We start from the raw sequence: 144,179 nt of genomic DNA on the forward strand, positions 1-144,179 counted from the left end.
AGGGTAATTAGGTGTTTACATTGGTGAAACATCACCCGTGCCTCTTTGAGGAGGTGACGCACTTGGGTATCTAATTGCTAATTGGTCAGTTTAGACCTTGCACTGGGGTTTTGGATCGTGATGATTAAAATTATATTTAATCTGACCATGAATAAAATCAATAATTTGTTTAGACGTGAGAACGAGAGAGTAAGTTTTATACATAATTTAGAGATCTATCGACTGTTAAATTTCTCGAGTTTGTTCTTTATGTAAAGTTACTCTAAAACATCGTTTTACTCATTCGTTAGATTTTTTGCTTTGGGTAAAGCGACATAACATTCTGCTCTGTTTAGTTTGCGATAGTAAATTAAAGCTTCGTCGGAACTTGGTTTTGTATGCCTATCTTCGCATGATTAAAGAACAAATAAATACATAAACTTTGAAATATTTCTTTTCATCCAAAAAATCCAAAAATAAAATTATTTTTTGTTATTGATATTTGAAGATCTTATGTTCAAAACAAACTTCAAATTCTCTTAAGAAATGCTGAACACTATCACATTCCCAAAACAAATGTTCATTTTTTTCTTCTTCTATCTGACAGAATGTAGAATTCTTATCATTTCTAATTTTGATTTTGAATAAGTATGAGTTTGAAGCTAAAATTTTTTTCAGAATTCTGTATTGAAACCATTGCAGTTTACAATTACTTGTAACTTTAAAGGACAATATGAAGATCATTTTCCATTCTGTGTCATTTAATTTAAATATTTCATTTCACTTTCTTTTACCAGTAGGTTCTGTGCAGTTTTGATTGAGAAGAGTATAAAATTGTCTTGATTTTTTGCATCGTAGAAGAGTGTATATACTCGACATAATCAGAGGGTTTGTTAATTTAATTTTTTTTTTTTTTTTTTTTTATCAAACTTGACTTTTAGAAAACTATACAAAATGATCTTGTTCTTTGGTTGGAATATTATATCTATACTATGAGATGTAAAGGGAAGACACTGAATGTAAATGTTGCGATATCGCTAATGAATACATTTTATGAAACTCAAAGACATATTGCATATAAAAATGGTGAAAAAGATTTGTTTGACACCTGCTGGAACCGCTGGAATCAATTATTTCATTGAGTGGTTTTTTTTTTAAATAATATAAATTTCAATATGTATGTACCTTTTTTAAAATATATTAGATAATGACTGAATGCATCTCTCTCTCTCTCTCTCTCTCTCTCTCTCTCTCTCTCTCTCTCTCTCTCAGAAAAGAATATATACATATACCTTTGATAGCTTCTTATAAACATTTTCTACAAGTTTGCAGAATGTATGTATATACCGTATATACTGTATGTATGTTTAAAAAAATATCTTTAAAAAAAACTTTGAAATATTTTTGTCAATGCAAAATAAGGTTTTTTATTAACTACCTGACAAATATGAAGGAAAACATGTAAAATCTTAACCATACCGGCGGACCTTCAATTTCCGAATTTCGATCTCGAGAACTCTCGATCTCCGTAAGTTTTAAACAGGTCCCTTGAACTTCGAGTTATCGAGAGTCACCTGTATTTGTATTTTTATTTTTTTTTTTATTTTTTATTTTTTTTTTTGGTGTGTATTCTATGATATTTCTGTGTGCTTTGTCCAAAAATATACAATATAAATGAAACATTGTGAAATATGAATCATAAATGGACAATTTTAGAATACAAATGAAAAAGACTGTTATAGTGAAATATAAAATGGCAATGAAAAAGCCTGTTGTAATGAATTTGAAATAATGAAAAAAAAAAACCCATACACATATTCAACACTGACTAATGCTTCCCACAATCAGAAGACCCATCTTGATCAATGACTTTTATAGCATTGTCCAGGTAAATGAAACGCACATCTTGCACAGTCTTTCAGACAGACAGTTAATTTTATGACATGCTTTTAGCGAAAATTGACATTATCAGCATCAAACCATTAAGTATTAGTTTTAGAAAATAATTACACAGATTTTATGATAAGCTGGATTCTTGTGGTCAATTATTGACATAGTTAGCCATTTATTTGGGATTGTACGTTGTATATGATTTTATTTCATTAGTATTGCGAATATGTTTGTTACCTTTATTTTGCTTTGTTCATTTCAAGGTAAGTTCGTCATGTTGAGAAATGTATTGTTTGTTATAGTTATATAGTAAAAGAAATTACATTTAAAAGCTCATCTTGATTCAGATTTAGGTAATGACTGTTCATTTACTCATAATAAATGCACGCAATTTAATCAAAGACACGATAGTGATTGCATAATGCAGCATTAGCGTTAATATTTTTGAAGGATAAACTGAAACTTTTACAGATTTTACAACTCCTGTCGTTGCGTTTTGAATCTTTCTTAAACGGTCCCTTTTTTCCAGGAATTATTGTATGTGAAGATGTCCTAATCGTGTCCTTAGCGCCAGATAGGACAGATAATGGCTATTTAGTGTACTTCCGGGTACCGAATCTGATACCAACGTCCAAAGATGACCCTTTGACCTTCAGTTTCACAAACACAACAAGCGTTAAGGAGCTGGACTACGATCCACTTGTCAAAACACTTTTTATGATCGACATTTTATCTAATTTGTACATAACGGAAAACTTTACCGACAATATTCAAGCAAGCAGACTCACAGATAATGTAATTAATACATCTTCATCACAATCGTCAAAAATAGCCATAGACTGGATATCAAAAAACATCTACCACATTGATCCATCGTACAACTGGATCATCTTAAAGCCCCTCAACGCTGTCCATAGTTCAAACAGAAAAACCTTGATTGATGGACTTGTACTGCCCAAAGCCATTGCTGTGGATCCATTAAATGGGTAAGAACTTTAGAAATTATAGCTATTAATTTCTCCATAATCAATATCTAATAAGATAGGAACATGCATCCTAATCCATTGTATCACAAACACACATCCATTGTGTCATCACAATTATCTTCTCATATCAGAATTACAGTATGCACGTCATGTCATCACTATAACAACATCCTATCTGTATTACAGTATGCACGTCATATCATCACTATCAACATCCTATCTGTATTACAGTATGCACGTCATATCATCACTATCAACATCCTATCTGTATTACAGTATGCACGTCATATCATCACTATCACATCATCCTATCTGTATTACAGTATGCACGTCATATCATCACTATCAACATCCTATCTGTATTACAGTATGCACGTCATATCATCACTATCAACATCCTATCTGTATTACAGTATGCACGTCATATCATCACTATCACATCATCCTATCTGTATTACAGTATGCACGTCATGTCATCACTATAACAACATCCTATCTGTATTACAGTATGCACGTCATGTCATCACTATAACAACATCCTATCTGTATTACAGTATGCACATCATATCATCACTATCAACATCCTATCTGTATTACAGTATGTATGTCATGTCATCACTATCACAACATCCTATCTGTATTACAGTATGCACATCATATCATCACTATCAACATCCTATCTGTATTACAGTATGCATGTCATATCATCACTATCAACATCATCCTATCTGTATTACAGTATGCACGTCATGTCATCACTATAACAACATCCTATCTGTATTACAGTATGCACGTCATGTCATCACTATAACAACATCCTATCTGTATTACAGTATGCACGCCATGTCATCACCATAACAACATCCTATCTGTATTACAGTATGCACGTCATGTCATCACTATAACAACATCCTATCTGTATTACAGTATGCACGTCATGTCATCACTATAACAACATCCTATCTGTATTACAGTATGCACATCATATCATCACTATCAACATCCTATCTGTATTACAGTATGCATGTCATGTCATCACTATAACAACATCCTATCTGTATTACAGTATGCACGTCATGTCATCACTATAACAACATCCTATCTGTATTACAGTATGCACGTCATGTCATCACTATCAACATCCTATCTGTATTACAGTATGCACGTCATGTCATCACCATAACAACATCCTATCTGTATTACAGTATGCACGTCATGTCATCACTATCAACATCCTATCTGTATTACAGTATGCACGTCATATCATCACTATCAACATCATCCTATCTGTATTACAGTATGCACGTCATGTCATCACTATCAACATCATCCTATCTGTATTACAGTATGCACGTCATGTCATCACTATAACAACATCCTATCTGTATTACAGTATGCATGTCATATCATCACTATCAACATCATCCTATCTGTATTACAGTATGCATGTCATGTCATCACTATAACAACATCCTATCTGTATTACAGTATGCACGTCTTGTCATCACTATATAACATCATCATATCGTATCATCGCATTATCGTAATCGTATCATCACTCTGTCTTTATCATATCATCACATAATCCTATTGTATCTTCATTTTATTACCTCACCATCTTTATCATATCACTTCATATGATATAGTGCTCACGGTGGATGTGACCGGTCGACAGGCGATGTTTACTCCTACTCCTAGGCACCTGATCCCACCTCTGGTATGTCCAAAGGTTCGGGTTTGCTAACTCTTTATTTTGTGTTCCTTGTGGGAGTTACGAGATTGATCACTGTTCGTTATCTTCACCTTTTCATCATTCCCATCGTATTGTCACACCATCCTTTGTATCACAGCCTATCCCTCATCGTAGCATCCCTTTATCTCAATCGCATCATCCCACCATTTTCGATCAATCATACCTGACACTTTCTCCATCTAAATCATATCACTGCTATCACGCCATCTTCACCGTATCACACATTCCCCATCGCCTCGTCATACTACCTCCACCAGACCATCACTATCACACAATCTCCATCGCCTCGCCATACTACCTCCACCAGACCCTCACTATCACACAATCTCCACCATCTCGTCATACTACCTCCACCAGACCATCACTATCACACAATCTCCATCATCTCTTCATACTATCTCCACCAGACCATCACTATCACACAATCTCCATCATCTCGTCATACTACCTCCACCAGACCATCACTATCACACAATCTCCATCATCTCGTCATACTATCTCCACCAGACCATCACTATCACACAATCTCCATCATCTCGTAATACTACCTCCACCAGACCATCACTATCACACAATCTCCATCATCTCTTCATACTATCTCCACCAGACCATCATCATACTACCTCCACCAGACCATCACTATCACACAATCTCCATCATCTCGTCATACTACCTCCACCAGACCATCACTATCACACAATCTCCATCATCTCGTCATACTACCTCCACCAGACCATCATTATCACACAATCTCCATCATCTCGTCATACTACCTCCACCAGACCATCACTATAACACAATCTCCATCATCTCGTCATACTACCTCCACCAGACCATCACTATCACACAATCTCCATCATCTCGTCATACTACCTCCACCAGACCATCACTATCACACAATCTCCATCATCCCGTCATACTACCTCCACCAGACCATCACTATCACACAATCTCCATCATCTCCATTGTCCTATGTCTGTCGTATGAAAGCGTCAACAACAAGATGAAACAGATAATATAAAGGAAAACAAACTTACAATCATCTACGAGGCTTGTTCAGAAGTTGTTGTGCCATCTAATGATTTCACTTTTTATTCAGTATTATTTGTTGTTGTTGGGGGGTTTTTTGGGGGGGGGGTGGAAATTTGTGTACACATGCAAACATGTCTTATATTAATCAAGAAAATTATTAGAAATTTTTGTCAGTTAATTTGTATCATAGGCAGAGATACCCAGAGCGAGATGTAAATATCAGCATATGCATATGAAATCAGTTGTTGCTAATGAAATCAATTCTTGCTAAGAAACGTCCGGACAAATAAGAAATACAGAGAACAGGGAGAAACATTGCCCCATCTGTATGTTGGGATGAATAATGACCTCATTCTGTAAAAATTTGGTAGAAAACAAAATCATGAACCAAAATCCGTCACCGTTATGTATTATAATGTAAAGGCGGAGCAGCGGGGATATATACAACCCTTTTTAATAAACGAAACAGCCGTGTGTCCAGTATCCTCGTGTTTTAACGGTTTGTTAACTTAGTGAAAGACACACGTACAGAGCATGAATACAGACAGCAATACAGAAATCTTTCCGCCACGTGTTCAGGTTTTTTTAAATCACGCACGTAAAGTTATTGTTATCAGAGGCGTAGCTTCCATTGAGGCAACCGAGGCAGCTGCCTCGGTAAAAAAAAAAAAACAACAACAACACCTTTTACGTTGTTAAAATGTCGATAGCTTCTGGGGGGCTGCGCCCCCCAGACCCTCTGCCTCGGTAATATTCGAACCCAAGCTACGCCTATGGTTATGGGTCAGAATAAACAACACTATTCAAAGATTTGACAATTCATTTACAGTAGAATATAGCAATGAAAAAATAGTAACTGATATTTACAGTTATCAAAGTTCACAAAGCACTGTCCGTTGTTTGTTTAGCGCACACACAAGAATAAGCCTGTTTATAAGCTGTCGAAATTGGCCGTGAAGTTCGGTCCCAAGTAATGTAATATCCAATGTAAATCTACATAGTGTTTATATTTTTAACAGTCTATCTATGCTATAATAAGATTCTAGAGAATTCTATTTATAGAAAGTATGCAGTGCGAGTGAACAGATTTATTACGTCACCTTTCCAGAGGCTTAAAAGTGGTTCACATTTGTCTATATGAACATGTGCTACATCACATCATGAATGCTATGTTGCAAAATGTCACCGGCTTCACTACAGTGCTCAAAATAGCGATAAAAGGGATGATGACGGTTGTACTGTATTCTTCAAAACGGAGATGTTGAGTGCCTTAACTTTATACACTCACTAACCTAAGCATGACGTTAGGATGGTCCAATAATCTGAAATACATGTATTTGATTTTAAATATACCAGCGAAAACAACAATGTCACACTAATTTTTCAACGAGTCATTTTGAAAAATTATACAAGGGTATTAAGAAGATGTGGTAATTGCCTTTAATACTTTACAACTTATATTGAAAGGTACTTATTCTGGTCGTCAGAACATAGCGGAAGATCTGCCATATGGACGTCGACACTCTCTGGCAGTAACCAGACGCTGCTGATGCCTGATCTTCTGTTGGTCACTGATATTGTTTTAATTGACACGGAGAGACGAATCTACTGGCTAGATATCGGGAGGGGGACGCTGGAAACGTGTGGATACGATGGATCGAATAGAAGGGTTCTGAGAAGGTCACCCTCTTTACTGATGTCTATGAGTGGCCTCACGTTACACAAGGTAAGTCACCAACGAAAGACAACGGAAACAGCACCTGGGGCCATGATTGGGATTTATTTTGACAATAAAACTATATCATTTAGATGTAGTAAATCGTCTTCTGTGTCACTAAATGGACAATGCTACAAAACACTAGACTAATAAATTTGGGATATTATGATTCATTGCGGGAAGAATCATTAAATGCCAGAGAGAGAGAGAGAGAGAGAGAGAGAGAGAGAGAGAGAGAGAGAGAGAGAGGAGCTATCATAAAGAAGATATTTTTATACCTGTACTTTCTTTTTCAGGATGTCATTTGTTTCACTGTACAGTTAGCCTACTTTGTGGAATGTATCGACAAGCATACTGGACAATCTGTGTGGGAACACTTGTTTCAATGGCCAAAGGATGGCAAATACGAATACAAGATACCCCAGGCATTGAGATTTCTTGAGGGCACTAAACAAGACAACAGATCATGTAAAGGCTTAGTGTTTGTGTATACAACATAAATAAATTTCTAGTTAGAAAGGTGAAGATCACGAACAATGATCAATCTCATAATTCCTATAAGGAGTTAGGCAAACACGGACCCCCAGGCATACCAAAGATAGGGTCAGATGCCTAGGAAGAGTAGGCATACCTTGTCGACCGGTCATACCCGCCGTGAACCCTATATCTCGATCAGGCAAACAGAGCAATCCGCAGTTAAAATCAGATTGACATGAAAGACGTCATACAACATTTGACCCAATGACAGTTGTATTGACGAACTAGATTGTTATAACTACCGTAGAATTTGCGAAATGCTGACTTTAAACGAGACCGTTGAAACCCCTATAACATCAACGTGTTTGTCAGTAGCCTAGATATGATTTAACGATGTGTATGAAGTGTCTTCGACCTTCATCTGCAACACAACATGTGTCATGCAGACTGCACCATCATTACTATTTTTCTTTGTCTCTCTACTTGTGGTCGTCGAAAATTTATTCCCTATTACAATTTTCTGTCTGTCATCTGTTAAGTTTTCAACGTTTGAACTGTAGTACCATTGATTTATTTTCAACCAAATTTATCACAACATATCCTTTGCTGAAGAGAATCCAGGATAGTGAAAATAAGGTGTGTAGTTAAAAGGAACAACTTGACCAGGAAGCCCAAACTTATATGAAAACTTTTGTATATACCCAGAAAACCATGCCCCGGGTCTGGTTGCATGATCATGTAGAAGGAGATCTTTTCAGTATTGTATCTTCTTCTCAAGATCTGCATGTCTATACCTTGTCAAGTTGATTAGCAAGTACCACCATATAGTGTTGATTCAAGTTAATTCAAGTCATGACCCTCGATGTTTATTGTTTTGCAGAGGTAGATGAAGGAGAAATGGTGTTTTCTATAAATCTTTCCGAGATTCCGTCAGTTGCCAAATTCATATGCTAATATTCTCTTGTGGCATTGATTCAGGTTTTATCAACCATGATTCCTGCATCAAAGCTAGGTCACAATATTGACTTCAAGATTTAAGAAAATCTTTTGAAAAACCACAAGGGTACACTCTGTCATATGAATCCGTAAGGATGAATTCAAAGAACAATCCATGTCTGATCTATGGATAAAGGGCTGAATTACAATAGGGATTTCAAATTAACTGCCTGTCGATGTTCCACGTTGTGAGTATGAATATGTATAATCAAGGTGACGCGGGTATGCACTATGGCCCATGGGCCTCTTATCACTCACATCTAATGGTCGCTAAAAATGTAAGCTAATGTTAAGGATTATGTATTTCAGAATACATGAATTTCTCACAAGAATAATAGACGATCTTTAATCATTAAATAGTATTTAATATTTTTAGCATTCTGTGAAGACAAGGATTGCGAGTATTTGTGCATTGCTTCTAAAGAGGGCGGGGCCACATGCATGTGTCCGGACGGATTCACTTTGGATGAAAGTGGAATAAACTGTACACGTAAGAATATAAGGAGCCGTTTTGGTTCTTGTTACCTTGTATGGTGACGTCACTCACACGATTAGAATGAAAAAGTGATATCACTTTTAATAATCTCATTTTTGTTTTTGAGATGCATTTTTATGATATTCATGTAATGGTGTTTCTGGAAATTTTCCCTTCTTAGTAACCGACTGTATCATATGTGCAGTGTGTTATTTTGACGTGCATCATTATACAAATAAATGTCACGTGATCCAGTGAAGAGGAAAGTTCAGAAAACGCATTACTGATAATAAGTGATATTCTCTATTCGTTGACATTGAACATGATATCACTTCAAAGCTGAACAGGTGATACTACTTATTGATTAAGTGTATATGTTTCAATTCATGAATAGGTGAGATGTTATCACTCAGTCAATAAATGATACCATAAAAGGGTAATAGATATCAAAACGGCACCTTCATTAAGAATCCTCAATACAAGGGATTGTGGAACCAAAACCTTCTCAGTGACGTAAATGATATTTATTAGCAGAAAATATTTTGATATACATGAATGTATTTGTAGATTGTTTTACGTCCCATTCGAGAATTCTTCACTCATATAGTGCCACAAATGTTGATCTATTCATGACATTTACGGATCTAGCAGTTCTCTATCGTGCCAATGACTACCCTGACAAGAAAACTCTGTTCTTAATTAAGGTTATGTTTAAAAGATCCGCAACTTCTTCTTTATATGCCTGGCGCTTGGCGAAGGAGCAGTCACTACTCGCGTTAAGTTAGACGCAGCGCCAAGATTGAGAATCGAACCCGGGCCGGTTACGAATCAGTCGCCTCACCTACTAAGCCACCGTAATCGGATATACATCTATGTAGAATTTTTCATCAAAACACAAATACATTTCACTCTTTTATCGCCACGGTGTTGGGACCCAGCGTAAAATGTCACAAAGGTGCCAATATATTTATCTAACTTCCGGTACCGGATACCAAATGACGTAAACAGTGTAACATTCCATTGCGGCCATTCCAAAGGGCTTCCTGACTGAAAATTATTATAAAATGGGTCCCTCACTTTCTGAATGTTTCTGTGTCGCCTATTAGAAATGATACACATATTCTATAGTTCCCATGCATTCTCATTCTTATCTGCTTTCTCTGTCGGCACATCGCAGGAGTTTTAAAATAAAAACTTTTTTAAAAAAACGTTAAACGTGTTGCCCTCCGCTATCATCTCTAACTCTAATATTCCTCATCCTTTTCAGACAAAGTACCAAAGAATCTTGTAGAACATTAAAAATGATAAATGTGAAATTTTCTAAAAACTATAGAACAATTGGGGAATATCATATAAGAATTGATAAAGAGCAATTTGAAAATTAAATGCATACTCTAGAATTGTTTCAGTAAGTTTAGCAAAGTAAAACCTCATAGTTTCCGGTTTCTCTAGATGTGGATGGCATTGATCAACCAATCGTTAAAATTTCATCAAATAACATAAAGATTACTCAAGATTATGCCAGGAGTACATGTATCCGTATCTGTTCCACGTGTATTATATTAGGGACTAACGATCCCACGATCGTCATGATTACCCCTTCGTAGTGTAGGTGACATTTGTTTTTCCTGTTTTATTTTACTGTCATCCCCGTCAAATGATTCAAATGTAACAATTCTACGTTTAAGTTCATTGACATGAAAAGCCCCTTCTCTCAGTGTAATGACATTTAGTAACTCGGTCATTTATTGACATAATATCCCATGCTAATTTCAGAAAACACAATTTTACATCAGAAATCTCTTCTGCTTTTGAACTCATCATCAATCTGTTTTGTGGACGTCCTTGCGCTAACCGGATTGCCGATACACGTGGAGTGTATATTGCATTGGAACAGATCCATATCGCACTTCGTGGTCGATGCCCATCAAGATAAGATTTGTTTTGAGGACAATGACGACAAGAAGTTAATGATGTTGGACATGAAGTCGGGAGTAACGACAGATCTGATGTCTGTGTCCGGGGTATCGGGTAGGTGGCATTGCTAATTGGAGTCAACTCTTTAAAAAGTATACAAGAAGAGAGACCCTTTACAGTTTACAAGTATGAAAATCCCATTCCCTGTCTCTTACCGATACTCTCAGTCAACATTATGGTTGGTATATATTTCATACATAAAAGTAGGGTGAGTTCAACGGTACTCTGTCTCACTGTTGAGTCAAAATCTGAGACTATTGATATCAAAGTTGGGTTCACTTCAGTCGGTCCACGAAACTTAGGATACATGTTACATGATGCTTCATAGCGACATATTCTAACACATGAATTGATACGATCTTTTTTATTTGATTTGTTTGCATTTATCAAGATCGATTGTTTTCATGCTTAGAGAAGAATATGGGATTTTTGTATAGGTACGCGCTGTACTTGTTCTTTTAATGACTAGGCATGACAAGATATTTGGTTAATATCAACAGTGCTTAAAATATAAATTTTTATAATGTGTATCAACCTTAATTTTTGTAACACATCTAGGATATATCTTTTAAGGTTTATGTGTTGATTGGGTAAATGGCAACATTTATTGGTCGGAGAAGAATTCAGGACTGATCATGTTCATTAACGAAAGATTCCCAATGGAGATGCCGATTTTTCAAAACGTTGATCATCCATTTTCACTAACGATAGATCCACTGAACAGGTAAGCGTTCCATCAAAGATATCGCGATGGAGGACACTACCCTGTATTGATGAAACCATTCAACATAAAAGACATCTAAATACTGAGTCACTCCCGTGATCCATTCATTTCATCTACGTTTAACCCATCTTCACAAGTTTAAGGTCACGATGCCCTACATCGTTGGTTTGCAAAGATACAAGAACCATTTTACCGGTCGCGGTAGCTCAGTGGTAACCTGGAGGTCATGAGTGCCGAGGCTGCACCAAACCGAAGACGTTAAAATTCATGTAGGTAGTGATTGCTCCTTCGCCAAACGCTCGGCATTTAAAAGGGAAAATCACGGATCTTTAAAAACGGAGGTCCCGTATCGCAGAAGGCGTTGGTACATTAACGAACCCTCACTGCTACGGCCCTAATTGCTAAGCATAGGTCTAAATTTGTGGTACTTCACCTACAGCTGGTGACGTCTCAATATAAGTGAAAAATTCTCGACGGACGTAAAATAACCAAACAAACTTTTATAAAACTGAGATATGTATAGCATCCTTAAGCTTGGGAAACATCAATGTCGCTGCTGCTACGGGTCTGACCAATAACGCCAAACAGTTTTGTACTTATAAACATATTGTCTTTATCATATAATCCCGCTTTTTTAACCTTTTCACGGACAAACAACTAGGTCCAATTGGAATATCTGAACACCAGTATAGTTTTATTTATTTCGTCCATAAATAAATTCGAAATGGAGAAATTTACAAAAATGAAACCAGCCTGATTATTAACATTGTAATAAACAAAGATAAAGGATTTGTTGAGAATAAATTGTACTTTCACCAAATTCAGAGAATTCTAAAACTTTATAGATAAATGACTAGATCTAGAATCACAGGCTCTCTTCCAAATCAATCAATGCTGATAGTCCTGGTAATGTTTACATTCATATATGATATCTTGAATCGTAAAGGAATCTTGCAATCTCTCCCATATACTTTCCTTTTATAATTACTGAAAAAGCATCCGAAATGAGATTTTATTCTTAATTCTATCATTTCTTTTTTCAAAATCGTGAACTTCAATTCACGTCTTTTTGTTTTGGGTATGTTCAGAACAATGCATGAAAATCTTGAAAATCTTCTTGCCTCTGCGACAGGCAATTTCATCGCTTGGGTTCGAATGTTTTATTACTTTTTACTCTTTAATAGTAAATTCAAATCCAGGCGACATAATTGCACGTGACCTCTACAAATATAACGAAGTAGATGTGCGTATGATCATAACCGTCTTAAATAGCAGAGATTTTTCGTTCTACTTAGTTGATTATGGAGAGCAGAGTGGACCGAAAACTCTTGGTTAGTGAAGATAGATCATAGCAGTATCTTCATCTATTCATTCAAATGTACAATAAATATGATTGAAAACATTGAACATATCCATAAAGTAGATGAACTGTCTTATTTTCTTAAAATGTTCCCTGGTTCTTTGGGCGTTGTATCAACAGAACCTTGTACTGGATTAGCGGGACCGTGGGAACTTTTCAAATCGAGGCTGGAACTTCTGACGGAAACGAAAAGTGGACAGCTGTAAACACCATCCACCTGAAATACCCTGACGAATTGTTCGTCGATGTTACAAGTAACAGGTAAGGCACACCTGAAATACCCTGACGGATTGTTCGTCGATGTTACAGATAACAGGTAAGGCACACCTGAAATACCCTGACGAATTGTTCGTCGATGTTACAGATAACAGGTAAGGCACACCTGAAATACCCTGACGGATTGTTCGTCGATGTTACAGATAACAGGTAAGGCACACCTGAAATACCCTGACGGATTGTTCGTCGATGTTACAGATAACAGGTAAGGCACACCTGAAATACCCTGACGGATTGTTCGTTGATGTTACAGATAACAGGTAAGGCACACCTGAAATACCCTGACGGATTGTTCGTCGATGTTACAGATAACAGGTAAGGCACACCTGAAATACCCTGACGGATTGTTCGTCGATGTTACAGATAACAGGTAAGGCACACCTGAAATACCCTGACGGATTGTTCGTCGATGTTACAGATAACAGGTAAGGCACACCTGAAATACCCTGACGGATTGTTCGTCGATGTTACAGATAACAGGTAAGGCACACCTGAAATACCCTGACGGATTGTACGTCGATGTTACAGGTACATGAAACAGGTAAGTCAAGATTCAGTTTATGACTCTCTGCACATGTAACTGAAAAGATCTGTTAAATGTCGCAATAATATGCTATGTGTCTCTGATTATCATTCATAGGTTATTTTGGAAAGACATTGATGGTGTATACTCGATGAATTTGGAAAACTGCGAGTTACAGTCTTTTCCTTCAAACAGCATCAGATCGTTTACAAAATACAAGGTAACCCCGATGCATTACATATACTATCAGTACAAGGTAACCCCGATACATTACGTATACTATCAGTACAAGGTAACCCTGATATATTACGTATACTATCAGTACAAGGTAACCCCGATATATTACGTATACTATCAGTACAAGGTAACCCCGATATATTACGTATACTATCAGTACAAGGTAACCCTGATATATTACGTATACTATCAGTACAAGGTAACCCCGATATATTACGTATACTATCAGTACAAGGTAACCCCGATATATTACGTATACTATCAGTACAAGGTAACCCTGATATATTACATATACTATCAGTACAAGGTAACCCTGATATATTACGTATACTATCAGTACAAATTAAACCCGATATATTACGTATACTATCAGTACAAGGTAACCCCGATATATTACGTATACTATCAGTACAAGGTAACCCCGATATATTACGTATACTATCAGTACAAGGTAACCCCGATATATTACGTATACTATCAGTACAAGGTAACCCCGATATATTACGTATACTATCAGTACAAGGTAACCCCGATATATTACGTATACTATCAGTACAAGGTAACCCCGATATATTACGTATACTATCAGTACAAGGTAACCCCGATATATTACGTATACCGTCAGTATTCGCTGGTTATCGGTTGTTGTGGTTAAGCAAGACAATAAATGAAGTGATTTTATTATTATTTTCAGTTAAAAGAAGAAAACAAACAATGGTAATTTGTCCATGATATTAGCGAAAATGTAGTTTGGACAAAATTGCCTAATTTGATACCAATGACAATTGATGAATTCACGTTAACTTTCAGTCCTCAAACCGTCTTATAAAACACAATGAGGAGTCTGTAAAGGAAAACATATTAGCATTAGTTATTGGATTTTTTAGGTCACCTGAGTGACTCAGGTGACCTATTGCAATTGGTTTGCGTCCGCCGTCGTGCGTCTTGCGATAACAATTGAGCATTTTAAAAAACTTTTTCTTGATAACTACCATTCCAATTCTATTCAACAAGGTACGATTGTGTATATAAAAAGGCCCAAAAAAATTCTCTGTTTTAAATGTGTCTTGAATTAAGCTTGATCGGTGTTTAAAGTAAATTAAATATATGCCAAGTATACTATCTCAACTTAAAAAGTTATTGCTTATTTGATAGCATTATTACGTCATGAATTGTTTGTTTTCTTTTTCCCGCCTTTTAAAAAAAAAAAAGTTTAATAACTGTTAAATTTCATCCAGATTATTGCCTAGGAAAAGGTGTGCCCATCTGTCGAGTAAAATGAAATTAATATATATTCTTTATTAATGGACGATAAAAATATATTTGAATATGAATTTGCTCGATGCATGGGCTGCATGCTTTCTGAAAGGAAAATCCCCTGAATTTATGGATTTTTTCATTGATTTTGTCTTTTTGGCAATTTTATGCCAACTTCATGCTCTTGTCATTACAGCACGAAGCAATTTTGGATCAAATCAAATGTAGTTTGGGTTTTCTTATATATTCTCTTTTGCAATGGCAGATTTTGGGACTCCTATTGAAATCGTCAATTTTCTGGGCTAGATGACTGAAGAAACTGTAGGACAAGAGCAACATAATTTGTAAATTTCAGGACTCCTGTACCCCTGGGCCTTCGGATGGGACAACAACTGCCATAAATTGACCAATTTTCAAAAATCTTCTTTACAACCATACATGTGTAAGAAAAACTAAATGCATATAGTCATGTAGAGCATGAAGGTCTTTACCAAATTTGTAAATTTCATGATTCCCGGGTTAGAGGTTCTGACGCCATGGCGGGGCCAAACTTGGTATATAGTGTTTATGTGTAAAACATTTAAATAAATATCTTCTTTAGTGCTATTGATACTAAATTGAAACTCAATGGATATTTAGAAAGAACAGGTAGTCCTTTACCAAAATTGTAAATTTCATAATCCCGGGGTAGAGGTTCTGGCTCCAGGGCGGGGCCAAACTTGGTGTATATAGTATACATGTAGATTTGCAAAACATGTAAATAATATCTGCTTTAATGCTATTGATACTTAATCGACACTAAATAGATATTTATAAGGAGTAAGTAGCGATCCTTTACCAAAATTGTAAATTTCGTTATCCTAGGGGGTAAGGGTTTGGTTTCTGAGTGAAGCCAAATTATTATAGAGATTATTGTCTTTATTAATTGCATGTCTTCTTTAAGTTTACTGATACAGTATAAAAAAACTAAATGCATATTTAGGAAAAGAAGAAAATAATGTACCCAAAATATCTAAAAAACATTTATAGTGATTATTGTCTTTATCATTTGAATTACTTCATTAAGTTTACCGATACGGTATAAAAACTTAATGCATATTTAAGAAAAGCTATGAAAAAAAGGGGATGTACCAAAAGTGTGAATTTCACAACTCCAGGGTTTTGACTCTAGAACGGGTCAAAATTATTCATTTCACATAATTATTACATATATTACATGCTGTAAAGCCTTTCATCAGCATAGGCACTGTTGAGAGCATTTAAGTTGTAAGAACACATCGTGATTTATACTTTTGTTGAATATTAGAATTTAGCTGAGATATTCAGAACAGGATTTTTTTTTCTAGATGTCTTGGCCCTTATGTCTAGTAATCCTTTTAACTAGTACTCAGGTGACCGATAAGGTCTGTAGACCTCTTGTTTTTATTGTAGAACTATCTATTACTATTGAAAAACGAAGGAGAAGTTCGCGTTTCAGACATCAAAGCCCCAGGAATTCACAGACAGCTAAATATGCCTGTCTTTACAAATGCCATTGTTTACGATAAATCTGAACAACCATTGGCTAAAGGTAAATTTTAACTTATGTAAATACAGTTTTGGAAAGATTTGTCGGAACACTTCTTATAGATATATTTTATATCAGGAAGAGTGCATGAATTACATTTGAGTGCTTTCCACATTTCTCGTTAGATCACTGTAGTGTGAGAAATGGTGATTGTGAACATACATGTATTCCAAATCCAGACGGGACACGAGATTGTAAATGCCGCCTGGGGTTTAAAATGAAGACGGACCAGAAATCCTGCGAGTCTTGTAAGTTCGTTTGGCGAATTTGTTACTCTTTTTAAAAGCAGGAGATGCTTACTCTTCCTAGGCACCTGATCCCACCTCTGGTATATCTAGGGGTCCGCGTTTGCCCAACTCTCTATTTTGTATTGCTTATAGGAGTTATGAGATTGATCACTGTTCGTTATCTTCGCCTTTATAGGAGTTATGAGATTGATCACTGTTCGTTATCTTCGCCTTTATAGGAGTTATGAGATTGATCACTGTTCGTTATCATCACCTTTATAGGAGTTATAAGATCGATCACTATTCGTTATCTTCACCTTTATAGGAGTTGAGATTGATCACTGTTCGTTATCTTCAACTTTATAGGAGTTATGAGATTGATCACTGTTCGTTATCTTCACCTTTATAGGAGTTATGAGATTGATCACTGTTGGTTATCTTCACCTTTATAGGAGTTATGAGATTGATCACTGTTTGTTATTTTCGCATTTATAGGAGTTATTAGATTGATCACTGTTCGTTATCTTCACCTTTATAGGAGTTATGAGATTGATCACTGTTCGTTATCTTCACCTTTATAGGAGTTATGAGATTGATCACTGTTCGTTATCTTCACCTTTATAGGAGTTATAAGATCGATCACTATTCGTTATCTTCACCTTTATAGGAGTTGAGATTGATCACTGTTCGTTATCTTCACCTTTATAGGAGTGGAGATTGATCACTGTTCGTTATCTTCACCTTTATAGGAGTGTATGAGATTGATCACTGTTCGTTATCTTCACCTTTATAGGAGTGTATGAGATTGATCACTGTTCGATATCTTCACCTTTATAGGAGTTATGAGATTGATCATTGTTCGTTATCTTCACCTTTATAGGAGTTATGAGACTGATCACTGTTCGTTATCTTCACCTTTATAGGAGTTGAGATTGATCACTGTTCGTTATCTTCACCTTTATAGGAGTTATGAGATTGATCACTGTTCGTTATCTTCACCTTTATAGGAGTTATGAGACTGATCACTGTTCGTTATCTTCACCTTTATAGGAGTTATGAGATTGATCACTGTTCATTATTTTCACCTTTATAGGAGTTGAGATTGATCACTGTTCGTTATCTTTACCTTTATAGGAGTTGTGAGATTGATCACTGTTCGTTATCTTCACCTTTATAGGAGTTATGAGACTGATCACTGTTCGTTATCTTCACCTTTATAGGAGTTGAGATTGATCACTGTTCGTTATCTTCACCTTTATAGGAGTGTATGAAATTGATCACTGTTCGTTATCTTCACCTTTATAGGAGTTATGAGATTGATCACTGTTCGTTATCATCACCTTTATAGGAGTTATGAGATTGATCACTGTTCGTTATCTTCACCTTTATAGGAGTTGAGATTGATCACTGTTCGTTATCTTCAACTTTATAGGAGTTATGAGATTGATCACTGTTCGTTATCTTCACCTTTATAGGAGTTATGAGATTGATCACTGTTCGTTATCTTCACCTTTATAGGAGTTATGAGACTGATCACTGTTCGTTATCTTCACCTTTATAGTAGTTGAGATTGATCACTGTTCGTTATCTTCACCTTTATAGGAGTTGAGATTGATCACTGTTCGTTATCTTCACCTTTATAGGAGTTATGAGATTGATCACTGTTCGTTATCTTCACCTTTATAGGAGTTATGAGACTGATCACTGTTCGTTATCTTCACCTTTATAGGAGTTGAGATTGATCACTGTTCGTTATCTTCACCTTTATAGGAGTTATGAGACTGATCACTGTTCGTTATCTTCACCTTTATAGGAGTTGAGATTGATCACTGTTCGTTATCTTCACCTTTATAGGAATGGAGATTGATCACTGTTCGTTATCTTCACCTTTATAGGAGTGTATGAGATTGATCACTGTTCGTTATCTTCACCTTTATAGGAGTGTATGAGATTGATCACTGTTCGATATCTTCACCTTTATAGGAGTTATGAGATTGATCACTGTTCGTTATCTTCACCTTTATAGGAGTTATGAGATTGATCACTGTTCGTTATCTTCACCTTTATAGGAGTTATGAGACTGATCACTGTTCGTTATCTTCACCTTTATAGGAGTTGAGATTGATCACTGTTCGTTATCTTCACCTTTATAGGAGTTATGAGACTGATCACTGTTCGTTATCTTCACCTTTATAGGAGTTGAGATTGATCACTGTTCGTTATCTTCACCTTTATAGGAGTGGAGATTGATCACTGTTCGTTATCTTCACCTTTATAGGAGTGTATGAGATTGATCACTGTTCGATATCTTCACCTTTATAGGAGTTATGAGATTGATCATTGTTCGTTATCTTCACCTTTATAGGAGTTATGAGATTGATCACTGTTCGTTATCTTCACCTTTGTCGGAGTTGAGATTGATCACTGTTCGTTATCTTCACCTTTATAGGAGTTATGAGATTGATCACTGTTCGTTATCTTCACCTTTATAGGAGTTATGAGACTGATCGCTGTTCGTTATCTTCACCTTTATAGGAGTTGAGATTGATCACTGTTCGTTATCTTCACCTTTATAGGAGTTGAGATTGATCACTGTTCGTTATCTTCACCTTTATAGGAGTTATGAGATTGATCACTGTTCGTTATCTTCACCTTTATAGGAGTTGAGATTGATCACTGTTCGTTATCTTCACCTTTATAGGAGTTATGAGATTGATCACTGTTCGTTATCTTCACCTTTATAGGAGTGGAGATTGATCACTGTTCGTTATCTTCACCTTTATAGGAGTGTATGAGATTGATCACTGTTCGTTATCTTCACCTTTATAGGAGTGTATGAGATTGATCACTGTTCGATATCTTCACCTTTATAGGAGTTATGAGATTGATCATTGTTCGTTATCTTCACCTTTATAGGAGTTATGAGACTGATCACTGTTCGTTATCTTCACCTTTATAGGAGTTGAGATTGATCACTGTTCGTTATCTTCACCTTTATAGGAGTTATGAGATTGATCACTGTTCGTTATCTTCACCTTTATAGGAGTTATGAGACTGATCACTGTTCGTTATCTTCACCTTTATAGGAGTTATGAGATTGATCACTGTTCATTATTTTCACCTTTATAGGAGTTGAGATTGATCACTGTTCGTTATCTTTACCTTTATAGGAGTTGTGAGATTGATCACTGTTCGTTATCTTCACCTTTATAGGAGTTATGAGACTGATCACTGTTCGTTATCTTCACCTTTATAGGAGTTGAGATTGATCACTGTTCGTTATCTTCACCTTTATAGGAGTGTATGAAATTGATCACTGTTCGTTATCTTCACCTTTATAGGAGTTATGAGATTGATCACTGTTCGTTATCATCACCTTTATAGGAGTTATGAGATTGATCACTGTTCGTTATCTTCACCTTTATAGGAGTTGAGATTGATCACTGTTCGTTATCTTCAACTTTATAGGAGTTATGAGATTGATCACTGTTCGTTATCTTCACCTTTATAGGAGTTATGAGATTGATCACTGTTCGTTATCTTCACCTTTATAGGAGTTATGAGACTGATCACTGTTCGTTATCTTCACCTTTATAGTAGTTGAGATTGATCACTGTTCGTTATCTTCACCTTTATAGGAGTTGAGATTGATCACTGTTCGTTATCTTCACCTTTATAGGAGTTATGAGATTGATCACTGTTCGTTATCTTCACCTTTATAGGAGTTATGAGACTGATCACTGTTCGTTATCTTCACCTTTATAGGAGTTGAGATTGATCACTGTTCGTTATCTTCACCTTTATAGGAGTTATGAGACTGATCACTGTTCGTTATCTTCACCTTTATAGGAGTTGAGATTGATCACTGTTCGTTATCTTCACCTTTATAGGAATGGAGATTGATCACTGTTCGTTATCTTCACCTTTATAGGAGTGTATGAGATTGATCACTGTTCGTTATCTTCACCTTTATAGGAGTGTATGAGATTGATCACTGTTCGATATCTTCACCTTTATAGGAGTTATGAGATTGATCACTGTTCGTTATCTTCACCTTTATAGGAGTTATGAGATTGATCACTGTTCGTTATCTTCACCTTTATAGGAGTTATGAGACTGATCACTGTTCGTTATCTTCACCTTTATAGGAGTTGAGATTGATCACTGTTCGTTATCTTCACCTTTATAGGAGTTATGAGACTGATCACTGTTCGTTATCTTCACCTTTATAGGAGTTGAGATTGATCACTGTTCGTTATCTTCACCTTTATAGGAGTGGAGATTGATCACTGTTCGTTATCTTCACCTTTATAGGAGTGTATGAGATTGATCACTGTTCGATATCTTCACCTTTATAGGAGTTATGAGATTGATCATTGTTCGTTATCTTCACCTTTATAGGAGTTATGAGATTGATCACTGTTCGTTATCTTCACCTTTGTCGGAGTTGAGATTGATCACTGTTCGTTATCTTCACCTTTATAGGAGTTATGAGATTGATCACTGTTCGTTATCTTCACCTTTATAGGAGTTATGAGACTGATCGCTGTTCGTTATCTTCACCTTTATAGGAGTTGAGATTGATCACTGTTCGTTATCTTCACCTTTATAGGAGTTGAGATTGATCACTGTTCGTTATCTTCACCTTTATAGGAGTTATGAGATTGATCACTGTTCGTTATCTTCACCTTTATAGGAGTTGAGATTGATCACTGTTCGTTATCTTCACCTTTATAGGAGTTATGAGATTGATCACTGTTCGTTATCTTCTCTTTTTCATCCAACGTGTCTAAAGCATCTAACATAACGTAGTTCTATATTTTCATTTGATCATAATTTGGTAACATAGAAAAACATTTTCGGCTACTTCCTATAAACGACAGCACGTTAATATACAAGCGCTGAGCAAAGGCTTAAATTTTGCAGCTCTTCTTCGGCAATGGTGACGTCTCCATATGAGTGCAAAATCCCCAAGTGGGACGTCAAACAATATACCATCAATCAACCGCTAAACCGACGTCAATGGAAAAAGAATGTTTTAAATGTTTTTGAAACAAATGTAATCTTTTTACATTTCACACGTATTGCTAATCTCCGCCTTGTTTCCATCTTGTCATGTACGTGTACTTTAATCATCTGTCAAGTAAGCATGTGAATATGTCTATTCCTATTATTTTGTGAGACTAAGGACGGCCTCATAGTTTGAATTAAGCTCCCTTTGTTTTAATATGTCGCCTTTGAATATAGGATTATATGGTTTAAAGATTGTTTTCTGGCAATTGCGTTACAAGGATGTGATGGGGCCTACACCAGAGTCCTTTATAATACATTCATTCGCGCAGTATGTGATGACTTAGGGAAGTTGAATAAAATTCAAAACCTCAGCATCGTTGTATCCTCGAATTGACGTTATATAACGGGAGAGATTTTCAAAGAAAATATTATCTTTGTAAATATTGAAGTATTTTATGTCACAATTTAACAGTATTAATCACATAATTTTACTTGGAAGTGGTATAAGAAATTGTCACGTTTTCCTGACATGATCTGATGATACTCGTAACATCACGGGAACACAATCCAGTGCTTAAGCTTACTGACAATGTTTGACGTAGCAGATATCACAAAGTCTTTTTACATTTTTTCTAATTTTATTCTTTTTTATCATTTTTAAAAATTCATTTAATTGTAGGAGGTATTCGTGCCAAAGTTAGTAATCTTACGAAAGAAAAGGGAAACATTGACATTTTTTCGTGGTTTTTTTTTTAACGCTGTTTGTTCATACTTAGTAGATTACGTCGTATGTGAAAAGTCATCAATCTCATAATTCCAATAAAGAATACAAAATCAAGCGTTGGACAAACATGGACCACTGGACACACCAGAGGTGAGATCAGGTACCTAGGAGGAGTAAGCATATCCTATTGACCTGTCACAACCGCCATAAGCCCTTTATCTTGATCAGGTAAAATGAGTAATCCATAGTCAAAATCAGCATGTAAAGAACAGCCTAACAATAAAAATAAAACTCACCAGACAGCATTCGACTTAACGACGGGTTGTACTTGCAAATAAGATCATAATTACCATAGAATTTGTGAAATGCTGACTTTAAACGAGACTGTTGAAACCCCTTTAATATCAACTGATTTGTCAGTAGGGAACCCCGATTTAAAAATTTACCATATATAGAACATGCTCTCGCGTATCGAATCGGTTGGGATACATTAACACCATATGCAAATGATAATGGAATATTGATTTATGAATATGGGAAGTGACCACGGAAAGTTGAAGTCATCCCGTTTGTCATAAAGTTCTGTTGTCCGTTTGCCGTTAACATTTATGTTCTATGATAGGTGAAGATAACGAACAGTGATCAATCTCATAACTCCTATAAGCAACACAAAATAGATAATTGGGCAAACACGGACCCCTGGACAAACCAGATGTGGGATTAGGTGCCTAGGAGAAGTAAGCATCCCCTGTTGACCGGTCACACCCGCCGTTAGCCCTATATCCTGATCAGGTAAACACAGTTATCCGTAGTCAAAATTAGTGTGCCAAGAACGGCCTAACAATCGGTATGAAACACGTCAGACAGCATTTAACCCAATGATAGGTTGTATTGACGAACTAGATCGTTATAACGACCATAGAATTTGAGAAATGCTGACTTCAATCAAGACTGTTGAAACCCCGGTACCATCAACTTGTTTGTCCGTACATATTGTAGCTTGCTTCGATTTAAAAACTGACCATCAAGCAGAACAAGCTCTTGCATATCGAATCAGTTGAGAGATATAAACACCATATGCAGGTGATAATGGAATATTGCTACATAAATATGGGAAGTTGACGATGGAGTAGCTGAAATCATCCCGTTTGTCATACAGTTGAGTTGTCAGTTTGCCGTGAATGTGTACTTTCAATAAAATATTCGAAGATGAAGCAGATATGGAAGACTCTGTGGTGTCTTATATTTCGAGATAACTGGGACATATTAAATCAACATATGAATGAGTTGAGTTGAAGGCCACAGCAAGATATTTTTTTCTTTTCATGTTTTGAATAAATACTGCCTCGTAAAAATATAAAAACAGAACGACTAATAAAGGAGCACAATTTTAACCCATGGGAATTCCAACAGATTGTTGAAAGACTTTATCTCTAAAGACCACGTAGATATCGTCAATGAGGAATTCCAGCATCTTTTTAATATCAATTTCAGAGAGCTTGTGCGTAGAATCAGAGTGATGTGTAACAAAGTATTTTTTTTTAAAAATGACCAATCAAAATATACATATTTCCATGTTCCATTTTTATTGAAGAAGAGCTAGCTATGATGTCAAAAAGCCTAGTCTTTGATTTATCGTAGGGAATTGTCGTGTAAAGTGTTGAACAGTTTCACGTTTTGATGCTGTTGATTTGGGAAAAGTTTTGTGATTTCAAATTTACTAGAAATTTGATAAATATCCCTCCCTGCTTAATGACCAAAAGCTCCAAGCACAGGCCGCCTAGATTTTGCAGCCCTTCACCGGCAATGGCGACGTCTCCATATGAGTGAAAAATTCTCGAGCGGGGCATTAAACGGTAGACAACCAACCAACCAACCCAATATCCTTATCACATTATATATTACAAGTATATATGTAAATTGTATCGGATTTTCTTTTTGAACCATGAATTTTATATCGTAGTGGGATCACCTAACAAACCTATTTAGTCGTATTAAATTTGTTTTTATTGACCGTGAATTTCATCGTAGTGCTATTAACAAAGCGGCCTATCTGTGTTTAACTGGCTTTTATTTACGGTGATATCAATCGTAATGGGATCACCAACACTGTAACAAACCTATTATCTATTTAGTAGTACAAGTTGTATTAAATTTGCTTTTATTGACTATGATTACTATCGTATTAGAATCACCCAACAAACCTATTTAGTAGTACAAGTTCTATTGAATTATATTGACTGTGATTACTATCGTAATAGAATCAACCAACAAATCTATTTAGTAGGCCTAGCACTCACTAACTTTAATTTACAAGTTTGTACTTTAGTTCCATTACAGAGCAGCTTTGTCTTGACTGTTGACTTTACTCACGCAACCATTTTCCAAGTGTCAATGGTCGATGCTAATGTTGTTGCAATTGATGTCAACGAGACAATCCGCCCAGTGAATGCGATCTTCCACCCCCGTAAACACGACCTGATCTACTCTGATGCGATGTTCAGAGAGATACGGCAGCTGTCAATGTCAGGCCACGAGTCTATAACACTGACTCATACAGGTAGGTAAGGTCATGTGACCACCTATACACTGAGGGCATCAGGGGGACTCAATAAATCCAATCAATAAAACAGTTCCCGACTACCACTAATAATGCTTTGCTGTTTCGGTTAATATGTCAGTAGGTGTTTTGTAGAGTTGACTTGGTATTTAAAAAACGGATGGGGTAAATTCTATTATTTGCTAATATCAATGAGTTTAAAATAGACAGTTAGACTTTCATATTTGACTTTTTAATTGAGAGATAATATCTGTACATCTCAATAAGATTTCAATGGAATGGCAATCGAAGGGTCGTCATTCCACCCTCCGAGCAAGAACAATACAATAATTGAACGTTTCCACTTAAAATCCACAGGTCAATTCGAACCTCACGCCCTGGTGATTGAACCATCTACTGGACATCTTATATACTCCGCCGTCAGCACCAAGTCTTATATCGGAATACTAAACATAGAAACAAAGGAACGGAAAACGGTAGTTCCCGGATTGACGTCGGTTTACAACATTGCTATACATCCAAAGAAGGGGTACAATCATAGGACCTAAATTAAGATAGTGTTTGTCTCCCCTTTCTATTAAATCCACCATTTTGACCTATATCGGTTATATTCGTTCGCAAAAGTACAATGAAAATATTCAATCAGAGACCCACTTCTAGCAATTTCATGATAGGAGTTACACAAAAAGTTGCTCAAATAAAAAAGTTCTTACTTAGATATAGTTCAAATTGGGAAAGAAATAGTTGGAGATATTTTAGAGATGGGGTAATTTTTTGCGAAGTCAATCGAAAAGGAGACACAAACTCTGATTTAGGTCCAAGTCATAAATAAATATACTACTGTCAAACAAATCGATGTATAGCAGCTTTAACAAATATAGCAGCTTACATTAAAATGAAGAGTACCGCGAGTACATTGTATACTAGTGGATTTCACATCACTGTTCCAGATATCTGTTTTGGTCCGACCTCGTCTACTCGGCTTCCTACATCGGGCGTTCCTATCTGGATGGCTCTGCAATGATCAACCTTATTTTCAACGACATATCGCAGCCCAACAGCCTGACTCTGGATTATAGAAGTGAATTTACATCTTTCATATTGTATAGTACCATTTACGTTTATTGCTATAATCGAATCTTTAATTATTGTCTCAGAGAAACTGTGAACTTCCAAATGAAGTCAAATTTTGTAATCTTGGCTTTTGATGAGATCGATTTCAAGAAAACTTCCCACTACCATGTAGCATTCTTGACTGGTATCATTTCATTAACGTTGTACTAACCCCTAGGGGATTTGCTGTACTGGACGGATGGAGAACTGAGCACGATTAACTACTGCGATCTGGACGGAGGAAGCCGTGGGGTTTTACTACAGGGCAACAGACAGAAGTTCATGCAGTTTGATATCAGTGGAGATTATTTTTATTACACTTCCTTAGACGATCAGTAAGTCACGTCAATGAAACATAGAATTAAAACAGATAAAGAATAGCATGTTGTTTAAGACAGTGGCGGATCTAATGGGGGCACGTAGGTTGCAACCCTCATCCACCCTTTGGTTGAAAATTCACACAAAAAATGTCTTTGTAGCGTTCGCTTTATGACCGGAAGAAATAAACCATCTAAAGATCGAACCCCTTTTTAAACATTTCGTGTTATAGAATTATTGTAACGCAGAGAAAAAAAAATCTCTTATCTCTTTTCAGGAAAATAACAAAAGCCTCTTTATCAAATGCAAAAGAGGTCACGTGGATGAGTTATTTAGCAAATTTTGGAAAACTTCAATCGCTGAAAGCGTATGGAGAAAATATTATACCAGGTAAAGAAATTGATCACGTGATTGACATCAGGTGTTTACCTGTCACCCTTTTAAGGACTGTGTATAATACATTCATTCTCCCTGCAGTCAATGACGTGTGCTCCGTAGCTAATGGCCGGTGCAGCACATTCTGTCTGCCTTCCTTCAGATATCGCAAATGCGCATGTCCAGATGGAGTGAAGCTTCTAGCTGATAAAAGGACCTGCAGTGGAGGTAACCCTATAAATAAAAACTGCAAAAATGTTATCAAAAGGAAATGAAAAACGAAAACTAATTGCTCGTATTTGTTAATATCTAAGTTCTCTTCTTCCAAGGGGAGACTTACTGTTTTTGTACTTTTTGTCCGTCTGATAGTCACAAAATCTTGTGAACGCTTCTCCTCCTATATTGCTATCGGAAAGACTTGAAACTTGTACAATACTTTGTTGAGATATTTTCCTAAACGTTATAGCGGATCTAAGAGGGGTGAAGGAGGTCAAATGAATTGTGAACGCTTATTATCCTATATGGCTTATCTAACAAAACGTGAAACTTTAAAATGTTTCATTGCCAATTGCAGATGTGCATATTGTTGGGACATAATCCTTAAAGTTATACTGGATTTAAGAGAGATGGAGGGTGTAAAATAGCTTGTAATTCTTCTTGCAATGGTTGGTTGGTTGTATATTGTTAAACGCCCCACACGAGAATTTTTTACTGATATAGAGACGTCACCATTGCCGGTGAAGTTCTACAAAATTTAGACCTATGCTCAGCGCTTACGGCCTCTGAGCAGGGAAGAATCTCTATTGTGCCACACCTGTTGTGACACGGGGTATTGGTTTTTGCGGTCTCATCCGAAGGACCACCCCATTTAGTCGCCTCTTACAAAAAGCATGGGTACTGAGGACCAATTCTAACCCGGATCCCCGGGGATGGGGTACTGAGGACCAATTCTAACCCGGATCCCCGGGGTGGGGTACTGAGGACCTATTCTAACCCGGATCTACACGGGTTGTGGTGTATTGGATGACCCTGAAACGTTGTACAGTGCTCATTTAATGTTATGAATATTATTGGGACCTTAGGATCCAATTATTATGTGTTCTCTCTTCCAGGGGGAGACTTTGTTTTTGTACTTTCTGTCCGTCTGTCTGTCACAAAATCTTGTGAACGTTTCTTCTCCTGTATGGCTCCATCGCCATTTGTAGACGTACATATCATCGGGACGTGAGGGTCCAATTATTTTCCTAAAAGTTATAGTGGATCTAAGAAGGGTGGAGGGTATAAGATAGCTTGTGAACGCTTCTCCTCGTATATGTCTTATCGGATAGACTTGAAATTTTGAACAATACTTCATTATCATTTAATAATGTTCACATTATTCTGACCCAGGGATGTGATATTTTCCTACAATTTACAGTAGCTCAAACAGGAGTGATTTACAGCTTTTTTTTTCGTGTACAAGGATATGTTCAATGTCCTACAGGTGCTTCAGCATAACAGTCATTATTTTTGTATGCAACAATGACATTGGTCACATCAATGTTGAATCTCTTCTGCATCTTTTTCCTCAGTGCACAAAGTGCAGTTCACAGTGTCTGTTTCTGCACATGATTTCTCCTCCATACCATGTAATTTGAAGCACTTTCAATTTGGGGAGCTGGGGAGACATTTGTTTTCAACAAAAACAAATTCTATTTTTTTCATCTAGAACTGTCCTAACGGGGCAGGTATTACTTTTTTCAGACAGCAATTGGATGCATACAGACATGGACAAACCAGTAATTACGTCAATGTTGTTCGCAGGGCATATTTCTCATTTTGAAATCTGGTATCTACATGTATCAATACAATTTTATCTTCTTTTAAGTTGTGAAATGTCCAGAGGATATTCCAAATGGCCAGTTGAAATCCGAATGTGCACCTTATATCGGTAATACCTGCACTTACACGTGCAATCCGGGCTTCACGGCGCGAGGCTCCAGCCAGAGGATTTCGTGTCTGGGAACCTGGAACGTGTCGTCCTTGGATACACTATGTAAGATTCGTAATTTGAACAATATCCGCTTTCGTTGGAAGTGAGATGTACCGATTCACGATTACATGCACATTACACGCACCTTATGTCCTGCACCATTTAAAAGATCCGTTAAAGGTGAATAAAAAGTGGAGATGATGAAAAATGATCAATCTCATAAATCCCATAAAGAAAACGAAATTAAGGGCAAGGCAAACACGGACTCCTGGAAAACCTAAGGTGAGATAAAGTGTCTAGGAGGAGTAAGCATCCCTTGTTGACCGGTCACACCCGTCGTGAGCCCGTTGGTTTGATCAGGTACGGCAACACGTCCGGCAGCATTCGACCTAATGACGTGATGTATTTGCAAGTTGAATCATTATAAAGACCATACAATATGCGAAATGCTGACTTGAAACGAAACTGTTGAAACCCATGAATCAAAGTTTACTATTAAAGAGAGGAACACCCTTAATCAGTTCGATTTGTTTAGTTTTTATGACCACCTTCACGGAAGAGGAGCATATTGCTTTGTACCTCTCGGTCGGTAGACCACATGTCCGCTCAATATCTTGAGAACCATTCACTTGATCGTTATATTTCATACATGGATTAATGAGTAGAAGAGGAACCCTGTTGATTTTCAGGTCAAAAGCTCAAGTTTCAATCCACTCTAGACATCGGAATATACTGTCCGTTCAATATCTTGAGAACCCTTTGCTAGACAGACATCAAACTTGGTACAATGGTTCATCTTAGGAATTGACTTTGAGGTCATATATAAGGTCAATGGTCAAACTGAACATAGGAATATACTCTCTGCTCAATATCTTGAGGAGACTTTGCTTGACAGACATGAAACTTGGTACACTGGTACATCCTAAGGAGTAGATGACCCCTATTGGTTTTGGGGTCACATGGTCAAATTGAACATAGGATGATACTGTCCGCTCGATATCTTGATAACTCTTTGCTTGACAGACATCAAAGTTCGTACACTGGTATATCCTAAGGAGTAGATGACCCCTAATTGATTTTGATGTCACATGGTTATGGGTAAATCCACTCTGGACACAGAAATATATATTGTCCGCTCAATATCTTAAGAACCCTTTCCTTGACAGACATCAAACTTGGTACACTGGTACATCCTCAGAATTGATTATGGTGTCACATCATAAGAAGTAGATGACCCCTATTGATTTTGAAGTTGCATGGTCAAAGACCAGTGGTCAAATTGGACATAGGAATATACTATCCACTCAATATCTTGAGAACCCTTTGCTTGACAGTCATCAAACTTGGTACACTGGTACATCATAAGGAGTAGATGACCTCTATTGATTTTTAGGTCACATGGTCTACGTTCAATCTATTCTGAACATAGAAAGATATTGTCTTCTTGATAACTTGAATTGTTTTGGCACTATCAATTAAATGATGCATGTTTATAACCCTTTTTAATTTTGAACAATGGTGACATACATGTTTTACAAACATTTCTTGTTTTGTTTTAAGGTGTAAAAGTGCCAACCCAGCGTCAGAACACAGACCCGACCAATGACGGTGCCATTGCGGGGGGCATTGTGGCCGCCAGTTTAGCGGTCACTCTTGTGTTGGTCCTCATTATTATTTTCCTGTGTCGCAGGTAGACAATAGACAAATCCCTGTGTCGCAGGTAGACAATAGACAAATTCAGGCCCCATAAACTGAAAATTTCTAAATTACAAACTTTTCCATATTTCTAATTAAAGTCAATCATTGATGCATTACATTTCAAGCACGAATTTCAAATGTTCTGATAAATCTTGCATAGAATTCCCGAAAGTACAGTAAAACATGGTTATAGCAAAACAAAGTTCGTTATAACTAAACTTCGGTATATCCAATAACACTTTTATAATTTCCTCTCATAGGGGAATAAATGTTATTTTGCTATACGCGTGAATTCATGCTCGTTATGAGTTTGGAATGGAGTTTGGTTTTGGTTTTTTTTGGGGTTTTTTTTTGTGTTTTTTTTTGTTTATGGTTAAACTAGATGTGTCGGCATGACACGAATGCTCCTGCTTGCAGTAAAGTGGAAAAAAAGGAAATCCATCGAAGTATAGCATTCAGATGGTATGTTAAACGCATTTAGTACAATGAAAAACTCAACAACAATCCTTTATGTGTTTTAACAGCCATAAAATTATGGAGCGCCAAATTTACATAAACTCAAATAATTGAAGATATCTTCAAATAATTGAAGATATCATCAATTCAATTATTGCTCTCTTTAATTGAATTAATGCGCGCAATAAATCAATAATTGCTCTCATCAAATGAATTAATGCGCGCATAAAATCTATTATTGCTCTCATTAATTCAATTGATGCTCTCATCAATTAAATTGAAGAGAGCAATAATTGAATTAATGCGCGCATCAAATCTAGTATTGCTCTCTTCAATTCAATTGATGAGAGCATCAATTGAATTAATGAGAACAATAATAGATTTGATGCGCGCATTAATTCAAGTATTGCTCTCTTCAATTCAATTGATGAGAGCATCAATTTCGTAGAAATATTGCTCGCAATAATTAATTTAGAGCTCGGTATAAATAATTTGATGATCTCTTTAATTCAATTGAAGATATCTTTAATTATTTACAATGCTTTTGTATAAGGAATTAATGCGCGCATCAATTCTTTTAAAGAGAGCAACAATTCAATTAAAGAGATCATTAATTCAATTGTGGATATGTTGATTTGAAGATATTTTTAAATATATTGTTGCTCTCTCTAAAAGAATTATTGCTCTCTTCAAATGAATTAAAGATATCATTAATTCAATTGAAGAGAGCAATAATTGAATTAAAATGAATTAATGCGCGCATCAATTCAATTATTGCTCTCATCAAATGAATTAATGCGCGCATCAATTCAATTATTGCTCTCATCAATTGATTTAATGCGCACATTATATCAATTATTGCTCTCTTCAATTGAATTGTAGCGCGCATCAATTGAATTGTTGATATCATTAATTCATTTGAAGAGATCATTAATTCAATTAAAGAGAGCATCAATTCAGCTGAAGAATTAATGCTATCATCAATTCAATTAATGCGCGCAATAATTCAGAATTAAAGATATCATTAATTATTTGAAGAGATCTTTAATTAAATTGTTGCGTGCATCAAATGAATTGATGATATCTTTAAATAATTGAAGATATCTTCAATTATTTGAGTTTATGTTAATTTGGCGCTCCATATAAAATAAATAGAAGTTTCTTCTGTATCATTAACATCATGTGATTAGAACAGTAATTTTTCTACGTTAAAGGGGCACAACTGTATAAAAAATCAACGAACTGGAACAAAACTCGCACTCGATCTGAAACTCATCAATATACACCTGAGCGCAAAAAATCAAATCAATATTTCGAGGCATTTATAAAAAAAAAAAAAAAAAAAAAAAAAAAAGTTCGGAAAACTGGGTGTCACGGAAGGACAGTCATGGATAAAACAATATACCCCAACCACTTTGTGGTGGGGGCATAAAAAACTAATTAAAAGAAAACAAGAGTTTGGCCACGATACTGAATCTTCGCAAACCTCCGATTTCAGTGTACTCTCACCTTCCATGAGGATCAGACAATTGTCTTGCTAGAATGAACATACTCTCTATGGATGCTGAACAGTCGTCTTTTAATATTTCGTTCTATTTACAGAGCTAGTGATTCTCCTTCCCCAGACTCGGGTGCCATTCACTACACCTATGGAACTCACGTAAACGGGAACCTCAGCGGGACTAGGAAAGTGTCAAGGGTCACCATTGAGGAAGTGGCTTCTAATAGTCGATCCAGTTCATGACAACTTATTGTTTATTTTTGCAGAAAATGTTAATGAATTAAAAAGAGTTCAGATACAACTATCTCTTGTGCTCTTTCCAAAGCAGAGACAACAAATGGTGCAAATTCAATGTACAGCAGGAGTGTCACCATTGCAGACCTGTTTACCCCTTCTGACTGACGTCAGTATTCTAGAACCAAGTTGTCAGTATTTTGAGCACTTTATCAGTATAAAAGTTGAATATAACAAAGTGTTACTCAGGTTGTTAAACCCTTTTTTGTATGAAAAACTCCTTGTTGTCAATAAATCAATATCAATGGTGCACTTTAAACAATGGTAACTTCGACTGACTAAACTAGTTTCCTATTCACCTCTTGGTTTCGCTTCTCGGTGCAGAACCAATCAGCAAGGAACCAGTTTAATTCAATTGACAAGCTTCTTTATCATACCGATCGACAAATTTCGGAAACTGATTTTTTCCCCCAGATTTGTGGAAAATCATAGATTTTCAACGTGAATCCATAGAGCACATTTTGACTTAAAAATCCATGGAAAATATGGACGGTTCGTACAAGTAAACAGCTCTGTCATTGACTTTGTTTGTATACTGTTTATATTCATAAAAGCAATATGTCACAACCAGAAAATTTGCATTCATTATATGTACAACTGTACCAGTTAATATCTTGTGACCAAGCATTAAAAAAGCAATAAACTACTATATTTAACCTTTTATTACATAAAATGGAACAGGAGCATTAAGTTTCTTGCAACAGTACATCATATATTTTCTCTATAAAATACAAGAGAAGTGTAAACAAAAACAAGTGTATAAAATTAAGTGTACCACTTCATTGTAGAGATCTATATAATGTTTATTCTAACACGCATGGTTCAACTTGATGCAATGATATATGTGAACAGTCACTCTGTTTAGTTGCAACAACAAAACATGATCACAGTTGAAAGAAAACACAATTTTGAAAACGGAATATGAATGACTAAAACCTATAATTGCAATTTTTCTACAGAAATCTTATCAACTGCTTTTTCAATTCTGTTTCGTAACAAATACGCAATATCGTCTGCTAGTTCATCAACAGTTGTGTACCGGACATATTCAAAACTAAACATGTCTCTCAAGAACTGCAACACAGACTCCTGTAAAGTAAAGAGAGAGAAAAATCCGTAACATCTTATAAATCACTTGCACTATATATAAACACACAAACAACATTCCATGGCATGTTTCTACCGTCCTGTATTGTCAATATGTACATGAATGACCTTAATCATTAAATTCCTAAGGTTTTTGTCATGTATTTCACCAGAAGTTTTGATAATAATTTTGCGTTTTTTTCCAGTATTGATCTAACTTTTACTGACCTTGAAAAACATGCACAATCCCTTGAGTTCTGATTCTGGTCCCATAAACCCCCACGCTAATACTGGACTGGTGTGTTCCGAAATCGAATAAAACTTGGATATAAAACCATCTGAAAACTGAATACCACACACAATGTCAGACATACCTAGCAAACAAAGATATTGCTCTAATCAGATTTCTTTTAACATTTTGATGTCATCCCTCCTACCTTCAGCAGACGTCTTTTGGCCTTTAATACCGACCACACAGCTGTCGACAGAGCCTATTTTCAGAAATATTAATTGATTACTTCCAAACTCAACATGTGTAAATAAGAAACACAGTGTATTGGAAATAGAAAATGCAGGTACATGTAATGTAAATCTATTGCATGTATGCTAATAAAAATGAACTCACAGTTTCTTTAAAGCTGTTTGACAGCCATCTGTTCTGAATAACTGCAATGACGGAAGATGGTGGATTTTCCAAATCATCAAATGCATCCATCAATATAAAATCCAGCATTATGTCATAAAACGACATATATTTCACCTAAAATTAATATTCGTTATGTCATAAAACGACATATATTTCACCTAAAATTAACACCAATCATGTCATAAAACGACAAATATTTCACCTAAAATTAATATTCGTTATGTCATAAAACGACATATATTTCACCTAAAATTAACACCAATCATGTCATAAAACGACATATATTTCACCTATAATTAATATTCGTTATGTCATAAAACGACATATACTTCACCTAAAATTAACACCAATCATGTCATAAAACAACATATATTTCACCTAAAATTAATATTCGTTATGTTATAAAATAACATATTTCACCTAAAATTAATATTCATTATGTTATAAAACGACATATATTTCACCTAAAATTAATATTCGTTATGTTATAAAACGACATATATTTCACCTACAACTAATATTCGTTAGGTTATAAAACGACATATATTTCACCTAAAACTAATATTCGTTATGTTATAAAACGACATATATTTCACCTAAAACTAATATTCGTTATGTTATAAAACGACATATATTTCACCTAAAACTAATATTCGTTATGTTATAAAACGACATATATTTCACCTAAAATTAACACCAATCATGTCATAAAACGACATATATTTCACCTAAAACTAATATTCGTTATGTTATAAAACGACATATATTTCACCTAATATTAACATCCCTCATGTCATAACTTCTTTACTTACTCACTATGATAACAGTTAACCTTAACTTGTTTTCATTTTACTCATCAAGACAATAAATAACTTGATTTCTTTACTTACTCCTCATAATAACCTTATCATGTTCAAAATAACCTTAACATGTTTACAATAACCTTAACATGTTCACTATAACCTTATCATGTTTACAATAACCTTATCATGTTTAAAATAACCTTAACATGTTCAACCTTAACATGTTTACAATAACCTGAACATGTTTACAATAACCTTAACATGTTCACAATAACCTTAACATGTTCACAATAACCTTAACATATTCACTATAACCTTATTATGTTTACAATAACCTTATCATGTTTAAAATAACCTTAACATGTTCAACCTTAACATGTTTACAATAACTTTAACATGTTCACAATAACCTGAACATGTTTACAATAACCTTAACATGTTCACAATAACCTTATCATGTTCACAATAACCTTAACATGTTCACAATAACCTGAACATGTTTACAATAACCTTAACATGTTCACAATAACCTTATCATGTTCACAATAACCTTAACATGTTCACAATAACCTTAACATGTTCAGAATAACCTTAACATGTTCACAATAACTTAAACATGTTCACAATAACCTTAACATGTTTACAATAACCTTATCATGTTCACAATAACATTAACATGTTTACAATAACCTTATCATGTTCACAATAACATTAACATGTTTACAATAACCTTAACATGTTCACAATAACATTAACATGCTTACAATAACCTTAACATGTTCACAATAACCTTAACATGTTCAGAATAACCTTAACATGTTCACAATAACTTTAACATGTTCACAATAACCTGAACATGTTTACAATAACCTTATCATGTTCACAATAACCTTATCATGTTCACAATAACATTAACATGCTTACAATAACATTAACATGCTCACAATAAACTTATCATGTTCACAATAACATTAACATGCTTACAATAACCTTAACATGTTCACAATAACATTAACATGCTTACAATAACCTTAACATGTTCACAATAACTTTAAAATGTTCACAATAACCTTATCATGTTCACAATAACCTTAACATGTTCACAATAACCTGAACATGTTTACAATAACCTTATCATGTTCACAATAACCTTAACATGTTCACAATAACATTATCATGTTCACAATAACATTAACATGCTTACAATAACCTTAACATGTTCACAATAACATTAACATGCTTACAATAACCTTAACATGTTCACAATAACATTAACATGCTTACAATAACCTGAACATGTTTACAATAACTTTAAAATGTTCACAATAACCTTATCATGTTCACAATAACCTTAACATGTTCACAATATCCTGAACATGTTTACAATAACCTTATCATGTTCACAATAACCTTATCATGTTCACAATAACCTTAACATGTTCACAATATCCTGAACATGTTTACAATAACCTTAACATGTTCACAATAACTTTAAAATGTTCACAATAACCTTAACATGTTCACAATAACCTTAACATGTTCACAATAACCTTAACATGTATACTTACTCCTCGCCCTTTCAGTTCTTCTTCAATTTTGAGCCAGTTTTCCCCCACCTCAATAAAATCTGTCATTGCATTATATGCTGTGAAGAATTCATCTGGGTCCTTAAAAGCAAAATGAAAATAATGGACATACAATTCTCCTAATTCTCTATAACAAAGACACTGTTATTGTACAAGGTGAGGAAAATCCCCCCACATACATGTGATTAGGTTCTGAACGACATCAGATTGACCTCCAAAATCTGAAAGATTGAAGGTCAAAATCAAAGATTTTCTATTAAATTTAATGTGAAACCCACCCCCACCCCTTTCAAAATTAATTTTACTTGCATTTGTTAGTATTGCATCATGTTTTGTTTTCAACAGGTTTTAGTTAAATGTTGAACACGTTTACTCAGTTCTAGTGTTTGTATATACAATACTGAACCTTAATCTGCCTATTCCCTTGTAACTGAGTGATAATGTGTTCGATCCTATTCTTACAATGCCTTGACTATCCTCTGTAATACCTACCGTATATTCTCGCCTATAAGTCGGATTTTTGGGAGTGAATTTTTGGTCCAAAACTCTATGTCCGACTTATAGGCGCGTCCTAAGAAGATTGGTATTTTTCTGGGCGGCGTAATGTAGTGGTTTTTTTTAAAAAACAACTCCGACGATTATCATGGACTACCACACAAATGATTATTGTTCACAAATACTAGACATATTGTATTGTTTATGTATTTTAAAATTATGAATAAAGTACAAGTATTTACATATTTTTATCTAGTTAAAAATTATTTACATACGGATACCGGTAACTACATGTAATACTTTCAATTCAACTAATCTATCGTTTATCGGTAAAATTGAATTACGAACCTGATTTAATATTGAAATTTTCATATGTATACCGGTTGAAATATATTTCATAAAAGATTGAATATTGTTAACATATAATTCATATCATCATTCTTGACTCTTAAAAACTCTATTGTTGATACCATGAATTATACCGGAATCCCACAAAAACGGTTTTCGCGAGGCGCATGCCACTAAGTAAACACGGTGTCAGGTACTGGTAATTAGGAGACCATAATTGCTTAGGTAAACAAGGGATCATTACCCATAATAGATCAAGGGTTGCGTTTAAACCCCAAACAGTTATGGCTTGGATATCGAGCACCTCATAATTATTAATTTCTTAAAATATTTTTTGAAACATAGGTAAAAACACTAAAGCATTGACTTGAAATTGTCAACTGATTCTGACAAAAAATTGTACCGACTTATAAGCGGGTCAATGGCAAATTCCTTCAAAATAACCTTAAAAAATACAACCGACTTATAGGCGCACCGACTTATAGGTGAGTATATACGGTAGTCTGTTCTTACCCTCTCAGCTCTGATCATCAGGTCACCAATCAATTGTTTACCCATGGTTTTGAAGTATTCCCTTTGATTTGATTGTTGAAAGATTATCTGAAAGAAAACATGGATCAAGTTTACCTTTCGTAAACTCGGGAATTTCCAGTTTTATAAGAGGTCTAAATGAGAAGAATCCTTCTGCGATACATACATTGAAAGCTAGCCGGATACAGTGCAACTTTGCCAAGAATTCAGTATCCGAAATGCAATGTGTCATCTCTGTCCTAAAATTTATAAACACAGCATAAGACATAGATTGTTGTATCTGAAAAAAAAGTATTGCTTGATATGTACTGATCTCCTCTTATCAAATGATGAGATTATACAGTAAAACCTCTGTAAAATCAGCCACCTGCAGAACTGTCTGATAAAAAACCAGCTCAGTTCTGAGCGGCAACTATTTTATTATTCCATTTTAAACTGATGCACAATTTACATCAAATTCGTTTTCATTTCTAGGCATTTATCCTCCCATTCTGACTTTGTATGACATTCATGTTACCTACTGAACAGCATATAAATAATCTAAGTTCAGCTTCACTAGCAAGTGTTGCATCATATCTATTTAAAACTCTGGAAATCTAGAGGAGACTGGTTTGAGAATATCTGTGTAAGGAACATATTTATAACAGATTCTGGTTTGGACTTTGAAATAGGCTGAATTTGAGGGGGAATCAGTTTTCAAGGGACTGGTTTAGAGAAGTTTTACTGAAATATAATTACATGCCTTAGAGTTCTGCAAGGCACGTGACCATGTTTTAATTCTAGGAGACCTGCCTCATATAACGGAAGGTGCTGGAACATTTCTCTGTGGTTATCTAAATCTGACAAGTTTGCCATCTGGAATAAAAAAATTCTAATTTCTATCAAAACTTTTAAAAGCACATTTGTAAACTGTATATTTTACAAAACTACTTTGATTCACACGACGATTGTTCTCCACGTTAGAACGGGTGCATAATACTGGTATACGTGTAATTTTATGTACTTACCAGCATATAATACTAATAAGAAATCAAAAGTTCTTACATCAGTAGCAGATACAAAGGAATCTTGGTCACTCAATGACCCGGCATCAAAGCTGCGTGTCCTCTCAGATTGAAGGTCGGCCTCGGTGTATGCTGCCAGGGCTGTTTCTAGGGCTATGTGATCAGCCTGCCTCTCTGCTCGTCGCTCGTATGTATCAATCATTCTGTATGCTGCATCCAGCAGCTGATCCATCTGGTGCTGCATCTCTGCTGTCTCAGGATCCTGGAAGAAATAACTCAAATCTAACATCAATTCACTAATCCTGGAAGAAATAACTCAAATCTAACATCAAATCACTAATCCTGGAAGAAATAACTCAAATCTAACATCAACTCATGCTGTCTCAGGATCCTGGAAGAAATAACTCAAATCTAACATCAAATCACTAATCCTGGAAGAAATAACTCAAATCTATGATCAATGATCAAATTACTTCTTTTCCTTCTGGGTGTTTAGGAAAATATTCTAAACATGGAGAAAAATTATTCTTTTTTTTTTTAAACAAGCATTGATAATTTCTTTCATCAACTTTTGATCAAATTGCAATGTGCAGCAATATCAATCTGTCATGTTACCCATTTACTAACCAATAGAGATGGTTTTGACCTTTGTACTAACCTGTAAAGATGGTTTTGACCTATCTTCATTGAAGGATAACTTCATTAAACCATCTTCCCAATATATCACAGCTTGCTGCAGTGTTTCAAATCCTACAGAGAAAATGAAAAGATTACAATGGATCCATTCCATTAAAAACAGAAAATTGGCCAATTTCCTGATTTTTATCATAATTCAAAACTTCTGCTTTATGACTCTACCTAGCTTGCACAGTTGTGTTGGAGACAGGTGACTTGTGTCCAGAAGCTGGTGGGTGATTGTTGAAGCAGAGGAGGCTCCACCAATACTAGATACAGAACCGGACAGAGACTTCTGTCGCAGGGAATTCAAAAGCGAAGATGGACTCTCTGTATATCTACCATGTGGGTGTGTATGGATATCTAAACAAGTTGATTAAATCACTATTGTGTCATAAAGCATAACAAGTCATTTTTGTGGGAATTTTGGAGTTGAAAAATCCCAATGTTTAATGATTAATTCTATCACGGAAAGTGTTACAAAACATGGATGTTAATTTCACGACTATGATTTTGAGATGTAAAAACAAGACAAAAATTTGAGAAGATAAATAACAGAAGTGTCAATTTTAACTATCATCATAATGATCATGAATTATGAATTTACTTGATTTTTCCCAATGACAGTATAGCAATCATCGCTCAACAACTTCACACAAACACCCAGTAGCTATACTGAGCAATCTGTTAGTATAAGAGTTGAAAGATATCAGTTGAATTGTTGATTTTCAGATTTAGCCATCTCTTTTTTTAAACACAAACTCTTAATCTCGAGAAGTTTTTTGGTGGTCCTGTGGACTTAAGAGTTACCTCAAGTCATTTGAATGATCACTTACCACCATTTGGCAGTTGTAAATTATTTCTTCTGGAAGTTTCCCCTGTGGATGATTTCAATTCTTTCTTTTTCACCTTCCTTTGGTAGCGGAAGTAAAATGCCAACATGCCCATTATTGCCATCCCCAACGTCACGCTAAGTGATGTTATTCGTGAGGGCCATGCCACTTTCATCCTTGTTAGTTGTACTGGTAATTTCCAATCTGTGTACGGCATTTTAGCTGTAAATTATTACCTGCAAATCATGAGGAAATCTTTATGAAACAAAAAGGAAAATAAAACGAAAATGAAATACCACCCGAGTCCATGGAATTCAACAGGTCCAGTCTAAAGACTATTTCTACAGGTCTACGAAGCTATTTATGATTAATAGCTACCTAGGTATTTAAACCTACTTAAAGTAGCTACTTCTACCTACTTTTACCTATTTTTGAAAATATAAATAAATAATAATTAAGGTATTCAATGTATAATGACCATATTTCATATCTAATAAATGGATGGTGGAATTTTTGTAATCATGGTATCATTTTGAAGGGTTCATCAACTAAAAATAATCCACCATAGGAATTTTCAAAATTTTGTTTACTGCTTGATTTATTTCACCTAGAATTTAACATTGAGGTATATGGGAAAGGCATGTTTTATTACAATATTTTAAGAAGAAATTATATTTTCATACAAATCTCTTGGTAGAAAGTTACATACACTTTCTCTTAATGAAAATATGAAATAAAATTAATCATTGACCACACACATTTTTAGAAAATTAGATTTTTCTTATTTTTACAAAGGGCAGACAACTCTTCCAAAAAGTCTTAAGTGCAAAAAGGTCAGCTTCTAATTATGTACCAGTCATGAGAATTTCATCTGCTTCACTTTCATCATTATTTAACAATAAACATTTATGTTGATCTAAATCCTTCAAAATTGTTCATTATCCTTTCATTATACATGGAATACCTTAAGGCGCATCTTTTAAACAGGTTAGTTGTTTTATGCATCATGTTGTGCATAGCAAAATTCGGAGTGTAAATTCAAATACTTTATGAGGGTGGAGAATGTAAAGGAAATGCATGAAAAATCACCCCAAAAACATTTCATGTAAAAATGCATGAAGGCAAACTTTAAAATTAATACAGATTTGTAAGACATTCTAGACTTCTTATCACATAGCTTGATCCTAAGCTCCTAAAATATGGAACTGGGTGTAGTTATTGATGCAAATTTGAAAGGTTAGAAAGTAATCATTTTTGTCCAATATTTTTGTGGTATTCATCGTCAGTGTAAGTGAATCAAGAAATTTGGTACACACCATATTGTGCCGTTCCTGTGTTTGGCCACGAAATGCAAGTAAAGGAAAAAAGTAGGTAAAAATAGCTACTTTAAGTAAGTTTCAATACCTAGGTAGCTATAAGTAGCTACGTAGGTAATCTCAGCGAGATTCGTCGAGGCTGGATATTTGGACTGACGCCTCTTCCGGAAGAGGCATCAGTCCAAATATCCAGCCTCGACGAATCTCGCTGAGATTACTACGTAGGTAGAAATAGTCTTTGGACTGGACCTGTTCTAATCCGAGATTCCTCTGACTCTTAACCCCGCTTTTATTTTGTGACTTCTGCGGGGCAGAGTCAGAGCGAACTCCATATTGAAAAGTGGGAATTCAGCGACACCAGCTGGTGTCGCTGCTTTACCTACCTCTTACAACTTTATTTCGCGGATCTATCTTCCAAGACGTGAGAATTCAGTTATCGGAAGATTATTCTACAAATACATCGTGATTAATACGATGCTATCGCCGTTTAAACGATGGAATTTTGTGTTTACATGTGCTGACGTCATGCGCAAAGAAATCAAATGGCGAGGCGGCGACCTAATTCAAGTGATGCTCCATTTGTCGGTGTTAGGGCCGTTTAAACGGCGATAGCATCGTATTAATCATGATATATTTATAGATTTATCTTCCGTTAACTGAATTCTCACGTCTTGGAAGATAGATCCGCGAAATAAAGTTGTAAGAGGTAGGTAAAGCAGCGACACCAGCTGGTGTCGCTGAATTCCCACTTTTCAATATGGAGTCCGCTCTGACTCTCCCCCGCACATGTCAAATATAAAAGCGGGGGTAAGAGTCAGAGGAATCTCGGATTAGACCTGTTCAAGAGACGAATAATCAGCACAAGCCAAAAAACAGGATATATATAGAGAAGTCTGTAAAATCCTTATATTCAACTTACAACCCTGATTCACATTTACCTTTGTATCCGTGTTGATCAAATCTTGTTACCATGTAAACAGGTAAAAGTAATTTGATAGACCAATAAATATTTAGGCCTATTTTCGTTTTTTACACATTGCTCAATTTGCGGTTCACTAAGGATAGATCATCTTATCTAGAAATGTGCAAATTAAGATCAAATTTTCAAATAGGTCTCATGCTTCATGTCACACAGTAATCTTAAAATATGCAAATATACAGTCATACAAAGTCATGAACGCCGATAAACAAATCTCAAAGTCAAAAACTCGTAACCGGAACTTGTCCTGCTTCAAAATACAAAGAAGTGTAACGGTGTGCAATTTTTTTCCCGAATAAAAATACCATTTAGTCTACAGTATCAAATAGTGACAAATAGCAAGTAAATAGTATGTGAATTTGAAATTCATGATTTGTAATCTAAAATTATTACATCCTAATAACAAATTGATAATTTACAATCACAAACAATTGTATTCTGTATTTTACATTGAAAATTACAAGATTACTTCTGTCTGTACATTTTCTCTCCGGCTGTTAAAAAAAAAAAACGGGGGGGGGGGGGGATTCCAATCGACCAGCGAGGGATTAACTGTTGTCTCTGCTAGTGCTCTACTGGTTGGGTATTTGAATCGGCATGGTAAGTATCAACACTTCGCCGCGAGTTACGTCCCTTCGCGGGGTCAGCCAAAGGTCAATCGGTGAAAAACCAAGTTTTCCTTCTTTACCTTACCAAATGTAAGATGTTATTACTTTGAATTTTAGCCAATTACCAAGTTTTCATACAAGTTAATGGGTTGCCCCAATCTGGGGCATATTGTAGTTGACTGCAGTTGATGGAAAAATAACAGATGTCAAAGCTACAGATAGGAAAATTACAAAGGCCAACGTAGGGAAATGCGATTTTTATCCGGGAGATGGCGGACAAGGGACGTAACTTTCGCGAAGTTATTACCTTAACTGATTCTTTTATTTATTCATCTTTTTTTTTATCATGGAGAGAGAGAGAGAGAGAGACAGGCTTTCCCCATGCTGGAATTTCCATGTGTAGATCACAACATTGAATGTAAAGGAGAAAACACAACTGACAATATCGATGAAACTCTTGAATCCCCGGACACAGGTGTGTATCGGACGGGTCCCATCGCCGGTGGCCAGATAGACCATGATCAGTTGGTAGAGCACCTGACTAGAGATTCAGGAGGCCCGGGTTCGAATCCCGATCTGGTCTGCTGCATTTTCTCTTTTCCTGTTACAGGTGTTTTACAACTCGTATCCCGTCACCGCCAAACAAACCGGACTGACCATGCTACAACTCGTGTCCCGTCACCGCCAAACAAACCGGACTGACCATGCTACAACTCGTGTCCCGTCACCGCCAAACAAACCGGACTGACCATGCTATAACTCGTATCCCGTCACCGCCAAACAAACCGGACTGACCATGCTACAACTCGTGTCCCGTCACCGCCAAACAAACCGGACTGACCATGCTACAACTCGTATCCCGTCACCGCCAAACAAACCGGACTGACCATGCTACAACTCGTATCCCGTCACCGCCAAACAAACCGGACTGACCATGCTACAACTCGTGTCCCGTCACCGCCAAACAAACCGGACTGACCATGCTACAACTCGTATCCCGTCACCGCCAAACAAACCGGACTGACCATGCTACGTTTTCGTGATCAGATCTGGATTCATATCAACCTCATCAAAATTCGATGTTTTAATGGATTTGCTATTGTCAGCGGTATGTACAGCCAGGCTTGATTCGCTGAGGACATTGCTCTGCTGTCGCACGCCCCAAACAAACATCAAGAGTGAACCAAAAAGCCAGCAATACGATCTGAACTGGCTTGCCCAACACGGAGGGAGGGAGTTTGTTGGCGACTTGTGTCCTGAGATGCGAGCTGAAGAGTAGGTCTTCCTGACCTACATAGACATTGTACATACACATAACTGTAGATGTTTATCTATTTATCAATACACATTTGTCCTCGTACTCTTTGTTTATTGGTGTGCCGTATCATTTAGTGTGTGCGATGTACCTAGTTACAGCAATACTATACAGGTTTACAGAATGTAATAACAGCGTTTAAATGCGTATATACTGAAAAAATACATAACCAAGAAAATCATTAACATTTTAATTAGTTATTTATATCTAAAAACACACACACCGTATTTTTCCATTTTTAAAAATGTTTTTCATGTATTTCTTGTAATTAACGTAAGATATGTGAAAAATGATATTGATATATATATACAGATATATACTCGCTTCTCACTGTATCATGCGCCCCATTGTATCGCCGGTGTTATTATTATTATGTACAACGCTTCCTTAAAGTAGAGGCGGCTAATTTTGGAATCAAATCACTTTGTTTAGTTAGGCAATATATTTGAATCCAAGTCTATGTTATTGGTAAGTTTTAGTACAATAAATTCAAATACTGCAGAATTTGAATTTAAAAAAAAAAATAGACGAAGAAAGCATTTAGAATGATATACATTATATTGTTAATTCCACGTCCAATCCCTCTGAATCGTTTTCAAAATCTCGTCTCGTTGTTTTTGTTTCCTAGATTACGTCATGAGCGCCAAATTGCTAAAGACTATATGGAAAGCCACAAACGTAAATATGAAATAGATATTTTCATGAAAAGTTTTATTCCAATCGCAAAGTCATATAAAATAAACCATTTAGGTACAATTTAAACATTTCAAACATTTATCATTCTTTTATTCAAATTATCCCGTGGGGATCCGGGTCCTCAGTACCTCCTTGCTTGTCGTAAGAGGCGACTAAATGGGGCGGTCCTTCGGATGAGACCGAAAAAACCGAGGTCCCGTGTCACAGCAGGTGTGGCACGATAAAGATCCCACCCTGCTCAATGGCGATAAGCGCCGAGCATAGGCCTAAATTTTGCAGCCCTTCACAGGTAGTGGTGACGTCTCCATATGAGTGAAATATTCTCGAGAGGGACGTTAAACAATATTCAATCAATCAATTATTCAAATTAAGCAATTTCAGTGTTTGAATGAAAGGTGAAGATAACGAACAGTGATCAATATCATAACTCCTACAAGCAATACAAAATAGATAGTTGGGCAAACACGGACCCCTGGATACACCAGAGGTGGGATCAGGTGCCTAGGAGGAGTAAGCATCCCCTGTCGACCGGTCACACCCGCCGTGAGCCCCATATCCTGTTCAGGTAAACGGAGTTATCCGCAGTCAAAATCAGTGTGCCAAGAACGGCTTAACAATCGATATGAAACACGTCAGACAACATTTGACCCAATGATAGGTTGTATTGACGAACTAGATCGTTATAACGACCATAGCATTTGCGAAATGCTGACTTCAATCGAGACTGTTGAAACCCCTGTATCATCAACTTGTTTGTCAGTAGCTTACCTCGATTTAAAAACTGACTATACACAGAACAAGCTCTTGCATATCGAATCAGTTGAGAGATATAAACACCATATGCAGGTGATAATGGAATATTGCTACATAAATATGGGAAGTTGACGATGGAGAAGCTGAAATCATCCCGTTTGTCATACAGTTGAGTTGTCAGTTTGCCGTTAATGTCTACTTTCAATAAAATATCTAAGTATGAAGCAGAAGTGGACGACTCTGTGGTGTCCTGAACCCAAGCACCTGTGAGATCATCAAAGTTGTGCATGTGGTAGATTTTATGAATAAACAGGTTCATGCCTTCCTGACAAGCATTTATTTACACTAATGCGAAGGGGAGATGTGAATAAAGGGATTTTCTCTCCGAAATTCCCTACTCAACCAAGTCATTTGAAAAGAAAAGACTACGTATAAACTGTGGATCCACCATTTGCGTAATGACAAGTTCAAGACATTTGTATAAAGAACGTTTATCGTCTGCCTTGTCTACGACTCGACCGAACGTCTTCTTTTCTCAATTTATTCTTGCGAAAGAACGGACTCAAATCTATACGGCTCCAAACTTAACTGTTCGTGACTTGCCATGTTTACAGTGCTGCTGATGAAATAAACCGGAGTAGACGGTGTGACGTCATAAATTAAACTTCAATGGCCACTCTCTTAGCGGCGGGTAATTTAAAATACATGATAGATTAATATTGATTTAATTGTTAATCAAGGATTTTTGTTGTTAAAGACTGTCAATTACGATATCAGTAAGTAATAATTTATTCGTAAAAGCAAATATGTGGTTAGGGTTGCCTTTCCCTTTAAATTTGTTACTACTCTCATATTTGCTATTTCAGGGTATTTATCGAAAATGAAAGTGGGTTTTTAATTAATTTTACGATATTTACTAATCAAGTAAGATTCTATTATAGCTTACAGACTTCACCTCACATGTGAAAAATGTTAGAGGAATGGATTATACAGAACATGACATGGTGGTACCCTGTGGCTTTCCATATAATGGTGCAAGCAGCAACTCTGGAGCAAGCGTTTCGGACTTTATTGGCACAATTTGTTAATATATAAGTATATATACTTATAAATATTCGAAGTTTCATTTTGATCAATGGAGGAACGTCTTGGACGGTGCTAAATAATTCCGAAAACTTATTGGATGGTGACAGGTAAACAAAAACAAAACAAAGAAAAAAAAGGTTTATTTTTTCAGAAGCTTTAATTTTGAATAACTTAACACTAGTATAGTTGAAAATCACGAAAACGCTGATAAATCAAGAATCTCTTTTTACAGCTTTTTTTACTATTGGATTCACAAATCACAGTTTTAGAGTTCCCTTGGTCGCACTTTTAACATCAGAACAAAGTTCCATGCTCCATAAGAGTTTCATTTGATTTAGAACCATTATCAGAAGAGACATCTTCACGCGATGTGATTTTTTAAAAAACATTTTTATTATTTCTAGCTCTTAATTCCGAATCAATATTTTCACTTCCCTAGATATCACTCTCTCACAAGCTAGATACATGTACTTTTGATTCAAATGTTTAAGGAGGCTCGTCATGCCTTTTACATCTTATCTGGCATAATTCCTCGTCAAATATATCCGTATGCTTCTTAGCATTCTCATCCTCTATATCCCGAATATCACTAAGCACGTGATCAGTATTGGGCTTTCATTATCATCCTTAAATCTTTTTTTAATAAGAAAACTGCTCTCCACACACCAGAGTAAGACATTTTGATATGGTTTAATTAAGGTGTCACTTAAACTGTCCAATATGTGAACAAAGGAAACAGCTGCGCAAAAATTATTTTAAAACAATATCTATACCTGGGAGAGTGTATTATGAAGGAAAGGTCAAAAGTATAAAAAAAAAAAAAAAAAAAAACCAAAAAAAAAAAAAAAAAAAAAAAAAAAACCATCATTATTGTCAACAAGTTAACTTATACCATCCTCTCTTAACACAATATAATTATGTATTAAGTAGGATATAGGTCTCAAACTGCCCTTAACTAATCGCGGTCCTACGGGCCTCGGTCAGATCATAGTCTCATAGAATGGGCAGTTTGTTGAGCTTATCCTTTATATTATTATTTTTTTAAGCGTACACTGTCTGCATGACTTTGTATTTGTAAGACGCTGTCATCACTGGCGGACCGGACGCCATGAAATCTCAGGCCTTGTTAGTATGCAGAACCTAATCTTACGGAACTCGGCACCATAGCACAACATCCATTTTGCATGACTGTTGTCGTAACGTGAATATTGAACTCGGAAGTTTAAGGGTTCCCCCGCGAATGGTTTTGAAGTGCATAATCGATAAATGACCAAGTTCATTGACAGTATAATTTGATTTTGATTCTGCCGGCAATTTACATGTAAAACTACATAAACGAAGAGGTTTTCATAATAAATTCAACTTTGAATAGGTTATATGTATATGTTTAAAACATAATTACAGATTTATGTAGCAATATTCCATTATCACCTGCATATGGTGTTTACATCTCTCAACTGATTCAATATGCAAGAGATTGTTCTGTGTATGATATGTTCTTTAAATCGAGGTAAGCTACTGACAAACAAGTTGATGGTACAGGGGTTTTAACAATCTCGTTTAAAGTCAGCATTTCGCAAATTCTATGAACGTTATAATGATCTAGTTTACCAATAAAACCTATAATTGGTTCAAGTGTTGTCTGGCTTATTTCATACCGATTGTTTTACCGTTCTTGGCACACTGATTTTGACTACGGATTGCTCCTTTTACCAAATCAAGATATTATATGGCTCATGGCGGGTGTGATCGGTCGACAGGGGATGCTTACTCCACCTAGGCACCTGAACCCAATCTCTGGTATATCCAGGGTTCCGTGTTTGCCCGGCTCCCTATTTTGTAATGCTTATAGCAGTTATGAGATTGTTTGTTATCTTCACCTTTCATGTATGATTTTAGCACTAGAATCTGAATTTACTACGTTAATTGATTGATTTGATATTGTTTCACGTCCCTCTCAATAATTTTTCACTTACTTTTACGTTTAATATGTTAAAGGTGCTCCAATTTTTATGCAGCTACTACGTCAAATATGCTCCAACTTATATGGTAGATTTTTAATAAAGAGAACAATACTATGATATAAATATATGTAAAATGGGAAAAAAATCTATTGAATATGTATACAAAAAATACGGTTGTAGAGACATAAATGAAAATTTTAAAAGACAACCTGCTTTCTTTCCGAAACGAGCCGAGTGATAACCACGTGACTGTCTTATTAGCATACCACGTGCTATTTTCCTCGCAATTCTTGGATCTGTGCATATCTAGCAATTCTTTAGTGTCTTACATATGATCTAGCATAATGAATGTGATAGGTCTTAGATACTTTACTCCATTGTATACAGTCGATCAATCAATGTCAAAACTTACCGACACCATTGTTTTCTTTCCGACAACATGTGATGCACACATTTTACAAATAGGCCAACTAAAGATGTCCAAGTGTTGAATTAGTCAGAATGAACAAAAACTTCGACCTATTCCCTTCATCTGGGATGAAATCAAATAGGTTACGTAGCACAACTTTTCATATATCGCCAATATATATATATATTAACCATGAGTTTGAAACATAAAATATTTTATTGTTCCTTTAAACGTCGCAAACATGTGAAAATACCGTCATTTTTCCTCCACAAAACCAAGAAAGCAACCACACCAGGAAGTGTGGGCGCCCCACGTGAACCAAGATTTAATTTAGACATTCTAAACATTTGATGTAGTTTATATGAAATTAGACTTGTAATTCCACTCCTTCAGCTACCATACACGCTAAACTCAGGGAGTGTGCCCTAGAGGAGCGGAATCAACCAGTCTGATTTTAATACGATTGTAATTCTGATGTAACAAATGCATACATAGGATTATTACAGCATGACGTCCTTGGTTTCTGAGTATAAAAACTAGCTCATTTATTATTAATTTTTCAATTATCTTTTACATAATTTTCACAGAGATTGTTATGAAAAATCATCAACTATGTGACATTAATATCCCTATATATCAGTATTAGAAACGAGGATTTTTATTTTTCAATATTTCTATATGGTTTAGTTTGGTTTTATACTGTTTAACGTCCCTCTCGAGATTTTCCCCCTCATATGGAGACGTCACCACTGTCAGTAAAGGGTTGCAAAATTTAAATCTATGCTCGGCGCTTACGGCCTTTGGGCAGGGAAGGGTCATTCTTTATTGTGCCATACCTGCTGTGACACGAGTCCTCGGTTTTTACGGTCTCATCCGAAGGGCCGCCCTATTTAGTCGCCTCTTACGACAAGCAAGGTGTACTGAGGACCTATTCTAACCTGGAATAGTTTTACATTGGATCATCATGACAATTCAGCACGTCATAGACAATAGACAATGGATAAATGTTTGCTGCAGACCAGTTCGATCCGATTATTTAGTACCACCTGTCCGCGTAATCATTACCAAATAAGGAGCGTCATCCTGCAGGTAAGGGAGCCTCCGTGGCCGAGTGGTTAGAGCATCGTGCTCCAAATCGCACGGCCTCTCACCTCTGTCAGCGCGGGTTCGAATCCCGCTCGCGCCGGTAAGTGAGAAAGTTTCCCAGTTTACTTTCGTAAGGTCGGTGGTCTCTTCCCAGGTACATTGTATATGGGTTCTCTCTTCCACCAATAAAAACTGGGCGCCACCAGATAACTGAAAAATTGTTGAGTGTGGGGGGAAACATCAATCAATCAATCAATCCTGCAGGTAAGATGCAGTTGGATCACACACGCCCTTTTCCGTAACCGAGTAGTTACGATTGGATAAAAGAGTTAATTGGCTGTTCCTTTTTATGCCCCTTCAAAGAAGAAAGACATTGCTATGCACCTGTCGGTTGTTCGGTAGATTACATGTTGTCCGCTCAATATCTTGAGAATTATTCACTTGATGATAATGATATTTCATATGTGGGTTGGTTTAAAATAGGAACCCTATTGATTTTCAGCTCAAAGGTCGAGGGTCAATCCACTCTGGACATAGGAAGATACTGTCCGCTCATTGTCTCGAGAACCATTTCCTTTACAGACACCAAACCTGGTACACTGGTACATCCTAAGGTGTAGATGACCCCTATTGATTTTGACGTCACGTGGTCAAGGGTCAAACTGGATATAGGAATATATTGTCGGCTCAATATCTTGAGAATTCATTTCCTTTACAAACTTCAAATTTGGTACACTGGCACATCCTAAGGAGTAGTTGACCTCCATTGATCTTGAGTTCACGTGGTCAAGGGTCAAACTGGACACAGGAATACATCAAACATGGTATACTGGTACATCATAAGGAGTACATTGTAGATTACCCCTTTTTCATTTTGGGTTCACATAGTCAAAGGTCAAAGATCAAACTGGACATAGTCACATATTGTCAATCTAATTAAAATCAAATCTCCAGTGTAACGGTTAGAGAAGATCTGATTTTAATTAGATTGAATATATTGTCTCCTACATTTTAAGAATCATTTGCTTGGTTGACACCAAACTTGGTACACTGGTACATCCTGAGCAGTAGATGACCCCTATTGAATTTTAAGTCACATGCAATGGTCAAATCCACTCTGGACATGGGAAAATATTGTCCATTAGATATCTCGAATTTTTTAGGGCTACTATTCATTTAATAATGCATGTGTTTAACCCTTTATCAATTTTGCACCACGGGGGTAGGGACATGTTTTACAAATATTTCTTGTTGAATAAAGTAACGAATGAGACAACGATATGATAATTTAGTACTTAAATCTAGTTTATATTTTTTAAAAATGCATAAAAACATAAAGAATTTAAAGTGGGTTATGAATTCTTTGAATTCTACGATGCTTGCTGTCTCGTATATCACCCGATAAAACAACAAAGAAAGCATTTTATTCTTCCATAAGTCAACCAATGTGGGTGTGTGATGCGAATCCAGTGACCAGATTAAGTCAAATGTACCTGTAGATTTGTAGTAAGTCTTATTCTATTAAGTCTTCTACACGAAGTTTGGAGATTTATTGTTTTTGCTCTGTTCTTCTTCCTCTTCTTCTCTTCTTCTTCCGCTTCTTTCTCGCGCCTAAAACTGTCCGACACCGCTCCGTAATCAGTTGATGAAAGTAATAGATAGTCAAGGACATGATAGACCAATGTATCTAGATGTACAGAAATGTTTTTGATATTACACTGAAGGGGTTAGGGTACATGGGGGGGGGGTTAACATAGAACTCTTTGGGGGAAAATGATTCCAAAATTCAGCAGATATAACTTGACAAATATGATAGATTAGAGTTTTGGGGCCTTCAGAAATGAATAGAAAATGACAGGGCCTACAAATTAGTATCAAGGTCAAGTAACTCCAGTGACCTTGACCTCTGACAATGAACATAAAAACTGGTATAACTATAAAACCGGGACTGATAGTGTCATGGTATCTTCAGAAATGAGGATGACAGGACCTCCAAACTAGTATTAAGGTCAAGTGACTTCCGTAACCTTGACCTTAGAACATAAAATTGGTATTTCTTAAGAACCAGGTCTGATAGAGACATGGGGTCTTCAGAAATGATGTGTCCGGGTAGCTGACTGCTATGCCCTATCACACTGTTAATCACGAGGATCGAACCGTGTCGCAGAAAAGAAGAAGCAGGAAGTGGGCTACCTGAACATGTACCAGGTAGTCCCAAGTTTGTTTATTGTCATTTGAATTCGGGACGTAGATAGTGTCAACGATAGCTAAGTAGATACAAAAAAAAGAAAGAATGGAATTAAATTGTGTTTTCACCGACCCGTAGGAACAAGGGGAAGGGGCCGACTTTTTGTATTTTTTCCCTTCAATTTCAAGTAGAATAATTGTCTAAGAGTAGTACCTCCCATTTTGCATGTGCTTTCCGTGTTCAATCATTAGTAACAAATATGACTTGTAGATCAATAACTTTAAAATTCAGGATTTCTTCAATATTCATTGTAAAGAAATTACCCGGATGAGCAAATAAAGGATGTCCACGTATGAACGTCAGAAAATCATTTTATTTAACTAAAGACAAAACGTTTAGAGAGAAGAAAATATCAGATGTTTTCTGATAAAGGTCGCTCGTTATTCATTACACCATTAATGTTTCTGCAAGTGTGAGAGAACGACTTGCAGTCGTGGTGTATATTTCAGAAATAAATTTCGCTCTTGAAATTGCATGAGGGCATGAATTGCGATGCTTTGCATTAGCTGGCATGAAGCATTGCAGTCCATACCCACCCGTTAAAATAGACGTACTATATTTACCGAGATTCATTCACACATGGTTCTTTATCCAATTCCAATAGTACATGTACTTTAAAATTCTGACAATTTAAGGGCTGATTTCAAAATTTTATATCCCCCTAATAAAAACATATGTTAATTTATTAACTTTGGAATTTATTGATTAGTTATATAAAATTTACTCTGCATTCAATAAAAGTTCAATAACATATGTGCAAACATTCCGAAATACGCGTGTATAAAAGTGCAGTCTTTGTTCATTGTACTTATTACGGTAACTATATATCTATAAATATAGAATATCTCGCGCACCAGCAAACCACGCCTATTGTCTCCGTTCACACTACGTCATAGCCGTGTTTGTATGCTTAAAAAAGCCGTCGACTTTATGAATATTTCGTATTATGTATTATACTCATCATATATTAACCAATCAGGGAACTCCCTTGATTTTGTTTAAATGGGGGGGGGGGGGGGAATACTGGAACGTAGCGGAATAATCTGAGGATTGCCGATTTAGAAAAACTGCAACATTCAGTAGCCAATCAAAATAAGCATACAACCTCTGTTGTTAAGGTGGGTTTCATTTACTGTATTATGTAGCTATTTGCTTTTATTAATTCTATACAAAGCATATATATTACTTATCTGTAGCTATTACTTGCTTCTAAATGGGTGATCTTTTAGGATATTACATGTATTTGTAGACAAAAGCAACACGTTTTAAATATCTGCTGCAAGCCGTTAAAATACCGAAATCCGTTATCGTGACTGTGATTGGTCAATAAATGAGTGTGTCATTTCATAAATATTCATGACAATTGGGGGTTGCGCTGATCATACAGCCATGGTTTGAGGTTTGGTAAGTATTACCAGACTCAATAAGCGTGGCTAGCAACGATGTTCACATACTTAGCATATTTAATTCTGATAAAATCCGGCCAAATCGAACTAAGCCGGGTATACCCGGCGACGCTCCAAGAATCAAGTGATCCGGCTACTGTAAAGTAATGAAAATGTTGACCTTCTATTGTATAAACATTATTCGGTATAGAAATGACCAACATCATTACAAATTATGTTTATCTCACCAGCTGCAAAATTTAGGCCTATATACTCGGTGCTTATGGCCTTTGAACAGGGAAGGATCTTTCTCGTGTCACACCTGCTGTGACACAGGGCCTCGGTTTTTGCGGTCTCATCTGAAGGACCGCCCCTTACGACAAACAAGGGGTACTGAGGACTTATTCTAACCCGGGTGAAAAGAAAAAAAGAGATGCGGACAAATTTTGTTCCTTCAAAGTACTTATTGCTCAAAATATAATAGATAAACCCTCTCTCGTACTTACAGGTTTTTCAAAATTCAAACAATCTGCAAATGATTATAATCCTTGAAATAGTTTTACTAGGAATGGCATCTTGAGTTTTCCCTCATCATTATAACACAGCTACATAAACCTTTGATTTGGAAACCAAATAGGTTTGATAATTAGGGAACTTTTAAAACCCTGGATAAAGTCATACAGGAGACAAACACAAGCACGTGCAGGTTTTTGATATGCTATTTGTCATCAAAGATTCAACTCTTTACACGTATACCTGCAATTAGTTATGAGTTAAAAAGCGAAAGTTTCGCGTCTATTCGCGAACATTGCGCGTTTAAACGTAAACGTTATTCGTTAATTTCGCGTTATACCGCGAAAGTTACGCGTTTATTCGCGAATATTACGCGTTATAACGCGAAAATTACTCGTTAATTCCCCAAAGCTTCTCACGGTATAATATAACGCAATTATTTTTAAGATACGAAAGTGAGCCCAATGGAGTTTTCCTAATAGAGATATGTGAGAAAACTGTTATTCTGATTGTTCAAAAGCTCTTGAATTGAACTTAAAAAAATGAAACGGATTACCACCGATGCATGATAATTTTGCTACTATATACTTGATCGATATCGCTTAAAGTTCATCAGTCTAGTCTACGCCCTCATCCAAACGAAGTTGCGGGGGTGGGGACCAGACTACAAGTTCATTTCAAACATTCTGTAAGAGATATAGGAAGTAAATACATATACATGTACTAAGGAACTAGATCGGGATTTGAGCCCGACCCCCTGAAATTTCTAGTCAGGGTCTTTACCAGATGAGCTATTTTGGCACCGGATATTAAACCCTCACCAATATTCTCCTCCCTTTTTAACGTCCTCGCCCCGATGATACCCAGGCTCTCTCTAACAATTCACTTGTCAGTTACAGGGAAGGATCATGCAATCTAATTACAATTAGACTTGTCTATATTCTACCCCTCTAAATGTGTCCTAGAGTAGCGGGATATACAACTTATTTTTAATTACATTGAAAGTCACGACTCTAAATGTAGCCATAAGAGAGAAAATGAAACGAAACAAAGAAGTCGAACAATAGCTGGTGTCTATGTATAAATAAACATTTTATGACGGATGATTCTTTATTATGCATTACAGACGAACTCCGCAAAACCACTGCCAAAATAGGGAGATTAGATTTGTCACGTGGGTAGCTCGATGGTAGAGCGTTCATTTTGGGATCGGCAGGTCATGGTTTGAACCCCGGCGATTACCAATTCAGACTATGTCGCATTTGTGTCGGAAGTGACTTTAGAGTAGATAAAGGTTTCTTGTCACATTAGACCTTGGCGCGATAAAGAACTTTCACCGTTACACGTCTTAGGTCTAGCATTGGTTAAAATTTACGGCACCTCGCCTGGTGACGTTTCGGTATGATTGAAACACGGCACCTCACATGGTGACGTTTCGGTATGATTGAAACACAGCACCTCGCCTGGTGACGTTTCGGTATGATTGAAACATGGCACCTCGCCTGATGACGTTTCGGTATGATTGAAACACGGCACCTCGCCTGATGACGTTTCGGTATGATTGAAACATGGCACCTCGCCTGGTCACGTTTCGGTATGATTGAAACACGGCACCTCGCCTGGTCACGTTTCGGTATGATTGAAACACGGCACCTCGCCTGGTCACGTTTCGGTATGATTGAAACACGGCACCTCACATGGTGACGTTTCGGTATGATTGAAACACGTCACCTCGCCTGGTGACGTTTCGGTATGATTGAAACACGGCACCTCGCCTGGTGACGTTTCGGTATAATTGAAACACGTCACCTCGCCTGATGACGTTTCGGTATGATTGAAACACGTCACCTCGCCTGGTCACGTTTCGGTATGATTGAAACACGGCACCTCGCCTGGTCACGTTTCGGTATGATTGAAACATCCTCGATGGGACGTAAAACACCAATCAATCAAACAGAAGGACTACCTCAAAATTTGTATTTTTCGAATCCACATCAAAACCTAATCAGTTTTTTTTCCCTTGACCTATATGTAAGTATTAGTTCCATCCTTCCTTAAAAATCGAAATACATTGATTGATTGTATATTGTTAAACTTCCCTCTCGAGAATCTTTCACTCATATTATCTTGCAGATAGACAAACAGAATATAACCTCCACCCAAGTTCGTCTACGGGGTTGATAAAACAAATGTGACCTTCCCTGAAACCAGCTTCCTATGTCAAGAGTTTGTTTGCCTAGAACTGATTTGCGTTAAAAAGTCATTCATAATTTTGACGTAGACAGCTTTTCGACTCATCTACCCATCACGTGTCGAATGATTTGTGTCTTAATTTTACGCTATCTATAATTGTGACAAGAAAGCCCCCATTAACGAGCTCATTGTGTAATTGTTTGCGTCGAATATCCATTGCCGATTTTACAAAGCAATGTTTAATTCTTCATATTTGAAGGGCATTGCATTGTCTACAAATTAGAATTGGATATCTACTTTCTACCAAATACCCAAACATTTGAACTAAGGTTGTCATTAAGATGCGAAAGATAAATTGAAATTTAATGCCGACCATCTTCATAATTAATGAGCACGGTTAAAGAGGATATTGTGCGTGTCACATTTTTCGTGCGCCCACAGAAAAAAAAGTATCGTCGAAAAAATACCATCATTTCGGGTATGAATCCATTCCATAATTGCTGTCAAAAAGTCGTGAAAGACTGGACAACTAATGCTTATTCGTAATTAGCAATTTATACCGCTTCCTTCACAACTTCTGCACAACATTCAATAGAGCTGCGAGATCGGATTTCACACCAGCACTAATGGTTGCGAGCGGAAACAAGAGAGCGTGTTTATTCTGTGATGATGTACCGATAATCTTTTGTTGTAAGTTTTTGCAATATCATAATCTGTAAATTTCCTCCCTGACGGACACGAGACGGAGAACTCTGATCTACGTCATCTTCCCGTTTGTCATCCGTACTCCTACTGCTTTGTGATTGGCTGCACGTCTATAAAACTATATGCCGCCGTCGGTGAAGTCCACTTTGAATTTGAACTCAGTCCAGTATCATGATGAATGTTGCAAGGTAAGATTTCTAGTAATGCATTTTCGCGGGATTCAAAAGAACATGTAATTATGTTCCGTACATGGGTACATATGTGCAATTTAATTACATTCAGTTGATATTTTGATTTTAGTTCGCTGGCATAAAATTTCGCGGATTTTTTAAGATCGAAAATAAAGTGGAAGTATATACCACGCAGACGAAAATTTAAAAAGCCATTCTGAATGACGACGAGGTTTTTCTCCTTCAATAAGTGTTAGAGCAATATTCAACATGTTAAATAAAAAAGGAGAAGTTTCTAATTTTGTACAGGGAAGCGTCAAAACTTAATGAATTACTGTAAATTGTAAGATAAAATATCCGTGCATTGTTTTTAATGAAAATATTTAGAAATTCTTTAATGAAGATTTCAGTCATATTTCAGTATAGCATTACCCAACTGAATCACTCGATAATAAGCTTGATATCGTAAAAACATCAATTACTAAATGCACAAGAATTCAAAGTACCGAATTATATCTATCGGTAAAGAAGATATATTCCTCAGAATAATTCGACGAGTTAAATCAAGATGGGACAATAAATTTTAACTTCACTAATTTTGGAGTCTATGAATACGGAAACTTTTGCTGTAACAGAGATTTCCTCAATACTAAATTTCCTCATTATCTAATGCTACATAAAATCTTAAAACACATATATGTTTTATTTTCTTTTAAAATACTGATTTCTCATGTAAGAACTATTGCGTGTTAACCGAGTCCTAGTTTAGTGATATTTAAGCTATTGTATATTATACTGTTACTTAGCCTGACTTACGCTGGACTCCATGACCATGCATATTTTAGTAAGAATATGAATTAATCAAATTTTGCCATTGATCTTTCCTTAAAATATAATATTTCCAAAGTCAATAACGTCCATGCTGATATTCCATTTCAAATCATGATTTTAAAAAGCCTAGGGTGTATGCAAACTCTCATTCAGATTGTATACTATCATCAGTGGCTTGTGATAAAACACAAGTTACTATTACTTATATGAGAGACTAGCCCTTAGCTGCTTTAACTACTATCAATTAAATATTTTGATTTACATAAGGTCAATGGTGCGGTTTACTGACCTTCCTAATTTAATTATTTCTTTCGATTATTTGGTTTACGTCGATTCGATATTTTTAAAATTGAGACGTAACCACCTGTAGGTAGAATGAAGAAATGCTGACGTAGTGAGGGTTCTTTGTCGTGACAGTTCAGGTGGTCCGATTGCTCACACTACTGTATGTGTAACACGCCCTCTGGTGAGAGAATGAACGTGGTCCGTGCCCTGCTCCGGTTGCTCCGCCCTCATGTGACGTATGGAAATTATTGGTCAAAAAGTAGAAAAACTGTATATATTAATTTCCACTTAATGTAGTTTAATGTAATCAATAACCGAATAAAATGTATATGTTGCCACCTTTCTATAGATGTCAGACCTATACATAAACAGAAGTATTCATAAGTCAACATAAAAAAATCGCGGAATTTCATTAAACAGCATCATAAAAATACGTGGAAACTGTTTAAAAGGACAACATTTCAATGTCAACAGTGTAAAAAAAAACAAAAAACCTGCTACTTTATAAATATATATAAATTAATCGTAGATATCAGAGAAATCATGGAATAATAGACATACAGTAGAGAAAGTGCCAGCCGAGGAGTTATTGCCCTTGATAACATTTCTTAAAATATAGATAATCAGTCATTTATAGAAAATATGAACATTTTCACCACCATTAGTTTACTAGTGAATGAAATATTCCTCCAAAACACGTATTTCTAGCATGCACAAAGTTTAATTACATCGGATGAGGATGTCATATGAGGGTGGAAAAAGCATGGAAATAAACCCATAATTAGATATCAGCACACATCAGTCAATATACCATCCCGCTATTCTGTCTGTACATACATATGAACCCTGCTTAATACTTGCATACACCAGGGCCGGGTTTCACAAAACTATCTTAAGATCTGTCATAAGATAGATCGTAAGAGTGTCTTATACCTGTGTCACATTACACTGCGATTAGGTATCCGACTAGGTAGCGGGTTCTGAGTGGCCTGAGAATGCCAAAATCTGAAAAGTGTCCGGCCGGGGACCATGCGGTGAGAACACGCCATTCAGGGCCCGTATACCCCACCGGCAGCTTTTAGCGCGGAGTTAAATCCTGGCGATGTCAACCCCATCGTAAGATAACGCTCACGTGCTTCAGCGATTTGTAGACGTAGGAACGGCAGTCTCAGATGCCTCGGAGGATTGGCCATGTCGATGTTGATTGCAACAGCGTCGATGATGATGTTGGATATGATGACGATGACGATAGGTATTTATACACCAGTTTGCAATTGCCTTAATTGCACTTAACACGCATGAAAAGGCAAAGGTCACCGAACGATACCCGGATGTTCTCAGAACGGACATCGTCCGGGCTTCATCCGATACCCCTCAGGTGTCCGAGCGGTGACCGCACGGGGGTACCTAGTCCGTACGATGTCCGTATGGGTACCGGACGTATCCCTCCTGGTTACCTACCGATAACCTTACGGATATCGGGCGGCCACCAACACCATCATTCCATACGCTCCCCGCCCGGTAAACATACGGCTGCCTTCCTTGTCCCGCCCGAGGTGCGGGCGGTATATGAGGAGAGCTAATCACCCGGCAGACTTGGAAATGTGTCCCTACGGTGTTAGATCTTGACAGGTCCCCCACCGATACCTATACCTCGCCCGGTACCCGCTAGTAATGTGACACAGGCATTAAGATATGACTTATGACAATCATAAGATACGGCAGAACCGTTTCACAAAACTATCTTAACTTCAAGAAATCTTAAGGTAGATCTTAGGACGTTCTTATACTCTTTACATTGTAAAATACCGTGTTTCTTTTATAATCTTTTAACTGCATGGATGAATTTAAATGTTACATGTATATGAAAAATTGAAGTACATTGTATATAAAACTAGAAATAGGAAATTGAAATATTACGATTTTAGGCATTTATAATTATTTGATATATTCATAAAATTTGATACATTGCACTTCTTTTTTAAATCATTTGAACTTACATTTTATTTTGTATTTAAAACGTTATACTCGGTTTATGTACTATTTGATTTCAGAAATTGAGATACAAAAATGAAAACATTGAATGGTAGTTTTATAGAAACACTATATCAAAGTCTGATATAATTTTTTTTTTATTTTCTCCCCCATTCTTCTCCTCCGAAAATAAAACATGTGCTTAACTAATTTGAAATATAAAGAAAAAAGACATTAGGATGCATTTGTTACAAGTTAGCAACACCGCATTTGTTTTATTCAACAAAATAATATACTGAATACAAAAAAGGTATTCAGTAAACAAGGATGTGGATGGGTGGGAAAAACCAAAGACACATTTACATGTAATAACGGACATCGCATTAATCGAACAAAACGCGTGTGCGTGTTCGACTATACATGTATACTGGGCGCAAAGGCTTTCCTATGTGAAAAAGCAATTAACTGAATGAAATAAAATAGTACAAAAACTAACCAAAAACATAAAAAACGTGAAGAAATAGATTCACCCAACACTGCTTTTGTGCCTACAAACAATAAAGGAATGGTATTCAAATACGTTTACTTGTGATCACATACATAGCGGCTACGAAGTCTCAGACAAATCGGTATCAAAAGATTTAAGATGTCTATGAAATGATGTCCAAACTTTTCAGTTGCTGAAGTATTAGTATTGATTTACGAGGTGGAGAAAAGAAAAGACATTTGTTTTTAAGATAAAACTACAGTTTCAATGTTATGAAGGAAACTTGGGGAGATGTCACTTCTAGAGTCAATGCTGTAAATTAAACAGATTATGTCCGGTTGGGGGAAGAAATGAAGAAGTGGACATGCCTAAACAGCGAAAGTAGGAAAAAGTTAGCAATGGGATATTCTAAACGAATATTGAGTTCATCATAAAGAACACATGTCGCGGTATACGAAGCTTATCAATGATGTCCACATCCTCCATATAGTCTAATAGATTGTTTCTGTCCCTGAAACCACGTTCCCTCCGGATAATCTACCTATCTCTAAGCACAACATAGTTCAGTGTAGACTTAAGACAAGTATCTGGATGTCTTAAGATTTCTAACAATCTTAAGATTATCTTAAGATATGACAGTTTTGTGAAACAGCTATGATGGATCTTATGACAAATTTTGGTCTTAAGACAGATCTTAGTCGTAAGATAGTTTTGTGAAACTGGTCCCAGCTCTATCGGCCATCTCATTCATTAAATGTCGCAATCTTAGCATGCTTCGAGTTACGCAACTTTGAGTCTGTGCTAAAGTCCAACTTCACTACAGTTTGGACTTAAGTAACCTTCAAGTGATGGCTTAAGTAACGTTCAAGTGATGGCTTAAGTAACCTTCAAGTGATGACCTCAGTAACCTTCGTGTAATGACTTAAGTATAGCTTCAAGTGATGCCTTAAGTAACCTTTTAAGTTAAAACTTAAGTAACTTCACGTCATGACTTCAGTAACCTTCAAGTGATGACCCCCAGGATTTCTGCATGTACATGTAATTTAAATGAAAGCAGAATAGAATATAAAATATGTAAAAGTTGCCTTTTTCCCCCCGATGATTTAATCTATTTATCGTGTCGCAAAATTAGCTATATAAATCTACAAATCCGTTCTCAAAATGAGCGAGAACGACAATGATTTTAAAGCCATGAACAATTTTACCTATATAAAACTACATATATTGTAATAATTGCATTAGTGTTGGTAGAAAAATCATCATTTAAAATTCCATTTACCCATTGTTTTGTTTTTAGCAGCAGCATGTTGAGAATATTTGTGATTGCCCTTTGGACTTTAACAATCGTGTTCAAACAAACACACGGACTGTCTGCGCTGGAAACCATGGTAGCGGAGGAAGCTAAGGACGATTATTTGAGGGATGTCGATGCGGACGATTCGGTGCTACATCAGAGAACGCGAGAGGAAGGTGGGTACTATCATTCTAATCGTGATTCTATTTCTAATATACAAATTAGCTTAATGGTAGTTTAAACATCTCCAAAAATGGCTATTAAGATAATGTGTGGCTCCCAGTCTGTGATAGATATAGTAATGTATCTCAACAAAAACTTCCTTAAGTGTCATAAAAGTACACACTAAAGTACAATTAGTGATGTGAATACTTCCTGAATACATCGAACATTATATTTAATCTAATCTGAATCGTTCTCGGGAATTTTCTTTTAATGTCCGAATCGTTCTGGGGAATTTTCTTTTAATTACTTCTAGTTAATCACGTTTCTGTTTACATAGATAAATTACTAAATTACTTACAATATTGTGTATGTTACATATATTTTAAGTTCGTTTTAGATTTATATATCCTAACTTCATATTTGAAAAAAAAGTTACTTTAAAAGTTTGAATACGATATCAATTTGTCATCTTCTTGTAGTCGATATGGGTCCACATTTGAAATATGTGTGTGTGACTACTGCATACTCATTATCCACCAGAGGGCGCGACATAAAATAAAAGTTTCATTTATAGTGGGGGGGGGGGATTATTTGGGGGGGGGGGGGGGGGTGTTTACTTGAGGTGGGTGGAAAGATGGGTCATTCCTATGCTAGATGTACTTGTGTAAATCAACTGCACAATGAATTTCTTTTTTCAATTTCATTTGATATTAACGTTGGTAAAATACAGATGACAGTTTCTCTTGGTTTTATGGTAGGCCCAGCCCTAGAATGTACTCTTTATTTGACTTGATGGCATTCTGAGTAAAAGTAGACCAATGTTCTGTGGTATACTACAGCTCTGAAGCTCTGAAGCACGTTTTGGAAGATCTCTCTTCCAGCATGGTTTATTATGCAAAGATTCCAAATGGCAATGATGCTTACACTAACTACAAACTCATGTACATTCTTTAATCATTTGATCCAATAGACAGTTACATGTAGTACATAATTCTGACAAAGTCAAAGCCTCAGTTTTTTTATTCTGTAGTTTAAAAAAAAAAAAAATGTGTCAAGTTTTAAAATATATGTACTTCATACTCATAAGTTTGATACAATTTATACACAATTATTTATTCATTGAACTAATACTTTGATTTCTACACGATTATATAATTACTTATTCCAAGAATTTATACTAATTATAATTTCTACACGATTACTTATTTAAGGAATTGATATTTATAATTTCTACAGGATTACTCACTCAAAGAACTGATACTTATTTATACAGCACACAATATATATTTTGATATTTATTTGTTTATTTATTTTTACTAAAACGTTCGCAATAATTTCACACATTTCACAGAAATAAGCATTGATAATTGTTACGCTTACGGAAAAGATGCTGTACCTTTCCATTCTTTTGTATGTATTAATCTACGTTAGCTATTCACCTTTGTTATTAATTATTTTATTTTCATTTAGATTTGAGGAAGCTCATCTTAAAGAAATTGCGGTTTCGAGATCTACAGAGCGATTCTTCATCAGATGTGCTTAGTGATTTAGGTAGGGATTTATTCGAATTAAACTTTGTAATGAAAATATAAAACATGAAATTAAATTTTCCTATTGAATAACATATAACTTTTGTATCTCTGCATGCCATATGAGTTTCAAAACTTCGAAAGATTTCCTGAGACTCAAACCTTGCAATTTGCTAAGTTTAAGGTCCATAACTCTTTCAAAATTCAATTGTAACCCATTCATATAAGTTCATGTATAGCCAAACAATAACAAAAACGGGGGAGGAGCAGGAAAACATTTGTACAGATAGACGCGTTTACATACCGACTAAACACTAAATATAGAACATTCACCGTAGGGGTCCTTATTATGCAGTAGCTGACGTTGATAAATGACATGTATTCGAAATTATGAATAATACTGAAAATTAAATTATACTTCACTTCATTATTACTTAGGTTTCCTGACCTATATATAGTGGTGGTCAAGACCATGCAATTTTTTTTTCTGAATAAAAAGACATATCATATGTACCATATGTATATGGCTGCGGAGGTTTTGAAGTGTATGTGGTAATACCGATATTTATTTTTTAAATTACTCCATCAAGAAATGCAGTCCTTTATATTATTTATTTTTGTGTTTGGGATGATAAAGTTATAGTTACGGAATCTATCTCTACTATCAGATGGACGTATACCTTACATTATAGAAGACGTGCATAGATGTATCAAACTTTGAGATGTGGCTTTGTTTAAACCAATCGAAAATTGCTCCTGATATGATTTTCTGTTTCTAATGAGACTTAGCTAGTTTGATTTCAATCTGGAACCCACCCCCACCCACCCCACCCCTAAAAATGGAAACGGAAGTTTAGAATTTTCTAAGAAATGACATAAGTTTCTGAATAGCATATTTCGTTACACAGAAAACAAATACAGTTGTATTCAGGAACAATTCTAATGATCTCGATGTATCGTAGAAAATATAGAAGAACTTCGGACAGCCTAATAACCAATGGTCAACATGAATTATCTTCTCCCACCAAGATCCTGTTTGGGGTCGTTTTTAAAGTAGCTGATGGATTTGATGAAGTTGAAAGAAATTGACGTGCATGTTTAATCTGATTAATCAAAAGGCAACATCTATTTCTATGCATGGTAATCTTTTGCAGTGAAGAGAGTCCCCGATGCCTACCGTTTTGGAGACTCATTGGTGGACAAAGTGGCAGCTTTACTACGATTTAAAATGCGCCCCACCAAGAGCCCCCAAGTCAGAATGCCAAGCCTTCGCTTTGGCTGAAGAATCCGACGTGAGAACTGTGCTAGAACTGTGGAAACGAGATTTCCATTAATGTGTTGCACAATTTTTATACGATCAATGTGGCATTCATTTGTACGTATAACAGCATCGCTTGAAGTTGCCGACTAAGGTATTACGCCAACAATGACATCTCATGTAGAATTCTTGAAATATTTCATATAAAAATTGAATACCAGACTTTATTGGTCTCTTTGTGCTTGTAAAACAGTCGTCCATGTTTGACGCTGATCCCCACGAGGTGGCTTTTATAGAGACATTATTGAAATCAAATTCTACTGAAAAATCAAATCAGACTGAAAAAAACAAACCATTCCAAGAAAACTGAAAGTACGATGTCACTGGTTCTAGGAATTTTACCCAATTGAATTTTATCGCCCGCACTGATCTGAATTTTGTACGGAGACAAAACACTTGATATGCTCTTACATCACACGTATATTTCATTCGATCCTTAGCATTGATTTTACAATATTGTTTTCAGAGAAATCTTCATTCGTAGTTCAATTAGGAAGGATTGGGTCTTTTATGTTTTTTATGTGTTTACACCCCCCCAAAAAAAGTTGTTTTGTCACATTGACAACAATAGATTCAAGTGTAAAAGAGATTTTGGTGCCAGGTGGATCGGGGTTTAATTTGGCGGTGACATTGATTTCTCAATTTGGAACATACATACTCATGAAAGTCTCAAGTAGAAACAAAGCTTATTCAGAAGAACGTGTTTTGATGTACATGTATATTTTGGCTGCTGTCCTTGGTAACCGGTATCCAACAGATACAGTCACAGTCGATGTTACGTGAAATTTTGAGTATACCAGTCATGCATTTTCACATTTTATGCTACATATATTACTACAGATTGGGAAGTAACTTAAGTTAACGAAACTAAACCTTGAAAATTGACTACATGTATAATGAAAGATTGAAAAACATGTATGTTTCATCACTTCAATGTATTGAAATCAAAGTCCCTCTTCACAATGAAACGTTTTTGAGACGCTGATATTTTGCGCAGTAACTTATTTTCCTTGTGAAGTTATACTCTACCAGTCTTACGTTTTTTTTACTCGTGTTTTGAGTTTCACAAATTGCACTGGCTGTAGAACTGTAAGTGACTCTTTGGGGGGAAAAAGGGGGGGGGTCCCTCCAATTTTCTCATCAGAGAGCTACCGTTTTGCTGCTAATACTGCATTGGAACCTGAAGGTTAATGCTAAGAAAATATCAAAGTTTCGATATTTTCTAAAGGTCCAGGAACAAAAAGGTATTGCCAGAGATAACTTTTAGAAAAGGTTTCAGGTAATGAGGCATTGCATTGTATAGGGTACTTAGAAAACTTGGACGATTCCATTTGTTTGATAGGGATGTGATGACAGATGACTGAGATGAAAATCTAGATGTCATAGAACGTACACAATAAAAACATTTGAAACCCACATCTAATTAAAAACACAGGGGCGGATCCAGGAATTGCAGTTACGGGGGCGCCACTTTATGAGGCAGGGGGTTCAGGGGCCGCGCCCCCGGAAGCTCCTGGATTTTACAGATTTTAGAGGGCTTGAAATATGTCTCCTATTTAGTCATTTGTACTATTTTCTATCATTTTTAATAAGGTGAAATTAATAATATGACGCAAATTTTAAAGGGTTTTGGAAAAAAAATTAAGTCCTCCCAATGAAGTTATCCAAGAAATCAAAAGATTTTGTCATTTATTTCTCCGGGAGTAGAAGAAACCATTGCTTCTTTTATCGTTTAGTACATTTTTCTAAACAAGATACCGAGATTTACCTTAAATTTGAAAATTTATGGGGGGCGCCGGCTGCTCCCCCCCCCCTTAAATCCGCCACTGAAAGACCCTCATCAACATACATGTATACGATCTACGTCGATGGAAACGGCGTTTTCCTCTGTATGTTATTGTGTATACTATATTGATCTCGTACTTCATTGGGTCAGACTGTGTTCATGCCCAGGAAAATGAAATTGTGAATGGGATTGCATTGTTCACGGTATTGGTACCACTTTTCGTTACACGTAAAATGTAACGTCATCACAACGAAAACGCTTTAAACGCTGACAATTTACTTTTAACCCTCTGGTTAAAAATACTGATAACCCTTTTATTCGGAATGCTAGTATTTCACATTGTACAAAGGAGATGCGTAAATATTGCATGAAACATTCCTCGTAGACGGATACAGAGATGGAGACACGGGTCTGGACCCACACCATTCAACATCAGCAACCTAGGAGAGGGGAAAAGAGTGTAAAATCCGAGAGGTTCCGAAGTATTACATTAGGTTCTTGTCATTTTCTCTGTTAAGAATTCAAATGAAAATGTTCAGATATGCTTCAGTTCAAATAGAGCTGAACATAACGAACAATGCCTTAGACATGTTCTTCCGAGAATGAAATCGCAAAATTCAGCTGTAATGTCTGAGACGTTTGTGATTTGTATCAGACATATATACATGTATATAACTCTCTGTATATATAGATGAGCGCAGTGTTTGGGTTATCAAATGTAGTTTGAATTATGATGATACAAAAGTAAAATGCAATGTACCAGACAGTGATTCAAATGCGGACCACCGGAATCTCTGGTGGTTCCAAGAACTAAGCTTTACAGCTGCTCGTGACCATCTCTTCTATGTCTTTCTCTTGACCAAAAAAACAAAACAAAACAAAACAAAAACCAAAAAACCAACAAAAAAAAACCCGTAAAGATAAGAAACAGAAATGGTCTTTTTTTATCGATATCGACTGAATGTTTTTCCTCTACAGACCCGGCAGACTCTCTGGTGTCCCGTTTGGGTCGTTAGTTGTATGTGTACTAACCATAAGTAGCTCCAATCCTGACTAATTACGAGGGAGGGGGGGTAAATATCTTTGTAAATCTAGGTCCAGTGGTCGAGTGCTTGTGCTAAATACCAGTTTGATTAAAACCAGATCTCCAATGTCGCTCCCCCTTTTTTCTGTGGTTTTAATCAGACTGTGCTAAATGCTGGACCGTTAATGCAAGTTAGGACCCCCACTCCCTGAAAAAGAAAAAGAAATTGCCGGAGTTGTACCTCCCTGGGGGAAATCTCTTGATCCGCGCATGATAAGGGTATTGATTCATTAAAGACACCCCATGATATTAACACGATGCTTTGAAACCATCCAGGGACACCGTGTTACAGGGGCGCATACCTATTATACTAAAACCGAAAAGTGCCCCATGTAGCGGTTCTTGTTATGCACTATATACAAAGGAGTACATACGCAATGTGCATATGTCCGATTATCTTACCCTAACATTTCGTATAACATTATGTATTTCTATTCCAATTCATCAATTTGTTTTACCGAATATGCCCCCTGTGGAATCTATTCCACTGTACTTTCTGCGCCCGGTTGAGATCTTATATATATTGCCGTATTCTTGCATCGCAGTTTCAAAATTCTAATATTAAAAAATCCTCACATTTTTCTCCACTTCATTTGCATTTTGTGCCCAAACATATTTTCAAACATTCACAAATGTTTTCGACAATATCATATGTTATTGCATTGTCACAAAGTTATGGGCTTTGTTACGGTTTAGATTTTCAAAATTTCGATGATTATTTAGAAATTGTACAATCATTTATCAAACAGGGAAACAGAAATTATCTTATCAAATATCTGGCTAAATCAGGCACTTAGCAAGAGAGTGTGTGTGAGAGAGAGAGAGGGGGGGGGGCTACCTTGCCCTACTCATTTGGACATTGTACATTTCCCGTTTTTAAATGCAAATACCGTTATATATCACATGCAAAGTTTAATGCACTGAAGGATCTCTCTCTCTCTCTCTCTCTCTCTCTCTCTCTCTCTCTTTCTCTCTCTCTCTCTCTCTTTCTCTCTCTCTCTCTCTCTTTCTTTCTTTCTTTCTCTCTCTCTCTCTCTCTCTCTCTCTCTTTCTCTCTCTCTCTCTCTCTCTCTCTCTCTCTCTCTCTCTCTCTCTCTCTCTCTCTCTCTCACACGATTTAGAATTTTGAACTTTGGGTTGAATTAAAGGGACTGATTTATGATTTCCCCCAAATTTTGTATTTCACTTTCTACTGTCTAATGTATTTAAAAGGTTTCACAAAAAATTTAAGGTTATACATTATGACAGTTGATATGAGTACAGTTCCACATAAAAATCAGACAGAGGGTGATAAGTCGACCGTCAGGGATTGAGCCGATACTTATATATATAGTAACATTGTTTAAGGGAAATCATTCGGTGATATTATTTTTTTCATATGACGAACCTTCACAGAGTTGTGTTACTAAAAATAGAACACCCATGTTTTGACCAAACATGACTCATAAAAATGCTATAATTGCCTCTTGTCGTAATGCTTGCATGTAGGAGTTATCGTTCGGGGTTTTTTTGTTTGTTTTTTTACATTTTACATTTTATGGTATGAATTCGCTTATTAATACATTACAGTCTAGCAATTATCTCTTAACACTGTCGATGAATAAATGTACATCACAGATTTGCAAACATTGCAAATCCAAATATTTCCTCGAGTAAGTCATTTAAAATAGCAACAAACTCAAAGTTGCAAAACATGTGCGGGACTCGGAGGTTGGTTCCTTTCAAACAGATAAACACATCAGACATTAAAGATTATAAAGAATTTGTATTCAGGTTGGCCCAGGAAATCGAATGTATTTCCTGAATCAGATCCACCCTTCGATTTGCGGCGCAGGATTATTTTGCGTACAGTTGAGGTCTTAAATTAAATATCGGAGGTCAAAATTGTACAATAATCGTGTAATATATATAAAACAACAACAACAAAAAAAACACCTGAAATAAAATAAACTGTAAAAATATAATTTTAAAAAATCCTAACATATTCTCCCACTAGTAATCTTATTAAGGCAGACTTCTCCCACCCCCCCCCCCCCCCCCCCCCTCAATAAACATTGTACGCGGTATGAAAAAGTAATTATAACGAATAGTCATCGATTCTATAAAGGATACATTTAGTAAGTGTTTGGCAAACACGGACGGTTGGACACACCAGAGGTGCAAACACTGAAGATCTTGTTTTGTGAACACAGCAGTAATATTTAGTTAGTAGGGATGACAATGCCCTGGGGTGGAAATTTGGTAACCGATTAGTCATATTTTAAAATTCTTTTGACCGATTACATGTAATTAACCAGTTAATCGTTAAAATTTATAATTCTCAATTATTGTAATATTTTATTTCATTTTAGCTTCAGGTTGTTTTTTTAAATTCACTAAATAACAGTATGACGAGTGCTTCGATAGGTAAAAAGGTGAACAAAAACTGCATGAAAGCAGGAATATTTGTAGAAATTCAAAATGTTCACTTTTTGCCAAGCCACGCCAGAACGGTGCATCATATAATATTTTTATTACAATATTTGGCTTCAAGTTTATGTTAAAGAAATAATTCTATTGTCTTCCAAGTTGGTTTACAAGAATTGCTAAGGTGCAAAAATCCGTTCGGACGCCACTAAAGTTACTCAGGACGTGCGAGTCCGTTCTACACAGCTGATATTTCGTCTCTTTCTCGTTTAAGCATTACTATGCATAAAACATTGAGAAGTAACTCAGAAATTTTATTTGAAATATGATTTAGTCTGACCTCCATGATTTTAGGTGTAACACCCCCCCCCCAACACCCCCCCTCCCCCCCCCCCCCCCCCATCCATTTTTATTTTCATCCTCTAACTTTGTACAATGTATAATAATATATCTTTCTCTGACCAGAAATAAACATGTATGTTACTTGTCCTCATTGCCATGCATTATAATGGTACGAATCATTGAACTGATTATAAAATCCATCTGGGAATTATGCTGACAGCGTTGAATTTATCAGTGTGATACTAGTACTGCTTGCCGGGTAGGCCAGTTATTTTACGCAATTAAGCATTATAGAGCCTGACTGGAAACTTTCAAAAAGGTTTTACCTACAAAATGGAATATAAATATCGGTATGAGATTTTACTTTGAAGATTATTAAATCTGATCAGTCATTTATAAAGTTAATATTTCAACATCACCTAGACTTTTGAATATTTTTTAAACACTTGTAATACAGGCATGACAGTATTTCTTTACTGCAAATAACCCGGCCATTCAGTTACAAATTTTCTAATCAGTTAGTTTTTTCAACCAAGTAATCGGTTAGCCCGCGAATCGTTGTGATCCATAGTATTTAACACATGCATATATATATAAACCAATCAAACTTTGGATACACGTCCCGCACGAACGACAACTCGTACAAGCAAGAATTACGAAAATCCGGATATCAGAATATAATTCTTAGCATCAAAAAGAAAAAAAAAAAATTGAAAAATCGTGACCCAGTTCCTTTAATTTTTTTTTTAATTTTATCAAGAGAGCGTAAATTCGACACCCCTCCCCACCTTCCCATTGAAAAAAAAATCCGGGATCCACGCATGGTCACGTGCGTGACTACTTATTCTTGAAAGTGTCCTTTCATAAAAGAAAAAGTGCGTGTCGCAGTTATTGTTTGTGTGTTAAAGTAAGTTTAAGGTCACACTGTTTTAATACCAAAGGACCTTGACATTTCTGTTGTAAATTCCGTACATATACTGCTTAGATTTTTTGAAATTTTACATAAAACAACACTGGTGTAGTAAGTCCCATACTGACATAAGATAAACTACTAAAGGGTATCGGATCTTATCAGAAAGAGAAAATGGTTTTCTTTTGAACTTGGTAGCAAGTTCGAAATATCATGCTAATACATATACATATACTTTTGTCAGTTACGATACATTCCCACAATTTGACGACCTTTTCTTGCTGTAATTTGTTCTACTGGAGACAAAGCTCAGTACTTTTAGTATAATTCAAGTTCCCCTGACTCCATTTTAGCGATAAATGTAACAACTTTAAGTTAGAAAGAGAAAAGTGGCTTCTTGACACACATGTGTCCTAAATTAGAAAACGCATGCACATATTGCGCGCATAATCTAATTTGTCAGAATGTTGACAGAATCCATCCTTAAGCACGAGAAATCAATTTTAACCCTTTCGTCCAAATTTATTTCATCAGTGTTGATAAAATCTTCGTACATTTTGTAACAAGCTGAGTTCCTATATGCCCGTTTGACGCCTTTGATGTATTTTGACACGGTTTGACACGGTTTGGAACCTGCACATTGTTTCCAGGACATTTTTATCTCTGTTTTGCCAGGACGGTCGCAATGTTGATTGTTGGATATTGATAATAAAATAATGATGTATGTATGTGCATATTTTTCTGTGTCATTTGGTTTGGGTTTTTTTTTTCATTTTTTTCTATTTTATCTCTTTTTTTTTTTTTTTTTTTTTTTTTTTTTTTTTTTTTTTTTAGCTATTTATTTATTGCTTTGTAATTTAGAGTACTTGCGTCACTTATTTATATTTTCAGTGTTATCAATTAGATATTCAATAAACATATACTCCATGGACCAGTCAGCGAAATAATGTTTGACTTGTTGCATTGGTAATTTTTTTCTATATCTTACACCATAGGCTGGACTAGAAATATTTCTATTTGGGATGGGATTTACCATTTTACCATTTTATCATAATTATAGTAGAAGCCTAGTCCCCCCCCCCCCTACCCAAGTTCATAAAGCATAGGTTTCAGGGGGGGGGGACATTCCATGTCACAGGGTATTACACATTCATAATTTGAATTTATTTTATAGATCACAAATATGGAACTGAGGTGGTGATCCCGAACGAGGGGGGGGGGGGGGTAGTAGGGTAAAACACCAGAAAGCTTTCGGTATTGTGAATGGTTATAAGGCGGTCTGGAACTTTTAAGTATTTACTTCCTGTTTCTATGGAGTTCTACCATCGCCACGATGGCACGCAGGGGCGTAGCCAGGGTACTTTTGATGCGGACGCCCGAGTAGACAGGGGGTTTGGGGCCGCCTTAAGGCCCCTAATGGGTCCAGGGCAAAGCCCTGGTGGGGGCCCAGGGGGTAAAGACCCCGAAGGCTGGTAAATTTTAGACGATTTTGATGTGTATATTCGACCCTCCTGAACGCATTTTTCGTACACTTTATGAAATTTGTTACGCAGCCATATTCGAGGTCCGTTCTGTTATTGTACGAAATGCGGAGATATTGCCCTTCACTATCTTTTCATATTCTAACCCCTCTCTCTCTCTCTCTCTCTCTCTCTCTCTCTCTCTCTCTCTCTCTCTCTCTCTCTCTCTCTCTCTCTCTCTCTTTTTCTTTTTTTCTTTTGCTTTTTTTTTTGTTGGCAAAAATGATGTGGACGTTTGTGCGTACAAACGTACACCTGGCTATGCGCCTGGCACGATACTACTATCGTTCCCACAACAGAGTGTCACTTCCTTTGATCGAGTGTGCAGATTTGGTTCATTGATTATATTAGCTGTAGGGTTTCAATAAAAGTGAGTTTCGATGACCACGCTATGTAACTCTTTCAATGTGGTTGGTCACAGAGAACAAAAATAAAACTTGTTTCATTGAAATCCATGAGAACACTCGCCCAAAGATCATGTGACGCGCTGTTATTGGATCAATGGCACGATATAGCGATGACACGATGACGATAGCATGATTTTATACGATGACACGATGACGATAGCATGATTCTATACGATGACACGATGACGATAGCATGATTCTATACGATGACGATAGCATGATTCTATACGATGACGATAGCATGATTCTATACGATGACACGATGATGATAGTATGATTCTATACGATGACACGATGACGATAGCATGATTCTACACGGTGACACGATGACGATAGCATGATTCTATACGATGGCGATGTCACGATGCTGCCATCTCAACATCGCCATCGTAACATCGTGTTATTGTCATCGTACCATCGTGTCGTCATCGTGCCATCGCCATTGAAGCATTGTACCATCGATCGTATCATCGCGGAGCACCTGGCATTATTAGGATTCCACATGTTTCACTAATTCTCTCCACTCAAAAATGGGAAATAAAATTTGAATAAAAAATAGATAAATGAAACAAATTAGAAGAAATTTATATATATGCATGTACATATAATAGACAAATCTCAAAGATTAAAGGAAAGTCGGGATATGGATACGAATATAAACCAGTGGCAGATTCAGAGGGGGTAGGTTCCGGGGGTTGGAGCCCCCCCCCCCCCTTTTCGTTAGAAAATTTGGCTAAAAATGGGTAAAAATAACGCATTTTGAAGGTGGAACACCCCCTTTGAAAACCAAAATTAATGGTAGACACCCCCCCCCCCTTTAATTTTTTTTTTTAGATTTTCATTTTTCATGCGTATATTCAAAACATAGCGCGAAGGTACAATGATACAATGGTTGTTATGAGCTTGGGCGCTTGGTATTCTTTTCGTTTGGAAATATGATAGATAATCATATTTTTGCTGGTTTGGCCGTCAAAATTTGATTTCTTAATGTTTAAACATCAATTCCCCCTTTACATTCTGCTTGTAACTTAACTTACGATTACAAAGAAAGAAGATATGTAATTAGACCACTGCCCTATATACACAAATATGTATAAATAAACTGCGTTCCATATAATGCGTACGTACAGATACGGGTTATCAAAGTCAGTCATACCGATTGTCGTATAACGGTTGTTATATCCAAAACAAAGCCGACCATGAATAGTACGTGTCTGTTTCTACTGGTCACCCTAAGCGCAACCGTATTCATCTGCGAAGCCAGTCCCACAGAGAGCAGGGTCGGGATTCGGGGGTCCGTCTTCAACTCTATGGGTGAGTAGGGGGGTCCTCTGTGGGTAAATCTATATCCTGTGTATACTATAGTCACACAGGTGGTGTAATATTATTGCGTTTTTCTATCTACATCTTATACGACTTGGGATTTTTTTTTTTTTTGTGTTGGGTTATACTATGTCCGTTATGGTGCCTTTCTGGTAGAAAATTGGAATAGACCAGAGGGGTTTTTTTTCCCCCAGAGAGCTACAATTCTGCACCTATTGACAATTTAATTAAAATCAAATCTGCTGTAACCGCCACACTTTTACAATGTAACGGTAAGAGAAGACAAATATTAAAGTTAAGAAATAAAGTAAATCTTTCATCACTAGATATCAATAAAAGCACATTAGAAACAACTACTTGAAGAATTGCTATATTGATAATATTAACATGCAACTGCAAAATACTGAATTCTCTAAACGTGGAAAATGACCATGTTACAGTAAAATTAGAAAAAACTGTGAATTACAGGACTATTTGAAATTTCCAATTGCGAAAGCAGTCACTCTAAATTAACAAAGCTAAGAATATCTGCCCACCCTTTAGAAATTGAAAGTCAAACTGGTAGATATTCTAAACCACGTCAGTTTAGTAAAACTACTGTTGAAGATGAGTTCCATTTTTCATATGACTGCTTCATGTATAAAGATATAGGAAAGAAATATTACCCATTGAACATCTACAATTCAAATGATGATATATAACCCATTGTAAAGCACTATGCGACCCTGTCAATGTAGCTCATGCTAGAAGCTAGGTTATGTGAATTTTTCACATGAATGTTTGAATTGCGCACCAAATGTAAAGTGCTATTATTATATTTAATTAATGTAATACTAAATTACATGCATACAGTTTGATGTTACAGGTACATGTTAAATATATACCTTGTATTTACACATATGTAATGAACTGTTAGTAGTTAGTTTATTGTCATTATATATCTCATATTGTGTAATGTGATTGTATGCCAACATGCTTGGTGAATCAATAAAAAATAAATTGGTTTTAATTAGATTGCAGCTAATGATGCCCAATGTGTTAAAACTCCATAGTACATACACGTAGAAACCTCCCCACGTTTACATGTAAAGTAAAACTCCACAAAATTAGGACTATATTTGGAAATTGAAAATGGCATCGATATCATTCAAAAATCGATTTTTATCCAGGCATATTTAATATGATTTGAACTTGTATTATTGTATCAATGGTATGCAATGGGACTAGGCACCAAGTTCTGAAAACTTATTTTGCACTCTCCCTACACAGATTATGACATATCGGAACATTATGAATCGCAGTATATAAAAATCATAATATCATTTACTACTAAAGTACATTTTCAATTTAAAAATTAACTGAATCTTCCAGAGTTTTAGATATAATTTTTCACAATACAAAATATGTTTTTGTTTTCTGCAACGAATCATTGCCACATATGTGTGGGGTCAATCATACGTTTTAGTGCTCTTGATATTACATTTTAAACTTTCAGAATTAATATTCCTTTCTTTAATTATTTTTTAAAATTCAAACCTGTATATATTACAGTAATCCTTTACGAGGAAGATCAATCAAAAATTTACCATTTTCTATGATTTATCCATATAGGATGGTTTGACTCAAAATCTTTTGATATTCTTCAACATAGACTTCAATCATTTCGGTATAACGACAGAATAGTCATAGAAACAGGATGTGCTACAATGTAGTTTTCACCTAATTATCTTGATAGTACCAATCCCTGTATATTAGAGTTAAATCATTGTATTTTCATATAATACATATATCTATCGTATATGAGTCTTGACGTCATGCGTTTTCTGATCCTTTACGACGGACTGGAAAAGACGATATACAAAACTTTTCCCATAAATATCTATCCTGGTAAAATATTCCTTTAATACTATATTGGGTTTATTGTAAGTACAGAGGTGACGATTATTATTCTACAAAATTTCAAAAATAACAAAACATTGTATATGACATCAAACCCGTAATGAGAAGCCACAGACTCTTGTTCTGATGATTAAAAAATACTCCCCAAAACAAAACCTAGCACTTGTCGGTATTTGATTTAAAATGTCACATCTATTTCCAATTCACGTCTTCTACACTCTGTATTTAATTTTTATTCAGATTTGTATGTTGCTATCCCATTGACGTCCATCAACCGATTTTCAAATGACGTTTGTACACATTGTAGTATTGAAAAAAGCACACGAGTATGAATTTCACCAACATAGTAGAACTTCCAATTCATTCGATACTAATTATTAGCGCGTACTTTAACAACATGACGTCATGTTTCATTCTAACAGACCTTGGTCACTATAAGGTAATTTGCGAATTCTTTTATTTCTAAGTTGTTCAAAAATAGTAAAGTATGGAAAGGATATAATTGATCATTATTTTCCACATAGAGTCGACAATGGATAATTCATGCGCCGAGGAAGTAAATATCATAAATAGGACTAGAAATAAAACAGGGATCACAATTCAATGCAAAAGCTGATATCGAAGTACGTGCACAATGAAGTGTCACTTCTGCATGCTTCAAGTAGTCTGTATATAGATCTTTAGTTTTATGAATCGATCGAACATCTGTTTTCAGGGGAAGTCACACAATTTCTTCGGAAATGGTTTGCCAGATTCACGGCAAATGTTGTTCAGGACTACGCAGAGAATACCGGCGAAGTTTCTGGCATTCGAGAAAAAAGAGATCTAAAACCGCCGGTGGATTTTGAAGTAATTGCGCAAGATTACTTGTTAAATGAAACAAAGCAGTACTTAACGCAGTTTCTGGGTTACGCTGAGTATCTAAATGTCACAAAGAAAGAGTCCCTGCGCGAAATCTACCAGAGAGAGGAACACCGTCTATCGTCAATGTCCACCCGGGAACTGTTTAGTTATATGACGTCACTCAGCAAGACGTTGCGTTTTGGAACGAGCGGAAGTACTATAAATATTAATGGACAAACTTACGATCTCAGTCATGTAGGGAGTTGGTGTTGTCCCTTTTGAAATAAAATGTTTTCTTCTTAATGTTACTAAAATGTATTACGTGTATTTTATGAAATGATTTTGATTAAAGGACTTTGTATGATAAGGGCCCTATTTGCCCATCAAAATCAACATCCGTGCTATTGTTTCAAAATTAAGTGTATTTCATGCAAGAAGTTTGGGACAACTTTTAAAATTTTATTAGATTAATAAAAGTGACATAAAATAGGAGATGTGTCGTCATAAATATGACGTCTTGTCGCTTTTTAAAGTATTTTGACACACATTGGTTGTTTTCACGCAGTTTTTCATCCAGAAAGCATGGGAAACAGACGTAGACAAACTTCATAGCTGTACACCATAGATTTATCTTTCCAGTAACATAATAGATTAACTGATCGAAAATTGTGTTTGCCCAAACCTGTGGTCTAAGTTTTCTGAAAGAAAAACAATCACATAAATAAGCATTTAAAATATCTAGTAGGATCGAGATATTGTTCACCACTTTTCATTCTGTCTGCTCCAATACTTCAAATAACTGTGAATATTGGAGACAAATTTCCCTCTGGATCCACCCTTGGTTATAATCGTGTAGATTCCCATCTTCCCTAGTCGAGAGTTTTGGATACGGTTCTCTCCTCACATATACAGTTAAATTACTGAAGATGTTCTAAAGATATATAGTTTACATACTGCATTCTGATTCTGAATTCAGGAAAAATTGGGTATTTTCTCTTAGCCAGGAGTATCAAGTTTCAAACTGATTCAAAGACCCCAACTTCAGATAGAGTTGAACTTCGGTATCTCGAACACCAGATATATCGAATACCATGAAGAGGTCGAAGTGATTCGGAAGTTCCAACCACTTCTTCCATAAGTATTTTACCTTCGATATCTGGAATCTTTGGATATCTCGAAGTTTTTTCTCGGTCCCTTCGAGTTCGAGAAAACAAGGTTTGGCTGTATATGAATTATTTGTACCATATGCATATTGCCAATTTGATACCAACAGCTTGTTACAAACCACACGTGACATATATTCACATATACTGTTAATGAAAGTGTCATCTTCTTACCCCTTTATGCCATTCGGATCGACAAGGTTGAGGTCACTGACAGAAAAAAAAGCTTGCATAATTCGTGGGTTATGGTTTTGAAAGAAAGCAACACTGAATAGTCAAACGACGTAAAATCTTATATGATCATAGAGTGTGCCATGACCTTGACTGAAGGTCATTTGTGTACGCTCAAATTTTAGACGTTAAAGTTTAATAAATTGTGTACTAGTTGTATACCTGCAACACACATAATATATTCATACTTAGAATAAAGGTTGCTTTTGGCTGAAGGTCATTGTCGGAAACTCTGCACGGTTGGTAGCAAGACGAACGCGAGACAGATCGTGTGTTTCCGGCGATGCTTGAAGGGTCAATTTAAACAGTTTTAATCGGAGATTCGGGGTATACATACATGTATAGTTTTTTTGATCTGTTCGTTGGTCTATTTGTCCGCAAAATATTTATATCATTGACTATAACTCTTAAATAGATCGTGATGGGGCTTTCATATTTCACACGTTTATTCCATTTGAAAATAACCGAGCTGCTTTTGAAATTTTTTAATCTTGGCCATAACTTTTGAACGGTTTGTGCTAGGAATTTCATATTTCACGTGTGTATTCCTTGTGACAAGACCGGTTTATTTTTTTTGGGGGGGGGGGGGTGTTACACTGTACGAAATTAAAGTCTTCGACCTCATCACATTGACCTTGGCCATAAGGGGACATCATTGCTTCACAAACAAATTTTGCTTTGACAAATTATAAAGTCATTTCAACAAGGCCGTCTATATTTAGATTTAAAGTCAAGCTGTTTATCAATAGGATTTTCTTGGTACGATTTTATATGCTGACCACATAAAATGTGTTTTGGTCTCATTTTGCTTGGTTTCCAGTTAGAATCTAGAATGACAACCATGCATACATTAAAACAAATTATTTTCCAAAGCAGCAATAGACAGGTGGATATCAATGAACCATTGATGCGATATGGTTTCAAGAAAAAAGTTTTAATTAAAACAGAACGACCTCTAAGTAACATCAGCTGATTTCTGAAAACGTGTTATCATCATTATTTTAACGGGGAAAAAACCACAATGTCTAACCCACCCCTCCCCAAAAAGAAAAGAAATGATGAACTCGCGCCTGAAGGAAAGCCCTACTCGATACCCACTTCACTGCGGATGACACTGATGTTTGAAGGCTTAATCAAAGGCAGGTGGTTAATCCGGGATTGGGGAACCCAACTTGACTATTCGTTTCATCAATTTTCAATCTGAAAGCTGAAATTATGTCAAAGGAATAATTTAAACAATATTATATTAAAAATGAATAGGATTGGCCAGCAGGCACAGGAATAATTAGTATATATAAACACCATCGTTAGATAAAGGCAGATACAAAATGTACTTCCACTATTCACAATGCACTCCATATGTAAACCCAGTGATATTCTTCTATGTCGTATAAGATATCAAACACACAGTATATGTCATTTATTTACAAATACAATCAACACACATGCATATATAATGAAAAATGGGTGATAATTTTGCATTTTAAGGTATTTAATGTACAACGATTATATTTCATATAAATGGATGGTGGGGGGGGGGTGTAATAATGGTATTATTTTGAAGGGTTTATCAACTAACAATGAACCATCGTGGGAATTTACAAACTTTTGAATTTTACATTGAAGACTTATATATGCGGGAAGAGCATTGCTTCAATATTCTTAAAAGAATTGTATTTTCATACATGCAAATGTCTTGGTGAAAGGCTGCATGAACTTCCTCTTTTAATTAAAAAATATGAAATTAATACAAGTATGATCATTTATCGGGGAAAGTTTTGTTTTTTTTAATTTTAAATTCTAAGCAAGGGTGAATAACTCTTCCAAAAAGTTTCAAGTACAAAAGGATCGGCCTCTCGTCATAATTTTCCAGCCATGCGAATTTGATCTACTTCACTTTCATCATCATTAACAAAACATTCACAATTGTTCAGTCTCCTTTCTTTGTACATTAGATACGTTAAATTTCGCTACTGTCTAACAAAAGTGACACGTCTTTTGTGGTCAATGTAACAAAAAGGTATTAGACAACCAGGGTGTACGCAACAGATGCTTGTTGGCTGAGGGTGTGATAATCACACAGACAATATCAAAACCACTGAGGGAAAACTACAAACTTCTCCAGTCCAGAAAAACGTCTTTATCATATAAACACTGAACATACTCGTCGCTCATGCGTAACCTAGAGGTTGCTTTAAAGTCTTAATCATTCATTAAGATTGTTTACGAAAAGTCAAGTTCAAAGGTATTAAAATTGTATCGTCTGGTAAATATGTACAATGCAGGGATCGTAGTTCAAACCTGTATGAATATCATATACAAAATCTATATACTCTGGTTTGGATAGGTTAAATCTGCGGGGCGTGTAAGTTGACACTTTCAGGGCAGGTGTAGTTTTAGTAGTTATATTACCAACTATTAGGTTTGTTGATTTAATCCCATGAAAACGTTTATTTCAGTGCATCAGTTCTCCGTATAAACCGATGGGGAGCACGCATATTCATTTAATGTCTTCTATATAACAGATGGTCAAAATTTTATATATACTGTCCCTCGTGTCTCTTGTAATAGCCTCATTTGATTTGAACATATTTTATTGTATAATGAATACAAATGGATTGAGTACAAGTTCTTGTAACTTAATGATCCACTTCAATATAAAAATGCAATGCATTTATAAGATAGATTTTAAAATCCAACTGTAGTTTGAAAATTATAGAACAGAACAGAATATAATATTTATTCAACCAATTTGGGCCCACAGAGGAGCATTAGGATGTACATTGTCAAAGTCCAAAATCACAGAAGCATATGGCAAAGGAAAACAAAGACATATGCACTGCATGATGAACAGAGAGTCAGCCATCAAATCTATCAATGCATAAAATACACACAAAACACCTATTCATGTAGTACAAGCATGGTAACTATGTTGCAGTAATGAACTTGCATCTTATACATGCACATAAGTATATTGTATGTGTATGTTGTTTTCTTGTATTGAATTTTTTGCAATTAATTATTGGCATAATAAAACAGCAAACTCAGGATCTTCATTTGACATAATCCATGTAAACAGATCAGCATTGCTAAGCAGTAATAGGTTTGGAAATGTTTTAAATATCGTATTCAAAAATTCTCCTTTAGGATTCTTATATAGTGGACATTCGAGTAGAAAATGTAATCCATGCATCTGTTGAACTTGAGATACAATATTGAAAGACTCTTTATATGTATAGGCCTATAGATATTTTGATTGGTGATACTCTGAACTTCCAAAATCGAGAAACCCAATCAAATTAAAATTAACTATGTTGAATCCACAACGGCTTCTCAATTGATAAGTCCATTATATATTAGAATGTGGTTTGAGTGAATACATGAACTTAACTTGATTCAAAACAGCTAATTTTGAATAATTAGATTGCCAAGACTGATCTACAACATTTGAATTTCGAATTTAATGCTTAAATTTTATAGTAAAAAACTTTTGTTTTCATTTGTATTTAATTCTTAACTTCTGAAACTGTCTGGCTATACAATATGCGTGTAAATATGTATATATGTGTTGTTGTTTTTTCTAATGTTTACCTTGTGATATTTTATTTTGTCTGTGATAGTCGGTTTAAGAGCTCTGTAGAGCTCATGCTATTTGTTACTAATGTATACAGTGCCGACTTTAAATAAAATTTACTTACTTACTCCCGATGTATAACAAATGAAACTAGAAGATAAATTTCATATTTTGCCTTAGTTGCTTTTTATCAAATCATAAAATTTTATAATGTTAGGATTTAAATATATTGTGTTTCTAAAGTTATTAAAACGATATTGAATTTAAAAAACAACAACAACAAAAAACAAAACAAAAACACTTGCTTGCCAAATCTGAAAAAAAAAAAACACATTCTAAACGATAACGAAATTCATTAATCATGTATCTTTAATCGCAAAGTTCATATAATCTGTCATATCATAGACATATTCATATCTCTGCTATGGATAGATAAGATTTACCAAAATAACTTGATTTCACTTTCGAGTTATTTCCCGTGATAACACACATTCCCGTTAGACGGCGCTTTACACTACGTCACAGATTGGCACCATATTCAACACAGAAAAAAAGATGGATCTGAGGATATAAACAAGTGGTTGTTTTTTATTTTATTTTTACAATGAATGATTTTAACCCGTGATCTAGCATTGACAGCATTTAGGATTTTTCCGTAGGTAAGTTGTTTTATTTTGCATCGGCTTTGAACTTTTTTCTAGGCCTAGTGTAAAGTTGCACGATAAAGTATCTTTTGTTTCGTGAGAGTCGCGGCAGATGTTCAACATGGGGTGCACGATAGGGAGTGTTTGGCTTGTAAACAAGTAATCAAACATTAGTTATAGGCCTATGTAGATCTTGTTCGTCAGATGCACTTGTTGTCTAAGTATATATAGGTATTAAATCACAAACTGTTGCTTTTATTCAGCATTAATCCGCGTTCATTCAACAATGAATTAAGAGGTTTTTACGAGTAAGTGTCAAGTGATTGAGTAAATCCCTGCAAGTTAATCCCAAGGGCCCGGGGCTATGGACAGTCTTATCGGGATCCGTTCCTCAACACTGCACTGGTAATCAAGAACAGACAACATTTCAGTATTAAAATTTTTTTTTAGTAATTAATATCAAATGTGAAAACATTTTAATTCAGTAAATAATTAATAAACTAGGCCCTATCTACTGCATGTTGCTGATTGCTGACACGTTAGCTTCAGTTTTGATGTTCGCTGACAGTAGTCAGGTTTTTACCTCTAAGATATAGGTATTATCTTTACACCTGTCTTGCTCATTTGACACATAACACTAGTAGCTACATGTTCATGTACTAATGACTATTGGTCAGGAGACAGCTTCATAAATGACAGTCGAGATCACAGGATAACAAAGAAGCCTGAAACTATGTTTCTAAAAATCAATATAAAGTTATCTCAACAAAAATTAGTATAGTTTTATCATAGAACAAGTTTATTTGGGAGAATATGTAGGAAAGTAAAAAGTGATTTTGAATGGTAGTGAGAATACTGTCAGGATCATTATGTAAATTTCTACATGTGGTTAGGATGTAGCTAATTAGAAAGAAAATATTTATCAGGTCAGTCTTGTGATGATTATCTTGTAATTCCATCAGTACAAATATTTTTAGTGTGTGTAACCTGTGGTCATAAAATGTCAACATATTCTTTAACTCTAAAATCTAGTTATTAAGTGATGAACATTATTTTGTCCAAGCAAATTCATCAGTGGACAGTGTTTCTAAAGAGGGCCCTGTTTGAATATTTGTGTGTCCTACTTAACAGCAGTAGGAAGCTGACTGGACATTATCTAGACTGGACATTTGGATTAGAAAGAAGGAAATGGATTCTTGAACTTGTGTATATGACATTTCCTTAAATAGTCTTATCTACATTGTTGTTAGAAATGTACATAATTTGATCATGCTGAGGTTAAAATATGTCTAGGAATTAGTTCAAGTGGTGACAAGCAATTGACATAATGCATGACTTGTGTGAAAACTTTGACATTCCGCCTCATGGAGCAACTGAAGATCACCCATATTTTTATTCAAGTGAGTGAAAATAGAAATTCTGTGCATTCAAAGCTTTATAGTTTGTATATTCATTTCTTTACGTTTTACATTTCGTCATTTTTTGGTTATTTTCCGTAAATACGTTTCGCGGGTTTTTGAGCTCATGCACGAGCGCTTTTGCACTTAGTATACATACCACTACTGGTCAGTGTTCAGACAGTGCGAGGTTTGTTAGTTCGGGCAGTTTGAGGTTCGTTACAAGCAACAAAGGTTGCTTATGTATTTCTGTGCCTTAGCTTTCCCTCCCACCCAGCCCATTTTCAGTTTTAAATTCATATGTTTTCATTAGTGATTTTTTAGCTTTGTCGATTTGATATTTGCTTATTAAAAGCGATCTTGTAACGAACACAACAAACCTATTCACTTTTTCTGTTTTGTTTTATTATCAAATAGTCAAGAAAATATTTATTTTTGGACGAGGGCACTGAGGGAGAAAATAAGTACAGTGTAATTTTTTTTCCCCATTACATACATTGAGAGTACAGTTATTAACAACTTTACAATCTCAAAAAACTTTTATTACGTGGTCAAATAGCTGTCCATTCTGTATATATATACATGTACAACAACTAAACATATATATTTCAGTTAGAGTTTTTATGTTTCCATTTTCACTCTAAGGCATGTTGATATGTAACACATTGTTGAAATGATTGAAGAGGTGCTAATGATCCACCATGTACTTGCTAAAAGCAGTAAAACTTTATAATGCTTAGAAAATGTGTTGTGAATTATGCATACCATTCTATGTGTGTTTTCAGAGTACTTTTTAAAAGGTGGTTGTGCTAACAGTTTGGCAATGGAACATATCTATGAGGAAATCTTGAGTCCCTGTAAAAGACTGAAGGTGTCCAGAAATGTAATACCAAATGGACTTCCTCCAATGAAAGGTTACCATGCTCCACCATCATCCGTCATATCTGCAGATGATAAGAAATCACGGCCTCTGAAGGTCCTGCAGAATGAAGGTTAGTGATGTACTGTTACTTTGTTTCCGTATATAGTGCTTAATTCCATTGTTTGGACATAAGACCATTACCATTATCGTCTTTGTACCATACATCTCCATATGCAGTATTTGATGTAAACAGCATTTCGTTATGTAATGCAAACAGGGATTAGGTGGTGCCTCCGTATGCCACCCTCTTCGGATTTAAGGTTTATAGTTATACAGTTATGATACTTAGTATAATGTATACAATTTAACTTTCCCTAGCAGCAGATTGAATGTAAGTTTGATGAAAAATCATTTTGTATTGATTTATTTTAAAGATATATAGATTCAGCTAAGCTAAGCTTTAAATTGAAAATCCACTGATGTATTATACATTTGTTTTAAAATATACTGTGATTCATAATGTTTGTTTGGATATGTCATAATCTATGTAGGGAGGGGGCAAAATAAGTTTTCAGAGCTTTTGCCTAATCTATTGCATATCATTGATACAACAGAATATGTTCAGATCAAATCAATAAGTCTGACTTGCCCAAGATCCAGTAACTTTAAAAGTTGATAAGGTTGCTAATTTTCATCTGTCTTGATAAGGATGGTGAAACCCCCCTTATTTCTCAGCTTGATGTTAAGTAATAGTTGTTTGTGGCTATGCATTATTCATGTACATCAATTTATGTCCAATACTTCAAAGGAGAACATACAATTTCATTTGTTTGTTGGTTTGTTTTTTTTTTTCTATTTTACTGTCTTTTCATTTTATCCTGAAAAAAGTGCATGCATATGGCTATGGACAACTTTTCTCCAAGTGAAAAATACTGGAGAAATGATTTCTATCTATCTACTAGAATCTATCTATATACTAGAATCTATCTATCTAGGGAGAGAGAGCACCAAAATTCGAATAAATTTATTTTTATTAAGCTAGATAAACATGGTTAAAATTGATTTAGAATTTTTCTGCGATACTTTGATGGTACATGTAGGTACCAATATACCTGTCCGCTGCAGATTATTGTTTCTTTTAATCAGGCGATTTTGTTCATAGTAATTACTGCATCACATTGCACTGCATACTGCATGTATTTCAAATGCTCAAACAACATTTGTTGAAAATGTACAGTGAACCTTCATTGACCATACATGGATCATTTTGTGATAATTTTTCGTAATATCATCCGTTAATGTTTCTCATTGCTTCTAGATACATACAGACAACCACCCCTGGGAATGGGGGTGGGGTGGTTTTAATTCCCACAGGGAAACATGTTTTTTCAAAAGTTTCATGACCAATCAGGTTCAAGTATTTTGCATGAAAGTATAATAAATTGTAAAAGCACATCTTTTTTGGTTAATGATTTTTTCGGATTTCTAATTTAATACTGACTTGTATTAATGGCTGTAATACAAGTTTGAAGATAGTTTCTGACATTGCTGTTAGACCTTTTAATAGATCCAACCCGGCATTCTCGAAGTGATGATGAAACTTTCACTTTTTGGTACAAGTTTTTTCCCTGTAAAATTCAAATAGTTACAACTTTTATATATAGGGATGTTTAGTCTAGAAAATGACCATAAACTGTAGGAAACCAATGGCCATTCTGTGATGGTCTCCTTTCTCCAACCAACTATGGAATTCTAACAATGGCCTCTTTATTGAATGACTTTTATAATCTATTTCCTGTTGATTTAAACCCAACCAGAAAGCATTGTTGTATTCTTGCAATTGTTGCAACCTTGAGTAAGAACACTTCATTTTCTGAAATTTGAGTTTTAATTTAAAAGAAATTAATGTTTACTTGAGTTCAGCAAAAATACAATACTGAAACCAGTAGGGGCTATGCATATAAGAATAATTGAAATGAAATCTATATAATAATAATAATATTTAAATAAAGACAGGAGAATATGATGGCCTTTGTTGAGGTGTCAGTACTAGTGTTACTAAAGTGTGCCATATGGTATCATTTCCCATCTTTTTGTAGGATAGATTTGCCATTCTTTTATATTTTTTATTACTTGTTATTATTAATTGATAAGAGATATCAATGGGTTGGCACAGCAATAGATCCCATTCAAAAGCCCCTACCCTAATGGAGTGGCCCTTAATGCTAGTTTTATGGACACTTCATCATCACCAGTCCTGTGATAATTTCCAGATTGGTTGTTAGAAACTATGACTTTGTAATGACAATTTGGATTGACACATGGTCGTTTATTGCTGTTCTCCTACAGGGGATGTATTGTCCTGGAGTGGGAGGGGCAGTGTGGGATTTCATTTGTGGACTTGATCACTGTAGATTTATTTCTTCCCCTGACCAGCTACTTGCTGCTAACCAGATGGGGGTGGGGCAAGATGAGGTCTGGTTTGTGTAATTGTTTATAGAATCATCTGGACTAGAACAGAAAGCAGTAAACAGAAATATTGAACATCCCTGTCTTCAGCATGTGTTCAGCTTAAGTTGTTCAACAAATTGCTTAGGTCTTTCCATGGATTCTAATTCAACAAAAATCAACATTAGACACATAATCAGAGGTAATCAATTAGCAAGTGTAATGAAATGAAAACAAGTATATGGCTGATTATTAGTGAAAATCTAGTGCATATTTTCATTTATTAATTACTGTTGATAATGAGGGAGTTTGTGATCGGAACCACATGATTTGCTAAATTATCTAATTAACCACTTGAGTTAAGGAAAATTGTTTTCTCACAAAAGGAAAGTTTAATCAGATGAATGGGGGTCAGCTGTCACACAGGGACTGTCCGAGAAGTTTCCCAGCGTTTACTAAACTTTTCTGTCAGTTTGAGGTTGATGCGCTCCACATGCTGCAAAGATTGATGTGAAAAGGTCCTGTGTTTCTGGTCAGAAATGTTCTTGTAATTGGCCACTGGCTGGGAGGTTATGACTCCCTGTGGTTTCTGTTACCAATATACAAGTGCTGATAAAGTTACTACAGTTTAATAGTGAGTTGTTAATGGGCACATTTGGACACTTTTCTGGTAAGAAATGTAAATTGAGAGTAACATTATTTTGTTTTTAATTGTATAAATATGTTATTGATTAATATATAATGTGTAATAAAAGTAGGTCCTTTGAAAAATGTTTTTTTAAATTATGATTCTCTCCACTCTTAAACTCTCTACTCATATAAAATTTTTGTGTGTTTCACAATTTAATTAAATTTATGGTAGAACTTTAAAAATTCCATAAAACACCAGCAGGTGATACACAGAGATATATGACCGATTTCCACCTGTTTCCTATTGGTCGATGTACCATCACACCTGCTGGAAGACACCTATCTGAGTAGACAGCAGTATGCCCCCCTATTGTCACACAGAGTATTTTAGTCATTAAGATTGTGTAAAATTATATGCAGCAATCAATGAAATATGAATGGACAATTTTTGCAATAAGAATTATTAAACAGGTGCAAGATGTAGCTATTTAAACTTAGCCCGGTCTCCTCTTTCATACTTTTCGTGTCAAGTTTGAATTTTAATAGTCAATAGTGGACTAAAAATTGTACTCCTTAAGATTTTACACCCCAGACTGTTACAGTGTCTGGTGGATGTAAATTTCACCCCTATAGGGTGAGAGTTGTGTTGAACATTAGTGTAGATTAAACAGCTTCAAAGACCAGTTGTGTAACCAGGAGGTGTTTAATCTGTCATCTTATGTGTGATCTATTATATAATGTTTATGTATTTTGTACAACCTTTTCATATTATTATATAGTCACACTGTGATTCATAGTCCACATTAGAGATGTATAGAAAAAAATATTATTTGAAATATATGTTGAAAGTCTTGAGGCACTGAACGAGTTTTCTCAGAACAGCAAGAGGTAAACACTTGGAGATATTTTTTGAAGATTTATAAGTATTAATACAAAATGGTTCTGTTTGTTTTCTCTAAATAACCACCTATCTACTTTGGCATATATTTGGAAAATTTGTGTGGAGAGTAAACTGTACCTTTCACAGCTTGGGTTACCTGTCATCTCAGAAGCCATTCAGATACCCAGGTAAACTTTCACACCTGCTACCATAGACACTGAGTCTAAAAACCACTTTGACACAACTGGCCAATCACAGTGTTCAGTTTCCTTGATACCTATAGATATAGTGTCAGAATTGTCAGCCCTGGTTTTTTGTCTGTAGCATGTGAATTGTCATATTCCAGTGTAGAGGTTTATGACCCTTTGAATAATTTAATGTTCTGTTTCATTATGAACTATTGTGAGTAAGGTGAATGGATTTTTGAATTCACCAGCATGGTGTTTCACCGCTCGGATTTGGTTGGAATTTATGAAAAGAAAATTATGGATACTAGAGGTATATTCGTGTCATCAATGAAACTTACAAACCTATATCAGAATTAAATAATTTACATGTAACGGTGTATATCGGAGGTCTAACGTAGATTTTCTTCTTTTGTAGGACAGATTAGATTATCTGCTTACATGAATTTTGGATTATTAACAGTGCATGGTATGTATAATTATAATACAATTATTATTATTTTTGTAAAATAATTGTTTCACATCATGTACTACCAACGTCAAAGTAACAAATTCCACGATTACCATTCTGTTTTATATTATTTTACCAGTTATCCAAGCAAGACACCTCACATCAAAAGCAACTCCGTTATGTAATGCAATGGTAAAGGTGAGTTCGAGGATCTTATTACTGATTTGCGTAACATCATAGCTATTTCAAAATATTTGTAAAAATACAATCCTTGTATATAAGACAGCTAGAGTTTCAATTTCAATATCCGAATATCAATTATTACTTTTTATATTGTATGGCATGCAGTATCACAAATTGTTATATTGGGAGAAGGCTATCAAAGTTTTTTAACTTGTGTCTAATACTTTTGAGGTTTTAGTGTCAATAAATTATGTTCAATTCAATATTTTGAAAATGTTTGCTGTGTAAAATATGATATGTGTTCTTTGTGTCAGATGTCTCTAGTCCCTGACGAAACAAGGAAATCTAGATGCAGAACAGAGGTTGTGAATGGATCCAACAATCCTCTTTTTGATGAGAAATTTTCATTGTGAGTATTCTTTTTATTTCATTTCTTTAAAGTTTTGGGGTTTACATCAGAGTTTGCTTGTGTACGTCTAATTGAATATATTGACTTTTTAAAAAGTTTCTGATTACAAATTATCACTTTTGACACCTGTAAATTGACACCTGAATGAAATGTCAGAATGCTTAGAATTGACAGTCATCAAACCCAACTATTGGTGTTTGTGTTTTAATTAATATGTTTGTTCACAACCTGACCATGTCTGCCAAACAACTATTACAGAATCATCCTTTAAAAAAATTAAAAAACAAAATATAAAGGTCAGATGTGAAAATGAAAGGGTACATAGAAATGAATAAATCATGGAAAACCGACCAAATCGTAGAGTGTAAGAATATATACATGCTTAAGTTTTTGAAAAAAAGTTTTTGACATCAGATTGGAAAATTTACTGCATTTGGGATATGACAATATTTTTTGGTCAGTAGATTTTACAGCTTTACACTCTACAACATAGTGGAATTTGTCGGCAACTTGTCTAGAAATATAAAGTGTACACTGTCACTGAACAGAATACATGACCATTTACCAAACTCTGCTGACCGCTGATGGTTTGATGTTTGAAATTTAATACTTGTAAATTTTTCTAAACTTCTGTGGTAAAATAATTCAGTATTTTTAACATTTTAATTTTGGTGGAAACAGTTTATGAATATGACCTGTAGAAGAACTGTTGATATCACTGCACTACTTTTGTTGTATTAACTGGTCTCTTAATCTTTGCTGTGCTGCAACAGTAAACCGTTTGGTGTTCATACAACATGTATGCATGTTTCAAGTCCTGAGGGAAAAAAATCAGAGCTTACAATTCGTGATTAAGAGATATTTCAGAGAACTAGCATGTGGCAAACTGGCCCCTATCTAATATGTCAAGATTACAACCCAGATAACACTACATCAGCTATTGCATAGTGTCATTCTGTAATTGCCATTTGCAGGAAATTTCCTAACAACTATTGTTCCATTGACAACTATGTAGTAACCACTGTGAACAGTACTTAAAAGTTGTCAAAGCCCATTGAATGCTAGATTAAGCAGGCAAATTAAAAATCTTTGAAATAGGTGTAGAGTGCCCAGATTTATTTATTCTTTCTGTATTTCTTCCCCATTAAAATTTCATCACATACACTGTGATACTGTGCAGGGATAGTGTTTCTAATGTTTCAAGTTTTTTTAATTTTTTTCATTCACTGTTTACACAATATAGAGAACATAATAAACATGCATTCACAAACAATATTCACTCATGCATAACTAAAACATATATGCAAAATAATGAAAAGCAATACAAATAATTGTAAAATTTGAAATATGTAATATTCTTTAATATGAAAACTTGTGTAGATCACCATAACCTATAATTATAAGCAGATCTAGTCAATAAAGATTAGAGAGCTGCCTTCCTGGGATGGTCTCCCCTTATCAGGGAATCCCCCCTGCTTTATTTGATGACCCCCTGTTGTAATCTTCTATTATTGTCTATTTAGTAAATCCTTATAATCCCCTCCCCCTTCCCTGTTTGTCCTAGCCCTATTGTCTCACACCCTGCATGATCATCAGGATGATAGAACATTAACTGGTCTGTGCAAGTTTTCATCTCACTGATGTAACTATTATATATAATTTGATGAGAATACAATTTCATCTGTGATTAAATGTGGAGTAGAAAATTAAGGTAATTAACTATGGCTGTCTGTTTGTGCAGTGAACTGTTAGAGGAGGATAATAATAAGAGACTTCTTATCTCAGTCTGGAACAAGGGGGCTGGAAACAGGTGAGTTCTAATCAGTTTTATCATTTCACAGTTATGATTATTGATAAAAAAAAATCTGTGATAAAATTCTTTCAGAGTTAATTTACTTTTCTTTGCATTGTGTAGTTTCTGTTATGCTTTAATTTTAATTTCCTAATTTCAGATTTTCTTAAATGTTTGATTATATGAGTACATTCACAATTCAATCTTATATGAACTCAAGAGATAATTGTCCTAATTTGTGAGAAAATGTTTCTTTAAAATTCAAATAGACTTAAGGTTTAAGATTTCTAAATTTCTTAATTACTTAGGAAAATTGTTAATGCTTACCCATAAAACTACATAATTATATGGCAGTAAATCCAATTACACAATTAATGTGTTTTTTTATCTACTGATAAGTTAACAGACTTTGGCTCAGCAGGGTTTCTCTCTGCTACCTGATTTATGATATACAGGGTTACTTAATAATAGTCTAGTGGTCCTGAACAGATAAATACCCCTTCATTATGTGGGGGGCTTCTAGGAGTTTTCACAGAAATTAAGATGATAAAAAATCTCTTTATTTTTTAGAGAAATTTATAGATCTTTCACAAATCAAATCTAGACATTTGACACACGGCTTGGGAATGGTCTAGAAATAATAGGCAAGACAGAGGGCTATTGCTGAATTGCTTTTTTAGTGTAAACTTAGTTAAAACATGCCAATTTGTTACAGTGAATTTTTGGGCTGTACGTCATTTGGAATATGCCACCTGATTAATCCTAGAAAGGACACGGACGGCTGGTATTATCTACTGACAGAAGAAGTGGGCCGGAAAAAGCACCTGAAAGTCTCCAGCAAAAACCAGCCCAAGCTGCAAGTCAGAAGTAAGTCTCTACTTAAATACTATTTAGAAATCAAGGTTGAATGATTGACAGATCTCTGGTTTGTCAGTAAAGCTCTGCACACTAATATCCAGCAGGACAAAATCCATTCAATGTTTTCTTAAAGTTAGTTGATATCATTATATGATTAGGAAAAAAACATGATAATGCAGTGTATGTTTTCACCAACAAAACATTGTTTTACATGTGTTTGCATTTGACCAAATAATGTGGTGACTCAAAATCTATTATAAAACATATGCTTTTATAATCTAAATTGCTTACTTAATTTTGGAAAATGTCCTTGAAAAGGTTCACACATATTTCCAAAATTAACGAAATATTATTTTGTTGTGGTTTTTTTTTTAAGATCAAAGAGAAAATGTTCCACCCATCAACAAGGACATGTGGGGTATGGAGTCGGTCTCTGTTACAGTGCACAGAGGAGAGCATGGGTATGGGTTCTCTGTGATAGAGAGCTGTCCTGTCAAGGTCGGCAGAGTTGATAGAGGTCAGTATTTGGATCATAATTCAACATATTATGTACTTAAAGCGGAAAATTTGCAAGATGATTTCACAACAATCATAAACATATCTTATTTAAAATGGAAGATTTGCTAGATGATTTTTCAATATTTAACAAACAAGTCATTCAAATTTATTAATGTCTCATGTTGACATAGATATTAATGTAATAGAGTCATTAGTTTGGGAAGAAAATGAAAAACTGAGGACACCCTAAGCAGGGGGATTCCCCGTACTCTCACATGTACAACCCTTCTCAATCCAGCAGTCAAGTCTGAGTTGCAATTCAGAAGAGAGGATGTTAGTTATTGCATTACCCAGACACTCACTAGTTCTAGGTTTTAGTAATTTGGTAATATTTATTGTATAGGCTCTCCAGCAGACATTGCAGGCTTGTGCCCAGGGGACTGTATAGTCAGAGTAAACAACCAGAATGTGTCGCGATCACAGTCGGCTAGTGTTGCCAAACTTGTCAAGTAAGTCAAATTAGATCATTGTAATAAACAAATCATACAGTGATTCTATATAACATTCTTCAGAATATTCCAGTTTTACGATTTTCTAAATTGTATACGGAATTCTTTCCACAGGAATGTAGGTCCTACGTTGGTAATTGACATACATCGCCCCAGGGCTTTTGAGATCCTGGATAATCCCTCCTGGCAGCAGGTGCTTCCTTCTAATTACTCCATAGAGCATATGGAGCTGAGACGGGGCCAGGACAACAACTCGGGGGAGTTCTCAGATGACAGCAAGGGGACCGAAGGGTCTGTGGATGAGGGGATCTTCTCCCTTCCCAGTCACCTCATAACTAGCACCCCACTCCCCCTTTTTATGAATGGGCATCAGGTCTGTATCACAGGAAATATGTAGAAATCCAACGTTCCTGTATCTATCTTCCCATTTGCTATTGGGACAGTTTTATCCTGCAATTACCCACTTCACTGACTATATAAAGGTAACCTAATAAACTAAGCTATATTCTGTCAATGCTGAAATTTTGCCTCGTGCATTCTATTCACTGTGACATACTCAAGTTTTTTCCAAGCTTACATTTGGACATCAGAGATCCAACCATCGAGGTGAAGCTTTTCTAATTAGATTTTCTTACATAAAATGATAAATTTTGGGTAGGTAAATTTTTTTTCAAATGAATGTTGTTTTGCAGGATAAACAAAATACATGATTACTGTCTTGAAATATGATTGATATGTGGGCTCAGGTCTAAAACATGAAGAGAGCTCAACAAGCCACGCCCTTTATCATATTTTCTTACCTTCACCCAAATATCGCTTACATCTGAAGACAGTAACCATGCATTTTATATTGATCTAGATGTTGCATTTTTTCATGAATATAAATATGGTAGGCAGTGAATTTTGAAGCAAGATGATGATTCAATAGTTCCTGAATTTCTGTCAATGATTGCATTATTTTTTAAGACTGTACCAACTCCTGACAAGAGGAAGCAGGAGGCCATTCACAGATTAATGAGCATAGAGATGGACTTTATTGACATCATGCACGCAGGAATGCAGCGATATTCCCGACCTCTACGTCACTGTATTTTAAACCCTAAGCACCATTTTACCCTTTTCCAGAATATTGAAAAGGTAAAAATCTTAGTTTCCATATTACATCACAATTAAAAAATTATGTAACACCATGTACTTATGATATTTACCGAAAATTACCATATTTGGTCATGGTGGCTGAGATGTAAGGGTGAGCTCATGCTTTACAATCAGGAGGTCTTGGTTTGAGTCTTCATTCCCACACCTGAGATGTTTAACAAAGGTAGTGACCGCTCGTTTGTCCAGTATTACTAGTGAAAGTTTTCAGAGTTAATGTCAACTTCAGACCTTAATGTACTTATCAAATTGTGTAGTTTCATATCTAAAATATATGACCAATTCTGTCCTCCTTAACTCATTTTATGTATATAAAACAACTCCCTGCTTTTTTCACGTGTACCTTGCATATAATACATTCTATTTGTAAATATTGTATATATTGTACCTCATGTACCATAATATGGTGTGAGTGAATAAAGTAAACTGAAACTGAAAGTCATAGGTCTTTGTTATGACCTTAAAAACGGAGCTCCCATGTCAGGGTATGCATTGGCACAGTGAAGAACCCTCACTGCAATGGCCCTGAGTGCCTTACGTAGATCAGATTTGTGACATTTCACCTACAGCTTGTGACTTCTGTGTGAATGAAAATTCTCTGATGGGACGTAAAACAGGAAGCGAACTATATTTGTTAAATGATTTCAGTTGGTGACCATTTCGGAGTATCACCTGAAGCAAATCCACGACAACATGCCATCCTTCTGCTCAGACACGGAAGGATCTTTTACATCCAGTGAGGGGGGACACAATTTCTCTATAGGAATGATCTATCATTCTAAGGTAAATTTTGGTTATTATTTCAGTGAAAAATTACTGCAAATTATTTAGACAAGATAAATGACTATGGTGATAATAAATAAATAATCCATTTTATGTTTTAAGGTACACATGCTCTCTCAAGCATATGACTTGTACTCGAAAGGATTAGGCGAAGCCAATGAATTGTTATCAGACCTTAGGAAATCAACAGAATTTGTCAAATTTGTCAGGGTGAGTAGTATTCCAAATTATATTCCATACTGTGTAGTGCTCAATAACAGGTTTTGTTATATTAAGGTAGCTCACTACACCAAGGCTTATACATTTTATAACACTGCACCTCAAGATGGTGATTGAAATGTTTTGGGAAATTTCTTGTATTGATCGATTTGCTTGTGTAAGGTATAAGGATAAGGTATCAAGTTACTGAATTGCAGATCCAGAGTTCAAATCCACCAAGTGTCTTTTGTGTTATTAATTAAAATAAATTTTTGAAAATTATGTTTTTTCTCTCCCAAATTGCATATTTTTTGACAAGTGTCGTTTATGCATATGATATCATATCTTTCATGAAGAAATCATTTTGTGCTGATTTGATAAAACTCTATCAAGGTGTAGTGAGCCACCTATATGGATGGGATGATATGAACTTGATGCTTTTCCTTAATACACTGTATGCCATTTCCAGCTGTATCTCATCAAATGATTTTTTTTATGGGAGCATATAGTCAGAGAGGTATTCCTGAAATAATTTGATTGTAGTTAAGATTTACCGAATTTAATGGTTGTGTTTTACAGGAACCCCCTTTGGAGCCCCAGCAGCCCTCGATCAGCACCTTCCTGACCAGGCCGGTCCATCACATCCGAGAACTTTACCAAGTATTACAGGACATCTTCATAAACACTTCAAGTGAAGACAGCGACTTTAAGAACCTCAAGCAGGTGGTGGAAAGTAAGTCACCTCCGAAATAAACCACCTCTAACTGATATCTTCAGGACCTCAAACAGATGTTTTAAGTTAGTCACCTCAGAAGTGAAACATCTAACAAGGATAGATCTTTTAGGGACCTCAAACAGGTGGTAGAGAGTAAATCACTCAGAGATAAAACACTTGATGAGAACAGATAATGTAGGTACCTCAAACAGCCCTACAGGAATTTTTAAGTGAGTCACCACAGAAATGAAACACCTAATAAGAATGGATATCTTAGGGATCTCATATAGGTATTTTTAAGTGAGTCACCACAGAAATAAAACACCTAATAAGAATGGATATCTTAGGGATCTCATGTAGGTATTTTTAAGTGAGTCACCACAGAAATAAAACACCTAATAAGAATGGATATCTTAGGGATCTCATGTAGGTATTTTTAAGTGAGTCACCACAGAAATAAAACACCTAATAAGCATGGATATCTTCGGGATCTCATATAGGTATTTTTAAGTGAGTCACCACAGAAATGAAACACCTAATAAGAATGGATATCTTAGGGATCTCATATAGGTATTTTTAAGTGAGTCACCACAGAAATAAAACACCTAATAAGAATGGATATCTTAGGGATCTCATGTAGGTATTTTTAAGTGAGTCACCACAGAAATAAAACACCTAATAAGAATGGATATCTTAGGGATCTCATGTAGGTATTTTTAAGTGAGTCACCACAGAAATAAAACACCTAATAAGCATGGATATCTTCGGGATCTCATATAGGTATTTTTAAGTGAGTCACCACAGAAATGAAACACCTAATAAGAATGGATATCTTAGGGATCTCATATAGGTATTTTTAAGTGAGTCACCACAGAAATAAAACACCTAATAAGAATGGATATCTTAGGGATCTCATGTAGGTATTTTTAAGTGAGTCACCACAGAAATAAAACACCTAATAAGCATGGATATCTTCGGGATCTCATATAGGTATTTTTAAGTGAGTCACCACAGAAATGAAACACCTAATAAGAATAGATATCTTAGGGATCTCAAATAGTTATTTTTAAGTGAGCCACCTCAGATGTAAAGTACTTCTATGAGGTCATTGATTTTCATGGACCTCAAACAGATGGTTGAAAGTAAGTCGCCTCCGAAATAAAAAATAAAAAAATTAACCATGTGAAATGTATTCATATCTACTGTCAGTTGTTCACACAATTACCCCAAACTATATGAATATTTCAGGTTTAAATGAATGTGTGGGCAGTATATCAAACTATATGAATATTTCAGGTTTAAATGAATGTGTGGGCAGTATATCAAACTATATGAATATTTCAGGTTTAAATGAAAGTGTGGGCAGTATATCAAACTATATGAATATTTCAGGTTTATAAATGAATGTATGGGCAGTATATCAAACTATATGAATATTTCAGGTTTAAATGAAAGTGTGGGCAGTATATCAAACTATATGAATATTTCAGGTTTATAAATGAATGTATGGGCAGTATATCAAACTATATGAATATTTCAGGTTTAAATGAATGTATGGGCAGTATATCAAACTACATGTATATGAATATTTCAGGTTTAAATGAATGTGTGGGCAGTATATCAAACTATAGTTGTGTGGATCGCGTTCCTAGTATTTCTTCTTTGGCATCATCAAGTGGAAGCAACGGACATTCTAAATCTGAAGCTAATTCCGTATCTGGAAAAGCCATTCTTGCTCCATCTTGTTCCATGAACACCGTGCAATCCATCGACTCCGAGGTAGCCCGGATACAGGATCGACTGGTGTTTCCATCCAACGTAGTGGTAAGGATGGATTGATTTTATTCTCCATTGTACATCATAAGAGTAAGGGCACAGCTTTTAGAAAGACCAGTATAGAAATATGAATAATTTTACTGGTCCAAACATATGAAATGTACTGTCAACCTTTACTACCCCAAAGAAATTTTAACAGACAATTGAAGAATTCTGAGTTCAAAAACAGTTTTGATTTGGATACTGTTTAAGTGTTATTCAAAGATTTTTAAAAATGTAATTTTGTACTTTGTCAACATTTCTTTAAAAAATGCTGTAGATGAATGTTTTTTTTATGAATTAATTTTTTCAGAGGTTCCAACTGTGTACAGAGGACAGACATTTGATCTATGCCGGAGACATGTTTAGATGGGAGGGCACCACATGGAAGAAGGTAAAACCTCATACAAAACAAGATTTCCTGCCAATCCTACGACAGATAGATCACTTTTAAATTAGTGAACCTACCCATGATCCTTTAATGAACATGGATATTCCATGACCAAATTAGAATTTGTGGTAGCACACAAAAAATAATACATTGTTTTAGTGTTAAATCTAGGATCTAGACTTTTCTTCGCGGTAAGACAATTTCAGGCACTTAAGTCGTATCATACTATGATAGTACCAATAATATAATAATAGTTAATACCTGCTGCCTTCATTTTAAACGTTTCAATCAACCTTATGAAATAAAGAACAATTGTTTATATTTACAAATATTTTTTAAAAATTTATAGAGAAAAAAGGGCATGGTGCAATTAAAAAGGGCATGGCGCCAGCCAAAAAGGGCATGGTGTGGCACCATGCTAGTTTGCTTTAGATTTAACACTATGTTTAGACTTGAATATGAAGTTGAGAGAGTTAACATTTTTCTGTTCGTTTTTTTGCTCAGCTGTTTGTGCTGCTGTTTTCTGACGTCCTGATCCAGACAGAACAAGACAGAAATGATCATCTACACGTGCTGTATGAGCCGGTACACCTCAAGCACATCACACAGCTGGATGGACAGAGATATCACTGTAAGTAATGGAGGCATAGATGACTAATTTGAAGACTTGCAGATTAAAAATAACTAATTCTGTTCAATTTGATACTGAAGCTCCGTAAAAGTAAAATGATAAGTCAACTGAAGCAACTTCTTGTTTAACAATTTTACATGTTGACCTTTCAGCCACAGAACTGGTTATTCACTACGCTGCTGACACCACCCCTCAAGGAATCCCCATCACCCACAAGATGCTGTTCCGGGCCCCCACTACGGAGCTGAAGTACACCTGGAAGTCCCTCCTGGAACAGAAAGTCCAAAGTTTGGGGGGTATATCCACGGAATATTACAGCCTGAGTGACTGTTCCGGGTCAGCCGTCATCATATGAGGGAGTAGATATAGAACAGAGTAAAGCAAACAGTAGTGCTTGATTGACAGCAGAATGTCAAAGAACTCTATTATTTACCCAGTTTTAGTGGGTGATTGGAGAGAGAGCGAGAGAGACTTGAGGATATAGAAAGTAGGACTGGCATGTCTTGCTTTCAGACAGTGATAGGTGTACGTAGTGGGCCCTGGCAGTCATTAAGGTCTATCCACACGGTGTGTTGATGACTACCCGTAGTTTGATGCTTTATTGAAGTAGTTTCAGTACTACATCTTACATTGGAAGCTGGGAGAAATCGGTTTAATATGAACATCTTGTCACAAGATTAAGGTGTATCAGAATTCCCGAGGTCACTCAGAGGTCAGAAGACTTGCATTATACTTGTACATGTAATTTATGCTTGTATAAGTTTGTATAATAGTAACTCATGCTTAGTAATCCAAACTGTACAGAGGATGGTGGTACTCGGACTGAAATACATTAATGTTTACTCAGATGAAATACATTAATGTTTACTCGGATGAAATACATCAGTGTTTACTCGAACTGAAATACATCAGTGTTTACTCGAATGAAATACATCAGTGTTTACTCAGATATACTTTTTACAGCATGTTATTGGATTTAGTGTTCTATCTTTATGCACGAGTTACAATTGTGTGAAATGTGATGAAGGAAGATTGTGTTCAGATAGTTCATCAAACGTATGAAGTATCATTTGAAAAGAAGACCATCCCCAGAGTTTTTTTATCCAAGTCTTGTATAATATCAGGAAAGAAAACGAGGGATAGAGAGGTCAAAGTATACATAGTTTGTGTTGTACTTTTTAACATTTTTATGATGTATTTTTAATCATGTTATTTGTTTTGTTTGTCTTTTCTGCCATGAAAGTGCTATTGTATATTATTCATGGAATTTATGTTACGTTACACTTTGGAAATCCTTTAAGACTTGTAAATACCTCTTACCAAAAACATTGGTCTTCACATTTTCTCCTGTCTACTATCATCTTAACTTTGTAGTATTTATTTTAAGTTAGACCCATTGTATTAGAAACAGTTTTGTAATTTTTTTATATAAAAAAGAATAGATGAAATACATAAATCAAAAACGAGAGTGTGTTTGTTAGATTATTTCAAGAACGTGAAACGCATCGCATATAATACATGTATTATGTATACTACATGTAGCAGTGTACACAAAGAGTGGTCAATATTTACTGCACTGGTCATTGTTTCTGTACTTTCCGTCCGCCCGTTTTACCGTCTGTCTGTCCCAAAGTCTTGTGAACGCTTCTTCTCCTTTATGGCTTATTGGATAGACTTGAAACTTTGTACAATGCTTCATTGCCATTTGTAGATGTGCATATTGTCAAGACAGGAGGATCCAGTTATTTTCCTAAAAGTTATTGTGGATCTAAGAGGGGTGGAGGATGTAAAATAGCATGTGAACACTTCTCCTATATGGCTTATTGGATAGATTTTAAACTTTGTACAATGCTTCATTGCCATTTGTAGATGTGCATATTGTCAAGAGGATCCAATCATTTTCCTGAAAGTTCTAGTGGATCTAAGAGGGGTGGAGGATGTTAAGATAGCTTGTGAACGCTTCTCCTTTTATATGGCTTATCCGAAAGACTTGAAATTTTGTATGGTAATTCAATACCATTTGTAGATGTGCATTTTGCAGGGACAGGAGGATCCAATTGTTTTCCTTAAAGTTATAGTGGATCTGAGGGGTGGAGGGTGTAAAATAGTTTGTGAACACTTCTCCTATGTGGCTTATCGGAGTTCATATTGTCTATGTTCCTGCTCATGCTTTCCCCTCATTACCATGCAGTTCATTAAAGGAAGGAGGTTTCATTTGGAGCACTACCAAGTTTTTCATAAAAACAATCTCTAGTTATTTTAGCACTTTTCGTGCTAAACTTGTTCTGCTAATTTCAAATGCAAGTATGACTTCATAAACTAGAGGTTAGGGTGGGGCTAAAATAGGAATAGAAGTTTACGTGATACCTGAATACAGAGGAATATAAGGCATCCATACGTTATGTGGATTTAATGTGGGTTAAGTCATGACCCCATTTTGCTTAGGCGGGGTTGAAATTTTTTCATGGAAATAAAGAGGGTATAAAAGCATATTTTTAAGATCTGAAGAACAGCAGGGCCAGTGTGAGTGATGTGGCCTATGGCCCCCTTGTTTCATAATGTTTTTGACTTGAAAGTTAAATGTATTCTACTCCACGTATAATTGGAAAATAAAATGATGTTAAATTGTATGGCATATTAGCTTTAGTATTTTTCAACTAAACAGACCTCAGTATTTTTAAATGCACAATGGTCGGAGAAATGTTTATTTATTTTAAATAAACAGTGGCCAGAGAAGAACACCTTTTCAATATGAGGTCAAAGGTGAAGGTCACTAAGAATTTTACTAATGATTGTATAACTCCAAAATTGTTTTTCCTGCAAACTTTGTATGTAATGCTAGGCAGGTCATAAGTGGAAATAAGCCCACGTATATTTTAAACCATTAGATCTCAGTTCCACCAACATTACAAACCTCGTACATATCAATAAGGAAATCAAGTTGTAACAGCTTTGTAGGGAGATAATATGAATATATTACATTCTTGGATTTTGGGAATTCTAAAATCAATAACCTTGATTTTAAGTCATTGAAAATTAATGACCACTTAATCTCTACATGCCATTTAGGTTCATCAACTAATGTATTATCACCTTAAAATCTTTTTTATTTTGAAAATGGAATTTGCAATGTTTTCTGTTAAAATAAAGAAGGCCATTGTCAGTGACGGATCCAGGCATTTCGAGGGGGGGGGGGGGGGGGGGGCAGTAAACAGAGATGGGTGTTTGGGGCTGTATTGGGGACCTCAGTGAGTCCAGGGCAACGTCGTGGTGGCAAAGTCCCCTGAAGCTACTGAATTCTTACAAAATAAGACGTATATATTTTAGTGTTTTTGGTCATATTTCTATGAAAGAAAAATGGAACATGTAAAAATTTGTGAGGGGTGGGGTGCTCATGGTCTGACGTACCGGCGCTGGATCCGCCACTGATGGTATACAGTTCGTAGATGCTGAGGAAATTTTTTTTAAAATATGTATATTAGTTGTGCATAATTCTAAAACGGGATTATAAAAGTTTTGAGATTCGTTTTATACTTTGCGCGGTATATCGATCGGGTTCGGAATTACGCTTGCATCTAGCATAGCAACGCAGTCAACACGAACGTAACGGGAACCGTTGAAAGATGGACCAAACAAAAAGACCACTTCTGATTCCCCCCGAATTCAGTACATATGCCGAGGAACATGGTATCTTTGATATGTACAAGGTTTGTAATGTTATATTTCAATCATGTTGACGAGATGTAATTTAATGGCGTATATAATGCACAGCTCAGCGTACATTATTTATATGAATGCATTTTCCATAGGCCTATTTAAATTAGGGCCCAACGAACAGTCTATCTTTTGTCATAAGAATAACTTAACATAAATTTGTGTCTGAAGAGAATGAAAGATGATGTTTATAATCAATGAATGGAGTACATCATACCCTATTTTATTTACACGTTGTTGGTAAATCCATAGGGTTCAAGGGTCGAAACCCGCAAATCGTATGGTTTTCACTGAGACTGAGAGTATATTATTAGTTAAACTATGTAACGAGTTTAGCTTGTAGTCAACTGATTCCTGTACATACACATTCTAGCTGATATTTACTTATGATTATATTACAAGTTTGAAACTAAGTTAATTAAGTCTGTGCATTTAATTCACCTTGCAGAGGTTGATAGAACACCTGATAGTAAACAAACCTGAAGACCCTCTAGCATTTCTTGTTGAACAACTGAAAAAAGAAAATGATGATGGTGAGTACTTTCCATTTTCTCCACTCTCAGCCAATCCTTATCAATGCAACACTTATACCCCTCCCCCTCTCTCTAAAGACAGGGGAGTGAGAAAAGGAAGTGCATATACATGTATCTTGCAAGAATTATTATAGATGAGTCTGCTTTGATAAAATAAGAAGCATGATAGCATACAAGTGTTTGTCAGTTTAAAGTTGCAAGAATAAATATAGATGAGTCTGCTTTGATCAAATAAGAAGTATGATAGCATACAAGTGTTTGTCAGTTTAAAGTTGTTGACGTGTTTTGGTTCTTTGGTGCTTGCAGTACCACAGGTCATCATTCTGGGACCTCCGGCCTCCGGCAAAAAGAGTATCAGCAAACTGTGTGCCAACAAACTACGAACAGCTCACTTGACGACAGAAAATCTCATCCAGGAGTCAGAAACAGAAATCAAGATGAAGGTCATGGACCTACTCAAGAAGAAAGAGGTAATATAATTAAATAAAAAGTTGAATATTTAATCATTGGTTTACATCGATTGTCGTGCACCACCAGTAGCAGCCATAATTAGCCATACACGTGTAACAGGAAGGAAGAAAATGCAACAGACCAGATTGGGATTCGAACCTGGGCCCCCTGAATCTCTAGTCAGGTGCTCTGCTAACTGAGCTATCTGGCCACCCCTGATCGAACCCGGCTGACAGCTACACTCAGTTAATAGAAGAGTTATTTCCCTTGTTTACATACTTTAATTTCAAAGTGACAAACTGCTCAGAGTGAGTGAGTTACACAGCTCCAGAGGAAGAGATGAATACAGACAATATTATTGAAAGTAAATACTTTAGACTGAACAGTTTCTCACTTCACTTGTGTGCGACATCATAGTTGTTTCAGGTCACTGTGTATTCTACATGATTGAATTCATGCAAGGGACAAGAGAAATGTTTTTTTTTTAAATAATTCTGACTTTCCTTTAAAAAAAAATGTCATTCACTGTTAAATTGTAATTTAAAACTATTTTAATTAGGCATTACTATTATTTTTCTAGTCTAGCAATCTTTGTGTGTGGGTCACAGGATCTGATTTTCAGTCAGATTGCAAATCGAGGAGATAAAAAATTTTTTTTAGAGAAAATACCAGAAACATCGCGTATGTCCTTAAAAGATGGGGAGTCGCAAAATTTAGATGGTAACATGGCATCCAGAATGTTTCTTTAATTGTATATCTTTCTTAGACATCTTTTCATATTGGTCTTCAACAAGACATTTATTTAGGTTTGTTATGGACTGTCTATGGAAATTTGTCAGGTTGTAAAGTCCATACATGGAATTTAAAAGATGAAACCAAGTCAGTGACAATCCTGATAAGTAACATTATCTAGACTAAATGTTATATGTGTCATTTTAATGTTAATAAATTTGGAAATTATTAATGTAGCAAGTACATGCATTGTTTTTGTAAGGTAAATTTACTTATGATACATTTCTTTGTTTGCCAATTTATACATGACACTGGATTAGTTGAAATTGCGTTAATCGATACTTACGTGTACAATTGAACTTCAGTATTTCAAACACTAATATCTCGAATATCATGGATATCTCGAAAGTTTTTTCTTGGTCCCATTGAGTTCGAGATAATGAGGTTTGACTGTATATATATCTGTGCATGGTCAATGACTGTCAATATTTGGTATTATTTTGTTATATATACAATTGTATGTTCAAAAAGTTTTAAACAGTTTAGAGAATGTACTTGAAATGTTTCAGCCTGTACCATCTGATATCTGGGTGCAGATTCTGACAGAGAGATTAAAATTAATGGACTGTGTAAAGAAAGGCTTCGTGTTGGAGGGATTTCCCCAAACGAGAGAACAAGCATTGGCATTGCAGTCAGTGGGAATGCATCCAAAACATTGTGGTGAGGATATCTAAATCACAGTTCATATCCAAAACATTCTAGTAAGGATATCTATAATTACTGTTCATATCCAAAACATTGTGGTGAGGATATCTATAATCACAGTTGAACATATCCAAAACATTCTAGTAAGGATATCTAAATCACAGTTCATATCCAAAACATTGTAGTATGAAGGATATCTATAATTACTGTTCACGGGGATATATTCAAACCATTGTATTAATTTTAACCTTCATAAATATTTTGGAAATATTAATCTAATTAATTTAAGGTTCTCTATAAAACACATTACAGTCTACTTGGCCAGCAAGACAAGGTTTTTCAATTCCCACAAGTATCAACATACATGTATATTTGTATTGTTGATTCTTGTACTGTGATAGTGTCCATCTGAATGGATTTTAAATCAGGAATACCGTTGATCTAGTTGTCACTGTGTATAATACTATTGGTGGGCATGTAAATGTTCTTCAAATTATAGAAGACTAAATCAATAAATTGTGGACTACCTTATCAGAAAGAGAACTTTTCTTTCACTTCCGGTAGTCTTTATTTGTTTGACTAATTCAGACTTTTGAATCCACTATCTTTTAGTTATTTGTTGGACTAAGCCTGAATCTTGAATCTACATGCACTATCTTTTAGCTATTTGTTGGACTAAGGCTGACTCTTGAATCCACTATCTTTTAGCTATTTGTTGAACTAAGCCTGAGTCTTAAATCTACATGCAGGTGTTGTTCCTGAGTCGGTAGATTAAAAGACTTATCTACCTGAATGAAATGCTCATTTGTTGTGTAAATTGACATTATTAAGAACAATTGAATAAACACCTATTTCCTGTTGCAGTAATACTGGATGCACCGGACACAGTCCTGATAGAGAGAGCTCAGGGAAGAAGGGTGGATCCAAAAACTGGAGGTAACGGTCACATCCTTTAAATGAACAAGAATAGTTCTTTTTATAATGAGTGAGCAACAAGAATTTTTTTTAATAATGAGTGACAAGAATGGTTGTTTTTATGATGAGCGAGTGACCCCTGAGTCTGTATATATGTACTGCAAATGACTTCCTTAACGAGAACTTCATTTTTGCATAAATTTTGCAAAGTAGACTTATCGTTAAACAAGCTTCTCATGAATTAATAAAATTTTTTTTTTTTATGTATTGTTGAACAAAATGGACATTTATGAAAATTATGTCTTGCTAGTAAATTTTACCAAGCAAACTTTTGGGTACTATGTTGCTCTCTAGAAAGGTTGGCTACTTTGGCAGATGAGTAAAATTTACCAAAAATAAAAGCACCAAACTTTTTTCATTTGTATAAATGATACATAATTATGTTAAATGAAATTCTGCCTTATGATATTGTGCAAATATTTTAAACTACTTTTTTGAGAAAAATCTGCTAATAATATATTTCTGTCACTACAATTACCGATATTTAGTATACAGAATCACAAAATTTAAATCATTTTTACAGTATTTTATATTTCCACTAAATAGTAAATGATGATTTTTTTTACTCATGTGTTAAGCTTTATTTCTACAGACATTTACCACACAACATTTGACTGGCCTCCCAATGGCGAAATCCAGAATCGTCTGGAGGAAACACCAGGCTACACAGAGGAAGACATGGTCAATAAACTCATAGAATACCACCGACATATTGACGAAATCCTAGAGTGCTACAAAAAGGTCGTCAAGACGGTTAATGCTGATCAACCCAAAGCCGATGTATTCTCACAAGGTGTGTATTTTGGGGGGAGGTGAAATTTCACATTTTACAAAGCCTGAAGGTGCTGTTTTCTTAACAATGCTTTTTGGCAAATGTTACAGAAATTTCATCCAAGACTTGGGAATTCATCTCAGTCTGAAATACATATGTATTCATTTTCATTGTTGTACAAAATATTATTTGTAAAATGCGAATGCTCTTTGAGATGATGTGATTTTTTTCCCCAGTGTATTCCTACCTGTGCAGTCAAACCCGGTCCAATGCTCCCCACACCCCCAGGATTGTACTACTGGGACCCACAGGCTCAGGGAAAGGTGTTCAGGCCGCCCTTCTGGCAAACAAGTACAACATTGTCAATGGTATGGAATCCAGTATTAAGTCAGATTACCATGTTACCGTATAAGTGTAATTTTTTGCGAGAAAAGAATTTAGCGATTTTTCCATAAAAATGAGTATATACAGTTGAACTCCGGTATCTCGAACACTGATATCTCGAATAACATGGATATGTCAAAGTGATTCAAACCACTTATTCTTTAAGTATTTTACCCATGATATCTAGAAATCTTCAGATATCTTGAAGCTTTATCTCGGTCCCATTAAGTTTGAGATATATATTCAGTGAGAGCTGATTTAAGTGACTTTATAATTCCAGGAAAGATAACTATTTCTTCCAATATGGAATAAATTGTTAGCGATATTCAATTTTAGCAATCTCATTACTCTTGCTAATAATGCCAAAATTAAATCCTTGCTAAAAATTCTGCTTACATGGTATAATACAGATTTGATGTAATGGATTTGACCTATATATTGGGTTATCGATTTGACCTATATATTAGGTTATCGATTTGACCTATATATTGATGTAATCGATTTGACCTATATATTGGGTTATCGTGCCTGTTTTATCATACATGTATATAGTCATCCTAACGCTGTCCTCTCTTGCAGTCTCCTCTGGTTCACTAGTAAAACAAGCCATTGCAGACGAAACAAAGGCAGGACAAGCAGCAAAGGCCTACATTGAGAAATCTATGATGGGTAAGGCAGCAACATCCTATCATACTGTTTATCATATAGTCTACAGTATAAAATGACCTGTTAGACATATCAATAGTCTAGTTTGAAATAAGGGGTATAGATTTATACAGATGATTGATACTGCTAGACATAGTTTTAATCTTTCAATGAGCAATGATATACAGACGATTGTAATTCAGCATAGTTTTGCTTTCAATGGGTGATATACACAGCACATTTAAACAAGATAAAGTGTAACAGGTGTTCATCTACCAGTTGACATAGACAGTTTACATTAATTATCATAATCCATACATGCAGAATTTAAAATGTGCTCTTATATTGCAAATGGAAAAGACGTGTCTTTGTTTGTACATCGTGTTGGAGTATTGTGATAGAAAATCAAATCATTTTGTTTTCAAATTATTTTGTTTCAGGTAAATGTTAGGTCATATCAAGTAAAATGTTAGCAATTAAGAAGGGGCGGAGGGATCGTAGTAACCGAGTCCTTTCTTAATGGCTAGAATTTTACTTAATGTGATCTAACTTACTTAGAAAATAACCCACTTTTTCATTGGCTGATTCAAAGTTCTGCACCAATCAAATTTTTTCTCTCTTTCTTACAGTACTCGAAGGTGTCAAATAAAAATGTGACATCACTGAATGTAAAAAATTCTTAAGGAATAAGTGCATCACTTCATAGAATATTTAGTAATTGCTGATTGGATGAAAAAGTGGGTCATGTTCTAAAACTTCTAAAAGAAAGTATGAAGTCATAAACTATTTCATGCAATATTTCTAAAGACAGCAGGCACAGTTTTAGTGTTATGAGAACAATTTCATGCTATCCTTTTAAAGAGAGCAGGCACGTATCTACTTTTATGAGAAAATCATATACTTGTGTATCACTTTTGAGTTTTAAATACATGACTTAAAATGTTTTCTCAAAGGCTTGAATGGAAATGAGGGGGTTAAATGTAAGTAACTCTATTACCTAAGGCAAGTCTAATGCTTTGTTTAGTATAAATCAATTCCTGTCTTATTCTTCTAATCTGACTATATTGTAGAGAAAACAACTTTGATTATTCTACTTCATGATTTCATTACACTGTCAAATTTTGAACAAAATCCGATTTGTATGTATAACTGATTACTTGTAGACAACACTTGTGTGACTCGATACGTTATACTGAATGTGGTAGACATTGTATACAGCCTAATCAAGTAGATTATCAAGTAAAACATTCAGAAATCAATCCATTGTTTACACAGTGTACAGGAAAGTAGCCATGAAATCACAAGAAAAACATAGAGTATACTCACCAATAAATCAGAGCAAATATATATTGTATTAATAAATTCAATTAACTTGTCTAGAATCTCTACAAAGAGAGGCAACTCTGTTAATTCTGCCTCATTAATAGATAAATAACGTGTATACTCAGTAGCTTAACTTTTCTTTATTTCAGATTCTCGTTAAACTCCGATTATTCTTTTTGATTGATACAGTGCTTTCATTCCTGTTGATAATTTTAGATGAATAAGCATTCTTTCTGCAGAGTGACTTTGACAACAATCTGTGTTGTTCATTTCCTATTTAGATGGGAATCTCTGATGATCCTATCATGGTACAGCAATATGTATATATGATAGAATCTCAACTTTTATAAATATTCATCCAATAGTGTTGATATGTGAACTTCTTGTAAATATAAATATATGCACAAGACAATATTGTTGGTTTGTTGCTGGACTAGATTTAAATTTACTGGTTTGTCCTTGTAGTGCCAGACAACATAATCCTAGACATTATGAGGGAGCGTCTTGGCCAGTTAGATTGCGTCAGTAGGGGTTGGGTCCTCCATGGCTACCCCCGCACCCGGGAACAAGCAGAGGCCCTCGCTAAAGACGGATTTGTTCCAAACAGGTGAGAAATGGATACTTTTCTTCAGTCCATTTACATTTTCCAGATTTCAAGGCAGTCTGAATCATGACAACACTGCATGTGATACTTAAAACAGTCATTTTGTTTTTTGCAGAGTCTTCTTCTTAGATGTTCCCAATGATTCTGTGATAGAGCGATTAACATTACGAGCCACTGACCCAATCACAGGAGAGCGATATCACATGTTATACAACCCACCAAGAACTCAGGAAATCAAAGAGAGACTACATAAACATCCAAAGGACGGTGATGATGCCGTTCGCCAGAGGCTCGCAGAATATTCTTCGTACGTAGAGGAAATTGCAGATTACTACACTGAGGCTCAGCATGTGAATGCGGACCAGGATCCTCACACAGTGTTTGAGTGTATCGAGAGTATGATTGTAAATCCACTGCCAAAGCGATTTACTACATAAATTAAACCGATCATCCAGAAAGACAAAATGTTTAGGTGACATCTTTTGACATTACAGAAGACTATTCTAATGAGTTTATTAGTTTATAATGACAATTTGTACATTTTAAAATCTTATATTTACAAAACACATGTTTACATTGTATTGACATTAAATATGGGACATAATTATTTGAATGAAAATTATGATTTGTTGTATGTTATATTTTAGGAAGAGTTATGCCCCTTGCAATGCAATTCCCATGCATTGTGATGTTAGAATAAGGGCTCCACAAAGCAAATCATTCCCTTGCATTAACTATAACCCAAGTGTTTAAAACCTCAAAATCATTTATCACCATTATACATGCACTACATCCATGCACAATCCCTTCCCAGTTCATGGTGAGGCGGTAATAGCAATCTGATAGAAGGCCGATTCTACAAGAATGCCACCTGAAAATTCATCACCACTGTGTAATTACTGTGTTCACCTGTAGACAAGATTCATTCCTTCAAAAGAAGTGACAACAGCTTGGCCAAAACCAGCTTGAAAATCAACAAGGAAGGAAACGCACCAGACGATACTTTTCTTAATGACCTATCTACACACACATTGTACGCACTGAACACCAATATATACATCCTGTTCGTGTTTTGGTGGTCTTCTTCTTCTTCTAAACCAATGACTGATACAATATTGATAACACAGATTTTTTTTTATTTGATGTTTTCTGTGGTGGTAATGACAAAATAATCCTGTGTAACAACACGGATGACATTTACACTGGCATACTTCTATATTCACACAAGCATCTTTTACATGATAAAGCAGAACTAAAGAAGGTCATGCAAATGGAAGATACAATAATTAGCACACATAATTAATGAGGCACAGCTATGTCCTACACACCCAAAGACAGACCAAAGGGGAATCTTTAAGTTGTTGTAATTTCCATGCATGGTATAACACTTTTAAATTCAGCCAATTGGTACTATACAAAGATTTTTAACCAGTGTATTTGTTTGTGAATTGGGTTTAACTTTTCACATTAAATGATAATATGTATATATTATAGATCTACAATATAACAGCCACCTGGGCTGTTTTTATAAAGTATTATATATGAAAAAATATTTGACACAATGCATTGCTTTTCTACATAATACAAAGACCCTCTGAAACTTACTGAATTTATAAACAGTGAGAGCAAATGGAGTCTAGTGCCTTATTTTACAAGATACAGATTTATGTGTAAAAAGCACCACCTGCCATTTCAAATAACTCGGTCTTTGGCAATCAATTGCTGTCATGTGTTACATCAATACATTTGATTAACTCTGAAAAATCTACAACCTGCTCAAAATAATTTAATACTTGAAATTTAATGTACTTTTATTTCCAGATCCATTGACTAGAAATCTTAAAGGTAAATATATCATATATGTATAAATTGTAATATCTGATCCACTCTTTAGAGGAAAAATCGTCATTAATTAAAAAAAAAACACCATTTATCTAGTAAACCACAATACACCAACATTTCTGACAATTATGCATTAATAAAAATACACGTTAAATATATACTTGCATGTTATGTAATATCCCTACTGCTTTAAATCTATCAAGTTTAACAATTAGTATTCTTAAAAAGACTTACAATTTATCCATACCCAACCTGCATCAACATGTACCATTCAACAAAACAAACAAAATAACATAAACAATTAAACGAACACGGCTGTTGTAGTAAGTGTATATTTCTAGCTCTTCTCCTTTACAAAACGTATTACATGCATTCTGCAACACTTTGCTGTACATAGTGCCAATCCAAGACGGGAGTTCTTAATTTATACCTAATTATAACAAATGTAGACTACCATTTCTTTTTGTGTTCATCCATACTAACACCACCGGGTCCATGAGCTACCACCAGCAGGAGACCCCCAATGACAGACAGGGTTTGGAAAAAGTCATATTTCAGGAAGTCCCTCATTGGCTTGTATGCTGGGATGTTCCAGAAGGCGTTGAAGTAAACATTGAGAAACGATAACCAGACGACCAATACTAAAGCTGATAATTTTGTTTTATATCCCACAGCAATAAGTATGATAAGTGCGGTGCCCACCAAATTCTGAATAATCTGGAAGAAGTCCATTTCAAATCTAACCAGGGTCAGGAACATCAAAACGAGAAGAATTCGGCCGCTTAACTGCATGTACTGTTTGGGGTTATTCTCGCCTAGAGAGGGGAGTCCAGCAAATAAACTTTTTCCTTCTGCTCTGTCTTCAGCCAAAAGCAGCAACACGCCACCAGCTAACGCCAAATTTCTGGAATTGTAAGAATTGTTTTTTAGCTCTTATGTTTTCAAAACTGAAATCATATTGAAAAATCATATGTACGGGGTGCATCAAAATATCTCATATTTTCAGGTGGTCATCAAAATCAAGAGGCACATGGGCCACATGAGTCACCCTGGCCCTGCTGTTGTTCAGACACTGTGATTTTTAAAATAGATTTTTGCAATGTTGAATTCCATGAAAAATGTTGACACCATATTGTGACTCCAACCTTGCCCAATAGGGTCACGACAAAACCATGATACAATGTCATCAGATAAAAAAAATCATAGTATGAAATGTAAAGTCTTGCCATAAGGAACTTATATATACAAATTTATGAAAGCCCTACCTTAATAACTTTAGAAGATATTGCCTAGGTTCACTTTTCATAAAAGTAGGTCAAAATCCAAGGTCAAGATTACAAAGTCAAACACTTTCATACCAAAAGAAAGGTCTTGTCACAAGGAATGCATACATGAAATATGAAAGATGAATCACTAGCATTCAAAAGTTGTTAGCATGGTTAAAGTTTTAAAAAATTGGGTAAAACTCTAAGTCCGAGATCACAAGGTCATACATCATGGCATTAAATAAAATTTCTTGCGATAAGGAATCTATATGCTAACTAGTGGGTATTGTTTTTTTTACAAAAAAAACAAACAGATGTCTCCCCTTCAAAGTTTGATTGTCTACTAACCGGGGCAACAATAATGAGTGCAAGCGTAAGAGGCAATAACAACGGCTTGCATCAAAATCAATGGGTCAAGGTAAAAAAAATTTGGTACAGTACATCTTGTCTTAAGGTGGGTCCTTAGTCCTGGATTTTTGGGGTTTAGGTAGCATTTTTTTGTTTGGAATCAATAAATTAACATTCAGAGTAATGAGAAAAGGCAAAATAGTTAAGGATTTCCATATTAATTTTCATTACAGACACTACTGAAGTAATGCACCCCTATGTAGATTTTTATGAAATTCATTGGAAACAGTTATCTGTTGTTATTTTAAAACAAAAACAAAACAAAAAAATAATTTAAATTGCATTTATTTATCAGGAAACATGTCAAAAACTAAAACACATGTCATTTTCAATCTGTTCATCAAGTTTTAGTACAATAAGTGCAAAATTATTGAATTAGCCTTATTCTCCAAAATGTTAAAAAACAAACAAATATGGACACAATTTCCTTATAGCATGGTTTACATATCATTTTTTCTGTTTTTATTAGTAGATGTACATATGTTATATTTATTTATGGGAAAAAATCCATACCTTTCCTTAATAATTTCAAATCTATAGCTTCCAGAGTATGTATACCCCCATAAAAAACCTAAGTCTGGCACCATACAGCTGAGCTATTCAAAACCACTCATGGATTAAAATTCTATGTAATTTCATGAAAAGACACAGATAATAATTCCTTGTCACCTTGGTAAAATGTTTGTGAAAAATATAGGAAATCTATTGCATAATGGACTTGATAAATAATTTAATGTAAACAGAGTTATTGTCCTTGGATTCAACATTTTGAAACACATCATTGACTATTCAAATATAACTAACACTTTTGAAATATTTTATGGCTAACAAGATTTTTTACAATAACTATTGAAAAAAGACTCCAACAAAATTTATGTTCCAGTCATTAAATTATTGACTTTGCAAAATCTTAAGACGTCACAGGAGTGTGGAACTACGTTAAATCTGCCTTCCATGTTGTAAGTTTGAAAACCTAATGTCAAAGGGTTCTCTGGTTATGGTCTGGACTATACTTTGATGTAAAAGAGTGACCTTGACAATGTAAGTAGGTCAAGATCAAAAAATGTTGGTGATGTGCACCCCCTCCTCAATATTGCCTTTCCATATTACAAGTTTGCAGTCTTGATGTCAAACAAATCTTAGTTATGAAATCATCAAGTTTTTTTTTAAACATGACATTGAATGAAGAAATGGGTCATGGTAAAAAAAATTTGGCACAGTACATCTTGTTTTAATGTCTGCTTTCCATATTGTAAGTTTGAAATCCTAATGTCAACATGGTCAAAGGGTTCTCAGGTTATAGTCTTGACTATACTTTGATGTAAAAGAGTGACCTTGAATGAAGAAATGGGTCAAGGTCAAAGAATTTAGTACAGTACATATTGTCTTAATATCTGCTTTCTAATTTGTAAGTTTGAAATCCTAATGTCAAATAGTTCTCAGGTTATAGTCTTGATGTAAAGAGTGACCTTGACACGTAAGTGGATGAAGGTCAAAAATGTTTGTGGTGTGCACCCCTCTTCCATATAACCTCTCCATATTCCAAGTTTAAAGTTTTAATGTCAAACAGTTGTCAAGTCAGCTTTGGCCTGGACTATATTTTGACATAAAAAATTGACCTTGACTTTATAAATGGGTCATGGTCAAACATTTTGGTGGAATTCCCCATTTCCTCATAATGTCAAAGGGTTCTAAAGTTATGGTCTATTCATGTTTTTCTTAATTTGACCTTGAATGAAGAAAGGGGTCAAGGTCAAAAATTTTGGTGCAGTGCACCTTGTATCTATGTCCTCCTGCCATGTTCCAAGTTTGAAATCGTAATGTCAAAGGGTTCTCAGCTATTGGCCTGGACTATATGTTGACGTAAAAGATTGACTTGACTTTATAAGTGGGTCAAGGTCAAAAGTTTTGGGGGCAGACACCCCTCCTCCATACCATCTCCTTATGTTCAAATTTTGAAGTCTTAAAGTCAAAGGGTTCTCTAGTTAGGGCCTGGACAAAATTTGGTTGAAGAATAAGAAAAAAAATGACAAAAACAATGTTCGAGGTCGTATGTCATGAAATCAATCGTCAAATAAAGTCTTCCCAACAATTTAATGCATTTAACTTTATTTATTTAAGAAATACTAACCTACAATTTCATATTGAAAATATCATCCTCATGAAACTAAAGTTCTGAGGACAACAAAAATATCAAATGTTCCAATTTTTAAAAAATTTATAAATAATTCATTATCAATTTTAGCAAGGAGGTATTTTGGTATACCTGACTCTTCTGTCAATAGTGAGTGAGTTTTAGTGTAGCTGGAAATATTGCTAAAAGGTCCAGTTAAAACAAGCACTTTTTCATTCACTCATAGATAAATGAAAATGGATCAGTATTGGAATGAGTGAATCAGTTAGTGTTGATAAACATTCATCAGGAGTTGACTATTGTCTATAATTCCTATTGTGTATAATTCTGGTTACAATCAATTATCGAATTGAACTTTGGACAATAAGTTCATTGACTAAATAAATTTATAAAACACAACAGTAAATACGTTTAATTAAGATTATCATTTAATCAGAATGGATATTATATGGTGTACCTGTACTTTATCATTATATTTTTTTCAAACAAACGTAAATGATGTTCAAACTATCGATTATTTAATCCATTGTATGCTGCTGATTCAATTCAATAATCATTTGTAATTTTCGTCCGATTTTGCAACACTAGTCATGGCTTTTTCAAATCCAGTGATTCCTGAGAGAAAGATTTTTTAACAATCCATCTTACTTTTAACATTTCTTATCAACTTCTCTTGGGTAGAGGCACTGTCCCTTATTAGAACAACTTGAATCCCTTCACCAAAGGGTGATTTATGCAAATGGCCCAGTGATTCTGGAGGAATTGAAAATTTGGTAAGTTTAAAACAACAATAATGATCAACTAATTTTGATTGGTAAAGCCCATTTAAACCCTTGAATCAGGGGTGAGAGCTAAAAATATTTAATAGTCACTAGTCACCATGAAATCTGCTTGCATAACCATCATATAATATGTGTACACTGTACATGTCATCCATTTCCTGTTATTACTAACATATCAAATCTATAAGAAATTATCATACATACCTTAAAAGAAACTTCAAATCCCATAAAATGCTGTATGCAACAGTCTGGAAAAGAAAAACAACATAAGAATGAATATTCAGTGATATGAAGCAGTCAATACAAAATGACGAACTGTTATTTCCTCAAATTTAAAGAGTTTTATGAGATGTGAAAAACAACATCTGTTTACATTCCAGCATGAACAATATTCATCTTGCATATCATTCACATGTCTGACTTATAGCAAGTGGCTTATATCTCAAACCATTTTGTTAACATTTGATTAATTATTATTTACTGTGAAAATGTTTTCAGATAACTGTGAACAATCTTTAGGGAGGAAACGCTGTTATAGATGGAAAGTGTAAGATATATACACTAATTTTTTTTAGTTTGAAAGCCTTAATTCACTTATCTAGTAATTAAAACACAGTTTTACTTAAGGTGAAAGTTATAACTGAAAAACTTTAAAATCCCCTGCTAGATTTGAACCCACAATCTACAGATTAATAGCCTTACATGTTAACCACTGAGCTAACCAACTAGATTTCTTCTAAATTTGTTTTAAAAGGAAGCCAGCCATTATGACAATGTGTTGTTCCTCTTTAATAGTTCACTTCTTCGTTCAATATCACTACATATAAATCTAAGAAAAGTTCTCTAACACTGGAATTGTGCATACAAACATAACCCAATGAAAGGCTCCCTGACAACAACTTACCTGTAAAACTATAATTCCAACAAGAACTCCACAAGCTATTGTTACTTTAAATCTGCTCAGTACCATTACACAGCCTCCCAGCTGTCCAAACAGATTGACCAGGACGAACATGGTGGCTAGGAAGTACCCACACCCCCAGGTATGGTTCATGTAATCCCTCTGCTCCCCCCACTGGTTCCACATTCGGATTCCATCTTCTAAGAAGGTGCTAATGAGGCAAAACCTGGCCACATGTGGCAAGATATGCTTACTTTTACGAAGCACCTACAAAATACGGCATGACAGGAATGTATTGCATGCATCTAATTTAAACCTTAAATGACATGATGGTTGACTTAGCCATTCTGTTAACTAATCTAGTTTCATATTCTGCGCAAGTGCAACCTCAGTCTACGCCGACAGCAAAAGATTTGAACATGATTCCAGCTGTATTCTGGTTAAATCTAGCGACTAATCATTTCAATAGTTCAAGTATGGTACATGTAATTTAAAGTGATTTTAAATATTGACAGTTGTCACTCACTACTAGGTATAAAAAAAAAAAAAGCACGTCAAACCTAACATATTTCAAATTCATAAAATGTAATACCACTAAACATGTAGTACAGTGTTACTAAACACAGGGTGAAAGTGTTTCATCACATATGAATTTGTAACTTGTAATAATGTTCTGACATTCATTGTTAGATTCTGGGATCTTTTAACATAGAAATAAATTGCAAAAACATCCGTATTTTGTTACCTGATCAGCAATATCCTCCGCTTTATCAATTAATTCATTTCTTTGAGCCATTGTTGGGAATATCTTCGAAATGTGTATTCTGCTTTCACAGGCCACGTACCCCCATGAGAAACCGGAAACGGGAAAATTTGTATAGTGTGAACCAAAAGTCAAAATCTCTAATGTGGAGAAAGCTAAGTAAATTGCTAAATTGGAAAGATTTAAATAAATTTTTGAAATTGCATTGAATATAATAAATTTGAATTGATCAGTCTGACTTCATCAAACACATAAAACGAAGCTTTTGTTTAAAAAATACCAACTAGCCGGTATAACTCATGGGGAGTTATTTCACTTGACATAACAGCCGCCACGTTATAAAATTTTGTTTTTCAAACCCGATGTTTTTTTTCTTCGGTTCCTAAATAAATGATGATAAAATTATTATGAAGTTTTTAGTTTAGATAAGCAAATGGAACACTGTGTATAGTAAATACAAAAATATATAATGTTTAATGACATCCATGTAAATTGTTTTACTCCTTCGAACTTTCTTTCTTTTCTTTTTTTTTCATTTTTCTAAAATTCTGATTTTGTTCAGTATATTAAAGCTTACACCTAAAGTTTTACAATTATTGGGTATCTATAGTTGTGGTTGTATTTTTAATAGTTGACTCCCTCTGTAATAATGGTCAGCTTGAACATCATAACAGGGGAGACATAAGGCTTTTGAATGTCGTTGACGTTGCGCAAGCGTTATAAACGCAACGTCATAACATCGATATAATATAATTTACGTAATAAGAAGTTTTGATGGGAAAAAAATAATTGAGATGACAGGGGTATGACAGTTAAAGCGAACGCAGCATAAAACGAATTAGATATTTTTCTTGCGACATTATACTTAGGTAAATTATAATGGCTAATCTAAACTTGCGACTTAATCAGAATTAGTCTATATTTCCTCCGTGATCTTCATAACTTTCCTGTTTTAAACCAACAGGAATACATGTATATTATCACAATATTTTAAAAGAAAAGTCCATAATAAACTCTTCAGAATGTTTTCGCTCATCTTGTGATTTTCAGTAATTTGTCATGCAATAATTGTAAATTAATCTGAAATGATTACAATAAAAAGGAATAGTTAGAATTATGTAATTTGGTACATATGTATGCGCGATTAACTAGTACGTCACCCGCCGTTACACCGAGATATTATTTCTATATGCAATTTCTGATCATTCAGAAAATAAAATATTGAATATAAGCATGCTACGAGGATTTGGGTATGAATTAATTCTTACATGCATGCATGCGGACTAACTGAAATTTACTATCCATAATTCAGTGCTTGCCTCTAATACTATACATGATGGGTTTGTACATGTATATATGTGTAAACACCACATCACTGAAGTGAACACAAACACTGTAAAATTATGAGATGAATACATGCATATATCCTCCAAAATCACAAATCGTTGTGCATTTCGTTTTTGAATACATATGCATGCATAACTTTGAATAAACAGACTCAATTACAGATATTTTTCTGGTTAACCTTGAATTGAATAACCGATGTTGTAGAGTGCATGAGCCTTACCCCATAATGAGACTTCCCCCCGGAAGCCTGGCTCTATCTAGAGTTAGCCTTAATCTCCCGGAAGCCTGGCTCTAGAGCGAGAGAACCCCCGGGGAAGTCTCACTCTAGAGCCAGACTTCCCCGTGGGAAGACCTACTCTATCTCTAGTTGTAGAGTCAGACTTCCCCTTTCATTTATTCCTGGTAAACTACTATCACCAAGACCTTTTTCAGCAGGGCATTAAATGATTTCGCTGAAGTCGTTCATTAAACTCACAAGAAGGAAACGGTGAATAAAACACATTGGAAATAATAAGTCATTTTGTTTGACCCATATAGACCTTGAACTTTGTCCCACACAATACCTATGCCTTGGTTAGTTTTAGAAGATTGAAAAATGAAATGAGGAAAATTCGAATCTATGTTTCTTCTCATCTGCGTACAAATATCGATTATGCTTTTAAACTTGTACAACTTCAGGTAGGTAGGTAAGTAGGGAGGTTGGTAGGTAGGTATAGGTAGGTAGGTAATTACCTGTCCGATAACCTAAAATTTATTTCATAGTTTGCGTAGGAGGGGATGAAAGCGGGGTTGTCCCTCTAGAGCGAGACTTCAAGAGGGTTTTATGGGTCTAGAGTGAGTCTTCCCCCTGGGGGTGGGGGCTCACTCTAGAGCGAGACTACTGGGGGGAAGGCTCACTCTAGAGCCAGACTTCTGGCGGGAAGTCTCACTATAGGGGGAAGTCTGGCTCTATAACACCGACATTGAACAAAATATTTTCCACGAACAACTCCGCCTCCGGACTAGAATGATGCTCCCCACTTGTCGATTTCATATGATTAGCAGGAACGAAAATTGTCCATGCAGCTTGATCTCGTGGGCCTTAAATGAATAGTTACCCCGGTCCATTTCTAAGACAACAGAGCAATTAGGATGTAATTTTTAGAAGCTAAAAGGAAACATTGCTACATGTAAATGTTTATGGTGATTTGTCAAAGGCATTTAATCATGCATGGCATAAGGGACTTCTTATTAAGCTATAAAAGAGTTAGTGATAAATTGCTAAAGCTGTTCTAAAGTTATCTAAACAGAAATGAAATGGTATATTGCAGAAACACATGTTTAATTCAAACTTACATGTTAAGAGTCCCTCAAAGGATCTTTTATTTTCTTACATGTCAATGATATTGCTAGAATGTGTCAAAGTTATATGTATGTATAATTTTATTTGAAATCCCCTTTCTAAGACAAAAATTTACATTTGTTGTTGAGCACTTGTACCTGGAATTAGGCAATGGTGTTTGGATCCACTGTCATTTGTGGAGTTTTGTGTGTGCGTGTGTGTTTTAATGGTTCTCTCTTTGCCTACATTATTCATTATTTTATTTGTTGCATCCTCTCTTACTCATTCGTATCCGATCAGAAGCTGTCAATGTGCATGTGATTGTGTCTCTTGTAAATATGTAAATATAACACGAGATGTACTTGTATACATAACCAATGCATTATAAGACTTAAATCCTTTTAGACTCCACGATCCAGGTAATTATTTTTTTTCTAAATAATTTCAATGCATATTTTATCATATTTTATTTCATTTACAAATAATATCTTTCATAGTTATGTCACCATGTAATTTTTAAATTTTTATTTAATGAATAGGGGATGCTTACTCCTCCCAAACACCTGTATGATCCCACCTCTGGTTGTCCAGGGGTTCGTGTTTGCCCTTCTCTTAATTTTGTATTCCTTATAGGAGTTATAAGATATTGATCATTGTTCGTTATCTTCGCCTTTCATGTTGTTAATCTTCATTTTTCATCCCTTTTGCAATGTACTCATCTAAATGACATGCTTTAATATGAAAATCATGTCACAAACTTTTATCATAAGTTCTGAATGAATTTTTATCAATTTTATGAAAAGCACTCAAAATAATTCATCATATCTAGCTTTATAGAAATCATATTGTATAATGATATAAACCGAGGGGGGGGGGATTCCAAAACAGGTGTATGGATTTAGAATTTTTAGTTATTTAAATGTTGTCTGATTACAATCAAGGCATGGTGCCTCATTGCATATATAATAAATTACAGTAACAACATAATAAGACAGAAAAGACTCAAGCTGTTAAAAACGCCATATGCTATGGTACAGTGTTTTAATAACTAGCACATCAGTGAAACTGAAAAAAAAACCCCAAAGTGATGATGAAGATGACCTTGTCATCAGAGCCTATGACAGTTCCGATGACAGATACAATGATGGTATTGACACTATTAGTGTTGATGACAGTACTTAGTAATGATAGTGAAAGTGAAAAGGAAAGAGGTTATGTGTGATCTGTATGTTCAATGATAATGAATGATAATAAGGTCAATTCTTTTTAATAATGAATGATAATAAGGTCAAATTTTGTTTAATCATACATATATATTTATTCCTTAGATAGGACACACACTTTTTTATTACACATCTGATATAGGACAGCAACTTTTTTTTTTTTTTTGTATTCTTACTGAAGATAGGACATAGTTGTGTTTTTTTTTTTTAATATATGGGATGCACCTGTACCCCCCACCCACCCACCCACCCACCCACCCACATTAAATACTGATCGGTCCCTAACTGATGGTGACACAGATGCTATCTAATTTTGAAATATTTAAAAAAAAAAACAATTTTCAGATTATTTTCTCCCGAGTCCAACAATCCGGAAATATAAATGTTGTCTAGCGCAACTCTTACTATTATGCTCATTCAAAATGGCAGCTTCCATAGACTTGAATGTTGCAAAGAAAAATTTACAGGAAAGTTTAGGCGATGAAATGAAACAGTACGTAAATTTTATTCGTTTTGATTGTTGTTGTTAGACATTGTGGTACTTTACAGGCAATCGTTGTAATGGTAGGTACAGAAATGAAGGGGAAAAAAGGTTATTTTTAATGAGGCGTACGTTGTCGATCTTTATCTCTCTACCCGATGGAAGTAGTATATATATACAGAACATTACAGGTCCAGTACAATGACTTGATTTAACTCTGTAGATTTAAAAAGGCTTGTAAACCTTCGTCAAGCTATTTAGAATAACTTGATATATTTGTTTTGATACAGAATTACAACCAAACAAAGTGTCACAATCAAATTGATTTATGGAGGTACTCTACATCGTCATAATGACTGACTTCGTTTTAAAACATGGATGAAAATATAGATATCAGCAATATTTGTCTACTCATTCAAGAATACCTGCCTATCTGAGTAGCTCAGTAGGTTAGCACATCGACTGCTAAACTGAAGATCGCTTGTTCAAGTCCAGCGGGTTTTTAAAATTTTTCACAGATTGCTTTCTACTAAAACTGTATTTTTTGACTAAATTAAGTAAATTTGAAAGTTTTCAATTCAAAATATTGTTGTACATGCCCTCCATTTTTCATTCATATCAAATTTCTCTTATGTAGCATACCGCCTTAAGATGTTAAGTGTCCGTTGCTATTTATCTATATTCAACAATCCAAATATTTTATGTATCATACTTTGCATGTGTTAATGTCTTGATATGCCTACGATTATTAAGAACTTTAAAAATAAAGAACTGTAGAAAACTTTTTAAGGTTATAGATTTATTTTGTGTAATATGGTGCTCATGTGAGTTATTTTATCATAGTCATAATCTAGGCTAGATACAATTTTCTTACTAAAGGTAGGTGTGTTGAGGCATGTACAACTGTGATTTAATCCTGTTGTGGGGTATAATTATGCTAGCCATCACCATAATTGGCACCAATTGTTATGCATTCAAAGTGTAACAATTGTAAACAAGATAATTGCTGAATATGGCCCCAAGACATCTAAAATAATTTCACCTTCTGCTCTTTTAAAAAAGACACAATTGGTAATAACTGCTGAAGACAATCTGTTGTTAGTGGTAAAATTAAAAAAAAAACCAAAAAACATTTAGATCAGTCCATCTGACACCCACATGTGACTTGTGTAATATAAGATAACGTGCATACAATCTTATTTAATACAGGGATGAATTTCAGTTGGGGTGGGGGGTTATGAGGTACAAATACAATGGAGGCATGAGGTGATTTGCATAACTGGTGAAATTGCACATGTGTAATTTTGATAACTTGTATAACTTTGAAAGATATAGATTTTTATGTCAAGTTTGTGAAAAGTCGGTGTTTTTATCGGAAACAATTTTTACTTAGTATAACAGTAAACAAAATAGGTTTATTAGTGACAAATTATTGGGAAGTGTCAATATTATGGCAATTTGAATTTTTCTTCTTGAACACTGGTGTATTTTTTGTTCATTGTTTTCACTTAGATCAGTCCGTAATGGAGACAAGATGCTTTGACAAATTTACTTTTGTTGTGTAAAGGTGTTATAATCAAATCGAATAGCTTGCCCATGGCTGAGGATTAAGATGAATTAAACAAAGTTCATGAATGCAGAGACGTTTTTCATTTTCTTTTTCAGATATTTACAGAATTTGAAATCTTGGTTTAAGCAAAAGGTATGCTTCAATTAAGTTAATTATTGGATAGTTATTCACGATTTGAATGATTGAAACCAAGGCAAGTACCATAGCAAAGTGGTAATTAACATTTTGTAGTTTTACTTTGCTTGCTTGCTTATCCTCTTCGTAAAGTTTTACTTTAATCCTAGTTATTAGTCAACCACGATGAACAAGTGTACGGTACCTGTTATTGTCATTGCAGATTACAAAGGAGGAGTTCGACCTTGAAGCCAGAAAACTCTTACCAGAAAATGCAGGTATATGTATAATCTTACCATTTAATTTAAGTCATTTGTCAAAGCATTCACTTATTTAACAAGAGTGCCAACACTTTCCATCCTGTGACTGCTGATGGCAGCTACAAACATGACCAGTTATTAACACCATGACTTTTCCTAAATACAGAGCAGCAAACTGCTTTTAAGCATTTAAGATATGCTTAATATTATCTGGGTTTTTTTTTTATATTTTCAGTAAATTTACATAATGAATTCCTATTGGCAATCATATCCAGATGTCAGACCCTCAGTTCATCATTAGGTATGTATTCAGTTCATCATTAGGTGTATACTCAGTTCATCATTAAGTGTGTACTCAGTTCATCATTAGGTGTGTACTCAGTTCATCATTAGATATGTACTCAGTTCATCATTAAGTGTGTACTCATTTCCTCATTAGGTGTATACTCAGTTCACCATTAGGTGTGTACTCAGTTCATATTAGGTGTGCACTCAGTTCATCATTATGTACATACTCAGATCATCATTAGGTGTGTACTCAGTTCATCATTAGGTATGTACTCATTTCATCATTAGGTATGTACTCAGTTCATCATTAGGTATGTATTCAGTTCATCATTAGGTGTGTACTCAGTTCATCATTAGGTATGTACTCATTTCATCATTATGTACGTACTCATTTCATCATTAGGTGTGTACTCAGATCATCATTATGTACATACTCAGTTCATCATTAGGCATGTACTCAGTTCATCATTATGTACGTACTCATTTCATCATTAGGTGTGTACTCAGTTCATCATTAGGCATGTACTAAGTTCATCATTAGGTATGTACTCAGTTCATCATTATGTACATACTCAGTTCATCATTAAGCATGTACTCAGTTCATCATTATGTACGTACTCATTTCATCATTAGGTGTGTACTCAGTTCATCATTAGGCATGTACTCAGTTCATCATTATGTACGTACTCAGTTCATCATTAGGTGTGTACTCAGTTCATCATTAGGTATGTACTCAGTTCATCATTAGGTGTGTACTCAGTTCATCATTAGGTATGTATTCAGTTCATTATTAAGTATGTATTCAGTTCATCATTATGTATATACTCAGTTCATCATTAGGTCACCTGAATTCATTCAGGTGACCTATTGCTATCTGTTTTTGTCCGTCGTCGTTCGTCGTGCGTCGTGCGTTAACATTTGAACATTTTCAGCTTCTTCTCTGAAACCCCTGAACCAATTTCAACCAATTTTGGCATATAGCATCTGTGGGTGAAGGGGAACAAAAATTGTGAAATTCGTGGTCCCTGCCCCCCTGGGGCCTGAGGGGTGGGGCAAAAACCATCAAAATGAGTGTAATTTTAAAAAATCTTCTTCTTTACTCCTGGACATCAAGAAGCCAAACTGTGGGCATAATTATAATGAGCATTGAGCCCTCTACCAAAATTGTGAAATTCATGGCCCCTGGGGCAGGGGTTCTTGTGTTAGGGTGGGGCTCTATTGGTCATATAGTGAAAATGGCAAAAACCATCAAAATGAGTGTAATTTTAAAAAATCTTCTTCTTTACTCCTGAACATCAAGAAGCCAAACTGTGGGCATAATTATAATGAGCATTGAGCCCTCTACCAAAATTGTGAAATTCATGGCCCCTGGGGCAGGGGTTCTTATGTTAGGGTGGGGCTCTATTGGTCATATAGTGAAAATGTAGAAATTCTTTGAAAATCTTCTCTGTCTCTGGGTATTAAGTAGACAAACTAATAGCATGGTAATGATGAGCAAGGATGCCTCTTTATACCCCCCGCAACAAGTTGTGGGGGGGGGGGGGGTATACTGGAATCGAGTTGTCCGTCTGTCCGTCCGTCTGTAGACGCAATGGTTTCCGGGCTCTAAAGCATTATCCTTTCCACCTACCGTCACCATATCATATATATGGACTACCCATGGGATGAAGATGTTCCCTATCGATTTTGGGGTCAAAAGGTCAAAGGTCAAGCACACTGGACATTGAAGTAGCAATATGGTTTCCGGGCTCTAAAGCGTTATCCTTTCCACCTACAGTCACCATATCAAACATATGGACTACCCATGGGATGAAGATGTTCCCTATCGATTTTGGGGTCCAAAGGTCAAGCACACTGGACATTGAAGTAGCAATATGGTTTCCGGGCTCTAAAGTGTTATCCTTTCCACCTACAGTCACCATATCATATATATGGACTACTAATGGGATGAAGATGATCCCTATCGATTTTGGGGTCAAAAGGTCAAAGGTCATGCGCACTGGACATCGAAGTAGCAACACTCAGAAAAGAGGTAGTTTATACCTATTACCAACACCCTTTGGGAGATTGGGGTAAGCGGGGGGTATTCTTAGTGAGCATTGCTCACAGTACCTCTTGTTAAAAATTGTGAAATTCATGGCCCCTGGATCAGGGGTTCTGGTGCTAGGGTGGGGCTCTATAAGTCATATAGTGAAAATGCATTATTTCTTTGAAAATCTTCTTCTCTGTCCTTGGGTATTAAGTAGACAAACCAATAGCATGATTATGATGAGCAAGGATGCCTCTTTCAAAATTGTGAAATTTATGGCCCCTGGGTCAGGGGTTCTGGTATTAGGGTGGGGCCCTATTGATCATATAGTGAAAATGCATTTTATTTCTTTGAAAATCTTCTCATCTGCTGCTGGGTATTAAGTAGACAAACTAATAGTATGATAATGATGATCAAGGATGCTTCTTTCAAAACTGAAATTTATGGCCCCTGGGTCAGGGGTTCTGGTGCAAAGGCGGGGCTGACCACATAGCTATTCAATGTTTCTTCCATCCAAAAGTAAAATTCTTATATTTAAACACAAACCTAATTCAAACATTGGAAGGTTGTTACATGATACTCAGGTGACCTATAAGGCCCCTGGGCCTCTTGTTATGTATACACTCAGTTCATCATTATGTATATACTCAGCTCATCATTAGGTATGTATTCAGTTCATCATTAGGTATGTACTCAGTTCATTATTATGTATATACTCAGTTCATCAATAGGTACGTACTCAGTCCATCAATAGGTGTGTACTCAGTTCATCATTAGGTGTGTACTCAGTTCATCATTATGTATATACTCAGTTCATCATTAGGTATGTACTCAGTTCATCATTAGGTATATACTAAGTTCATCATTAGGTATATACTAAGTTCATCATTAGGTATGTACTCAGTTCATCATTAGGTGTGTACTCAGTTCATCATTAGGTATGTACTCAGTTCATCATTAGGTATATACTCAGTTCATCATTAGGTATATACTCAGTTCATCATTAGGTATGTACTCAGTTCATCATTAGGTATGTACTCAGTTCATCATTAGGTGTGTACTCAGTTCATCATTAGGCATGTACTCAGTTCATCATTAGGTATGTACTGTACTGATGTGAATTTGATGATTATTTATATAGTCAGGGCTTATCAATATTGTACAATAATCATTTGTACAGATGTCATAATCTTGGAATACAAATTTGATCGTTCCAGACCCTGAAACATATGGAATCAAATGATCAATGAATTGAAAGTTTTAATCAGAAATGAAAAAAAAAAATAATTATCTGTCAATCTGTATTTGTGTGAGAGATACAGAAAATTTTATGTCTGTAAATGTAAAAGTTCTTGTCTGTATATTGACAGTACCGAGGGAGAATAGCATCGCTGGTAAGCTGTCAGACATACAAAAGGGCTCCAAACCAGCAGATCTCGCAAAACATGTCAAGTCCAAACTGAATAAACTCAGGAGGAGGTCACTGGTGTCAAAGGGCACACAGGTCAGTCAGTTGATTTAAGTGCCAGAAAAAATTGTCTACATTTCTTATGTGTCAATATTCATACTCATTTTGAGACTTTCCTTGCTGAAGCAGATGAAAACTTTCATTTGATATTTCTCTCATCTGCAGATGGTCAAGTTAAATGAAAATGACAAATAATTTATGGCTTATCTGACATTTTTGTAACAACATTTTAAATTATGATAAATTAACATAAAAAGTTTGTTTTTGTTTTCCAGAGATTTTTAATTGCTAATCCAATAAGCAAATTTCCACTAGCCAGTTTAAAAGGAGCTGAAGATGCAGGTAAATTACCTAACCCTAACCATTAAATTTAATTGTTTAAGAACTTCCATATAATTATAAGGAAGATTCAGTTTCCTTTAAAACCAGGGAATGCAACTTTTCCCTGACATCCCCTGTTCACCCGTACTATGTCTTAAGGTTTAAAAAGGTGTGAAAACTTATTCAAAGGCCATACCTAGGATTAGTAGTAGTAATTACATACCTAGGATTAGTAGTAGTAATTACATACCTAGGATTAGTAGTAGTAATTACATACCTCGGATTAGTAGTAGTAATTACATACCTAGGATTAGTAGTAGTAATTACATACCTAGGATTAGTAGTATTAGTTATATTTCAGTGATCATTTTAAGCTTTAGATTTTTTTTTAACTTATTAAAATTTTATTTTCATTTTGAACTTTAATAACGTGAATAGGTTATTATGCAGTGTTATTTGTATAGGAATAGGGTTCATAATAAATATTTCATGTGAGAACGTATTTGGTATATGAATAAAGATAATGATTTTTTTTTTATTTATTTTAATATTATCTCCCTTTAAATTTTTCTTGACATGCCATGAATTTGTCAAAGAAGTTATATGGCTTTCAGGTGTGTTGTCAAAGCCCCACACTAATCCTATTTGTGTATATACACACACACAGGATGTACTTCACACCCAGTTCAGGACTCCCAAGCTGTGCCTATCTCCCCTTTTGTTCACTAATTTCCTCAGGTCCTGAGTTGATGGTGGTGTGATAATAAAAGAGCATAACCAAGCTAGGTGTGCTAGTTTTACCAGAATTAGGATAATAATGATAAGAATCATAGCCTTTATCCAAGATGACACCAATTAGCATACAGCTAGTTATCATTGTGGTCCTGCATGACAGTAAGGCAGAAAGTCACAGGACAAAATGTCACTGACAGAATAACCAAGGACAAAAAGTCGTGATTAGAAATTTTATGAAAGAAGAACAAAATGTCACAGTTTATAAGAAAATATTGATTTGAAGAAAAAAATCTGTTCTTTTTGTAAAGTAAATATATATGTAACTTGTTATCTTTTCTATGAAAATTTATCTAAATTTCAAACTTTAAATTCTTATAATAATGATTTGATAATTAGATTTTAAAAAAGATTTTTTTATATTGATATTGAATAAAAATAAGCTTTATGATCATTTGGTTTACAATACTACTGTTTACATATTCGTGATTGCCAAAACCAAATCTGACAACAGAATTATGGTTGGCTTCCTTTCACTCCAGATTATTGTCAAAACGAAATAGTACTTAAAGACCCAATTTTAAGTTAATACCCCCAAACAGGAAGCTGTGATTCATTCTCACTTGTCATTCAAACATTTAACAATAGATCTCAGGTGGAGTGACATCTGCAGAGACTGGAGGGACCCCAGAAAGTTTTGATAGCAATAACAGTCAATTAGTACAGACATTCTTTAGATCTTGAGGAAGCCCAGTATACCAGAGTTTTGATAGCATGGACCTGTCCACAACTGCTATTTTCTCCCAATTATTAACAATGCAATTTTAATATAATTGTAATTCTTTTCTACTCTATATACATGTATTATAAATTACACAATCAGAAATCAAACAATACTTTACACATTAATTTCTAAAACTTGTAACTTACTGAAATAATTTATATTATCAATTTATGATAGCTCTACATTTTTAAAAGAAATTATTCATTCAGCCAATGAATGAGAGTAAGAGAAAGAGAGAGAAAAAAGGGGTGGTGGGTGTAGACTGTGTGTCAGCTACCATTAGAGATACAGCCATTATACAAACACTATCACCACTAAAACTCTGCAGACGCCCCTGAGACATGTCCTGTGTATTTCAAAAGTATACATAACACCCTGATCTTTTGGCCTGGTAAATAACAGTGACCATAGATGAGCTCTGTCCACATCCAGTGATCTGTGAAGAAACCCTATGGTATTATTTTTGGGTCTTTAAATGAAGTCATATAATAATTGCTATATAAATGAGTTAATGTTTTGGGGGATTTTTAGCTCACCTTAGCTGAAAGCTCTAGTGAGCTTTTCTGATCACCTGTTGTCCATCATCTGTCCGTCTGTAATCTTTTTACATTTTTTACTTCTTCTCCAGAACCACTGGGCCAATTTCAACCAAACTTGGCAAAAAGCATCCTTGGATAAAGGGCTTTCCAGTTTGTTCAAACGAAGGGCCATGCCCTCTTCAAAGGGGAAATAATCACAAAAATGCAAAAATAGGGTGGGGTCATTTAAAAATCTTCTCAATAACCACTGGGCCAGAAGATCTGAAATATACATGAAAGCTGTCTGCCATAGTGCAGATTCAAGTTTCTTAAAATCATGACCCCCCCAGGGTAGGATGGGGCCACAATAGGGGATCAAAGTTTTCCATACAAATATATCAAGAAAATTTTCTCAAGAACCATTAAGCCAGAGAAGTTTACATTTACATGAAAGCTTCCTGGCGTAGTGCAGATTCAAATTTGTAAAAATCATGTCCTCTAGGGTAGGTTGGGGTCACAATAGATTTCAAAGTTTAACTTGCAAATATATATGGAAAATCTTTAAATATGGGCCAAGGCGACTCAGGTGAGCAATGTGGCCCATGGGCCTCTTGTTTGATAATACAGCTTTGAAAATTAGAGGTCTACATCATATCAGTATGGCTATTTTCACATACATGTATGTATTATTGTTTGTGCCATTTTACATATTCTTTAAAACTGTGATGGTGAACCCATGCAGACCATATCGAATATGTATTAGAATGAAAGGGATTTAAACTTTTGCACATTTTATATATTACAGAATTTGCCTCACGTGAGATGGTTCTACCAGATATTACAATGGTCCATGGGAGAATGTTAGTGTGTGCATGGGAGGTGGGACTAGAGGAAGTCACCGACTCAACAGTTAGACTGGTCATGCAGTCAGTGGAGGTGAGATTTTGTGTAATTTAGTCACACAGACAACAGTTAAACTGATTATGTAGTCAATTATTTAAACTTTTCATACAGCAATACAAGCTGTAACTGATGGTAAATAAATTGAAAAATAAAAGAACAAATATTGAACATATTTGTGATTGAAAATATATAACTTCATGGAATCAGAGTGAATCTGAAGCAATAGACCCGTCGAATCAGCAGAAAATGTTGATTCATTAAGCATAGTCATCTTGTCAGTAATTCCTGTTCGTAATTTCCGATGTGCATTGACCTCGGAGGTCACCAGTTTGGAAAAAAGCAAAAGAGAGGCATTGAGCAGCGAGCATGTTTCAGATTTGTAAACAATGTAACTTCAATGGTGTAATACACGTATTTAAAAACAAACGAAACGTGTAGTTACTCATGTTAGTTTCCATCTTTGAATATGACCTTGATCTCAACAACCCGATTATGTTCGGCAATCATCGTTCCCATGTCTGTGTATACGACGCAATGGCGGTTTATACAAAATGCTCATTGTAGGTATGCTCTCCATTGTTCATTTTGCTGAATTTTTCAAATTCAGATCTTGGGAATTATAATATTAGTTATACCGATAGGTGTTATTTAGTGCGTAATTGGATAGTTGAAAAAATAATATCAGTTACAGCTTGTGTTGCTTTAAGAACAACAAGGCTTCTGTGTGATAAAACATTCAAGGATCGTTTCATGATTAATGGAGCTTTACATCGTGGTTTATAGGAGATTAGAAACAAATCTTTTCCAGAGCAGAAAGGGACATATCAAAATTGGGAGTGTGCAAATTAGTTTGAATTTTTTTCTGATTGATCTGCAAGCATCCTTTGATATGTAGTGTTAGTTTAAATGTTGGTTTAAATGTTTTTATTAAATCATGGCCAACAGTTCTGAAGGCCTTAGCAAGTCTAACTGATAACTCAGGTTGGTGTCTGATGATTCAGGCCAACATCAAGACTCATGATTGGAATGTCAGTAAAATAAACAGAGCTTGATTAGATATGATGTCGGAGTCAGTGTTCGAAATTGGTTTAAGACTTGGTATAGACCATGGGTCTATGCCAAAACCAAATGACATAGACCTCATCAAATTGGCATATACCGCAACATTGAAAAAAAAATAACACAAATTTAAAACATTGTTATTTACTTCTAATGTACTTAGAAAGCATATTTTCTTTCCATTTCCATAACAATGTACTCCTTTCCTCATGACGTTTATCAGACGTCGACTTTTGGAATAACTCTATTGCTTTAAACCTAAACATAGAAAATCGGCGTAGACAATTTGGTCTATCCCAATTACAATTGGCATAGACTGGTGTCATTTGACATAGACTCGGTCTATGGTTAATTTCGAACACTGCGAAGCTACTGAAAATGAATTTACCCATGGATATCAGTATAAACATTTTTTTAAGTAACACTGCAACTTCAAATTTTCACTTAGTTTCAACTCTTGTTTCAGAATTTGTTGAAGAATGTGATATCCGTGATCTTGTCTCAGAGAAATGGATACAAACTGCGTGAGAAGAAGATGAGATTTGCCTTAGGATCCTCAATAAAGAATCCTTATCAACGACAATCCTACCTCAGACACGACAGTCGCACTGAAAGGTTAGATCCTACACTGCTCATCAGTGTCATTCTCTAGACATTACTCACGTTCTGATCCCGTTATTCACTTTACATATAAATGGTAGCCGAATGGTTAATTAAAAACTACCCCCCCCCCCCCCCCCCCCCCCCCCAATAGTCTTTACACACAGTTACATTGGATCTGACATCTGTCAACAATCTTTACATTGTCATGCCTCAGAATACTTCACCTCCATGTTTGTAAATGAAATGGTTTCCTCTTTATGAATGAAGTGATTCTGTCATGATTTGTCTGTTAAGTTTTAGCTCGTGTCTGTCTGTTGACGAGTCTTTTTCTGTCTGCAGTGAAGCCACCACAATAACCAGCAGTGGATCACATGTGCCCTGCCTGAAATACACCACAGAACTCGCTGAGGAGGAGGGCATACACCAGCTGGCCATGTCTCACCCAGTCCCCCCTAATGCCCCGGTGTCCTTGTTTGACCTCATGCATGCCTTGCAAGTAAGTCACTTTATATGAAATGCAATGTATATAATGCATATGGGATTTTTTCGATACACATGGGGTGGGAAAAGAAAATTATTTAAACGTCAGTTGCATAAACCCCCTCCCCCCCCCCCCCCCCCAATAAAAAAAGCATTTTATGGACAGCCCAATGGAAGCATATACAAGGAAATCAAAAATGCTATATTTTTGTCTATGAAATTACCATTTGTTCTGTAAAACTATAAACTGATTTGACGTTATTTTTTCATAGCTTAGAACATCTGCATGTTGATGTTACAGTGACGCTTTTGTTTACAGGCTCATCCTAGCATCATTCCAGCCCACTCAGTGTACGAGTCAGCCATGCAGAGAGTTCTTCATCACCTGTTTCATCTCTCCCACGAAAACATCTCTCAGGAGCTGATTCACCAACAAGAGCAGCAGCTTTCACAAAGCTACGCTAACATCAGTAGATAGCAGTCATCAGTTCTGGGGACGGGGGATTTATTTCGCCAATAAATCCAGAGGACAAGGGGATCTATTTCTCCAATAGACCCGGAGGGCAGGATTTATTTCCTCAATAAATCTGGAAGACTGGGAATTTTATTTCCTCAATAAATCCAGAGGACTGGGAATTTTCTTTCTCCAATAAAATTTAGAAGAGGGGATTTATGTCTCCAAAAGAATTTGGAGGAATTGGGGATATTTTGCACACACACAAAAACAACAATAAATCGGGAGAAAAAGGATTTATTTATCCAACGAATGTGGGGGGGGGGGGGGGGGGGGGGGGGGGGACAGGGGATATATTTTTGCAACAAATCCAAGGAACAGGAGGTATATTTTTCTGAAAAATCCAGGGAAGAGGGGATATATTTCTCCAATAAATCTGGAGGACAGGAAAGTTATTTCTCCGATAAATCTAGATAGTGAAGTTATTTCTCCAATAAATTTGGAGAGCAGGGGATATATTTTTCCAATCAATCTTGAGGACAGGCAAGTTATTTCTCCAATAAATTTGGAGAGCAGGGGAAATATTTCTCCAATAAATCCAGGGATGGTGGATATATATTTTCAGTGGAACAAGGGATTTATTCTCCAATAAATCCAGAAGATGGGACATATTTCCGTAATATATCCAGGGAAGAGCGGATTTATTTCTCTAATAAATTTGGAGGATTAGGGATGTCTTTCTCCTACAAATCTGGGGAAGAGAGGATTTATTTCTCCAATAAATCTGGTATCGGTGGGATATATTTCTCCCATGGTATCAAATTCAGAAGTTCTTTCATATCTGTTTGTAGTCATAACATTTTACAATTTGAAATCATGTTGAAGTATGTATGTGTATGTTACTTGTTATGGAGTATTTTGTTATGATCTGATCACATTGTCCCTCTCCATGCACTGTGTACACATCGGTGTGTGAAGTTGTTGTTTTAAGAGAGTTTGTCAGTACTACAAGGTACTAATCTCATTGTAAGATTAAAAGTACCAATGTGTATCTGACTGAAATGTACTTATTATTCATGAATGAGAGATTTTGATTCCTCTTTTATATACTTGTACAATGACCTGGCGTTTTCTTTTATAAGTAGTAATAAATAGTGACTTTTGGATGGTGTTGTGTCATAATTCCCAAACTAGCTTGCATTATATCAATACATGTCTGGTGACAGGTACAAGTTTTTAGCTCACCTGAGCTGAAAGCTCAAGTGAGCTATTCTGATTGTCCGTTGTCTGTGTCTCTGTTTGTAAACTTTTCACATTTCTTCTCCAGAACCATTTGGCCAATTTCAATTAAAATTGGTACACATCATCCATGGATGAAGGGGATTCAAGTTTATTCAAATAAAGGGCCATGCCCCCTTCAAAGGGAAGATTAGCTGCAGAACTGTAAATCTCTGAGAAAATATTTGGACATATCAGAGATGTCTGATCTGTTCCAAGATTTTATCAGAGAGTTACAGTTCTGCAGCTAAGGGGAGATAATCTCATAAATGCAAAAATAGGGTGGAGTCATTTAAAAATCTTCTCGAGAACCATTGGGTCAGAAAATCTGAAATTTACATGAAAGCTTCCTGGAATAATGGATATTCAAGTTCGTTAAAATCATGACCCCTGAGGTTAGGTTGGAAATGGGGGTTAAAGTTTTGCATGTGAATATATCGGGGAAAATCTAGACGTCTAGTTTTGGGTCTGTCCACAAAAACTTTATCCTTCGCCATTACTTGAATGGATGGTGATGGGGCTTTCATATTTCACGTGTGTATTCCTTTCTTTAGATAGCAAAATTTGTGACCTTGACCTTTTGGTTTGACCTACTTTTGAAAACTTCTAACCTTCACCATAACTCTTGAATGGTTGATGATGTGCCATTCATATTCAACATGTGCATTTCTTGTGACAAGATCTTTCTTCAAATACAAGTTTTTGACCTTGGAGTTTAACCTACTTTTGAAAAACTCAAACCATGGTCATAACATTTGAACAGTCAGAGCTGGGGCTTTCATATTTCACAGGTGTATTCCTTGTGACAAGACCTTTCTCTTGGTTCCAAAATATTGGCCTCATGACCTTGGAGTTTGACCTATTTGTGAAAATTTTTAACCAAGCCTTAACGTTTGAATGGTTAGTGGTGGACATTTTACATGTGTATTCCTTGTGACAAGACCAGTCTTTTGGGTACCAGAATTACTGTGCTGCCATATGGGGTCACCAGTAACTCACAAACACATTTTATTTTTTTGTGATTTTAGCACCCTCAGGAAATGATCACAGACACCTGACATTTCAACCCACCTCCCTTTAATTTGTCCCCTACTTTTCAATTAGTAAAACGAAGCTAAATAATATATCCCTTAAATGTGTGGGTTTTATGGCTATATTCTATCTGTGTTTCAATTCCCAATGCCATTTGTGCTTTTATTGAACTCTCTAAGTTACACAGGCTTACTGGATTAAGTGTATGACACGACATTACATTACAGATTAAGACAGTGACACCAAGATGTCTTCCTCTATAACCTTAACATATGACCTTTTGACCTATAAATCTCCTCCCCACGTCGTCTTTGTGCAGAATGAGACTCTTGTAGCTTACGTGGTATATTTAGGTCACCTCAGGTAAACTCGGGTGACATATTGCAAATGGTCTCTGTCTGTCGTCAACCGTTAAAAACTTCTTCCCAGAAACTACTGGGCCAATCTTGATCAAATGTGGTATGTAGCATCTGTAAGTGAAGGGGACTGGAAATTGTAAATTTCATGGCACCCCCCCCCCCCCCCCTATCCTAAGGGGCCTTTATTTTGGGGTAAAAACTGTAGAATTGATGTATTTCTTTAAAAATCTTCTTTACTCCTGGACATCTAGCAGAGAAAGTGAGTATATAGTAATGATGAGCAAGGAAGCTTCTACCAAAATTGTAAATTTCATGATCCCCGGGGTAAAGGTTCCGACCCCAGGATACGTGGGGTCAAACTTACTATATAGTGTTTATGTGTAAAAAATAAATGTTTATTCGGTATATACATACATGCAAACATACATAGTTACATAAATACCAAGGATAACCCATGAAAGCTTATTTCCAATGGGGTCCTTTGATGCACGGATGTTTGCGCTAGGGGGTCATTTATGTGTGAGGAAACCAGAGTACCCGTAGGAAACCCACGTGTCCGAGTGGGCGACCGCCATACCCTCTCACATACAACCACTGCCGATCACGGGGATCGAACTCGGGTCGCAGCGGTGAGAAGCGAGAGCGCTACCTCTGCACTACCCCCCCCCCCTCAAAAAACCCACTTAGATAATGTCTCCTTTAGTGCTACTGATACTAAATGGATATTTTGAAAGAGCAGGTTGTTGTTTACTAAAATTGTAAATTTGATGATCCCAGGGGTAGAGGTTGTGGTATCGGGGTGGGGCCAAAATGGTCATGTTATTAAATGTGTGAACAATAGAAAACTTCTTGATAACTTTCATTCCAATTGTTTTCAAATTTGATATAAAGCATCTTTGGAACAAGGGGGACATAAATTGTAAATTTCAGGATTCCTGCACCCCCGGGGACCTAAGGGCGGGGCAAAAACTGACAATGCAATTTTCAGAAATTTTCTTCTGAAGAACCGCACGTGTGAGAAAAACTAAATGCATAGTGATGTAGAGGAGGAAGGCCTGTACCAAAACTGTAAATTTAATGATCCCCGGGGTAGGGGTTCTGACCCCAGGGCGGGGCCAAACTTACTATATAGTGTTTATGTGTAAAACACTTGTGGTTAATCCATCCTCGTGTGATGTCATAGGTTTTTGCAAAAATCTTTATCGAATTAAACTTTGCACATGATAGAAATATATCTTTCAGAGGAATTTTATTAACTGCATAAAATAAAAAATCTGGTAAACTATTGATTTTGAAAAAGTTTATATTTTCCATAGATAATCAATTCTTTGTTATTAAAAAAATGTTATCAAGGGCAATAACTCCTATGCTGGTATTTCTTTTACTGTATGTCTATTATACATAATTTCCCCAATATCCACAATTAATTTATACATATTTATGAATTAACATTTTTTTTTAAACTGTTGACATTTAAAATTTGTCATTTCAACAAGTTTTTATCTATTCTAATTATTCTGTATAACGAAAGTGTGATTTTCTGATGTTAACATATACTTCCGTTTTTTTTATGTCTGACATCTTTAAAAATGTGGCAACATACACATTTTCTTTGGTTATTGATTAAATTTAACTATATTGAATGGAAATTAATACAGATTTTGCACTTTTAACCATTAAAATTGATAAGTCACATGAGGATCGACCCACCTTAAATAACATCTCCTTTGTTGCTATTGATACTAGTAAATTGAAACTAAATTAATGGATAGCATGTAGTCCTTTACCAAAATTGTAAATTTGATGATCCCAGGGGTAGGGGTTTTGGTATTAGGGTGGGGCCAAACTTAGTATATAGTGCTTATGTGCAAGTTTGCTGATACTTTATAAAATCTAAATGCATACTTAGGAAAATCAGAAAAGGATGTACAAAAAATGGTGAATTTCACAACCCTTGGTTTTGACTCTATGGCATTCATATTTTTCTTCGCCTGATTTTAAACTTTGATCCCTTCCTATTTGATATGCAATTTAATAACCCCCCCCCCCCCCCCCCCATTTGTCCACAATACCAGTATCTGTTAAGGTAGTATATGTAGTTGTATGGCATCAACTTTATTAGTGTGGATTCCTACAATGTATGACCTTTGAACCCACAAAGTTCACCACATCTCTTTCTTCTAGTGTATATTTTCTTTCTATTTCCATAACAATGTCTTTCCTTCCTCATAACGTTTATCAGACGTCAACTTTTGGGATAACTCTTTTGCTTTAAATCTAAAAAAATCGGCATAGACCATTTGGTCTATCCCCATTACAATTGGCAGACTGGTGTCATTTGACAAAGACTCGGTCTATGGTTAATTTCGAACACTGGAGAAGTGGAAATGTCCGTTTTTGACATACTATAGCCAGAACTGATATTTTTATGTCACTGTTCATTACAAACACTTCACAGTAAAACATGGTTACAGTGAACACACTTATAATGAATTCCCACTTACAGCGAAGTAATTTGCATTCCCTGTAATGTTAAAATATATTAAGAAGTTATTGGATATAACAAATCATGTTTATAATGGATCAAAATTGTTCGTCCCCTGCACTTCGCTATAATTATGTTGTACTGTAATTGTTCGTCCCCCCTGCACTTCACTATAAGCGTGTTGTACTGTATTTGAATTGGTCACAATTCTACATGGATTTGGGGTCCGTGCTTTAGCTGCAAAAATGTAGCCCTCATCGATTTTTTTATGCCGACCCCCCCCCCCCCCCCAAAAAGTCTGAGAGGGCTACATTATTGTAGCTAATCAAAGCTTGTACCAGTTTGACAAAATAACACACATCAGTCTCAAGGAGAAATAATTTTAATTGCAAGTTCAATACATCAATGATTTTGAAGAAAACATTTGCAGTACATCTTGCAATCATCAACATAGTATTTCCCATATACATTTTAAATACTCCATCTCTCTCCATAATCCTTATCCCGTGTGCTTACATTCACAGAATAACTGCATCAACACCTCGCTGGATTATGGACAGTAAATTCTGCATTTGATCCCTGTACGTCCATGTTTCAATTACTCTAACCATTCACACTTGTCTTCTACACAATCAACCATGAGTCTTATGTAAACATTATTTGTATGCAGCAACTCAAAAAAATGTACATCTATATGTAGTACCGTAACAATAATCTTTTTAAAAAATGCATAGGTTTACACATCTTCATTATCTTTTCTTTTATTCCAACCAAAATGAGTCTGCATTTGTAAAACACAGAACATACACAGTTGTGATTAAACCATTTTTGATCAGATACAAGAAGTCTGGGGGTTTCTTTAAATCCTGGCAGTTTAAAGCTTGAGAAATGGTACTAAAATGTTCCTTCTCAATCTTGTACTTATTGATATCAAAGATTTTCTAAATGGTACTTGACTGATACTTAAGAAACTTTGTACAATCTGTGAGTATGAAAAATACAGTTCAATAAAAAAACAATCGATGTTGACAAAACTGTATATCTAAAAAAAATCTGATTGTAATATACTAACTCGTGCATAATTTGAAAATACAAACCACCTTTGTCAACACAATAAAAACTGATGCATCAAGTAACTTATGATCATTTTATAACACTGCAAAATGTGAATGTCCAAAACAACAGCACATCCATATAATTATATGTGAAAATACATTTCTAGATACCTGTAGCATCATTTAAAATGAAGAATGCACAACATGTCACGTGAATATTTTAGTGTTTATCTGAAACAAATGCTGCATGGTAATGTCCAGTACATCTGTACTGAACTGAAATTCTCAACAAGAAATAGTTGTATGACTATAAATGCAAAACAAAAGTCAGAACATAATTTATTACATGAACGAAATTTTCATTTTTCGGTTTATATGAAAAATTTGTCTTTAAAGAAAAGAGATACATGTATGAATTTTTTTCCTGCTGTTATAATCTAGGCATATTCGTGAAATGATGACACAAAAAATATAATGCTAAATATAAAACCCCCTTTCGCAAAAAAGCATCATTTTACAGCAACTGTTACACGAGCTCTTCTGTGTTTACTTGTACACAATAAAAAAATTAATACGGTCAGACAAACCATTAGAATTCACAATTTGCTCGTCCAATAAATTCAAATTTAAAACGAGAATGTCTCAATTTACACCACTGACCCCTTATAAAATAAATTATTCTCACTCTCTAAGAATATCTGCAATGTCATCATAACTCGTCTCTCAATATTGTATATCTGTTTCTAGAGGGAGCCAGCTTTCTGAAGGTGGATTCTGGGACTGAAGTGGGCTGCTTAGGGCCGTTGTCCTTGTTCACATCATGGGGGATATGGTCAGTTTTCTCCTCCGGTTTCTGCTCTGCATTAATGGACTGAAATGTTCAAAACACACGTTATGCAAGCATGGATCCCAGGATCCTAGCATACATGTAAATTAACAGGTCACCTTTCACAGACATGTAATTTTCCATATCTATTTGTTTTATGAGCATGTTTACACCTACACTAAAACTCTTGTTTAATTGGGAAGAAAACTTTCATGTGACATTATGCTGTTTAATGCTATTTCCCTTTACACTTGGTCTCTCTAAACCCCTCAAAAAATGAAATTTTCTCTATCATTCTGACAGCACTTTTAGAGTTATTCAGGAATTTTAGGTCTTTCACTTCCTAGGTCCTACCTCTGGGGGTGGGGGAGTAGGGTAATCAGTTGTGGGGTCCGGTCCATGGTGGAACTCCCTATGAAGTTTTCCTGAGTGTAGATCAGCTATGAATTGGGACAACATCCCTGGTTTCCTGTAAAATTCGTTCAAAATTGAAATCAATATAAAACACAGATAAATCTCTACACATTGAACATGCATTTGTT

The 144,179-nt window shown here is 35.4% G+C and overlaps 8 protein-coding genes across 11 annotated transcripts in view; 5 read left to right on the forward strand and 3 right to left on the reverse strand.

Moving 5' to 3' along the window:
• Positions 1-2,314: 2,314 nt before the first annotated feature.
• LOC125678646 (low-density lipoprotein receptor-related protein 4-like) lies at positions 2,315-33,481 on the forward strand. The gene is made up of 19 exons (XM_056157515.1): positions 2,315-2,855; positions 7,108-7,366; positions 7,654-7,825; positions 9,207-9,320; positions 11,082-11,336; positions 11,856-12,006; positions 13,487-13,627; positions 14,283-14,385; positions 17,091-17,229; positions 17,352-17,474; positions 25,520-25,750; positions 26,108-26,279; positions 26,701-26,831; positions 27,042-27,198; positions 27,459-27,571; positions 27,659-27,784; positions 29,424-29,591; positions 31,089-31,218; positions 33,285-33,481. Exons 1-19 carry the CDS (start codon positions 2,587-2,589, stop codon positions 33,424-33,426), a joined length of 3,096 nt encoding a protein of 1,031 aa, XP_056013490.1. The 5' UTR covers positions 2,315-2,586; the 3' UTR covers positions 33,427-33,481.
• Positions 33,482-34,124: 643 nt separating this feature from the next.
• Positions 34,125-44,034, reverse strand: LOC125681677 (mitoguardin 2-like). Its single transcript, XM_048921857.2, has 13 exons — positions 43,739-44,034; positions 41,488-41,706; positions 40,835-41,014; positions 40,635-40,726; positions 40,017-40,238; positions 39,715-39,827; positions 39,139-39,211; positions 38,955-39,041; positions 37,581-37,679; positions 35,189-35,323; positions 35,001-35,054; positions 34,792-34,908; positions 34,125-34,566 (listed from the first exon to the last, which is right to left on the reverse strand). The coding sequence occupies exons 1-13, from the start codon at positions 43,770-43,772 to the stop codon at positions 34,414-34,416; spliced, it is 1,578 nt and encodes a 525-aa protein (XP_048777814.1). The 5' UTR covers positions 43,773-44,034; the 3' UTR covers positions 34,125-34,413.
• Positions 44,035-58,632: 14,598 nt separating this feature from the next.
• On the forward strand, positions 58,633-66,960 carry LOC125682206 (uncharacterized). Of its 2 annotated transcripts, none has more exons than XM_048922649.2 (4): positions 58,633-58,928; positions 63,785-63,957; positions 65,417-65,497; positions 66,630-66,960. In XM_048922649.2, exons 1-4 carry the CDS (start codon positions 58,912-58,914, stop codon positions 66,755-66,757), a joined length of 399 nt encoding a protein of 132 aa, XP_048778606.1. In that variant the 5' UTR covers positions 58,633-58,911; the 3' UTR covers positions 66,758-66,960. The 2 variants fall into 2 exon arrangements, with proteins under 2 accessions (XP_048778606.1, XP_048778607.1); XM_048922650.2 differs by having other exon boundaries at positions 58,878-58,928; positions 63,788-63,957.
• Positions 66,961-76,389: 9,429 nt separating this feature from the next.
• On the forward strand, positions 76,390-103,181 carry LOC125681698 (uncharacterized). Of its 2 annotated transcripts, XM_048921887.2 has the most exons (19): positions 76,390-76,562; positions 79,186-79,527; positions 87,108-87,314; positions 91,746-91,796; positions 91,918-91,976; positions 92,276-92,370; positions 94,112-94,180; positions 94,878-95,029; positions 95,397-95,537; positions 95,922-96,027; positions 96,142-96,400; positions 96,994-97,164; positions 97,831-97,965; positions 98,068-98,175; positions 98,743-98,896; positions 100,473-100,702; positions 101,007-101,087; positions 101,589-101,715; positions 101,868-103,181. In XM_048921887.2, exons 1-19 carry the CDS (start codon positions 76,448-76,450, stop codon positions 102,068-102,070), a joined length of 2,805 nt encoding a protein of 934 aa, XP_048777844.2. In that variant the 5' UTR covers positions 76,390-76,447; the 3' UTR covers positions 102,071-103,181. The 2 variants fall into 2 exon arrangements, with proteins under 2 accessions (XP_048777844.2, XP_048777843.2); XM_048921886.2 differs by lacking the exons at positions 76,390-76,562; positions 79,186-79,527 and adding an exon at positions 84,418-84,940.
• A 2,087-nt stretch (positions 103,182-105,268) lies between these two features.
• LOC125679674 (adenylate kinase 8-like) lies at positions 105,269-113,171 on the forward strand. Of its 2 annotated transcripts, XM_048919087.2 has the most exons (11): positions 105,269-105,422; positions 105,878-105,962; positions 106,269-106,432; positions 107,714-107,864; positions 108,714-108,785; positions 109,417-109,617; positions 109,833-109,964; positions 110,560-110,649; positions 111,579-111,605; positions 112,414-112,555; positions 112,668-113,171. In XM_048919087.2, the coding sequence occupies exons 1-11, from the start codon at positions 105,339-105,341 to the stop codon at positions 112,987-112,989; spliced, it is 1,470 nt and encodes a 489-aa protein (XP_048775044.2). In that variant the 5' UTR covers positions 105,269-105,338; the 3' UTR covers positions 112,990-113,171. The 2 variants fall into 2 exon arrangements, with proteins under 2 accessions (XP_048775044.2, XP_056013492.1); XM_056157517.1 differs by lacking the exon at positions 111,579-111,605.
• A 496-nt stretch (positions 113,172-113,667) lies between these two features.
• On the reverse strand, positions 113,668-120,987 carry LOC125679675 (surfeit locus protein 4-like). Its single transcript, XM_048919088.2, has 4 exons — positions 120,630-120,987; positions 119,888-120,151; positions 119,188-119,231; positions 113,668-115,298 (listed from the first exon to the last, which is right to left on the reverse strand). The coding sequence occupies exons 1-4, from the start codon at positions 120,678-120,680 to the stop codon at positions 114,845-114,847; spliced, it is 813 nt and encodes a 270-aa protein (XP_048775045.1). The 5' UTR covers positions 120,681-120,987; the 3' UTR covers positions 113,668-114,844.
• A 3,929-nt stretch (positions 120,988-124,916) lies between these two features.
• Positions 124,917-137,766, forward strand: LOC125681594 (transcriptional adapter 1-like). Its single transcript, XM_048921752.2, has 10 exons — positions 124,917-125,031; positions 126,685-126,721; positions 126,927-126,981; positions 127,199-127,264; positions 130,651-130,784; positions 131,024-131,090; positions 133,909-134,039; positions 135,532-135,680; positions 136,008-136,164; positions 136,468-137,766. The coding sequence occupies exons 1-10, from the start codon at positions 124,961-124,963 to the stop codon at positions 136,624-136,626; spliced, it is 1,026 nt and encodes a 341-aa protein (XP_048777709.1). The 5' UTR covers positions 124,917-124,960; the 3' UTR covers positions 136,627-137,766.
• A 4,354-nt stretch (positions 137,767-142,120) lies between these two features.
• LOC125680880 (endoplasmic reticulum resident protein 44-like) overlaps positions 142,121-144,179 on the reverse strand; it is a 16,933-nt gene continuing 14,874 nt past the window's right edge. The window contains exons 12-13 of the mRNA XM_048920684.2: positions 143,992-144,106; positions 142,121-143,682 (exon numbers count right to left, since the gene is read on the reverse strand). Of these exons, the coding sequence (XP_048776641.1) occupies positions 143,521-143,682; positions 143,992-144,106 (277 nt within the window). The 3' untranslated portion in view covers positions 142,121-143,520. The remainder of the gene's footprint in view (positions 143,683-143,991; positions 144,107-144,179) is intronic.

The sequence above is a fragment of the Ostrea edulis genome, chromosome 2 (genome assembly GCF_947568905.1).
Source record: "Ostrea edulis chromosome 2, xbOstEdul1.1, whole genome shotgun sequence".
NCBI classification, from domain to species: domain Eukaryota; kingdom Metazoa; phylum Mollusca; class Bivalvia; order Ostreida; family Ostreidae; genus Ostrea; species Ostrea edulis.

What these genes read in the sequence shown, in the direction of transcription:
- LOC125678646 (XM_056157515.1), top strand. Translation starts at nt 2,587, where the DNA reads ATGATCGACATTTTATCTAATTTGTACATAACGGAAAACTTTACCGAC. An exon ending in TGAACAACCATTGGCTAAAG is followed by an intron (nt 17,230 to 17,351) that starts GTAAATTTTAAC and finishes ATTTCTCGTTAG; the next exon opens with ATCACTGTAGTGTGAGAAAT. An exon ending in TATAACACTGACTCATACAG is followed by an intron (nt 25,751 to 26,107) that starts GTAGGTAAGGTC and finishes TAAAATCCACAG; the next exon opens with GTCAATTCGAACCTCACGCC.
- LOC125681677 (XM_048921857.2), bottom strand. Translation starts at nt 43,772, where the DNA reads ATGGTAACAAGATTTGATCAACACGGATACAAAG. An exon ending in TGATGATCAGAGCTGAGAGG is followed by an intron (nt 37,680 to 38,954) that starts GTAAGAACAGAC and finishes TTTGCTTTTAAG; the next exon opens with GACCCAGATGAATTCTTCAC. An exon ending in CCAAAAGACGTCTGCTGAAG is followed by an intron (nt 34,909 to 35,000) that starts GTAGGAGGGATG and finishes TGTGGTATTCAG; the next exon opens with TTTTCAGATGGTTTTATATC.
- LOC125682206 (XM_048922649.2), top strand. An exon ending in TCAGAGAACGCGAGAGGAAG is followed by an intron (nt 63,958 to 65,416) that starts GTGGGTACTATC and finishes ATTTTCATTTAG; the next exon opens with ATTTGAGGAAGCTCATCTTA. An exon ending in AGATGTGCTTAGTGATTTAG is followed by an intron (nt 65,498 to 66,629) that starts GTAGGGATTTAT and finishes AATCTTTTGCAG; the next exon opens with TGAAGAGAGTCCCCGATGCC.
- LOC125681698 (XM_048921887.2), top strand. Translation starts at nt 76,448, where the DNA reads ATGAATAGTACGTGTCTGTTTCTACTGGTCACCCTAAGCGCAACCGTA. An exon ending in TTTTCCAGAATATTGAAAAG is followed by an intron (nt 97,165 to 97,830) that starts GTAAAAATCTTA and finishes AAATGATTTCAG; the next exon opens with TTGGTGACCATTTCGGAGTA. An exon ending in AGGGCACCACATGGAAGAAG is followed by an intron (nt 101,088 to 101,588) that starts GTAAAACCTCAT and finishes TTTTTTGCTCAG; the next exon opens with CTGTTTGTGCTGCTGTTTTC.
- LOC125679674 (XM_048919087.2), top strand. Translation starts at nt 105,339, where the DNA reads ATGGACCAAACAAAAAGACCACTTCTGATTCCCCCCGAATTCAGTACA. An exon ending in AATGCATCCAAAACATTGTG is followed by an intron (nt 107,865 to 108,713) that starts GTGAGGATATCT and finishes TTCCTGTTGCAG; the next exon opens with TAATACTGGATGCACCGGAC. An exon ending in TGGAAATGAGGGGGTTAAAT is followed by an intron (nt 111,606 to 112,413) that starts GTAAGTAACTCT and finishes TTGTCCTTGTAG; the next exon opens with TGCCAGACAACATAATCCTA.
- LOC125679675 (XM_048919088.2), bottom strand. Translation starts at nt 120,680, where the DNA reads ATGGCTCAAAGAAATGAATTAATTGATAAAGCGGAGGATATTGCTGAT. An exon ending in TTGGAATTATAGTTTTACAG is followed by an intron (nt 119,232 to 119,887) that starts GTAAGTTGTTGT and finishes TTTCTTTTCCAG; the next exon opens with ACTGTTGCATACAGCATTTT. An exon ending in GATTTGAAGTTTCTTTTAAG is followed by an intron (nt 115,299 to 119,187) that starts GTATGTATGATA and finishes TTACAATTCCAG; the next exon opens with AAATTTGGCGTTAGCTGGTG.
- LOC125681594 (XM_048921752.2), top strand. Translation starts at nt 124,961, where the DNA reads ATGGCAGCTTCCATAGACTTGAATGTTGCAAAGAAAAATTTACAGGAA. An exon ending in AATCTTGGTTTAAGCAAAAG is followed by an intron (nt 126,722 to 126,926) that starts GTATGCTTCAAT and finishes TTGTCATTGCAG; the next exon opens with ATTACAAAGGAGGAGTTCGA. An exon ending in TGGTGTCAAAGGGCACACAG is followed by an intron (nt 130,785 to 131,023) that starts GTCAGTCAGTTG and finishes TTTGTTTTCCAG; the next exon opens with AGATTTTTAATTGCTAATCC.